The 117,092-nt window shown below is 31.9% G+C and overlaps 3 protein-coding genes across 5 annotated transcripts; 1 reads left to right on the top strand and 2 right to left on the bottom strand.

Moving 5' to 3' along the window:
* Positions 1-2,420: 2,420 nt before the first annotated feature.
* Positions 2,421-95,901, top strand: LOC139516493 (uncharacterized). 3 transcript variants are annotated; one of them, XM_071306634.1, is made up of 10 exons: positions 2,421-2,556; positions 12,594-12,641; positions 13,246-13,361; positions 14,826-15,007; positions 15,402-15,429; positions 88,927-89,065; positions 90,489-90,506; positions 91,461-91,520; positions 92,962-93,048; positions 94,347-95,901. In XM_071306634.1, the coding sequence occupies exons 1-10, from the start codon at positions 2,520-2,522 to the stop codon at positions 94,709-94,711; spliced, it is 1,080 nt and encodes a 359-aa protein (XP_071162735.1). In that variant the 5' UTR covers positions 2,421-2,519; the 3' UTR covers positions 94,712-95,901. The 3 variants fall into 3 exon arrangements, with proteins under 3 accessions (XP_071162735.1, XP_071162734.1, XP_071162736.1); XM_071306633.1 differs by lacking the exons at positions 2,421-2,556; positions 12,594-12,641; positions 13,246-13,361; positions 14,826-15,007; positions 15,402-15,429 and adding exons at positions 76,714-76,882; positions 84,075-84,122; positions 84,756-84,871; positions 86,745-86,926; positions 88,291-88,318; XM_071306635.1 differs by lacking the exons at positions 2,421-2,556; positions 12,594-12,641; positions 13,246-13,361; ... (1 more) ...; positions 15,402-15,429; positions 90,489-90,506 and adding exons at positions 76,739-76,882; positions 84,075-84,122; positions 84,756-84,871; positions 86,745-86,926; positions 88,291-88,318.
* A 4,350-nt stretch (positions 95,902-100,251) lies between these two features.
* On the bottom strand, positions 100,252-105,019 carry LOC139516492 (toll-like receptor 4). Its single transcript, XM_071306632.1, has 3 exons — positions 105,004-105,019; positions 100,676-103,084; positions 100,252-100,601 (listed from the first exon to the last, which is right to left on the bottom strand). Exon 2 carries the CDS (start codon positions 103,072-103,074, stop codon positions 100,918-100,920), a length of 2,157 nt encoding a protein of 718 aa, XP_071162733.1. The 5' UTR covers positions 103,075-103,084; positions 105,004-105,019; the 3' UTR covers positions 100,252-100,601; positions 100,676-100,917.
* Positions 105,020-113,437: 8,418 nt separating this feature from the next.
* LOC139515254 (toll-like receptor 4) lies at positions 113,438-114,001 on the bottom strand. Its single transcript, XM_071304818.1, has one exon. The coding sequence runs from the start codon at positions 113,999-114,001 to the stop codon at positions 113,438-113,440; it is 564 nt and encodes a 187-aa protein (XP_071160919.1).
* Between the last annotated feature and the right edge of the window lie 3,091 nt (positions 114,002-117,092).

The raw sequence follows: 117,092 nt of genomic DNA, 5'->3' as shown, positions 1-117,092 counted from the left end.
CCCATCTTTTATTAGGCTCATTCTGGAAAGTTCCAATCATTCTGTAATTGTTCCAGAGATTTCTAAACTGTACAGTTCTAAGATTATTCTGTAAATAACTATCAGGCCACACAACACAAATCAGGCCAACATAAATAAATACAATAATAACAATATCATAACAAGGGACTTTCCGTTTTGAATTCCCTCGGAGTTCAGTATTTTTGTGATTTAATTTAAATTTTACCTTTTTTATGGTGTTGGAAAGCTGCCTTGATGCTCTCAACCGTATTTGTGCATACAATACTGTCTTCACAAGCCCAGTAGTCAGCTCTTCTATGTTAACATTACTGAATTATAATTGATATGGTCATAATAATAAATTAGCTGTTTACAATACTTTCAATTTTTGAAAACTAAGGCTTTCTACCTCAGGGATAGATTACCTTCTGTGTTTGGTAAAACTTTTAGAAATTTTTGGTCATCAATGCTCTTCAACTTCGTACTTTATTCAGCCTCTTCAACATCTTTTTGATTCGAGCGTCACTGATATGTCTTTTGTAGATGAAATGCGCGTTTAGCGCAAATATCTAAATTTTAATCCTGGTATCTGTAATGAGTGTATTTCCCGTTCAGTGGTTCTCTTGACAAAGAAAGAATTCTTGTATGGATCCGTGCTGTATATAATAGTGTCGATATAGCGCCTTCGTTTTGTTTTTCACTGACTTTGTCACTTTATTGGCACTTTCAAAATTATCAAATGTTTTAGGCCAGTTTAATATTCCTCTTAGCAGACTCAACAGTTGATCATGTAGAACAAAATTCAAATAAGATTAGTTTAGTCAACTAACTACTCATCAAACTATTGTCAAATCTGTGAAATATGAGTGATTATGCTGCATCTAGGTCTCAACAAAACACAGGTACTTTGCGTCCATTCCGTTTATTTAGAAAGTGTCTTTTTTTTTTATTATTATCAAATCTAAAATTTATCTAGCAATTCAGATTTTGAATATTTTCAACAGACTTAAGAAAATTAAAATATCGAAATACGGTGGTCCATGAAATTTCATTATGCATTCATGCGGTTACGTTATATCAACGATTGAACGGATGAAATTTGTTCACTTATAGTAATAAAAATTATGATATTAAGTCCTTATTAAAGGAGATATGGGTGTCTTTCCCCATCTTTGATCGCAAAAATCAGAGAACTTAAGGTCCATACTTTCAATTAACTTAGCAAAATTTGATGCAGGAAAGCAGATAACTAATGTGAATTTGCATTTATAAGAACAAATTTATAAGATTATAACTTTTATATTGATAATTTTACAAGTGTAGATTATTTTTTGCTTGATTATTAATGTTTTTAATGGCATTTTAAGGGGAGGTAACTCTAAAATAGTGCATTTTCTGAAGAAATTTACATGGAATTTTGTCATTTGCTGCTGACACTAGATGAGACATAGACATGATTAGCTTCTATTTTCTTTTTGGCTAGCTATAATATGTTTAATTGATCCAATTATGGTGTACTATACATATATCGATATCCATTTTTCTTTTTTCTTTTTGGGCTGCTTGTTTGTTATCTATATCAACCACACTTCATTGAAATGCATTAGTATTTAAAAAAACAACATATCATAGATTCTTTATCTACATATTCGTTAAGAACTTAAATAGTTCTCATTAATCTTGTTTTTTTTTTATCTCATTGATTGTATTGTTTTATGACAATTATTGATGATGTAATGTTTATGCCCTTTGGGGTCCATAATTGGAAATAAAATATCTTCTTCTTTTTTCTGTAGCTTCAGAAAGAGGGACGAAAGATACCAAAGGGACGGTCAAACTCATAAATCGAAAATAAACTGACAACACAAAATGCACGGTGACCTATCATTTTTATTATATTTTTAAACATATATCAATAAATAAATTTGGTGTTTTTACTGTCTTCTGATTGGTTAAAATTATTAGTTTTATTTTCAATGTTGTCAATTTTGATGGTGACACGCCCACTCTGACGTTGTGTATTCACACGCCAACATGTGTACGTTGTTATTGTTAAAATAAATAATATAAAAAGTTCTTTGAGCCTTATTTTTGATAGAAATTTATTTATAATGAATGGCAATAATTGACTCTTCACATTTTACATAATCCGCGAATGTGAAGAGTCAAAAATTAGTTTTATGGTTTAATAAATTCAAAATAGATAATAGCCGTTCATTAAATATATACTGCACTTTATCAAAGTATGAACAAATTCTATCATTTCTAATTCAGAGTCCCATACCACCTGAACATTCATTTTTTTTCAAAGTTTTATTATCCTCAGACACAACATAAATTGGCGCTAAATTCACCCTGTGTTATGAGTAACAGGACTGATCTACCTGTCTTTTATTTTGCAAAAATGGATGGGAACCAGTCGGGTCATTTTATTTCCGGTTAGGTTGTTTACATTGCCAACATTTTTCGCTTGATTTGACGTATGGATATTTCGTAAATACCGATATCCTGGACGGAAAATGGCTTGTTGTGGGCCAGAAGCGATTCGAATTAAAAGTAAGTCGTACATTTTGTAAATAAACTATTTTGATCACCAATCTTGGTTTAGGATTTGAAAACCTATAATAGAGGTATCCAGATCATAATCAATAATTTATAGGTATAGTACGTTAAATTAGCCGTATCGTTTATTATATCATATTTGAATTTTCCACATGGATGATTACCGATACGAGCGAAAGATGAAATATTTTATGTCGTTTTAAAAATAGACACCAAACCCCTTCTTCCTCATACATCAATCAGTATTTCAAGTTATAAGCATGAAAACATAAAACTTTGGGTACCACTATTGCAAATTGTTAATAACTGGCAGTTAATCCACTTATTTGTCAGAAATGAGAATTAAATAATAAAAGATAATTTTCATGAAATAATTTTAGTCAACAGTTACATAATAATTTAATTTCGAATGAGCTTATTTTATATAGGACGTTTTCCCTCAGCGTTTTCCTTCGTGTTATCAGAGACATACATGTATATATACTACCATACAATTGTTTATTTGATGTATCTGTTCTCAGTATATTCGATTTGCAAACAAACAGTCAAATTGATCTATTATTTTTACATGTAATAGAGGATTCATATGAAATCCTTTCAATTTTATGAACGGTTTTATATAATTATACTCATGATGATTGTACCAACATTTTAAGTAAACTATTGTTTAACCTGTCCCATACCCCTTACAGCTACCGATAAAAAATAGTAAACTAATATTTGACACACTTGATTGGTTTTTGTTGAGGTTCTCGGCAATCATCTACGTTAATTTGTTCAGTAACTATAACATGTTACCTAACAATACGAAATTAAAACACACACAATTTTAAAAGTTATTTTCAGTGAAGTAAAATGTACTGTCTTTGGGAGATTCAGAATATGTACATGTACGATAAGAACTGGTACATTTAGCTTAAAATGAAATCTCTTGCCAAAGACTATATGATTTTTTTTTTATTGAAATCAAAAGTCACTGACACTGATGATTATTTCTATTAAAGTTGTAATTTATTTCCTGAATACTGCGAAATTGGGAAGTGATAGGTTTAGCTAGCTATCCTTTAAAACCAGGTTCAGTACACCATTTTCTACATAAGAAAATGCCTGTACCAAGTCAGTGATATGACAGTTGTTATCAAATCGTTTGATGTGTTTGAGCTTTTGATTTTGCCATTAGATTGGGGATTATCCGTTTTTAATTTTCCTCGGAGTTAATTTGTGATTTTTTCCTTTTTATACCATAACCAAACTAATTTCTGTGTTATTTTGGTCTATTGTGGAGAGTTCTCTAATAAACCATACAATTAACATCTTCCTTTTATATTTGCTAGTTATCAAATAAAAATTCAAGCCAGTATAAAGTTTAATACATGTACTAATTATTTGATAAACGATCCAACAAGAATATAAACGATTTTTTCAGTATTGAATCCTCAATCCTGCTTTAATGGTTATAGTTCCTTTCCAAAAAAGTCATGAATGAATTACATTTCATGAAGAACTTCTTCGTGAAAAATAATTCATGCACAATTTTAAAAGGAACTATAACCATTAAAACAGGAATCAATACTGTAAGATCGCTTATCATGTTTTGTATATTTCTTAGAAGTATACAAAACATGATAATAAAGAAATACGTGTTACCATGGATTAAGCAATTATTGTCTATTGTTGAGAGATCTCGAAATAATCTGCTAATAACTGTCTCTGATTCGTAGACATGGTAGATACGAAGTCCATTTTCGGATATAAGTGTAGAAACAGACATTATAAACCAAAAGATAATTATGTGGGAAAATATGAGCCATAGATGACAATTAAAGGATATAATGATTTAAGTCCGAAAGATGATAGTCCCAATAATTTACATGCATTCCGTCCGGCCATAACACCAATTAAGACACAGGTTCTTATCAACTTTTTCTTTAACTCAGTCACTAATTCTGCTTTTTCATAAATTGACATATGAATTATCAGAAATAGATAAATCTCCTTGGGTATTAGATAAAAACAGGGAGATGCTTAAAAGCCAGTTATTTTTCATTCTACAGATTTAGTCCATTTTTTCTCTTGCCTATCCAAGTAAACTTTTACGATCATATTTTGCTCCACAGGTGGGTGACTGTTTTTTTTTTTACATCAGTAACTGTTAAACCTTCATGGAATTAAATGATACTTGGAAAGCAGCTTTTCTATAACCGAAAGGCAGTATTCAAACCGAAATCTTGAAATATGTTTTTCTCCCTAATTTTCCCGTATTTTACTAATAAAGGGTTTTTGCGGTTAATATTATGATACAGTTTAAGGTTAAAGTTTTTCAGTTATCAAACTTTTATGGACTTTTACATAAATTGATCAGATACGTTTTTATAATCAAAAGACAGAATCCAGTTCTTTTGGTCATAAAACTATTCTTCTATAAAAGGATCTGAAGAAAATTTCTGTATTTTACTGCTTGCTTCTTATCGTCAACATAACACTTTACACTGAAAGGAGCAATCACATGCAGGCGATAAATATAATTCCGCGGAACCCTTTTTGAGTAACTATTGTTGGTTCCATTGTTGTGTTGTTTCGCCACTTTTCCAGGTTAGGAATGGGTTGAGCGCTCAAAAGGACGTTGTTATCAGTTTAAGATATGCTATTAATTTTCTCTTGATTTTTCCCCTTCACATTTTCGTATATACTGGTATCTTACAATGCGTGTTATATAACAGTATTACTAAGTGTTTTGTTCATTGTTAAAGTTTGTTCGATGACCTGTAGTTATTGTCATCGTTGTCCTATTGTTTTTGAAGTAAGTTGTAACACTTTAATCTTATCAAAATTCCTGACAGATAAAGCACATATGAAATAATTATTGACAACAAGTATGCCATTCAATTATCTTCCCCTAGAAAACAGATGTAGACAATTATTTTGAATAATTTCCTATTACCCACTCTTCTCAGAGCCTCCAGGGTTCTCACTTAGGCGAGTCCTCAATAAAAACTCTCCAGAATCACTATTTTTAAAATTGGAGAGTCCAGGGATGCATCAAGGTCGATAAATTTTGTATAAACTGAAAACACATATCATTTTATACATTTTTATAGTTAAAGTTTTCTAAAGTTAGTGTCATTTCATTGCTCTTTAAGGTCATGGTGACTAAAATATTGGTGTCATGGCAGTAACCGTTGATTGCTAACATACATAATTGTTTCTTTAACAAAGTCAATTTACTCATTTAACATAACATTGATGCCATTATACAAAAAGCAAATACATGCTAACAAATAACAAAAAGGTATATAGATATAGCGTAGCGTATGTAAATATTGAATAGTTAATTGATATTCGATATGAAAACAAGTTACATGTATGTGTATTTAACTCAAGGTATATTCATTCTTTTAAATTATAATTTAAATTGTTTGAACACATGATCTTTAAAAATCTAAATATACCAATATGGCAAATTTTTCCAGATTATAAGGCAAGAAAAAGTTCTCAAAGGTACCAGGATTATAATTAAGTACGCCAGACGCGCGTTTCGTCTACATAAGACTCATCAGTGACGCTCATATCAAAATATTTATAAAGCCAAACAAGTAAAAAGTTGAAGAGCATTGAGGATCCAAAATTCCAAAAAGTTGTGCCAAATTCGGCTAAGGTAATCTATGCCTGGGATAAGAAAATCCTTAGTGTTTTGAAAAATTCAAAGTTTTGTAAACAGGAAATTTAGAAAAATTACAACATTATTGATATTCATGTCAACACCGGAGTGTTGACTACTGGGCTGGTGTAGATGTTCTTTTTAAAAACCAGAATTCGGTCTACTCTTAGTACACGAAGACGCCCTGATCGGTCGTTGACCTTAACGAATATTATATAATGTAAATATATAGCAGATGATATACCATTCGTAAATTTAAAATTGAACAGCTTGACATTTTTATTTTATATTTTTATTTTATATTAAAGCATGAAAATCAAAAGTCACATTCAAAATTAATCGTGCATCATGTTTTTTGTAACTGATGAATCCTCTCCATTGACTGGTATATTTACAGTTCTAGAGGATCTTTTATTGATATTACAATTGTAGCATTATTTCCTTTCGTTATATTTTTGACTCTTACATAGTTAGTTGTACGTCCCAATACTACGATGCACTTCAGTATAAGTAGCTTACTATACAGGGCCGTAACTACCTATGAGGCAGGGGAGGCCTCCCCTGAATTTTCCACACCAAAAATTTTATTAAATGAAATATTAACAATATGTAGTACTACACGAAGAACTTGAATACACATGTTTACAGTTTTAACAGTGATATCATGATATGTGATTTATCTGTCATTTTCCGAATTTTGTATCGAAACGGTTGACCATTTCAGTATTTGTTTTAGTATTTTGTTTTATGTGGCCATCCATCTGTTATTCAGTATTTCCTATGTTGTACGAGAACGCATGAGAAACTTGGCTTTCCACAATTTTAAATAAAACTAATTACATTTATTTAGGGGCTCAAATAAGCAAAGGAAGTTCCCTTTGTATTGTGAATCTTTTACGATATCAGAAATTCGTTACCGGCTGAATCAGCTGTTGGATATTTTTGTAACGTGTCTAGTCAGACAGTACGTCTCACGATCGTACGGGAACATTATGGTAAATGCCTTAGTAGTAAAACACTCACATTCGTTGTAGTTCTATACATGTCTGTTCAGCTTTCTACAATATTGAAATTCAAGGTCCTCGATAAAAAAAAATATCTTGCGTTCTATAATCTTGCTTTAGGCCTATGTATTTTTTAATATCTTTAAGGTAAGGAAATCGAAGGAAAACGGGTAATTTTAAGCCATTTTATTGAGAGACAAAAAATCGGCGGTCACAATATATTTAATGTTAATAATTTTAGTTCAAAGTACGGTTTTCAAGACACAGCCTTGGCTCACCCCTAATAGCAATCATGGTTTGTTTTTGCATAAAAATTGCTTCCAGTATCAAGCAATACTGATGAGTCTTAAGGAAAACAGGTAATTTTTAGCCATTTTACTGTTGAAAAAAATCCGCGGGGCTGTGCCCCCAACCCCCTATCTAAGGGGCCTCAATCGGCGGCCCCAAACCCCTGCCTCCCCTGAATTCAACCCCTGGTTACGGCCCTGCTATATATAGGTAATATTTAGAAATTGTAAAATAAGAATCAGACACATATTGGTAAAGAAATGTCTTAACTTTCTTAAAAAGTGTATTCTGCTTGAAACAATTTTTATATTGTCCAAAGAAATACAATTCTGGCCACTTTGTTTCAAAATATTGTCCTATGACTGAAGTATTTTTTGCCTTTTTTTTACTGAACTTAGTTGTTTCTGGTATTATTGATTGATTGATTGATTATTGGTTGCTAAGCGTCCAGTGGCAAATATTTCATGCATGTTCAGGACGATTGGTATTATTGAGAGGGGAACCAGTATCTACGATCAGGTGGAGGATACATTACGTAATTTGCGAAAAGAAAAGGTAAATTGGAACGGAAATTGGTTCGTAATAAGAATGTCGATTGCAGGGGTATATTTCCGAAAGACTTAGGTAGTTTTTGTCATTGAAGGTTAACCCAGAAAACAGTCTGGGACGCACCAAATTAATTAATTTGTATATGTTGGCCTTACCTAAATCGTTCCAACTAAAGACAATGATGGGACGACAAATTGAATATTTGACACCCTTTTAAGAATTTTTGTGGACTTATTATAGCATCTACATTGCATCCTTTTTCTCAAAATATATAGTTGTTTTCATAACAAGTGGGTTGTGGTAGAAAAACTACAAAATGGCAACTTCAAAGTATTATAAATTTTAAGTGATTCATATGTACTCGAGTTCCATTATTAGATTCCATCTAAATGCAATCTAATTAAAAACCGATCTCTCATCGCTCTCGTTTTCTGATATGTCGCGTGGGAGATCTAACGAAACCCTCTTTGAGGTCACATGTGAGTGACATCGTAGGTGTGTCTTTTTCGGCCAATGAAATTGAGTCTTCCACGATCTTGTAAGTTTATCGTAAGGTAAAGGGATGTAACTCATTTTATTTACGACGAAATTGTCAGTCAAAATAATTCAAACTTTTTTGATTGGCTTATAAACAGGTCGTCAACTCATGACATATCAGAAAACGGGAGCGATGAGAGATCGGTTTTTAACTAGATTGATCTAAATGGTTCATAACACAGTCTCAAAATGGTACTAAAGGAAATGCACATTCGTTTAATGCAACGACTGTATTTCTTTTCCTTTGAATTATTCTTGCTCTCTTTATAAGATGCTACAATAATAGTAGTATATTTATATTTCGCCCCTCAATTCTTATTTTCCTGTCTTGTGGAAAATAAAGCGCTTGTGAAGAAATGTTTAAAAAACATATGACGGAAAACAAGCCCCTGAAAAAATACTTAAGCAACGCACTGTATATGAAATACCGGTAGCTAGAGTTCAGATAAGAAATTAATCTTCAAAACATGCTGATCAAAAATAAAATTTGATCAAGATCGACGAACTATTAAAACTATTAAATATTAATTCAACAGGAAGGTTCTGGAAGGTATTATCGATAGAGTGGAGGTTTAGACAGTCACTTATAGATGCCACTGTTGGTTGAGTTTTAATTCCCCGAGGATAACACCAGCCCAGTATAGTCACCACTTCTGTGCCAAGCACTTCTGTGCTGACATGAATTATCATTGATATGGTTATAGTTATGAATTAACTGTTTACAAAACTTTAGAATTTTAGAAATATTAAGGCTTTTCTATACCTCAGGAATATATTACCTTAGCTGTATTTGGTACTACTTTTAGGAACTTTGGTCCTCAATGCTCTTCAAATTCATACTTTTTTTTTTTTTTTTTTAACTTTTTTTAGATTCGAGCGTCACTGATGAGTATTTTGTAGACGACACACGCGTCTGGCGTAAATACAAAATTTAATCCTGGTATATATGATGAGTTTATTTCCGCAAAGTGTCCTTAGAATTGTCAACGAATTGTACGATATTGATATCAGGCTGTTAGCTATAGAGAGTTATGTTATTAGATTCGTATTCCCATTGGAATAATATACCATTATATTTATCAGATATATATTATTGATTGTAAGATTAAAACTCTTTTGAAAAGAATGTTAACTACGTCATATACTTAATCTAGCTAACCCATACCTACAGCGTGAATTCAATGCATCGTTGGTGATATATTGTTAAGCCTTGTGTGATAGTTTGAAAGACTACGACAAGCTTGAAAAAGAGAGAGAAGATACTTTAGTGAAAATAATATATTTAGAAGCTGCTTACTTTACTTCATCCATTGCCAAACCCAGATGCATAATTTATTGTCGTTGATACAGTGTGATACAATAAAATGCATGACTAGAGTAATTCTTCGAAACCCCAACCGTGTAACAAGACTATTATTTATTTATGGGCCTGCAATTTAGTGGTTGTCGTTTGTTTATGTCTTACATATTTGTTTTTTTTGTTCATTTTTTTTTTATATAAATAAGCGCAAACAAAGGAAAACAAGAATCTCTGTCCATAGGACACCATGCGCCGCTCGCAGTATATTTCTGTGTTCGATGAACCTAACAATTTGGGTCAAATACCTAATTTTTAATATAATCTTAATAGGTCATATCATAATGAACTCGTATACTAAGTATTTAATTGTCTGTTGAAGTGACCACAACCAGTGGCGGATCCAGAACTTTTCCTAAGGTGGGGGGGCCCAGTCATGCTTCAATGATTCCCTATATAATCAACCAAATTTTTCCCACGAAAGGAGGGCCCCGGCCCCAGGCCCCCTGGATCCGCCTATGACAACTGCACGGTAAACTACTTTAACCAAATACTATAACCTATATGAGAACAGAGATATTGTTTTCCTTAAATTACCGGAGAATAAAGGTTTTTTTCCCCTGGAGAGTATCCCAATTTGAAAAAAATGGCTTAAAATTATGCCCAAAAAAAAGGCTACGTTTTTTCCCAAACAGAGCAGCCACAGTAGTAATTGTGCATGAATGCCAACCGAAAAACACTCATTTATACATGTTACATGCCTAAAATGATTACAGGTGCAGATTTGACGGTCTATATGTCCATATATCATCATTGACAATAAGGGAAAAATTTCCCGATTTGATAAAAAATGAACATAAAAAAAAAAAAACCAAGACTGAGTAATAATTTAACTGTGAACTATAACTAAACAAGTTCACATTATTATGAATTAGTGTAATACGTTTGTAGTTATAATAAAATAAAAAACCCGACCTTTACCAAATTAATTCTTTACTTCATACAACGACGGACGTTCAGAAGATCGGATGGACGGACGCACGCACATACAAGAAAGCATATTGCACCTTAATATCATAGGAGTTGAATTTGATTCATCGACAATGTAAACGTGTTCTAATACATGTTTGTGAAGGAACTATTCCCCTTTCGATTAAAAAATATCATAAGCGAAAGTAATAATTTGATTGAATGTCGGTTGATTACTGTAGATTCATACAAACCACGAACAAGAAAAACAAATGAGAAACTAAGATTGAAACATAAGATTTACTGTACACAATTTATTGCACCTGATGCGCATTTCAACCATTAATTTCCTTAGTCCCGCTCGAGGTCAAAATATCAAATAACCCAAAACCTTGTATCAACGCTGAAGGACCAATGAAACCAAACAGGGCAAAAAATACTAACAGACAACCGGACAAAGGAGCAGAACTATTAAAGAAAAGATACATCTACATTTCAAATGATTTCCAAAATGTCAAAACACTTAATTACCGTAAATTAATACCCATAATTTTGTGCATATAAAGAAGTACTGGCTATTTTGGATAGGTTTTGCAAGATAAGCCTCCATTTGTATGGATCTATTGTAAACGTATGATTCTATGTTACATGGAATCATACGTTTACAATAGACCCTCTTAAGGTGGCTCGGGACTATTCGACTGCGCATAATTTCACGCATGAATTACAAAAATATTTGTCGTAAATTCCATATATTTTTTTTTAAATATTTTGATTGATTAGAAATGTTAAATCATTGTAGTTATGTGACTAAAATAATTTTATTGGCTTATCGGTGACCTATGTTTTTTATTTGCTCATTCTTTGAAGCTATATTTCAGCTTTTTATATTACAGTTTTGGACCAAGTTTCATAGAACGTTTTTTTGATATTCCGATAAAAATATGTCAACACCTCGATTTCCCCCATCATTTCATTGAAAAATGGTCCCTTTTACATACCTGTTTAAAAGTAAAATTTTGAGCTTAAATGGTCCGTGACCCCCTATTTTCTTTTTACCAATTTGATTCACTTTCTGTAAAAAATAAAATAAGAAAAAATATGGCACTTCTGATAGAAACTTCGAATAGGCCCGAGCTACCTTAAATATAACCTCAATTGAAAATAATTTCAAGGAAATGAGGGGGGAGGGGAGGGGAGAAGGAGGGGGGGGGCTTGATTTCATTTAAGAATCTAAACTATGTGCTGGTACGATATCACATTTCGAAATTGTAATAAATAAAATTTAAAGAAAAAAATCATATAAGCACGAAACTAGTTTTTATGATATTTTAAAATTTAGCTACCAATCATGCTAAAAATCATATGGAAAGTTGTTAAAGGATCTGACAGGGTACACTTGTCGATAATTTTTCATAACGTGGTACAAATAAAAAGTAGCACAACGCAATCCAAAGGTTTACTTGTATGAATCAATTGTTTTCACCCATTTTCAGTTATTTTTTATTGAACGCCCATTAGTTTCCAGCCATTATAGAGATTTGCGTAAACGAACATAACAAATGTCTAGCACGGATGACCTCTTGTTGTCAAAGCTGTTGTCGGAAAAGTTTAGAAGGTACATTTTAATGAAAAAGTAAGGTACTTAAACAATGACGTCAAATGACGATGTTAAGAAAACGATTCCTTGTCTAAATACATGTACATTGAACTTTGCATATTTTTGTAGGGCCAACTGCACCTGTAGTAAAGACAGGCTATCTGAAGATTTATGAAAGTACGTATGAAAAATAGTCAACATAAATGACAAAAGTTTGACAAAAATAAGGATAATAGTATTATAAAAGAAAAAAGGAATTTTTGAAATATTAATTTCATAGCATAGCTGTAGAGTAATGGATATAACAGCAAAAAGTGCAATGAAGTCACCCTTTTTGATGCGATAATCTTATTAGAACTCGGTATGATTATTTCAACGAAAACAATCTATGTTAGTTGCTACTTTTCATTTATATGTGGGTTTAAGATATCTTATTTATGACGCATTACTTAGTAAATTGGAAAAAACCTATAACAGTACATATTTTTAGAATATCGCCTTCTAACATTGTCATTAAATATAAAGAAACTAAACATTCATAAATATTGAAGCTTCTTACAACTATAGATAAGATAATTTCTGGACGAAGTCAGGAATATGACAGTTGTTTTCCATATGTTGATGTGTTTTAGCTTTTAATTTTGCTATTTGATCAGGGACTTTCCGTTTTGAATTTTTATTGGATTTCGGTATTTTTTTTCTTTTCACATATACATTTGTCTGTAGTTTATTCCTAACATGAAAGATTGTTATTATTGATATCAATATACATTGTTCACAGAGGGATTCTTAAGCAAAGGCTGGAAATCTCGATATTTTGTACTGTATCAAGACAGCAGTCTAATATGGTTCTCCGACCACAGCAGCTACCAACACAGTGGTGGTGTCAAACTGAAGGTGATTTTTTTATATATATATTAAAGTTTAATATCGTCATTTGATTGTGAAACAAATGATTAAAGTTATCCGTCTAATATTATTTTCGCCAGACGCGCGTTTTATCTACAAGAGACTCATCCTGGCACGACCCTCGAATAATAATAATAAAAAAAAACGTTACAGGGTAAATGAAAGAATGAAGGTGAGAGGAAACATAATTCCGAACGTTTTTGCCAGATGCAGATAAGCTAATTCATTCCTGAGGTAGAGCATACTTAAGATTTTATGAATGAAGTTACATTTGGAAAGCATACCTTTAAGGTGCACAATACAAAGATTTTTCTGCTTCCAATCTCCAACCTTTAAAATGCTGTAATTTTGTCTTAAGACTGGATATAAATTAATAAAGGAGGTATACATAGATAGATAAAAGATTAACCTTTTAAATGAATGCAATATTTTTGTTATGCAATCATAATGTAATCAATTATTATGCAATTAATGACACAATCTTGGTCAGTTCACTTGAATGAATAAAGTTCTATCGTCTATATAACTATACAGGAAATTTTAACGAAATCTTAATCAACACAGCAGGAGCTACAAAATGGTGTCTTAAATTATCGCTATCATATTCCATTCTCTCATAAATCTTTAATTAGTGTAGGCATCCTTACCACATACAAGTAGATAGTATTTGATTCCGTGTAAAATTTTATCTATACATTGTATCAAAAATCTGAGACACTCTTTTGTAGATAATGGCTCTAGGTACAACATATAATAAAATAAACTCTCCCGGGATATCCACGAAGGAACTAATTCCAATTAAAAGTGGAAATTTCTTGTAAAATTTTGTGGTCACAGTTAACATTATAATTGATTACATAATTGGTGTATAATACTAACATTGCATTAATTTGAAAATAAACTCATCATAGATAACAGGATTAAAATTTATATTTACGCCAGACGCGCGTTTCGTCTACAAGAGACTTATCAATGACGCTCGAATCAAAAGATGTTTAAAAGGCAAAATAAAGTACGAAGTTGAACATGTTGAAGAGCTTTGAGGACCATAAAATCCTAAAAGTAGTGCCAAATACAGCTAAGGTAATCTATTCCTGAGGTAGAAATGCCTTAATTAGAGTAATCTGTTATCTATCCATAAATACCATGCATTATTCATCTTTTTTACGTTTACATAAGGCATTCGACAATCAAAACAATATCTTAGTTTTACTGTCGAAAACACATCTTAAAAGAAAGGCGTTTAAATCCTTGCTTTTAATTTATATTCAAACATGCATAGAAATATATATAATTAACCATTGCTCACTAACTGTTTATAAAATCTTCCTGTCAATATTTAGCTTGCCAAAATTATACCTTCCTGTTTCTTTTCTGTTTCAATGGTATGGATACACGATTTACATCCCTCTTTGATTACTTTTAAACTAACATGGCAGTTGTTGATTACAGATGGTAGCAAATTATATGGCAGTCGGACCAATGTGCCTTCATATAACAGGGAGACCAGATCTTCCCAAAGGCAGATTGGCAACACATATGATGGGTATACCTAATATTTTCAAGAAAGGAACAAAGAAACAAAATATTGTGATGAACTGGATATTGTTTGATGGCGGAGACGAAGAAATGAAGTGAGTTTAATTTCAGATCAATATGTATGTCCTGAAAACCCGAGGACGGTCAGTTATTTCAGAAATATGTGCGCATCAAAACCGTATCAAATATGCTCTGAATTGTTTATTATTACCCAAAATATGCTCCTTTTTTGCCTTGAATAAACTCTTTGAAAAACATCTGTAAAAAGTAATGGAAAGGAAATTGCTTTTTGTTTGTTCATCATTTGATCATTTCAAGATATCTCACAAAATGTTTACACTAATATTTATATACAAATATGAATATAATTTTAAAAATTCACTCTTAACCACCTAATCACATTTGCTGTATAAAGACTTGTGTTTTAAGAGTGTGTAGATGTGATATTATTATTTTATATATTTTATTTCATATATTACATATTTACAGGGCTTGGCTAGATGCTATACAACCAACAGTAAGTACAAAGCAATAATATTAACAGTACATACTATTTTCTTACCAGATGTGTAGTTCGGTAATATGTGTATCTACAATGTTGATCAGAGCCGTAATAAATATTTGAAAAATCAAAAATCTAAAATAAGAGCTGTTAAAACAAAAAAAACAACAACAAAAACCAAACCAAACCTGGACAAGGAATCAAAGGTTTTTATGAGACGGATACATTCCTTTATTTTATATGATTTCGAAAATTTCAATGAAACAATGTGTGTACTAGTATTTTCATGTCAGTACTTAGTGCTAACCATTGAACTGATGTTACCCTTGTCGACTTGCACCCCAAAGGCAATTGTAATACGAAAATTAACGGTACCAATATATTGCTCATTTCTACAATAACTATCTCTTGATCAGTTATGCTTGAGGTAAAATTTAATGAAAATTTCATACTTATAAATATAGCTTTAGTTTAAATACTTGAATCATCTTTGTTATGTTTCTGTAAAACAAGTGATTGCTCAATTGTATATTTTATATTCATTGAGACACATTTTAGAAAATACAATTTTGTTTTCCTTTCTGTCTGATAAATATGAAAAATAGTAAATTTAAATTTTTCAATGGAAGTTGTTTTATCAACTGAATTTTTCGCCGGATTTTTATTTATTAAATTGTATATTTTATTTTAGCTACCTCCACCACCCCCAAGACCAGAAAGACCGCCTCATTCTCACCATGCAAAGCAGAATGGCCAACCACAACAAAATGGTCAACCACCACCATATGGATTCAATCCTAATGTTGTGCATCGTAAGTGTGAAGAAGAAACAAATCTTAAGGCCACAAAAGAGTAATTTTTCAATGTCACTATATTTTGTAAAATTTTGCATAGAGCTTATTCATGTTGAACTTTAACATATTTAAGTGAATATAAAAATATAATGATGAACTGTTTAACTTGAACAAAAAGGGAAAAAGATAACAATTAAAAGAAAAACAATCAACTTGATGATCAAGCTAAATCGACAAAAAGAATAACCAAACGGCGTGGCGAGTAAGTTCAGGTGCTACAGCAAATCCTGATCAACTATTGACACTTGTTTGTCAGTCATTGAAAGTAATAAATCGATAATACATCATATTCGCTAGTGTCCCAAACTAAGAAGGGAGTGTGGATATGACAAAAACGTAATACATATCCATGCCCATCATAGTAAATAAAATAATGATGTTAGTCAAGATAAAGGAATAATTAATTGTATTCATTCGGTAGGATATATGCGTTTAAACATAGTCAACAAACTCTGAATTATTTATTTTCATCTAAATACATCTGATATAGCGGAACGTGAAGGATAATGCTAGATGTGTTATTCCCCATTAGAAGTTTCTGTATAAATAAAGCACTCTATAAATAAACGAACAAGTCGGAAAGAGTAGCAGAGTTGGTTCCCATTGGAATACCGATTGTTGTTGAGAAAACCGTCCTCAAACAAATATGTTGTCGATCAAGAAATCATATATCTTGATATTGTTTCAGAATTTGTTTTATTTAAAGATGTTTAAACATGACCACAGATGTAACAATTAATCAATGAACTCATCATAGATACCAGGATTAAATTTTGTATTCAATGCAGTGTTCTTCAAACCTCGTTTTGAGTGTTTTTCTTCTCGAATATAGTTAAAACAAACAAAATGTGAAGTCGGTGATCCTATGATTATTCTCATTAGTGAAACGAAACTTTATCTAACAGCAATGTTTCATATTTTTTTGAAAATCAATGAATTGTTGATGAGAAATTAAAAATTGGTTTTCGTTGATTTCATTTGTTTTCTAATACGTCTCACATCTACCTATATCAAGACTAATCATTTAATTATATATCACAAAAAAATATTCGAGTTCTAGTTTTGATAAGAGTAAAAGTGTACATTTTAATTTTATATGGAAATAAGAATCCATCTCCCTAAGGAAAAGTGGCGTTTGATAGATGAAGCTGTTATATCATGAGCATATTTTGGTCTAATATCTTATGAGGTATCAAGTCCTATTTTATTTGTATTTTAATCAAAACTTTTGTCAAAAGCCAAATACATTAAAATTCAGAACCGAACATACTGGCTCATGCATAATTTATAAACTTTGAAATATGTACTAATTTGCATAAACTGCAATTTGATCCATTGTTTCCTTTTGCAGCTGCTAACAATGCTGGTAAGTCTGCTATTTTTAATAAGTTAATTTTTATATTCAAACAGTCAGATCATATATAAGACGCTGGGATGGACCTACTGCAAAACGAATGTTACTTACACTTTATAAATATTTTGAAATGTAAGCAAACTGGAGACTCCAATGACACTGTATTGCTCACCTGGTATTTTGCATAATTATCTGACAATGATATAATGCAACAAGAATAATGGCAACTGTGTTGTGAAAATGTTATCAGGCAGATATTTATTTATGGACAATCCGTAACAATACTAAAATATTTGAAAAAAGGTCGTAATTGTCATTTAGGTACTTCAGCTGCTGGAAGAACGTTTTGACAATATCATTCGTATTATCTGCTGATTTATAGATCTATTATGCTCACAATGTTTGCTGCTTAAAGATTAAGTAATATCTGTCATAGCTTACAAAATACCCGGTATTATGTTAAAACATTTGTCGAAAATCACTAAATAAGAACAGTTTTTTACATTCTTTCTCTATCTTCTATAGTTTTCATAAAAATATACATGCATTAGATAAAAATCATCATTAATATACATATCCATTTATACAATGCTTTAATTGTAAATTGAATCCTGTCATAAGAGGAATAAAGTATAGATTATTTTAAGATATTTATTGCTATGATACTGACCTCATTTTTTAGCTTACCCACCAACAAATAATGGCTATCCACCTAACCAGCAACCTAACCAGCAAATACGACAGAACGGTAAGTAAAACAAACAAAAGCTATAATGCAGAAAAACAAACAAACAAAAGCTATAATGCAGAAAAACAAACAAACAAAAGCTATAATGCAGAAAAACAAATTTAAATATATAAAATATTGGTTGATTGGGTATGTTTCAACTATTGAATGATTGAAGTCCAGTAATTTTAGCAATACATTGGGGATACAGTCGGAGATCTGGGATTCTTGTCTAACTTCAGCTTTTCGTTAAGTGAACCTGGTTTTCAGAAATATAATTAAAACAAAATACTTGAAAAGTGTTTTATTCTGCATTTAGATTGCAATTATATGATTAATAAAAAACAAAATATACCGAACTCCGAGGATAATTCAAAACAGAAAGTATGCTGATGGCAAAATCAAATCTCAACCACATCCAATTAAAAGATAACAACTGTCATATTCCTGACTTATTACAGACATTTTCTGATGTCGAAAATGGTTGATCAAACATGATTTGATAGCTAGCTAAACCTTTCACTTGGATGACAGTCACCCTTCCAAAAGTGTATGTACGTCATCATGATTAGGATGACCGTTATAGAGAATAAATGTGTCACATATGACCATGGAAATCCTTCTGATATAACCAGAATCTTGATCTCTTTTCCTGAACATATAAATGAGAAGAAGATCTCCCCGGCTTTTGCGTAGGTTCTTGTCGTTCCATCTTTAATTTTCTGTGCCGCTCTTTATTGACTGTTTATCTCTTCGGCATTTTTCTTATTGTTCAAAGACAATGATTGGATTTTAATGGTCCCTTTGATATCTTTTCACCTCATTTATATATAGAGTGATATTTTTTGGTTCATTTGCTGGACATGAAGTAACTATATTACCTCCGGAAGGGTAAGCAGATCCTGCTCCACATGTGGCACCCGTCGTGTTGCTTATGTGATTACAAATCCGGTAAATAGTCTAATTCGGTAGGTCACATTCATGAAAGGGAAGGGGATTGTACTTACGACGTAAGGAACATATCCGATATCATTTGTGAAACGGTTATTCCATAACAGTCAACCAACTCGTGATGGCGTCCGTAAAATTTACGAAGGGATGATTTCAACTTCACCATTTGGAACTCTTGGTTTAATAGCTTCCTTGTGAGCAGTAACCCTCTATCAAGAAAATCATGATAGGAAATGCAAGCACGGGAATATCGTATCAATTGGGAGATATATACCCCGTATGCAGGTGCTGCTGGAATGTTGCTACTTAGAAATGGAAAGTTCACAATTGGAAAGCTGAAATCATCTCTTTTGTCGTAAAGTTTTGTTTTCAACCGACCCTCATTGTCAATATCTAGATGTAAGTCAAGATATGAAGCCGACTTAACTGTATCTGTAGTATCCTTTATCTCCAATTCGATGGGATAGATGCGTTCCACATAGTCACCAAATTTTGAATTGTTTAGTGAAAGAACGTCATCTATATAGCGGAAAGTAGAGTTAAAGGATATTGCTAACTTCTTATCTCTCTTCCTAAGAAGTTCCTGCATGAAGTCAGCCTCATAATAATAAAGAAGCAAGTCGGCAAGTAGAGGGGCACAGTTTATTCCCATTGGGATGCCGACAGTCTCCGAACGTTACAAATATGTTGTCAATCAAAAAATGTGATACACACTAAAGAACCCGTATAGCTTGTTATTTAAAAGAGTGATACACATTTTTTTTAGTTTTTTTTCGAATAAACAGAAAAAATATTAAATCGTTCCTTACAATTATTTCAAAAATCCACTTGAAGGAGTAAATCATAAAAAACGTTGATGATCACAATGACAGATGACTAAATTATGTCTATGAGCTGATAGACAAAACACTTTCAGCCAATCAGAAGACTTTTTACATCTCTAAAGAATACTAAATTCATTTATTTATTGATGTATAACGGCCAAAGAGCTGATGGAATATTTTTCTAGCCAATCAGAAGACTTGTGACATCAATAATTAATTTATATAAGACTAATGCATTCAATTATTACTTGATATTTTACCAAATAAGGTCAAGGAGGTGGTCACACAACTGTTGTAGTACAGAATGGTGGAGGAGGAGGAGGGGGACATCGTGACAATAATGACTTTGCAACTGGTAAGTTTAGGAGAAGCAGGAACTGGTTTTGGTGAATAATCGATTGTAGAGCTTTCACAATATTCATTAAGAATCATCGATATTTGACATGATTGTTTCTATATACATCTGTACCTAGGATTTTTTTTCTGTCAATGGTTATGATATGGACCTCTCTTTTAAGTTTACAAAATCCATACCATCAAAAATAAATAATGATGTTTCTGCTTTTTGGACTAAATTATAATGATTTTACCTGGAATGTCATTGCCATGGGCCTTTAACGCTATAGATGTATGAAAAAATCATTATATGTTATAAGCAAAAAGGGCCTTGCAAATACAAAAGCTGTTTCTACAAAAAGGATGTGTTACACGAAAGAGTTAGAATAAGTTAAATTTATAATAAAAAACTATTAGATTGATGGTATATTATGTATTATTTCAAGCTAATTGTGAATTTGTATTTATACTTTATAAGTAGCTTAAAATGTATCTTGCAGATGAAAATGTAACAAGCAATGGTAGAAATAAAGAAATATCTTTGTGGTTTATAGAACACTGTTTTTTATACTCTTTAATTTTTTTTCAAACCAAACATTATCGACTATATATGACTGGTCGACAATGTTTTGTATGCAGATTGGTTTTGTGACATATGTGTCTATCTGTCTGTCTGTCTGAAATTATGTCATATGGCCTCATTATAATAGTAGTTAGTCGGTTAGATGTGTTAAAGACGGAGTATGTTTATTCCTTAGCAAATAACATGCTATGTCAGCCATATCTAGTATCTTTTTCGGATTACATTTTTTATACTTTGAAATAAACGTTTTGATAACAATATACACATTCATTGTGATTATAATTGTGACAAAAGTTCCGATTTAAACATGGAAGATATTGCTAGGTTTCCTTATAAAAAATAAATCGTGAAATATTATAGGAACATAGTTATTCATTTACACACACTTCTATTTTAATCGTCGTATGTGTCAATAATATGTTGTAAAACAAAGGCATCATTGAAACACGTTTGATAAAACTAGTTTTAATTTCACATTGTATTTCAGGAATGCTTTTAGGAGGTGCACTAGGCTATGGTCTCGGTGGATACGGTCCAGGCTATGGATGGGGATATGGTTGGGGCTGGGGACCGCACCCGTATGGTGGATACTGGGGAAGTTATGGTAGTTTTGGAAGTCATGGAGGTGACATGAACATAGAGAATAATTACTATGACTGTGATCACGACAATGAAGATTACGGATATGATGACAACGATGTCGGGGATTTTGAAGCCGGAGATAATGGGGATGGTGGAGACTTTGGTGATGGTGGGGGTTTTGGAGGTGATGATGGGGGCTACGGAGGTGATGGTGGGGATTACGGAGGTGATGGGGGCTATGGAGGTGATGGGGGCGGTTGCGGGGGTGGGGATGGTGGCGGCGGTGGTGATGGTGGTGGATGTGGAGGTGGATGTGGAGGAGGATGCGGCGGGTGCGGTGGATAATAGATGTCGCCTCTGTTTTGCAAAATATTTGAATTATTTTTTTTGTATACTTTATATAAGATATTATCTTAATTGCAAAACAAAGTACTTTATACGTAAATGCATTAAGATCAAATGTAGTATGACACACATTTATTGATTTTTCGTGTTTTAGTCTTTTGCATGTCTTTCAACCAACAAAAGGCAGCAGGTTTGCCTAATTTAAGAAACTTTGTACCATTTAATAATGAATCAATGACAGAGATAAGTCGTTGTGGTTATCTGCGGCATAAATTTGAAATACACAGGTCATGAATTCACAAAGATGAACTTTTCGTTTTTATGTATTATTTTATTGTGATATAAATGGAAACAGACTTTTTTAACTCAGGTTTTTTTATACGACCGCAAAAATTTATTTTGCGTCGTATAATGGTATCATGTCGTCTGCGTCTGCGTCGTCGTCCAAAGACGCATTTTGTTTCCGGACAATAACTTTTGTTCTAGTGAATGGATCTATATAATTTAAAAAATAGGTTTTTCTGGTCAATGGACAATAAAGACAATTTTAAAGCAGTGTAAGGGATGTAATTCGGATCTATATAATTTAAAAAAATAGGTTTTTTCTGGTCAATGGACAACAAAGACAATTTTAAAGCAGTGTAAGGGATGTAATTCAGAAACATACAATGTTAGGTATGTTCTGATTTACCTCCCTTACACGTGTAAATTATGTATAAAGAAATGTCAGGTTTTGGACTAATTGCCAAAAAAAGGGGGTAGCAGTTTTCAATTTTATCCCCCAAATTTCTCAAATTCCAAGTTTTTTAAAAGTTTGAAGAAGAAATCTTTAAATGCACAATATTGCGCAATAGATTTGTAAGATCTTGACATTTGTTTCGTATCAGAAACTCATATTATGTCAATAATTTGACCACAATCCAAATTCAGAGCTGTATCAAGCTTGAATGTTGTGTCCATACTTGCCCCAACTGTTCAGGGTTCGACCTCTGCTGTCGTATAAAGCTGCGCCCTGTGGGGCACCTGGTTATAAGTCGCTAAAAGCTTAAAATTAAACTTTCTATTTAGTTTGACATAACAATTCTTAAATTTGTTCAAATATCAACTTTAGGATTGTCTCATTACCGCTTTTTGTCTACGAGACCAACATAATTTATACAATTTTAATACGCTCCACTTGAGATTATTTTTCATAAATGGAATATAATTTTACTGCAAATATTTTCATTGGTATTTCAATGTTAATATGCTAGACAGTATCAACTGTTTCTTCTATTTCATTTGGGGAAAATGTCTGTCATTTCAGTTGTGATATACGTAGTCATTACAGTTGTGATATAAGTAATGAAGTCCGTCCATAATTAAGCATTTATATATGATATGAAATACCCCTTTACATTGATGTAGAATAGTATTTATAGTTTTATGACGTTTTTGTGGTACACATTCTGAACAAAGAGAAATATGGTTATTATTTAACTTTTTTTGATCAAGCAAATGCTTATGGTTATTAATGCATAATGGGGGTTTTATTTAATTTTTATTGTCGAGCCTGCAACTTTTGTTGCAGAAAGCTCGACATAGGGATAGTAATCCGGCGGCGGCGGCGGTGTTAGCTAACTTCTTAAAAGCTTTATATTTTAGAAGGTGGAAGACCTGGATGCTTCATACTTTGTATATAGATGCCTCATGTTACGAAGTTTCCGTCAGTCACATGTCCAATGTCCTTGACCTCATTTTCATGGTTCAGTGACCACTTGAAAAAAAAAGTTCAAATTTTTTGTAATGTTGAATTCTCTCTTATTATAAGTAATAGGATAACTATATTTGATATGTGCGTACCTTGCAATGTCCTCATGTCTGTCAGACAGTTTTCACTTGACCTCGACCTCATTTCATGGATCAGTGAACAAGGTTAAGTTTTGGTGGTCAAGTCCATATCTCAGATACTATAAGCAATAGGGCTAGTATATTCAGTGTATGGAAGGACTGTAAGGTGTACATCTCCAACTGGCAGGTGTCATCTGACCTTGACCTCATTTTCATGGTTCAGTGGTTATAGTTAAATTTTTGCGTTTTGGTCTGTTTTTCTCATACTATATGCAATAGGTCTACTATATTTGTTGTATGGAACGATTGTAAGGTGTACATGTCTATCGGGCAGATGTCATGTGACCTTGACCTCATTTTCATGGTTCAGTGGTCAAAGTTAAGTTTTTGAGTTTTGGTCTTTTTATCTAATACTATATGCCATAGGTCAACTGTATTTGGTGTATGGAAATATTTTATGATCTTTATGTTAGTCGCACAGGTTTTATTTGACCGTGACCTCATTTTCACGGTTCATTGCACAGTGTTAAGGTTTTGTGTTTTGGTCTATTTTTCTTAAACTATAAGTAATCCGTCAACTATATATGTTGTATAGAAAATTGTTAGCTGTACATGTCTGCCTGGCATGGTTCATCTGACCTTGACCTCATTTTCAAGGTTCATTGGTCTATGTTTAGTTATTTTGGTTAATGTTAAGTTTATGTGACAATTGTTATAAAGCTTAGCTTTATACTTAAGACTATCAACATAATATCAATGATTAGTATAGAAGGCGAGACATTTCAGCGTGTGCACTCTTGTTGTGTTTATTTCAATTTAAAAAATTTTTTTTTTAATTATTTTAATGTTGCATTTATAACAATTTTTATTCTTTGTGTCTATCGTATGATGGAATAATACTCTATAAATTTCTTGCATACGAACAACTTTTCTTGATTTATCTTTACCAAGAAACAAACATTATCTTTTTACATAGGTTTTCAAACATTTTGCATCAATGATATTTTCTGTGGCATACACAGTCTTACTAGTTGAGTAAAGGTATTGACAAATAAATACAAACATATCTTTATTGCATGCAGAAAACAAACTGATTATGGATGAAAATACATGACAAATATTTTTTGGTTGCTACATGTATTGGTTTTTTTTCCTTTTCGTTTTTAAAAGATGATTGTAAAAAGTCATAATGCTTCAATAATGTTAATACAACATTATTAGTATCAAGGATCCGAAGAATGACCAAATATCAAATGCATTACAACTTCCTGAAACTTTTAAAATGTGTGAACCTGAAAAACAAATCACGTTTCGAAATAATGAAGATCACTGAAGGCTTTAAGTACAATATGGAATGAAATAAGGAGATGCGGTATGATTTATTACAGGACAACTACACTTCAGTCATCGTGTGAGTTTTGTTTCGGAAAGTAACAATTTCATAGAATTTTTACAAGATTTAATAAAATCTATCAAAGTCAGAAAGAAAATGAAAGGAACGTATTTAGCTTAAAACAGCTTACAACTATTGTTTTAATTGTTACTCCTTCTAAAAGTCACATAATGCGGGAATAGGGATGGTAATCCGGCGTCAATAACGGCATTATTCCATTTCCATTCTCAATTTTATTTAAACTATTTGCATCAAGCTGTTTATTTCCGAAGACAGAATATTTGGTTAACTACCGGTTCCTCGTGTTCTTATGTTCCTATGTGTCATATGTTCATTGCCCTTGATCTCATTTCTACTGTTTAATGACTACTTAAAAAAAAATTCACGTAACTTTTAACTTATAGTAATTGGAATACTGGGTCCTTGCAACGACTGGGTTCACATGACTTTTCCATAATTTCAAAGATCACTAAGCATGTTGATTTCTCATGCCAAGTCCATACCTCAGATACTAAAGGCAATAATTAGCTATATTTGATTTATTGAACTCTTGTAGGTACATATGTCCGTCAAACAGGGCTAATCTGATCCTGACCTTATTGTCATGGCTCAGTAGTTGTTGCGGTTAGGTTTGTTTCTTAGATAATTTAACTAACAAGTTAACTATACTTTGTATATAGGATACTTTAATTGTTAATATATATATAAAAAAAAAGAATATGTGGTATGATTGCCAATTAGACAACTCTCCACAAGATTAACATTATTAGTGATCAGTTAAATAAAGGCAACAGTAGTTTGCCGCTATTCAAAAGTCTTGAATCGATTGAGAGGAAACAAAACCGGGGGAAACACATCAGATATGAGAGGAAAACAGATGAACAAAAACGCTGATGTTAAAATGAGGTATATGCGAGTTAAATTATGTTTACATTGTTATTTCGGGGCCTTTTATAGCTTTTAAGAGACCAAAATGACACAGAAATTAACTATAGGTCACCGTACGGCCTTCAACAATAAGCAAAGCCCATACCGCATAGTAAGTTATAAAAGGCCCCGAAATAACAATGTAAACAGAATTTAACTCGCATATACCTCATTTTAACATCAGCGTTTTTGTTCATCTGTTTTCCTCTCATATCTGATGTGTTTCTACCGGTTTTGTTTCCTCTCAATCGATTTAAGACTTTTGAATAGCGGCAAACTACTGTTGCCTTTATTTAACTGATCACTAATAATGTTAAGTGAATAACTCACATATACCCCATTTTAACATCATCGTTTCTGTTCATCTGTTTTCCTCTCATATCCTATGTGTTTCCTCCAATTCTGTTTCCTCTCAATCGATTTAAGACTTTTGAATAGCGGCAAACTACTGTTGCCTTTATTTAACTGATCACTAAAAATGTTAAGTAAATAACTCACAGATACCTCATTTTAACATCAGCGTTTCTGTTCATCTGTTTTCCTCTCATATCATATGTGTGTCCCCATATTCTGTTTCCTCTCAATCGATTTAAGACTTTTGAATAGCGGTAAACTACTGTTGCTTTTATTAAACTGATCACTAATAATGTTAAGTGAATATGATGCTTGAATTAAAACTTTAGCCTAAAGACATTTAGCATATTCTTAATCATGATCAGTAAAGAAGGCGAAATATTTCAACCTTTGGCATTTGAATTAAATGTTCAGATTTACAAACCTTAGGAAATGTACCTGAAAACGTACTCGATAAACACATTATTTATGAACATCTGAAAATTTTATAATTTGAACATTTTTTTTGGTTATTTGATAATAATATTGTTATGTTTTCTATTAATGAATCGTTCTAAAATACGCATGCGTTATTGACAAAAGAAGCTAAGTGGTTAACGTTAATGAGAACAGCAATCCAATGTTTCTCATTAACAAAATAAAAGGGGTAAAAAATATTTATGAGAGAGTTTTTTTAGCTGATGGAAAGAAGAGGACTTAAAATACGATGATTTAAACAAAAATATCTCATTTTTTTGTCGTTTTTATCAATTGACACCTGATATTCGCATTGTTCTTGTTGATGTGTAGGTCGAACCTTTTTATAATTTTGGTGAGTAATGAGTCAGTATTTGGCTGACGAAGCAAACAGAAAATTATCTAGTCTCCTGCTAGATAAATATTTCCATCAACCACCATGCAAATCGGCAATCAGTCGAAATGACAGAAACTAGAATATGACACAATCATTATGGAAAATTCAGACGACTATTCTGGTATCTAAAGATATAAGACCGCATAAACATATCATTAGTGAGTTGAGATCGAAGACCCATCGAAGCTGTCAACCAATTTGTAATGGGGATAGTAAAAAAATTCAAGTGTCGATTTTTCTCACTCCACTGATGAAGCATTTTTTTGGCATGGAGCTTATCCTTGTTAATAATTTTCATATGTTGTAAACATGCATGAGCGTAGCGTATCGAATGAGATATTGTATCTCTGTAGGATGAAAACAGAAGGTGTTTCAATGTTACGAAATGGGAAGTTGACATAGTGAAAGTTGAAATGTATTACTGAAACATAGGTCATATAGTTACATAGTGAATATAAAGAACATAATAAGATGCATTTTTTCTTCTTTCAGAAGACCATGTTTTCATTCTGCTTCGTATCAGTACAATAACAAGCCGAGGGCGCAAAAATAGAACTTATTAGAATACCTTCAGTTTTTTAACAATCAACCCTCTAATAGGTATCAAAGGCACCATGATAATAATTTTATACGCAAGAAGCGCGTTTCGCCTACATAAGACTCATTAGTGACGTTCATATCAAAAAAGTTATAAATCTAAACAAGTACAAAGTTGAAGAGCATTGAGGACCCAAAATTTAAAAATATTGTGTCAAATACGTCTAAGGTTATCTATGCCTGGGAAAATCCTTAGTTTTTCGAAAAATTCAAAGTTTTGTAAACAGAAAATTCATTAAAAAAAAATAACCATATAATTGATATTCATGTCGACACCCAAGTTCTTACTACTGGGCTGGTGATACCCTCGGTGACGAAACGTCCACCAGCAGTGGCATCGACCCAGTGGTGTAAATAGTTATCAGAGGTACCAGGATTATAATTTTATACGCCACACGCGCGTTTCGTCTTCATAAGACTCATCAGTGACGCTCGTATCAAAATAGTTATAAGGCTAAACAAGTACAAAATTGAAGAGCATTGAGGATCCAAAATTCCAAATGTTGTGCCAAATACATCTAAGGTAATCTATGCCTGGGATAAGAAAATCCTTAATTCTACGGAAAATTCAAAGTTTTGTAAACATGAAACTTTTAAAAAAAAATGACCATATAATTGATATTCATGCCAACACCGAAGTACTGACTACTGGGCTGCTGATACCAATGACATTCTTTAAGCTCAACGATTATGTTGTCAATTTAATGTTGATAACATCATCTTCGGGAAATTTTCTCTTACTTAATGTGTACTTGGCCTCATTCACACGTTAATACAATAATAGAGGTTAATCTGAGTGTCACTAATGAGTCTTATGTAGACGAAACACGCGTCCGGCTTATAAATAATAATCATGGTACCTTTCATAACTATTTATACCACTGGTTTAATGCCACTGCCTGTGGCCGTTCCGTCCCCGAGGATATCACCCGCCCAGTAGTCAGCACTTGGGTGTTGACATGAATTTCAATTGCATTGTAATTTTAGAAATTTCCTGTTACAAAACTTTGAATTTTTCGACACACGAAGGATTTTCTTATTCCAGGAATATATTACCTTGACGTAATTGGCACAACCTTTTGGAATTTCGGGTCCTCAATGCTATTCAACTTTGTATTTGTTTGGCTTTATAACTTTTTTGATTTGAGCGTCACTGATGAGTCTTATGAAGACCAAACGCGCATTCTGGCATATTAAATTATAATCATGGTACCTTTCATAACTATTTATACCACTGGTTTGATGCCACTGCCTGTGGCCGTTCCGTCCCCGAGGATATCACCCGCCCAGTAGTCAGCACTTGGGTGTTGACATGAATTTCAATTGCATTGTAATTTTAGAAATTTACTGTTACAAAACTTTGAATTTTTCGACACACTAAGGATTTTCTTATTCCAGGAATATATTACCTTGACGTAATTGGCACAACCTTTTGGAATTTCGGGTCCTCAATGCTATTCAACTTTGTATTTGTTTGGCTTTATAACTTTTTTGATCTGAGCGTCACTGATGAGTCTTATGAAGACCAAACGCGCTTCTGGCGTATTAAATTATAATCCTGGTACCTTTGATAACTATTGATACCCCTCTGTTGTTGTTTCCCACGTCTGAAAGATATTATTTGATATATTTATAATTACACTAAATTTCTACTTCAGGGCCCAAAAAGATACCTGATCATTCCAACTCCTTTCATATCCTACAAGTTAAGTCTAGGGTACCAAAATGTACTGTTAACATTTCTGATCATGTTAATAATTGTTTTATAAGAAGCAATTCAATCAATTTTGATAGTTTTCAGAACTTTTAAAGACAAATCAGTTTGTTATTTGTATGTTTCAACTTCCATTATTAACCAGGTCAACAGAAATGCATGCCCGACGTTGCTAGTTTTTCAAGCGAAATACTGCATGATTACTGAACTCATTTTAACATTGGTTTCCGTGTTTATTTCTAATTCATTTTCGTGCATTTATAAAACTGGACATATAAAATAATCTAAACATGCAATTTTAACGTTAACAAATAACCCTTTTTTTGAAGGGGGTAATTATGGTGAGTTTTAATTTAATACTGTGTAGACGAATAAAGCTATATATTCAATCTCATTGGCACCAAAAGGATCGAATAGAACTTTTAGATATTTCGTCAAATTGTGAATGCATATATATCATTATTATGAGATGTACATATATCTTATCTACGAGACTTAATTCAATTTTCAATTGGTTCAATTCTGTCTACATAAGCTAAGGAACGTCGCTTGTGAACTATTCACTTGCAAGTGAATAATTTGACCACATTGAATCTGTATTCATATGATCTTCATTTAAACTACTCAGGAAGAGATGGGTTACGAATGAATAAGGCGTATTCAGTTATTTAAAGGAAACAAATGTCATCATTGAAAGTTTAACAAAGGTAAACCATTGAATTTACTGTTTTGAACCACAAAAAATCATTCTCATACGATGATTACTTTATATTTTAACCTAAAACATGAATTCAAAAAATTTGTACGAGTTTCCTATCTATTTGTATCTAAACTAATGTTTAAGTCAAATTTAAATGACAATTAGGAGTCCTGGGAGGTCACCTCGATAGTTAGTAATATGGCGTCTACACTAAAATACACACGAAATTCTGATACATATTACCCACCCTGTACTTTATAAATTGTTTATTTTAAACTTTCATAATTTGAATATACGTGTGTAACAAATCAAATATGTTAATTTGAATCAAATGTGTCATCATGAATTTATTTGACAGTTAATGTCCTTTAACATTTACCAAGCATGCAAAAATCAATTCAAAGTTACTAAACCTCACTTACCTGATTAATTGGCCAACCTATATTATACTTACCAGATTGCGTTCATAAATACCATGTTACAACTATTTTCTATCATCCTGTTATCGGTTAAATAAGGATATTATTTTCATACCTATTTGTTTTGAATGTTGAATAGCATGGTTTTGTCGCTTATGGAAATATGTATTTCAAGTTCATTTCACTAGGAATACATGCATTTGTAATGCTTTTGTAGCGATGGGCGGTGGCCTTAGATTATACAGTAAGTATTCATATATATGCAAATTGCAATGATTGAAAATAACTTTTCACAGGGTAAACAAGTCAAAACAAGTTAATAAAATGTGGAAATGAAGGAGAAACAGAAAGTTTGTCGAAAACACCTGTGCCCTACTGACAAATGGCCTCCCTATGGTTATAGACATTGTACTAAATTACACCTATACATCAACATGCAGAGATGTGTCCGAATACTGGATAACTTTGTTGTAAGCATTGTGAAAAAGGGGGCATTATATTAATTTATTTTCCAAAATAGTTTAGTGTTCAATCTCCAAGTGACGAGTATATTAAGTTGCAAAAGACAAGTCTCAAAACTCTGATTTCCTTGCAGGACAACACTTAGCGATTTAACCAATTCTTCTTTATTGAATGATGAACGAACACAGTCATAGGTAAAATTTAATTTGAGTACTCTTGATCAGCGACCGATTAAAAACTTGTCGATAATTACTTTCGGTAATAACGTCCTTTTAAAAGTTGTTATTTTTTATTTAAGACATCTAGATAAGATGAACTATGTCAAGAAAAGCGTTCCGTTGACCAACAAGCTCACAAATGGAACTGAAATTGCATAAGGATCAAGGAAGGATCGATTGGGGTGCTACCTGACGATCTTCCAAATTTTATGTTGGTTTTACTTGTTAGCCTCAATGTCACTTTACTTATCATTTTCTGTAACCAAGGGTAACGATACAATCCCCTCATCTTCACCAATGCCATATTTTGGTCAAAATTTCACATCCACAAGGTAACGATTCCCATTGGACGCAGTCGTTAATATCTGCAACTTAAAGATTTTCAGTTGTAAATGTGTAAAATGTAAATAAACATTGGCCAAGTGCAAATTTACTCCCAAAACATATAAGGATATTAAGTGACACTTCAACTAGTTGAAGTTATTGGAAATGAACCTCGTACAAAAATAGGAACTACAACGTATATTTGCTGTTTCCGACTTCATACGGGCACTGCTTAGGAAGAAACAAAAGATGTCAGCAACATCCTTGAACTTTACTTTCCGCTATATACTAGTAGATGATATTCTCTTTATAAATACTTCAAAATTTGGTGACTATGTTGAACATATCTATCAAATCGAACTACAGATAAACGATACAACAGATACAGTTATGTCTGCCTCATATCTTGACTTACATCTAGAAATTAACATAATTGTCGATTGGATACAAACTTAGACGACAAAATAGATGAGTTCAGCCTTTCAAATTTGAACTTTTCATTTCTTTGTAGCAACATTCCGGCAGCGCCTGCATAATGAGTATATATCTCCAAATTCACACGATACTCACGGGCTTGTATTTCCTATCATAATTTTCTAGATAGAGGGTTGCTGCTCACAAGCACGTTTGGAGGACTTGTTTATATACAAGTTATCGGCATTTCCATTGGAACCAATTGTGTCTCATCTACATGCCAACTTGTTCTTTTATTCTTATGAGGCTGACACCATACAGGAACTTCTTAGGAACGAAGAAACGAAGTAAGCAATATTCTTTAACTTTACTTTCCCCTATATAGATGATGTTCTCTCACTACCTAATTCCCAATTAAATGACTATGTTGAATGTGTTATCCCATCGAACTGGCAATTAAGCATACAACAGATACAATTAATCTTACCTCATATCTTGACTTTAACCACGCAATTGACAACGAGGATCGGTTGAAAACAACTCATTACGACAAAAAGAGATGATTTCAGCTTCTTAATTGTGAACTTTCCATGTGTATGTATCAACATTCAAGCAGCGCCTGCATACGGAGTACATTTCCACCAATTGTTACGATATACCCGTACTTGTATTTCCTACCATGATTTTCTTGATAGAGGGTTGCTGCTCACAAGAAAGCTATTAAAACAAGAGTTCCGAATGGTGTGAACATACTATCAGACGCCATCAACAGTTGGTTAACTGCTGTGGAATATCCGTTTCACAGATGATATCTGTATGTCGTAAGTACAGTGCCGTCCCCATTTCACGAATGTGACCTAATGAATTAGACTATTTACCGGTTTTGTAAAAACACAATTGGTGTCACATGTGGAACAGTATCCGCCTACCCTTCCGGAGCACCTGAGGTCACCCTAGGTTTTGTGGAATTCGTGTTGCTTAGTTTTTAGTTTTCTATATGGTGTTTTGTGTACTATCATTTGTCTGTGTGTCATTTTCGTTTAAGCCATGGCGCTGTCAGTTTATGTTTTATCTTTGAATTTGAATGTCCCTGGTATCTTTAGCCCCTCTTTTGCACTCTACCGATCAGTATTTCTGAATGTCATTAAAAGTGACATTGAAATAGAATTAGGCCGTTATTTTTTCGTTTGACTTGTTTTACATTTGTAGGAACCTTTTATAGCTGACTAAGCGATATAAGCTATGCTCATTGTTGAAGGTCATACGGTGGACTAAAGTTGTTAATTTCTGTGTCATTTGGTCTCTTGTGGAGAGTTGTCTCATTGTCAATCATACCACATCATCTTTTTTATACTTAGTTCATCTTTTAAAAAACGATGTGAATTAAAAACTTGAAAAACAACACATGGAGATCATTTGGTTCCCTCTTTTTGAGATCATTGACTTGGATTGTTTTGCATTATTAACATGTTAATGCTTGTCATCACATCATAATGAAATGATAATGTTTACTCAATGATATTAAGTATGCCATTGTATTGACAATTGCAAGTGGCATTTAAATGGAAATTATATTGCCATATCTTTAAAAGATTACATAGTTTACAAGGGTGACATGAATATCAATTATATGGTCATTTTTATAACTTTCCTGTTAACAAAACTTTGAGTTTTTTCGAAAACTAAGAATTTTGTTATCCCAGGAGAAGATTACCGTAGTCGTATTTGTCACAACTTTTTGGAATTTTGGGTCCTCAATGCACTTCAACTTTGTACTTGTTTGGCTTTTTCACTATTTTGATATGAGCGTCACTGATGAGCCTTATTTAGACGAAACATTTGTGAGAGGTTTATTTAATTTGATAGGTAGTTGTATAAGCATTGGCCTCTCACATTTCCTTGGTGGTTATTTTAAAATGTTACCATTGTAGTTTTACCATTTGCGGTATTCCATCAAAATTACAAAATGCGATTAATATAATTGTTCAAACACTCTTATGTGTCTTATTTACCTTTCAGTTTCCCCTTTATTTTTGTTTTTGATAGAATGATCCTCTTGGTCGTATGACTATCCACGTTCATCTAACTATTGTGTGTTTTGGCTTTTGTCGTTTCAGGTTGTTTTCATTATGATATTTTTTTTTCTTAATTCGTTTCTATTGTAAAATTCTTTTTCCAGTATGACATAATGTTTTATATAGTGTATGTTCTTTCAAAGACTATTACTTTTCTGCTGATGTTTTTGTTAGATTAATTTGTATTTTTGTTTTATTTTTTTAATTAGTTCTGTTGAATGTCCGTGATGTATGTTTACATAGTATTGGCTTCAGGATTCATATTATTACATTAACCAGTTATGTGTTTAAAACGCTAACCCTCAGGATAAAATTCTAATATCACGGCCCAGGCCATGGGTAAATTTCCAACAATCTATGGCTTCCATGAATTATTTCTTAATTTAAGTAAAAGGAACCATGGTAACTGAGCAGGTTGACGTCAAAGCACTGTTTGAATTCATTTAATGTTGTGTTTGTAATCATTTGGGTTTTTAATTGGTGCATTTGACATTGGCTGTATTGTCTTGTAATTATATAACTAGTATTATATAAGTACAATAAAACTAAACAAGAGTGCACACGCTGAAATGTCTCGCCTTCTATACTAATCATTGATATTATGTTGATAGTCCTAAGTATAAAGCTAAGCTTTATAACAACTGTCACATAAACTTAACATTAACCAAGATAATTAAACATAGACCAATGAACCTTGAAAATGAGGTCAAGGTCAGATGAACCATGCCAGGCAGACATGTACAGCTAACAATGCTTCTATACAACATATATAGTTGACCTATTACTTATAGTTTAAGATAAATAGACCAAAACACAAAAACTTAACACTATGCAATGAACCGTGAAAATGAGGTCACGGTCAAATAAAACCTGTGCGACTGACATAAAGATCATAAAATATTTCCATACACCAAATATAGTTGACCTATGGCATATAGTATTAGATAAAAAGACCAAAACTCAAAAACTTAACTTTGACCACTGAACCATGAAAATGAGGTCAAGGTCACATGACATCTGCCCGTTAGACATGTACACCTTACAATCGTTCCATACAACAAATATAGTAGACCTATTGCATATAGTATGAGAAAAACAGACCAAAACACAAAAATTTAACTTTGACCACTGAACCATGAAAATGAGGTCAAGGTCACATGACATATGCCCGCTAGACATGTACACCTTACAATCGTTCCATACAACAAATATAGTAGACCTATTGCATATAGTATGAGAAAAACAGACCAAAACACAAAAATTTAACTATAACCACTGAACCATGAAAATGAGGTCAAGGTCAGATGACACCTGCCAGTTGGACATGTACACCTTACAGTCCTTCCATACACTGAATTTACTAGCCCTATTGCTTACAGTATCTGAGATATGGACTTGACCACCAAAACTTAACCTTGTTCACTGATCCATGAAATGAGGTCGAGGTCAAGTGAAAACTATCTGACAGACATGAGGACCTTGCAAGGTACGCACATATCAAATATAGTTATCCTATTACTTATAATAAGAGAGAATTCAACATTACAAAAAATTTGAACTTTTTTTTCAAGTGGTCACTGAACCATGAAAATGAGGTCAAGGACATTGGACATGTAACTGACGGAAACTTCGTAACATGAGGCATCTATATACAAAGTATGAAGCATCCAGGTCTTCCACCTTCTAAAATATAAAGCTTTTAAGAAGTTAGCTAACACCGCCGCCGCCGCCGCCGGATCACTATCCCTATGTCGAGCTTTCTGCAACAAAAGTTGCAGGCTCGACAAAAATGACAACACTTTATTATTATAAAAACAATTACAAATAAAAAAAGAATAAAATGTCTTTAACTTTGAACGGGACAATAAACGTTCACGAGATATTGGATGAATTTTTTTTTTTATTGGAAGCAATAGTTCACATAATGCAGCTTTTATCTATATTTCTTTTATACAGTCAGATGAGTTTGTGGAGTTGACAAAAACACCAAGAACTATCATTAAACATTTGATTACAAATGATAAGTTTCATATATATCTAAAAACTTGACACTTTTTGATTATCGTTTAAGGCAAACCCTCATGCCTGAACATTTGTTCTTAAAGTTTCTTTTATTTTCTCCCAGAATACAACATTTCCTTGATCGTCATTGGGGTATTCGATGTAAGACTCTTTCTGGACAAGTTCTAGCATGACTAGTGGAATTTCTTTAGGCTGTAGATGTTCATAGAATATGAGGAATAATATATTTCTGCCATTGCGTGAATAAATACTTTCCATACGTGCCATGTTGAATTCGAACATGCAGTAATATGACTCGAGAAATTTTCTTGTAATAAGACATACAGTTGTTTTACTTGTGTGGATGCTATTTGTTATGTTAACTGTGATGTCTTGTCCGGGCATAAAATCACGTTGATGTATGCATAGCCTGAAGTTTTCTTCTTTTTCAAGTTTCTCAATGCAGTCTTTAAGGACAAAGCTTCTATCATCATCGGAGTATGATATAAATGCATCATACATATATTCATCGTCATCATCGGGCGATGTTTTCTGATAGCTGTACTTACCTTTTGTCATATAGTACATGTATCGTATTTTCCAACGATATCGATACACTAAACTTCCGGTAACAGTGATTATAATAGCTAGGAGTGCTATAGATACACCTATTATTAGTCCTATGTACGATTTGCAAGATTTTTCTAGCTCAAGGACTTTGTACTCGAACGGATTCATGATAACTACGCTACCATTCTCTAAAGAACAGCTGTACTCTTGAAGATCAACAAATAAGACATTGCTTTCGATCATCCATCGTAAAAACGGAATTGTCTTGCATGTACATTGCAAAAGATTTTTGGAAAGATCTATAGTAAGCTGTCTGTCTACAACCAAAGTGTTAATAGTACGCATAATGCTTTCGTTAAAAAACTGGATTTTATTATTCGAGAGATTCAGAAATTCAAGTGCCTCCAAAACCGACAAATCGAATGTAATGTCTTGTATTTTATTGTTTTCTTAAATCAATATGATGCAATAATGGTTGCAAATCAAATGTGAATGATGCAAGTTCTTTTATATCATTTTGAGATAAATCGATATAACCAATCATACTGAAAACAGAGAAAGTTTTCACATCATAATAAGGATGTGTCGATAAAAAATCTCCTAGTAAATTTTTCTTTAAAATTAGTCGGTCAATAAATCTTATATCAAGAATAAATCGAGTGAGGCCGTTGTTTGATAAATCCAACATTTGAAGACTTGGTGGAGTTGAAGTAGTAGGTACTGGAAAATATCCTGCTTTTCCCGCATTGTCTGTAATGAATATTTCAGTGATATTGGTAGAATACAGTTCTTTATTAAGATTATCCAAAGGAAACGTTTGAAAACGCGTTGCCGACTGGCCCAGTTTTAAAGTTTCGATTGAGGTGGATTTTAAATCTTCTGCGATATTCTCTATTGGCGACATTATTCCGCCAAAAATTGAATCGAAAGAAAACTCCAGATGCTTCAGATACTTTAAGCTTCGGAATGTTCCTTTTGTAAAGAAAATTCCGTCAATACCATGTAATATAATATTTTGCAGATTTCTGGTATTTCCGAATGTGCTATTTGACATTGAGAATAAAAGATTATACCCTAATACCAATGATTTTAATTTTAGTAGCTCATCGAATCCTTTTCCGAAACCATAGCTTGTTGCGTCTAATTCCAGTGTTTCTAGATCAATTAAATCTGAAATTGTTTTATCCGGAAAAGTTGCACAGCAAGAAGACCTTTTGTTGTTTTGTTTTAAACTTAAATGTGAAAGAGATATCAATGGTTTAAAGATTCCTTTTGGAAAAGTGCGGTTGCTGTAACCCAGTTTATTATTGTCAAGAGAAAGGTAACGTAATTTGCTAAGACCAGTGAATGTTGTGACGTTTATTGATGATAATCTATTAAACGACAAGTCTAATGTTAAGAGATTGTTTGCAGCCTTTAATAATTCTCTACCGATGTAGTCAATCAAATTGTGTGATACGTTTAAATGTATAGTTAACTCTGGTAAATTCGGTATTCTTGTAATATTTTTCCACGAGCAATCAACATCTACATATCCTTTTTCCGTTGTTCTACAATGACATCGCTCGTCAAATTTGCACGGAGCTGTCTGTCCTTTTTGCACGAAGGAATGTACGACATATATGTATATCAAAACACATACTCCATTTACACTAGACTGCATTTTTTGTTATCTGAAGAATCAAACAAGTATAACTAAATAATTGTTTAATGCATTGTACAAAAGTATAGGATCAGTAGTGGTAAAAACCCCTTTCGTAACTGATCAAACACATTATATAACAAACGCTTTAAGGGGACTGACTATATAAAGTTGATATTAAAAATTAGCAATACTTTCCAGAATAAGTTGTCTATCTAAAGTTACAAAACGTTTTAATAATACTGTTGAGACTTTTAATCATGTTAGTCACTGTTCTATAAAACAAACTATATTTAAAGCAAATGTATACTATTGAAGGATATTTATTTGACACTGTGTAGACGAATAATGATATTTATTCATTTACTGTTTAAAACCAAAAGGTTCGGAATTGACTTAATATAAATTATATAATTTATTTGCATTAACATTTATCAAGCAAAAAAAAATCAACCCAACGCCCATAAGATACACTCACCTTGAAAAGTTTCCTGCGATTAATGATTTAATAGCAGATTGCGTTCTTAAATACACGATAACAAATTTGTATTTGACTTTCTATCTTCCTGTCATAAACTGAGTAAGGAAACAATTTTCCGATACCCATAGTTATAAATGCTGAATAACATGGGAATGTCGTTTTTGGTCATTTCACATACATAGCAAATCGGAATACATAAATGTATTATGCTTATCAATAATATTAATATACATATATAGAGTTGTTTTCTTTTAGAACGATGTCTTTCTTTTGAAGAATCAATCCGAACGAAACCAAGTTTCAATACAATTTGATTCAAGGCATAAAATAATGACATGTTTTAGTGTTGTTGCTGGTGAGGGGTGTACTTTCCCAACTTTGTTAGAAATAATGCAGAAACAATCCTTTATGTTTCCAGTGTTTATTTGACTAAAATAACAAAATTATTGTTAACATACATTTTAACGTTAGAAATAAATAATGTGGAGTTTTGTTAATTTTTCGCTACAATAAAGGGACATTATGCGAGATAAATCAAATAAAGTAAAAACTTTCATCAAATTTTAAAACAAGCCAGATTTAACACATTCGTGAGAAGTATTCTTCCAGTAAGAGATCCAATTTATTAGACTGTTACAGTGGTATATGCACATGTATTCTAATTTCGTGCTCTCTTCGAGCCGTTTCTCAAGTTGTTACACCTATATATAATACCTTTTACTCCATCAATGACCAAATGACCAAAATAAACATATATTCTATGGAAATGTAACACGTTCTTTATAATTTGATTTGTGAGGCATAAGATTTAGTTATAATTTTCAATTTAAATAAATGTAGTATCAAACAAAAATGAGAAAACAACTATTAGGAATAGTTCATTTGGAAGTTGCAGACATACCAATATTAAAACCAGAACGCACCATACAAGATTATCCCACTTTAAAAGAGGGACGAAAGATACCAAAGAGACAGTTAAAATCATAAATCTAAAACAAACTGACAACGCCATGGCTAAAAATGAAAAAGACAAACAAACAGCAGCACACACGACACAACATAGAAAACTAAAGAATAAACAACACGAACCCCACCAAAAAACTAGGGGTGATCTCAGGTGCTCCGGAAGGGTAAGAAGATCCTGCTCCACATGCGGCACCCGTGGTGTTGCTTATGTGATTACAAATCCGGTAAATAGTCTAATTCGGTAGGTCACATTCATGAAAGGGAAGGGGATTGTAGTTACGACGTAAGGAACATATCCGATATCATTTGTGAAACGGTTATTCCATAACGGCCAACCAACTCTTTAATCTGGTCGGTAAAATATGATGACAACCCTGCAATTTTTTGCATATAATAATATATTTTGATGGTAGATAAGTCAGATTATACATATTGTACACCCCGGGGTGTCAGGATTAATAAAATATAGACATCCTCCGGTCGGTCTTTTGTATGTTATATGACAAGGAAAACCTTAAAAAGGCCATATTTATAACTAAGTTGGCTTTAGATGATGGTACGCAAATTGCAATAAATAACAAGAGTGTCAAAAAACTGCCTATAAGCTCCTTTTTTAAATAGCCCTTGTACAAAACAGTATATATTAAAACAAAGGCATGTGTAAGAATATATGGCGACTTGACTCTAACATTGAAAAATAGGGCATTGTTGATTTTTTTTTTATTGGTTTCTTATTTTGCATATAGTTGCTTTATCCCCAGTGACGAAAACTAAAGATGAAAAGTAAAATCTAGTAAACTCAGTAAGGCCGTTTTGGGACAGTTTTCAGTGAAATAGCAAATTATAACTTTATTTAAAAAGTCATCAGTTCAATATAATTTCAGGACTCTATTTTGTTCAACTCGAATGATTCTGCACCCTCTATCTGTTAGTGTAATCTCGTTAATGTAACGATCGATATTGAGTCGGAATATTACGACTGTATTAGTCGGGTTACGATTCATTTGAGTTGCCGTTAGACATCTCGAATCTGGTGATAGCATTATGAATTATACCTCTGAGCTGAACTATCAGTAGAAATTGCCGGATCGCTATCTGGAATAATGTGTGGGTAACTATTGTTGCACACGATTGTTGACATTTCAGTTTGTTAAAACTTTTATGTGCATTTAGTAGTAATTTGGTGTGTCATATCTGTTCGTGGTTTATCTTTTTTTTTAATATGTTGCGATCAAATGCTTCCGATTTTGATTACGCTTTCTGATGATTGCTTCGTATTGTTTATAAATATTCTCGCATTAAACAATTTTTCTCACTAAATTGACAATTTATTTATTGTAGCTGTCAAACAAAGACACCAAGTTAATATACAATTGAAAAAAATACACAATGTAAATCAGGGAGGAAATGTTTTATCCAGAAACTTATTTTGAGTATCAAATACAACGTTCATAATTTACATGAATATATAAAAACAAATATAATAATGTAGCGTTGTCGTTCTTTTTTATGGTATGGTATGTCGATGTGTTATTTTTAGTACGTAAACTCCGTGTTCAAATGGCACAAAAAAAAAACCACAACACAAAGTCTTAATTAAAATCACGATGTAATCTGTTGAATGTATAATATCAGTTTAACACAATAAAACAGCTGAACAATGATCCGGACCTAACTAACACAATAGCACTGTTCTCTAACTATCCTCTCTACTCTTCTAACTATCTATCAATTCTCTGTGATCTGTCTAGCACCCTCTTGACTTATATATATACATACTTACAAGCAGTACCCCGACGGTTCCAAAGAATTAGATATGGTACCGGTCGGTGAATTTAAATGAAATAGGCACCGTTCTAGTAAATACAATAGATTGATATGTAATTTAGGCCACACGTATTAATAAAATGGCATTTGATTAAACTGTCAAAGCCGAAATACTACAATAGGACTTATTGTAAAATAAAATCCCTTTTCGTAAAGGGTAAGTGGTATAATGGAGTGTTCAATAGTGAAAATACTGACCCTGGAATGCTTTGCAAAGTATCAAAAGTTATCGCCAGCGTTCGTTTTTTGGGGTGTTGGATTTTTTTACGATTTGTTTTCTCTGTCTAAGTGTTTTGGATTTATTTGTACTGTTTTCCTATCATGTAATGTTGTCATTTTAGCGGTATATTTAACGTCAAAATAAAGCGCGTTTAGCACACAATTTTTTTTCTTTAAAAATTGGCTGTACCAAGTCATGAATATGGCAGTTGTTATTTAATAATATTTCTATGTATGTTGCATTGTCGTTTGTTGTTTGTTGCAACTCATTGTTTCTGTTGTTTGGTTGTTTTCTTCTTCAAGTCGATGTGCGTCCCTCGGTTTAGTTAGTTACCCGGATTAGGTTTTTTTTCAATCAATTCATAACTTTTTAGTAGCAGTATAGTAATATTGTCATTATTTAGATGTATTGATAAGTGTTGTCAACGGTTAACCGGTTAACCGGTCGAACAATCGAATACTGATTACCAAAACGCTAACCGGTTAACCGCACATTTTTTTCAATTTTTATAGATTTGATATAAATTTGTATTGAAATCATTAAATAGTTATGTTTTATTTAAAAATTGTCGTCCTGGTAATTAATTTGACAGATCAATTGTCCAGTCTATTTATTGATTGCTATTGTTAATCCAAAACACATAAAATTAATTAGAACTTGTCTCTCAGCTCGGGGCAAGATCTTAAGGAAACATAATTAGTGTACATGTTATTTTAACAGTAACTTTAAATCAGTAATACGATTGAATTTTACGATTTACCTCATTATTTTATTTTTGATAATTGTGTAGGTCTAAATGTGCAACCTCCGTCGTGCAAGGCTTTGTCATACTTTAAACGAAATGCTAACTAACAAATTGTGAAATGCAAACCAATGTGAATGTACTCAATGTATACGTGATAGTACGAGTAACAGACTTAATCATTTCAAATTGAAACACTCCACATTAATCTCGAAGACAACAAGAGACAAGTAAAAAATAATCGATTTCATACATATTCACTTCTACGAGATTAAGATTTTTTTTTCAATCTGAAGTTGGTACAAACGCCATAGTTGATACGTTGTATTTGATTATTAAAAGTCTAACTTCGCAAGGAATCTTCACAGGACAAACTTTTATTCAAAAAGCGTAAATTTATGACTTGTTTGGAAGGTTGTCACATTGACTCTCAGACCACATCTTATATCATATATGTATATGTAGGGTACCAAAGATAAGGCTTTCAAACACCAAATTAAACAACTGTTTAACCAGTTAATCGGTCGAACGATTATCCGAGTAACCGGTTAGGCAATAGTGTACGATTTGACAACACTGGTATTGATACTATTTTTGGATCTTGTAAATGTGGTTTCAGTTTTGAGTTATATGATAAAAAATGCAAACTAACAGGGAATCGGCATTATTTTGAGGGTCACAAATAAGATACTGTGAAAGAAAAAAGTAAAAAAAAATAATCTAACTAACAAAGTATCACTTAAGAATCTTTTTGATTTTACGAAAACTTGAACTTGTATTGGATACTGTTGTAATTCATTGTCAATGAAAGTGATACTCGTATTTTTCTTTAGTTTTCGTTTATTCAGTTGTGTTTTGTTACTTGTGGAATTTTATGTTCCTTAAAGATTTTTTCTGGTTTTCGAAATAAAACTCAAATAAATCACGTTTATCACGTTATTAAATTTGCAAAGATTATTTCTTTTGTATAATATTTACAAAATTAATAAACAAAGAAATTAATTTGGATTTTTTAATTTAGTCAAACTTTCGTCTAATAAAAAACTTTAATATCATAGCAAATAACTTGTAGAGAAAATGAAATTGTCACAATTTATTTGATTTCCATTGTTTAGTTTAACGTAATTAGGGAAATTATTAGATGTGTTACAATGTGTTTCACTTCCACACAGGGAAACTGGATTTGCATTAGTCATCTGAAACACATGTCCAATTTTGGACTTTCACAACTGTATGAGGCAGAAATAAAAACTGAAGCTATCAACAGAAATATGAACTGGGTAGGTGATAAATATAACGTCCTAGCTAATTATAAAAAGCATTTATTCAAGCGTTTACATGTCAAACAGGATATTGTGTAAATCCCTTCCAAGGTTTGGTAAATTGTCTGTTGTTTCTTTAAATTCTAGTTCTGGGGGATAGATAACGGACAACTAATCAGAAAAGTTTGGATTGTTTATGGAACGAACATCATCAATATATCTGAATGTGAAATTAAATAACCTTTAAGTGATACTCGTATATTCATTTACTGAACCTGTAATTGAGTGGTTGTCGTTCGTTGTTCCTCGTTTGTTATCAATATATCTGATTGTGAAATTAAAGACCTGACTTCTTTGATCTTATTGTTTTGACGAGTGTCTGAGGTAACTCCGACTCATATGAAAATAAGAAGATGCGACAATTGGATTACCGACAATTTATTGAAAAAGTCTACCTCAGGATTAAACAATTATGGCATTAAGAAACTCCTGCATACTGATCACTTGTTCATCTGTGTAGCATGTTTTACCTTTTTGTTCACCATTTACAAAATATGACGTATGGTATCCCAAAGTAATAAATGTAAAGAATATGTAAGAAATTTTATGTTGAATAGCATTGTAGATTATTTCCTTTAGATACAAGTGATAAGTTTAGCTAGCTATAATACCAGGTTTTAGCCATCATTTCCTACATAAGAAAATGTATTTACAGGTCTGGAATATGGCAGTTGTTATCCATTCGTTTGATGTGTTTGGGATTTTGATTTAGCCATTTGATTAGGGACTTTCCATTTTGAGTTCAGTATTTTTGTGATTTTACTTAAGGAATGACTGTAATATTTTTCTGTCTATGAAGAAATAACATAAAAATGTGGTGTACACTAGATAATCCGCGTAGCGTAGCGAGTTGTTTTAAAGTGTGGACCATATTTTTTTTATGTTATTTCGAATACACAGAATAAATATCACAGTCATTTTTATAATTTCATTTCCTAAATTCCATTTTAAACTGGAGCAAACCATGAAAAAACGTTGATGATGTTACGGTCACATGACAAAATTATGTCAATGATCTGATAAACAAAACAACGTCAGCCAATCAGGAGACGTGTTACATCTTTTCGAATATAAATAAGTATTCTTAATAAAATTTGTTGTAAGAAATCATTCATTTTCTTTGTACAGTTTTAGCTTATTATTCAAACAGTTGTTTTTAAGTTGTTGTTTTTAACTTAACAAAACTATACTGTGTAGAAGGATTAAACATATGAGAGATACGGATGCACATGTTTCTATAGCAAAGGTTTTAAGACATGAAGTTGTGGTATTTCATATCTATAAATCAAAAACGTCTTTTATTTATTTCTTCCTAAAATATGACTGGTAGAGGAAAGAATTAATTGTCCCCTTTATCTTAATAAAATATGATAAGTTCATAATTTTTAAAATGGCCGATATAATGCTAACAGCCAACTTTTTTTCTATTTTTTTCGATGAATTATTATTGGGATAAGCCGTGTAATCTGATATTTTTGTTTTACTCTCAATACGTATGATAACTTTTTTCTAATCTTTGAAATTTTCAACCAAGTTGCAACTGTCTATTTGTAAATGACATAGCTATGTTTTTAAATGAAACTAAATGTACAGAGACCGCCCCAACAGATTATGGTAATCAAGGTCGGAATCATTAAAATTAACAATTGAAAAAAATGAAAGAAGTCCTATGGAATCCGCATATAGGAGATGTTTGAATAAAGACACATTACAATTGTATCATTATTTTGGCCATTTTTTACTATGCTAACTTTTAAAATTGTATAATATATTTTTTTATGGAAGGCTTCATGAGGGGGAGTGGGCTGTGTATTTTGTAATGTGGTGTACGGAGGTGTCAGTGGAATTAGTAAATATTTCAAGTTTGATAATATGAAAGGCAAAAATTTTGAAAAATATAAGTTCATTTTATAGTGAGTATCTATCACATATTTCGTCTTTTTTTAAAGATGAAAATGTAAGCACTAAGATCCAAATGGTCCACCACAACATTTATAGGATTAATTATATAATATATTAATATTTGGAAGGTTAAAAATTCAGAATTAAAAAAAAAAAAAAGAAGAACAAAAACCACAAGAGCAAAAAGCATAAAAAAACATCGATAACTTTAACAATGACATACAAGTTATAATGATAACTAATTTATGTTGAGTTTTATAACAAATATTACCAAAGTTTTCGTTATTTCAAATTGAAGAAGATTCATATGCAACAATTTATCGTCAATGTTGGAGTGAACATTCCTCTTGTTTTCCTTTCTGTTTTAGAAACATCTTCCTTGAAAGTGTCACACACAATACATGAACAATTCATATCAAGTACCGCTTTCAAATTCTTTACATCTCGCTTTTTGACCCAGCCACGACTAGACCCTGGAGGCATATTTTGTTACAAACGTGTTTAATATGTTAAAGCAGATGTATATTATTTGTGAGAAATGAACGTATTAATCTTTTCTCCTGATTCCATAATGATTGCCAATTATTTTCAATGTTGTAATTGACATTTTTGCTCGATCAGCCATCGTTTTATCTATATATTATAACAATCGAATTTAAGTTCGTTTTACTTTGAATTATTTCGTTTTGAGAAAAAAATCTGAGTAAGCTTACTTACTTGGAGCACGAAAGAATATACGTGTAGTTATTACAGTTGGGATACAAGTAATGAGATCTGATATAATTTAGTTACATTTATATTTGATATGGAATACCCCCTTATATCGATGCACACTAGTATGTACTATTTTATGATATTTTTTGTGGTGCATTTCAGGGATGGGCACGATTACTGACAAATGTAATCGATTAATAATCGATTACATGAAGGATTTTTGTACAATCGATTAATAATCGATTACACAAATTTTGGTATGTAATCGATTACAATCGATTACTTTATCAAAAGTAATTACATTACTTTTCGATTACTGTCAATTACATACTTCAACATTTCAACAAAAATAACAGGAGTTAAACACAATTATATTGCTCAACATTTGTATAGTGGAAATTAAGATCTTTACCAAATGCATCATTCAAAGCATTGTTTCTAAATTATAAGTTAATAGCTGTTGTTCTTTTAGATCAAATCTCTTGATGAAGATTAGAAATATTTAAAAAAATCTTGAAATTTTGATTTTCAACATAAATGAAAGATGCATTGCAATACTCACTTATTCATAACTAATTATTTTTCAAAATTTTAGCTTTCTTACTGACTTAGGTTAGCTTTTTTGTTTTTACCCTTTAAAATAAAATATTTTAGCATAGTTAATAATAATGTTTAAGGAAATATATAAAAAAAGTAGAATAATCAATTAGTTCAGCTAATTTTTAAGATCAAAATTTAGTTTTATAATGACATGCATGATTTAAACCTTTTGTTTGGATAACCACCCTAATTACAGATTATTTAACTGCCACTGGAGTACAATTTATAACCTGGGGCTAAATATTGTAAATTTCCTTCTTAATTAGACATACTAAGATAATTGAAATAAAAACAAAGTATGATTGTTATTGACTAGAAGACTTTGATCATCTCATTAGTAAAGGCAAGAATGTTGTTAAGATTTGTTAACTTCTTCAATCAAATTATATACAAAATATATTTATAGTGTCAAAGGGATACATCTATTTCTAAAAGGAATTGCTATGCATTGCCATTGGTTCATTGTTAAAAGGATTTTGTGCTTTTTTTTAATTTAATTTATATACATATATATCATAACATTTAAGAAATCAACTGTTTATCTATTCTAAGCTTTAATTTCAACTCTGATTAAAAATGATGTTTTCAGGAAATTTAAGACAAATAAGCTTACTACTTTTAAAAAATGTAGACCAGAACTTAACGAAAGCCAGACACATTTCTTATTTAAGATCTATTTTATTATTTCAAATCTATTTTCTTGTTTTAATATTAAAGTTCTTGAATTATTGACAAGCACATACATCCATTTGTTTCAAAGCTAGATATAAAGTAAATTTAGGTAGGGATATGGTTGCTCATAATGCAGCTTCAGACAATAGATAGAAATAAGGCAGTTGCTTAACTCTCAAGTATTGTTGATGCATAATATTTTATCTGTACTACAAAGTGATAACATACATATTTTCCTCTGAAATAGGTTATTTTTCATCAAACTATTTTACTAAAGTAATCGAAATGTAATCGAAAAGTAATCGATGATTACATCCAAATATTTACTGTAATCGATTAAATTACGATTACATGTAATCGAAAATGTTTTCGATTACAGATTACTGTCGATTACTTGAAAAATTGTAATCAATTACAATCGATTACGATTACAGATTACGATTACCCCATCCCTGGTGCATTTACTGACCAGAGTAAATTAAATCATAGATATTATTAAAGCTTTTTTGCTTGAGTAAGTACTTGGTTTTAGATGTGTACAGGTTTTTCTTTTATCTAATTTTAGTTGTGTTTATTTAAATTTAATATTTGCTGTTTTGCTTTTAAAATTTGTTGCATTTTTAACTATTTCTATGCATAATAAAAACGAGAATGGAAATGGGGAATGTGTCAAAGAGACAACAACCCGACCATAGAAAAAACAACAACAGAAGGTCACCAACAGGTCTTTAATGTAGCGAGAAATTCCTGCACCCGGAGGCGTCCTTCAGCTGGCCCCTAAACAAATATATACTATTTCAGTGATAATGAACGCCATACTAACTTCCATTATTGTACACAAGAAACTAAAATTAAAATAATACAAGACTAACAAACGACAAAGGCTCCTGACTTGGGACAGTCGCAAAAATGCGGCGGGGTTAAACATGTTTATTAGATCTCAACCCTCCTCTTATACCTCTAGCCAATGTAGAAAAGTAAACGCATAACAATACGCACATTACAATTCAGTTCAAGAGAAGTCCGATTATGATGTCAGAAGATGTAACCAAAGAAAATAAACAAAATGACAATAATACATAAAATGCAACAGACTACTAGCAGTTAACTGACATGCCAGCTCCAGACTTCAATTACACTGATTAAAAGAGTATGATTTCATCATATGAATATCAGGCACAATCCTTTCCGTTAGGGGTTTAGCATCATACCATCACAACATATATGAGAAGAACATAACCTGTGTCATGCCAACAACTGGTTTTTGAATAAATGTGTTTAGTTCCGATGCAAAGACCCTATAAGTGAATCAATATTAACGCCAAAATATGCAATCTTTAATGACCTGACAACAGTATCGTAACTATATCCCTTCTTAATAAGTCTATTTAAAGGTTTTGTTAATTTCTGAGGTGAATACTGACATTTTGTGCTTTATAAAGAATATTTCCATAAAAAATTGGATGTGAAATACCTGAACGTATAAGAAGTCTGCATGTTGAGCTATATTTACGAATGATGTCCTTATACCGTTATGCTTTGACTAGTTTGTGATATCGAAAACCCTAGTGTAATAATTTTTCAGTAATACATAAATTTCTCTCGTTAAAATCTAAAACATTGTTACATATACGAACGAATCGTACAAGTTCTGTCTGTTATATGATGAGAATGATACTCTATAAATCTCTTGCATGCAAAAAGCTTTCCTCGATTTATCCTTACCAAGAAGCAAACGTAATCTTTTCACATATGGTTTCGAACATTTTGCATGATTGCTATTTTCTGCGGCCTACAAAGCGCAACTAGCTGAGCAAAAGTATTAACAGAAAAGTTCTAACATATCTTTATTGCATGCAGAAAACATACTAATCATTGATGAAAATATTTGACAAGAATTTGTATTTTTACTACATGTATTGTTTTATTTCATTCTCGTTTTTTTTAAAAGTCATAATGCTTCAATACTGTTACTACAACTCAGTCCTTATTAGTATCAACGATCGGAGGATTGGCACTGTTATAGCAATCAATTGTTTGAAAAACATATCAAACGAGTTTCAACTTCCTAAAATCGTTTTAAAAAGTGTGAACCTGAAAACAATCCGGTTTCGAAATTTTATAGAAAACTGAAGGTTTTAAGTATCACATGAAATAAAAATGAAGAGATACAGTATGATATCCAATGCGAAAACTATACTCCAGTCATCGTATGTGTTTTGTCTCGGAAAATAACAACTTCATAAAAGTCAGAAAGAAAAAGGAAGGAAGGTATTTTACAGCTTAAAACAGCTTGAAACTATTGTTTCAGTTTTTGCTCATTTTAAAAACCACATAATAGGCGATAAGTGATGCTAATTAGGCGACAATAATTGCATGTAAACTATTTGTAGCAAGCTGTTTATTTCCGAAGACAGAATATTTGGTTAACTACCGGTACCTCAAGTTCTAATGTTCCTATTTGTCATATGTTCATTGATTTCATTTCTACGGTTTAATGACTACTAAAATTTGTTTTCATGTATTTTTTAACTTATTGTTATTGGAATACTGGGTCCTTGCAACGACTGGGTTAATCTTACTTGGACATCATTTCAAAGAGCACTAAGCATGGTGATTTCTCAAGCTCAAGTCCATGCCTCTGATACTAAAGGCAAAAGGTTAACTTTATTTGATGTTTGGAAATCTTGTAGATACATATTTCCGTCAAATAGGGCTTATTTGATCTAGACCTAATTGTCATGGCTCAGTAGTCAATGTTAAATTGTTGCGGTTAGGTTTGATTCTTAGATACTTAAACTTATAAGTAAACTATACTTGGTATATGGAATACTTTAATTGTGTATATATCATGGTTGGTTGACCGTTATGGAATAACCGTTTCACAAATGATATCGGATATGTTCCTTACGTCGTTACTACAATCTCCTTCCCTTTAATGAATGTGACCTACCGAATTATACGAAATACCGGATTTGATATCAAATAAGCAACACGACGGGTGGCACATGTGGAGCAGGATCTGCATACCCTTCCGGAGCACCTGAGATCACCCCTAGTTTTTGGTGGGGTTCGTGTTGTTTATTCTTTAGTTTTCTATGTTGTGTCATGTGGACAAATATTTGTCTGTTTTTTTTTTTCATTTTTAGCCATGACGTTTTCAGTTTATTTTCGATTTATGAGTTTGAATGTCCCTTTGGTATCTTTCCATGTTTGTATAACGAGTTTCAATGCAGAAAAATAGATACAAACATTTTTTTTATTTAAACTATGGATAAGCGAATTAATTTTCATCCCGCAACTTACCAATAAAAACCATTCGATTAGATGGGAACATCCAATATTAAACGAAATTTACCGTTCTTAAAATTTCTCCGTGATACAAGATAAAAACATTACAAATCCAAATATTTTATTATATTCTCACCTCTTTATTTACATATCTTTATACATAAATTGATATAATCACAATTATAATTTAAAACAATGAGAGGAATGCTAAAAGAGGATAATGAGCTACTATAAAACACATAAACATTTAATATACTACTCTATATACAGGAATATATAGATAATACTTTTTGCTAATATAGTTTTAGCCATAATAAGAGTGTTATAAGGAAAAAAGGTGGTACTATACCGCTGTTCAATAGTCATAATTCATTTGGTAATTCGATATGGTAATATCCTATCCTGTTAACAAATAGATCCGAGGGAAACACACAAAATATATAAGGAAAACAACGGAACAACAGAAACGCTGAACAAAACCAAAGCAAACGTCAAAAGGCCATCTTGAGCCCTGATGGCAAATTGTATCTGTATTTTGTTTATAAACCAACGCTTGATAGATCCTTATTTAAGACTAATGTAAATAGACGAGGAAAACTTTAGATTAATACTAATATTTGGCTTCCACCCCCCACCCCTGCGTACATGACCTAGGCTTTTTGTCTAGTAACTACAAAGCACTGGTATTATACAATTAAAACTAAAGAATAGAAAAAAACAGTACTATTTTACAATAATAAAAACCCAAATAAACAACTTCTGAACAAAAAGCAGTTAACTTAACATGGTACAAAACAATAAATATTCTAGAGATGATGATTTCTTCTATTGGACGCAAAATGAAACATGAACCGTCCTGTTTTCGTTTATCGCAAACACTCAGGCTCGAACGTTTGTCCTTAACCTTTCTTTTATTTTCTCCCAGAAAACAACATGTCCTTCGTCTTCATTCGGGTATTCTATGTAAGACTCTTTCTGGACTAGTTCTAGCATGACAAGTGGAAGTTCTTTAGGTTGAATCTGTTCATAAAACACAAGGAATAAAACATTCCTTCCATTTCGTGAATAAATACTTTCCATTCGTGCCATGTTGAATTCGAACATGCAGTAATATGACTCGAGAAACTTTCTTGTTATCAAACATACTGTTGTTCTACTTGTGTGGATGCAATTTGTTATGTTTACAGTGATGTCTTGTCCGGGCATGAAATCACGTTGATGTATGCATAGCCTGATGTTTTCTTCTTTTTCAAGTTTCTCAATGCAGTCTTGATGAACGAAGCTTCTGTCATTATCGGAGTATGATATAAATGCATCATACGTATATTCATCGTCATCATCGGGCGATTTTTTCTGATAGCTGTACTTTCCTTTCGTCATATAATACATGTATCGTATTTTCCACCGATATCGATAAACTAAACTTACGATAACAGTCATGATAACAACTAGGAGTGCCAATGATACACCTATAATTAGTCCTAGGTACGATTTGCAGGTTTTATTTAATTGAAGCATTCTGTACTCGATCGGATTCATGTTAATTATGCTACCATTCTCTAGTGTACAGCTGTACTTATGAAGGTCAACAAATAAGACGTTGGTTTCGATCATCCATTGTATAAAGGGAACTGTCTTGCATGTACATTGCAATACATTTTGTGAAAGATCTATAGTTATCTGTTTATGTACAACTAATATGTTCAAAGTACGCATAGTTCTTTCATTAAAAAACTTGATTTTATTATAAGAAAGATTCAGAAATTCAAGTGCCGTCAAAGACGATAAATCGAATGTAATGTCTTGTATTTTATTGTTACTTAAATCAACATGTTGTAAAAAAGGTTGATGATAAAATGTGACTGGTTCAAGTTCTTTTATATCATTTTGAGATATATCAACAAACTCAATTATACTGGAAGAGTTCCGAGTGATCTGAGTAAAATACGGATTGGTCGATAAAAAACTTCCTAGTAAATTTTGTTTTAAAATAAGTCGAGTAATGTTTTTAATATCAAGATGAAATCTGGTGAGACCGTTGTTTGATAAATCCAATATTTGAAGAGTTGGTGGCGGATAACCAATATATGGTGGAAAGTATCCTGCTTTTCCCGCATTGTCTGTAATGTATATTTCAGTGATATTGGTGGTAAACAGTTCCTTATTAAGAACATACAAAGGAAATGTTTTAAAAGGAATTTGTGACTGTCCTAGTTTTAAAGTTTCGATTGAGGTGAATTTTAAGTCTTCCGCGATATTCTCTACTGGTGACGATATACCACTAAATCTGGAATCGAAAGACATTTCAAGGTGTTTGAGGTATCTTAAGCTTCGGAATGATCCTTTCGTAAATGAGACGTCTTCATTCCCATGTAGTAGAATACTTTGAAGATTTCTGGTATTTATAAATGTGGTACATGATATTGAAAAGTGATAACCATTCCCTAATACCAATGATTTCAATTTAAGTAGCTTACCAAATCCTTTTCCGAAACTATTGCTTGTTGCATCTAACTCCAATGTTTCTAGATTGGATAAATCTGAAATTGTTTCATCCGGAAAATATCGACTGTAAGGCAAGTTATAATTGTTATTTTTCAAACTTAAATGTAAAAGTGATTTTAATGGTATAAATATTCCTTTTGGAAAAATCTGATCAAGATAAATCAATTTATTATTATCAAGAGAAAGGTAACGTAATTTGCAAAGACCTGTGAATGTTGTAAGGTTTATAGATGACAATCTATTAAACGACAAGTCTAATGTTAAGAGATTGTTCGCATCTTTGAAAAATCCTTCGCCGATGAAGTCAATCAAATTGTGTGATACGTTTAAAAATGCAGTAGACTCAGTTAAGTTCATTATTCTTGAAATGTTTTTCCACGAACAATCTACAGTTGCAAATTCTTTGCTCATTTTACTACACTGGCATCGCTCGTCAAATTTGCACGAAGCTGTTTGACAAATTTGTAAGCATAAATATATGTATAACAAAGAACACATAGTTCTTAGAATAGACCGCATTTCTATTTTTGATATTCTGAAAGAAAGAAACAAGAGCATATTTAAGAACGAAATTGAAAATTTAAGCCTCTTATACAGCAAATCGAAAATTCATTTATGTAATGTTAACTGGAGTTCCACTTTCAAAAGCTTCATTCCTTACTGACCAAATTTCACTGTACAAACACGATAGTGCACTGGCTTGAATATGTTATTTAAGCAATCTTTATTTAGCAAACACATGAAATATGATTTTTGTACATAGATAGTTGTCTTAATAGCCATATCATAATAATATAAAGAGCTTTGCATCTTCCATTTCATAGACGACGAAAAATGATACATAGGTCGATGCCACTGCTGGTGAAGTTTTAATTCCCCGAGGGTATCACCAGCCAAGAAGCCAGAACTTCTGTGTTGACATGACCTATCATTGATATGGTCATAATTATGAACTAATTGTTTACAAAACTTTAAATTTTTGAAATACTAAGGCTTTTCTACATCTTCAATGCTCGTCAACTTCGTACTTTATTTGGCCTTTTTAACATATTTTTATTCGAGCGTCACTGACGGGTTTTGTAGACAAACCAGGCGTAAGGCGCAGATATTGAATTTCAATCATGCTTTTTATGATGAGTTTACATATTCAATCACAGTTTAAAATCAAAACCTAATTGGCTTTGACCTGTTTTGTCATTTCCTTACCTTAGCAGATATAAACATGCATATAGCATCCAAACACTATTCAGATACACTGATCTGATCAATTAGCCAACCATTATTACACTGAGCAATTTGCGTATTTACAAAAAATGTTATAATATTTTTTTTATTTTCTGTCTTCCTGTTACAAACAAGTAAGGAATAATAAGGAAACTATTTTTATACCCGTTGTTTTATATGCTAAGCAGTATAGAAGTGTCGTTTCTTATCATTCTACAAACGAGTTAATGAGGCTTGCGGGTACAACAACTCAGCAAATATTTAAACTTTTTTTTTCAATACAAATTTTATTTATTACAGTATAAGTTGTTACTTTATGAATTGGAACAAAAATCAACCCCAAAAAAATCAATTCGTTTTGGCCCCAGATGACTTTTAAAATGTTTATATAATTGAAAAAAAGCTCCAAATTATCTCCCTTTGGTGAAAATGCCATTTTGCATTGAAGTTGAAATATGTTTTTTTTTTAACTCATCGGTGCATGACCTGTATCTTTTATTATTTTTTTCAAATAAGCTGTACTTAAACTAAACTATTGTAAAATTAAAGCGATTTCTGAAATATATTTTTTTTTTTAAATTTCGATTTTACCTTTTTTTTCTCCTATTAGTTCAACAGAAAAAAAATACCCAAACCAAAATGCATGCATCTTTTGAAAGCCGATTGTGAGCTTAAATGAACGATGACCCTATATTTTTATTTATTTTGCTATAAAGGTATAGGATAAAGTTTATTTATAGAAAAAAATAGCGAAATCCTATATTAGAAAAAAAATTTGATTTATACCCGCAAGCCCCCTTAAATTGGAAAACATTATTAAGCATATCGATCTTAAGGATATGGAATGATGCTCCAAAGTTGTCCAAATACTCGGTTGATAAACTAATAATGTAAATAAAACTTATCTTGTTTTACAGATTAAAGCATAGCAAATGTTCAAAATCGTCTATATTGCACTAAATGCTGTTTAACAATTTACCTAGCTTACAGCATTAGGCCAAGTATCCCTGTATAACAGTTATTATACATCCAGGGAGAATATATAATAAAATATTATATAAATGTTAGTATTTTACAATTGAATTAATACATAAATTAAATTAACATCAATATACATTGATTCATTCATTAATTAAAAAAAATTGTCTACTTACAAATCAGGAAAAATAACGGATCTACACCGTATTGTTTTGTGATTATTATGTATGTTTACTTTCTCACAGGTTACCTGTGTATTGGAGTTACTTTAATATTCTTTTGTGTTTTGAAGGATTTATTTTGTCTAAGCTTAAATGCTTGACTAGTCTATGCTCATGTACATACATATCTAGGTAAGTTTATAAAAATTGTGTTAAATTCATATCAAAAGGTTATTTGCTATGCAAAAAGCAAAAAGTCCAAAGATCTTAGTCACACAAGGAAGCAACTTATCATAGTTAACTGTTGCTTAGTAATAATTCCACAAGATGAAAAGTTGATACAAAACTCTTAGCAGTGTAATGCAAACTTATTATTCTATAAACAGGCCAGTGTCACAACACTTAAATATTGCCTGCCAATTATTTAATCAAACTGTAAGACTTCGATTTCAAAGTTGTGAACATTATATCAGTTGTAGCACGATTGTTATTTACTTATTCATACATTTATGATTCCGTTTGCTGACATGTCACATGAGTAAAATTTAACGTCGTATAATGAGCAACAGAACAGACGCTACATGTGAATCAGGATCTGCTTACCCTTCCGGAGCACATGCGATCATCCCCAGATTGTGGTTGGGTTCGTGTTGCTTAGTCTTTATTTTCTATGTTGTGTTTTGTGAATAATAGGTTGTCCTTTTCTTTTTTAGCAATGGCGTTGTCAGTTTATTTCCGATAATAAGTTTGAATGTCCCTCTGGTATCTTTCGTCCCTCTTTTATATTGGATCCTGCTGCGATCAATTGTCAATTAAAGTGATAGCCATATTTTCTTTGGTTTTTGTTAAGTGAATTGCGTTTTTGGTACTTAGCGAATTTTATGTTTTTGAAAGATATTACATAGACTCAGAACTTCGACTTAATTAAAAAAAAATGTACGTTGTTAAATTCGTAAGATAAGCAATATTTGACACATTCTTATAACAACAAAAAATGAAAGATTGTGATTTAGATTTTTTATTTCAGTCAAATTTTCGACAAACAAAATTTATAAGCTGTTAGCAAACAACTCGTAGGAAAAATAAAGTGAAGTTTGTATAAATTGCTACAAGTTATTTGATTTTCATTGTTTAGTTATAAGGTAACTAAGGAAATGATTAAACATTTTACATGTATTACATTGTGTTTCATAAAGGAAACTGTTATTGTATTAGTCAACTAAAACACATGTTTAATTAGGGGCAAACAGGACTGTATAAGGAAGGAATGATAATGAAAGTTATCAGCAGTATTATGAACTGGTTATGTCATACATATCACGTACTAGCTAATTGTTATGGCATTTTCCATAAGTGTCTACAAGTCGAACGGGATGGGAGTTAAACAATGACTTATGTTAATGCATCTTACAGCACAAGTATACACTAGAATCTAACAAACCACTGACCAAAATGTATATGTAAACAATTAATAAACTAAACTTGGGTTAAAAAGCTATATGGTAGTCGTGATTGTATATAACATATTGTATCATAGTAATTATATCATGACAACGTGTCATACTATTTCATGATAAAAGCAAAATAAACAATTCAATGCAACGCAACATAAAATATAATGCATCATAACCTAGAATAAACTTATTTTCACCCCATAACAATTAAAATTTTCCCATTGAACACATAAGTTGTCTTGATAAGTATTTAGGGGTTAGAATTTCCTAATATTCTCAGAGTTTTTAACTCGTATCAACTTCAACAATAGTTACCATTAAATGTTTTGTAAGAGACCCCAATAAGTATAATATACACCTCGCCGAAAGTTAAGCAACACCTAAATGTTTTGCTTCTATCTTTTATGTTTTAAAATTGAACTTGATAGTGCTTTTGATGTCCAATTTATGGGCATTATGTATCGACAGGTAAAAATTTAGGTATAAATTAATTCCTAGGTACCTAAAAAAAAAATTTCCAAAGCTACATACAAGTTTTTTCTTTGCAAGTTTCGTGCAATGAAATGTGACTGTTAACCGTAGGCTAAATTGTGCCAATTTACGTGCCCGTAGACAAGTCAAAAGACCATTGTTGACTCGTAGGCATCGTCAAGCTCAACATCAGTGGTCACATGGTCACCGTCATTGGACTTTCAGACAGTGGCGTCAGATCCATTGGTCAAACGAGAGCAAATTCCTCCTAAATCGTATTGATGAGCGCATGCGCTTATGGCGTCCCCGGAATGCAACAAACAGGAAACAACACATCCTTGGAACTATAGCGTTTGGTGGTGGTGGTCGACATATGGGGGATGCTTTTTCATTCGATTGTAAAATTGACATTTATATTCTGAAAGGATCTATGATGGGTCAACATTATCGCGATAACATCATCCGGGATATCGCTTCGGTGTTGACATGAATATCAATAATATGGTCATTTTTTATAAATTTACTGCTACAAAACTTTGAATTTTTCGAAAAACTAAGGATTTTCTTATCCCAGGATAAGATTACCGTAGCCTTATTTGGCACAACTTTTTGCAATTTTGGGTCCTCAATGCTCTTTAACTTTGAACATGTTTGGCTTTACAACTATTTTGATCTGAGCGTCACTGATAAGTCTTATGTAGACGAAACGCGCGTCTGGCGTATTAATTATTATCCTGGTACCTTTGATAACTATACCTTTTGACAATCACAATCTTGCAACTAGAAAAATATTCATTGACGATAATGATAGGCCACACAGAGCACGCATTGTTTCAGATCATTTACGTCTGCAGGTAATTGACGCTATTCCTTGGCCAGCCATGTCACCGGATATGAATCCCATGAGCATGTCTAAATTTGGTCGAAAAATTAACAACAGGGTTCTAGATAGTAAGAACTAACAGGAATTACCAACAGCTTTAATTAAAAATGACAAAGAATTCCTGTGAGCATGTTCAAAGCATGAGAAGACTTTTGAATGAATTTTTCTGTAGAGGTTACACTCGCTTCTGACCTAATTTGTTCTTTCATGTATTCACAAATTGTCACTCTCGAGTTTTGAAAAGAACTTTGTGTTTAGCGCATAGCTAATTTTTCAAAAACATCAGTATAAGTTCAAACTTTATCTTGTATTTTATTTTGCCATTTTCCAACCATTTGCCCAGAATTAAATAGTTAAAAATGCAATTATGCCAACAACCAGGCATACAGTGACCTTTTTAAAATAGACCTTACATCATAGGAAGATTGGGAGAATAAATATCAAAAGAGCTTGAGCGCCATATAATGCATAGACGTAATAGATACTTGATACACACTTTTTGGACATACACTCCGTTATGTTAATGCCAGCAAATACCTTGGTGTAACCGTCACCAACAACTTATTCTGCAATAAACACATTAATAATATTATAGGCAAAGGTAATAAACCATTGAGACAATTGTTATGTCCTTTTATTTTGGGACAAATAGGAATTGATAGCTGACTGCTCTATATTCCTCAAAATCTGTTACTTCACGTTAACAGCGCGAATATCGAACAATCGAGAAACACATATTCCATTAGATTATGGTGAAGAAGCATCGCCGTTTAAGATAGAAAAGTATACTAATGGGAAATGCTAATGATAAACATACTTTGTCGCAAATTTTGGTAAGTAGATAACTAAGAAAAGTTTTAATATCAAAGATATAAAAGAACACAACAATCACGTTTAATATTGGAAATGTATAAGAATGTAAAAAAAAAATCAAAACAGTCTGATCAGGAATTTTGATTTTAATTTTCAACTGTGAATTTCTGACAGCTCCTGCATATGTAGCATTCATGGAATTTCATATGATATTCCAGGTATAGCGTTTGTGTCATGATTTCCTTTACAGGTAGTTGCTGCTTACAAGGAAGGTGTTGAAGTAATTGTTCTAAATGATAATTGTATTGAATATAAATAAAAGGAGACGTAGTATGATTGCAAGTAAAGCAACCATTCAACATATTCCAACGACGTGGTTTTAACCAAATGTAGATCTTTATATGGCCTTAAAAACTTAGCAATCCAAGTACCGTTTAGTCAGGTCTTAACATGAAAAATTGTGAAATAATTCAAACGAGAAAAAAAAACCACCGTCTTAAACCAAGAGTTCCAAATGGTGAAGTTGAAATCATCCTTTCGTAAATTAAAGACGCCATCACGAGTTGGTTGACCGTTATGGAATAACCGTTTCACAGATGATATCGGATACAATACCCTTCCCTTTTCACGGATGTGGAGCCACAAGTGGAGCAGTCTGCTTTTCCTCCCGGATCACCTGAGATCCCACCCCAGTTTTTTGGTGGGGTTCGTGTTGCTAAGTCTTTAGTTTCTATATTGTTTCTTGTGTACTATTATTTGTCTGCTTCGTCTTTTTTTTAATTTTTTTTGCCATGGCGTTGTCAGTTTATTTTCGCCAGTTTGACTACCCATCTGGTATCTTTCGCCCCTCTTTTAGCTAAGACAAAACAATAAAACTATACATAAATATAGAAGATAGCAACAACGACTCTTGTTTTTGCAGGCTTCTGCTTTGGACAGTAACATACAGATTTAAAAAGGGTCAAACATGTTTATGTTTGTTAGCGCACACTTCTCCCCTTACCTGAGACCAGGAAAAAATTGTGGCATTACACCTAGAGTCTACAGTTGTTTGTCTTGTTTTAAGATTCTCCCTTTTAAAAAAACTTTTTTGTATTTTTGTAAAATACCTTTTTACTTATGTGATTTTATTGGTCTCTTAGTATCTTCTCCCTCTTTTAAGTACCACAAAGTTCTTGCTAATGCATCGTTTTAATAAGACAATAAAGACGTTTTCTTTTAAGCTGAATAAGCATATGTGATCTTTTAGATTATAAGTCATCATCAAACGATGAAGCTTGTAGAAAGGATGAGCTATGCAATGTTTACCCGAGGTGTGTGAGTAAAATTGGTAAATACTTATGCTCTTCAACTTTGTACTTTTTTGGCTTTATAACAATTTTGATCTGAGCGTCACTGATGAGTCTTATGTAGACAAAACGCGCGTCTGACGTATTAGAATATAATCCTGGTACATTTGATAACTATTTACACCACTGGGTCGATGCCACTGCTGGTGGATGTTTCGTCCCGAGGGTATCACCAGCCCAGTTGTCAGCACTTCGGTGTTGACATGAATAACAATTACAAGGTCATTTTTATAAATTTCATGTCACGAAACTTATCATTCTAACGTTATATACATAGTTTTATAATCAACAGTATTACACAGTTGTATGAAAGCAAATATTTTAAACAAACAAAAAGACATAACGACAAGTAATTCATCAAACCCTTGACTTAATTAAACTAATCTTGACAACATTGCTAAAGTTACCATAAAATTAAGTTAACTGTACATGTACAGAACAGCTGACAGGCCGCACAGCAATGCAAACACACAACATCCACATTCGGTAAACGACAACGATGGCACTGAAAGGCAATTTGATAATTATTTGGACAACAATAGATACGACATAACACATTGTTCAACCGAAACCATAACAAAATCATAAAAAATAAATACATGAATGTGGGATGTACAAATATCGAGACACAATGTCAGCTCACTCTCGGAAAAACAGTCATATTGAAGAATAGGTCACAGTCTGTACTTAGCAGACAGACACCATAGATATTTAACAACAATCTAAGACGCGGGATTTATAGTATTAGTTAGTTTAGACACAGACACATCGTATTTTACGGAGTGTCATTTTAAGTCTTTCCTTCTCATAACTCTTTTGGAGTTGTTACTGCGTAGGAAGTACACTTTTGTATTTGAAGTCAGTATGTTCACACCATACGATGCAGAATAGAATATGCAAATAAAGGCAACAGTAGTATACCGCTGCTCGCAAGTCATAAATCGATAGAGAGAAAACATATCTGGGTATCAAACTAAAACCGAGAGAAACACATCAATTATAAGAGGAAAACAACGAAACAACAGAATATTGAAGTGCAACAAAAATCCAAACGACATTGCAACATACATAGAAACGAACTATAAGATAACAACTGCCATTTTCCTGATTTGGTACAGGACATTTAAGAAAACAATTTGGGTTGAACCTGATTTTTTGGCTAGCCAAAGCTCGCCTTGTTAGGGCATGTTTAATATACCACTATGCTATTGCAGAGAAATAAGAAATTGATTATTGGTAAGTTAAAATCTTCCCGTTTGTCATAGATTTTAGTGTGAAGTTGTTCATCTGTGTCAATATTGAATAAAAAAATATCAAGGTATGAGGCAGTCATTATTGTATGAGTAGTATCCTTAATTTCAAGTTCACTTGGATATATGAGATGCAAGTACTGTCTGAAATATAGGTTCATCAGTGATAATGCATCATCAATATATCTGAAAGTAAAATTAAAGAACTTTGCAAAGTGTTTTTTCTTTGTGTCTTTTAGGAGGTTCTGAAAGAATTCTGCTTCAAACGAGTACAACAGCCAGTCGGCCTGAAGGTGAGCACAATTATTACCAATAGGAATACCGAATGTCTATTGATATATCAATCCTCCAAACTAAACAAATATGTCGATTAAAAAGTCCAGCATTTTGATAATATCATCTTCTTTGTATTTTCTGATAGAATCAGTGTGTTTCTCCACAAAATAAGAATTATAACCCAAAACAATAAATTTATATCTACTATTCCTATTTTTATAGAAAAGTTATTTTTTGATAAGATAGTGGAGTCAATCTTTGAATTGAGCATAGGGGAAAAGTAGTGTAAAAAGTACAAAAATCAACTTTTCAACAACAAAAAACGAAGAAGCCAGGCCATTTATTTTCACATTCAGATTTATTGATGATGTTCTTTCCTTTACCAATCCGAGCTTTTTTCTGATTGGGTTCAATTGATATATCTCCCAGAAGTAGAAATTAAAAAACAACAGACACGGCTTCCTCAGTCTCATTTTTTGACAAGTACCTCTAATTTGACATAATCAGTCATCTCAGTACAGGAATCTACGATTAAATTTCTTCTAAGAGAAATCTATCACTCATTGATTAATTTATCTGAGTAAAAAAAATCTGCTAAATATTTAGAAATAACATGTATAAGTTTTTAAAAACTGCGCCTGTGAGTTGTTATTTATTCAGTATCAATAATATATTTTCAATATGTAAATAGTGATTAAAACATTAATAAAAGTTGGTTTCTTACAAAATTTTCAACAATGTTCCTTATTCATTTTTTTTTGTGTGTTTGACCAAAAAAAAAAAGAAATGACATTGTTTATATTAATGCCTTCTTAAAAGTATTCTACAACTAAACAAAAACTAAAAAATGCAAATTTCGATAGGAACAATACTAAATTAAAAAAAAATCTACCTTTTAAATAATAGTTTATTGTGAACAGATTGTTCTTTTGTGCTAGTTCTTAAAGCATTACTCCTCTAAATAGGTTTAAGCATGGAAAATAACTGTTGTGCTTTCTTTTTTTTCGCTAATTGTTTTCGATTGTGTCTCCTGATGTGCTGACAAGACTTTCAAGGTAACGGCCTAGCCACAATCAGATGTACATTTTGTGTTTGATATGAAGTCAAAAATGAATATCACATCAGGAAAAACTCTTGATATTTTGGTACAGAAATGGTTAAAATTATGAAAAATTGCCATCGTTAGGCTACCACTGGAAGCATTTATATAATTACAAGCAGTTTTTGGAAGAAATATTTTATATTTTTCTTAAAGAAATGGTGTTTAAAAACTGTACAATTTTCTTTAATGGTTGCCTTCAAGACATGGTCAACAGTGTCAGATTTTTGGTCAATGACAAAGACAACAAGACATGTTAAGAATGATTAAACATCAAACATTTTAATTGAAAAAAAAAATTACAACTCACAGTTATTTCAAACAACAGTAGCTTTCTTTGATCATTAATCTTATCTGATCAAACTATACCTAAATTAATCTATAAATTAACAAAACTTCCAAAAAAAACCCTTTGTTTTGGTGTATAGAACATTAAAATAACGTGATGCATATTCTTACAATAAATAATCAAACTTAGCAATACAATTTATATGTTTTATCTACAGACAAGACATATTATTCATACTTAATGAAATGCATTATTAAAACTTATTAAAACTTAATTTTGACATAGTTGAAAGTGTTCTCTTGAAAAAAAAAACACCATACATTTTATCAGGTTTATCTATCAAATGATGCTTAATTTCGAGGAAAATGGAAATAAATGCATTGTGATAATGTCTATGGACAAGACATTTTATTGGTATTCAATTAAATGCTTTCAAAGATGATTGTTAAAATTTAGATTTAAAGTTACCAGTTAAATTTTTAGCTGTGTTTTTTTAAATTTTGGAAAATATAGAAAAGTACACATAATTCTTTACATATCTCAATAATTTATTGATAAGCCAAAATGAAGACACATTCTTTTATCTGAAATCCATATATCTGACTGTTTAAAACAATGTAACTATTATTAAAACTCTATTTTGACATAGTTGAATGTGTTCTCTTGAAAAAAAAAACCCATACATTTTATCTATCAAATTAGGCTGAACTCAAGTAAATTGGATACAAATATATTGTGGTAATGTCTACGGACAAGACAATTTCAGTTAAAAAAAATCTGTTAGAATTAATTGTGACTATATTTATGTTGAAAATACTAAGTTTTAATTTGAATAAATAACTTTCATTACATATAAACAAGATTAAAGTAGACAAATACTTGAATTTAATATATGTGATGTACAAGTGTCTTGTCCGTAGACACTTCCTCATCTGCTGGTAATACTGATATGCAAAAGTCAGAGAGAGAGAAATACTTTTTCTTCATTTGATGTAGTTAATTTTTCAAGGTTTGCAGCAACTGGAATAAAAAATATTGAAGTAAAATAAGGTATGCTTTTTATGACTGATAACATGCCACTTTTTAAAATTTACTACTGTAAAGTAATTTTACATAAAATGAGAACACTTAAATTACCATTTATTAATTAGAAATATGCTATTTCTAAGTTTAAATAACACATAGGACTAATTAAGGCCATAAAGCCAGGCAATATTGATAAAAAGCCATGTCTACGGACAAGACATGTGTCTACAGACAAGACATTTTGACATGTTTTTCAAATTCTTCCTCTATTAATAGATGGTAGAAAAAAATGTTAGTAGTGTTTTCATATCTACAAAAGAACAGGAACTTAGCAATGCAACATTAATGTTATATTATCTCGTCCTGTATTTGCAACTTTCTTATAGACGATTCAGAGATTGTTAGTTATATAAGTATCATGCTTGCTGTGAGCGCTTTCGGGGATGGGGGGGGGGGGGGGGATGTGAGAGGGAATAGGGGTTTGATTCCAAGTCGAGTCAAAAAGTCATATAGACAAATCACATTAGCAAAAACTAAAGACAAGAATACATAAATGTACTATAGCACAATAAAACAATGACGGGATGTATAAGCACACAGCCACATCATATGTATCAAAGGGCTTGAACACAAAAAGGTATATAGGTAAAGCACATTAGCAAAAATGAACAAATTGTTTTACAATAGCACAATAACACAACGGCGGGATGTGAAAGTTCAGAGTCATGTCATATGTATCAAAGAAACACAAAGAGACTTATAGATAATAAAAGCACATAAGCAAAAATTAAAAAAATGATTACAAAAATTATCACAGATCGATAACATTTTGGCGGGATGTATAAGTACAGATCCACGTCATATGTACCAAACAGACCAAACAGTAAAAATAATATTCATAAAGACATATATATATATAAACTAGAACGTAAAAAATCCGACTCGGGATGTTTATCTAGTACGAAGCAAAGTTCGTATTCATACCGCATTAAGATGTTCTACGGAGGCCATCATGAGATGGTTGACCTTTATAACATATATGTTACACAGATGATGACGGATATGTCTAATCGTCGTATAACCACAATCCAGTCATCCTTTTCCCCGAATGTGACCTACATAATAAGAGTTATCCCCGGGTGTGTACTTACATGAACAACACAAAGGGTTCAGTATAAGTCTTAACAGGCGCCAACCTTCACCCTAACCTGAATGTAACACCACAACATAATAAGACACACTAAAAAATATCAATTGAAAAACAATTAATAACTAAAATTCATTCATGAATTTTAATTGCATACTGTAATTGATAATTAATAATATAAGATTCTCAATATACAGTCATCAAACGTAAGTACATTTTAATATCGGATATTTTGTTAAAAGGAGGGTAAATTGTATATAAAATCTTGCAAAGTTATTACCCATATTTTTGGCACATGCCCTTACATCCGATAATAGGAAGTGACTCCCCTCCTGTGGTTTGTTCTCAGTTTTATGAGTTTGCAATCATCAACCACAACCTCCCTTTCCTGTACTTTTAGTCTAATTTTGTCCCACAGCTACAAATGCTATACATGAGTGACTAAATAATAAGTCAGATTGAATTTCAGCAACCGTTAAAAAAAGATTCTGAAGCCAGCAAAATGTTCAATATTGGTGATGTAAAACAATGCACAACAGGTGTTGGTTACGTTGGCAGTATGTAAATATTGATTCAAATTTCCTAGTAACTGTAACAGTATATCAATAACTTATTTGATTACAAACAAGAATAATAAAATTTATATATCATCTTTTCCAAATATAAAGCGACAAAAAAAAGTGCAGCTTTTTAATTTTTCTTAAAGAGAGAACGAACCCCGACAAAATATACTTAACCTCAGGGGCGAATCCATCAGTTTTTAAAAGGGGGTGACTAACCAAGGATAAAGGGAGGGTTTCTACTTCATGTTCCTATTCAAAAGCATTGGTCGTAAAAAAAAAGAGAGCTACTTGTTGCAACACCTTGACTCGCCACTGCTATTTATGGTTATGCTTACGAATTAATTTTAAAGCCCTGGTAATTTACCGCAATGTGTTTACTGGCGAAAACACCAAATTTCAATCCTGGTATCTATAATGAGTTTAGTTATAACCACTGGGTCGATGCCACTGCTGATGGAGTTGTTTTCCCCGAGGATACCACCAGCCCAGTTGTCAGCACTTCTGTGTTGATATGAGTTATCATTGATATGGTCATAATTATAAATTGAATGTTAAGGGCATACGATATAGTTTTGATCCCATATTGAAATTTTGATGAAAATTTGCATGTAGGCTATTTTGTACCTGATTAAATCAAATATGTAATAAAAAATGTACCTTCATGTGCTACTTTTTGAATAAATTGAGGTTCAAATTTCACATATTTCCTCAAAATACAGCTTTGTTGACGTATTTTTCCTTTCGATAGAAATACATAAACTTTTTGTTTTAAAAGGTAAACACGAGCTGTTTTTGTTACATTATTTGTAATTTATGTATAAACATTGTATAAATTTTTACATTTTATTTTTACAAATAACTCAATTTTATCAAATGTTCATGAAGTAGAAAAAAACCCGTCGTTTTAGCTGTATATTAATAAATTAAAAAAAAATTGCATTATTTACGTTTTCGGGAAAATTGGTACACATAATCTTCTTACGCAATCAAACTAAATGTCATTTTAAAAAAGAGAGGTCCATGAACTCGTATTCAAGTTAAATTAGTTTGAATGATAAAAGTCAGCCGAAAACTGCATCTTTTCCCGATAAGTCACCGTTTGACGTTGCGAAAATAACAATTACGTTAGCAACCTCATTACCTCCCCTGTAACTGTATCGTATGCCCTTATTTAACAAAACTTTGATTTTTTGAAATAATAAGGTTTTTGTACGTCAAGGATAGATTTCCTTTGCCAAAATTGAAACTTTTAGGAATTTTTGGTCCCCAATGCTCTTCAACTTCGTACTTTATTTGACTTTTTTAACTTTTAATTTATTCGAGTGTCACTGTAAGACTTTTATAGACGAAACATGCGTCTGGCGTAAACATAAAATTTCAATCCTGGTATCTATGATGAGTTCATTTACTTACGATGTTCAACAGAATTTGGTGCAATCTAGTTGAATTTGAATATTTTAAACCTAGTTTAAATATTTATTTGAAATCTCTTTCAATAATAATAATATAATTTGACTTTTACACTTGAGGAAAACATACAGTTCAAGGAACGGAAAACAGGAAGAAGGAACATGTCCTAACTGTTCAAAAGGTATTTATTCAGATCAAGGAGTTTGTATGGCACCTTTTCATAAACCTCCTTAATCTAATTTAAAAAATTAAACAGTAATTTATTTGATCACGGTATGGTTGGAACGTTCGGGTTACTTCCGTCGAAAGTGTGTGAGTAAGTACACACATGTCCCCTGTAACTTGTCAGCTAAGCAGTGAAGTTGTTCAAGTTGTGTATGGAAATAGGTATATGATTTTTTTTATTTCTTATATAAGTTCAACTCATGTTGCCGTAATAAACATTATATATACCAGTCAAGGACAATTTCACTGGTTAGTTCGTATTCAAGACTTCTAGTGGTGTATGTATTGTTAAAATGCATACTAAAACAACATATTAATTTCACGTACTTCATATATAGAACTTAAATGCACGTTCGCTCCGTATTATATTTAGACCGTAGGCTACTAGTATACATTTTTATGCTCGATTTGAGATCTAACGTTTATTATTCAACAAGTCTGTGGTAAAATTAAATGACTGTCTCAATTTATATAAGCTGTCGTTGTGTCTGTTTTCATTATGCAATGGTTACCAAAACCTAGTGTTTGTATGTTCCGTTGTACTGATGTTAGTGCATTTCTTTTGTTGTTTGTTCACTAATCCAGTTTCAAATAGGGAGTTTTGAGATTTCAAAAAATTCAAGTTAGTATACCCTGCCACATTTTCATGTGACTGTCCTAAGGCAGGAACATTTTCAGAGATTGTGTTTTGTCATATTTTTTTTTGTGGAGAATGTGTTGTTGAGAGCAGAATTAATCTTAAAGGAAAGGTATCAGTCTGTCAGATATTAGTATTTTTGGGCAAAATAATGGTTCCTATAATACCTGCCCCTTTTTATGTGCAACTGTTTCATAGACGATTCAAAGCTTGTTAGTTATTATAATCATGCTTGCTTAGAGCGCTTAGAGTGGGAAAAAAGGGGGGTCATACCCAGTCGAATCAAACTAAAGACTTAAAAATAGGTATTTGCTGCACGCGACAATAAGAAATTTACATACACTAGTCGGCTCGAAGGTATAACAATGTGTCCGGTTAGGCAACACGTCTTCCGGCAGACTTTTACCTTGTAAAATAGGCCTTTAATTTAACAGTTGGCGTCAAAAGTCCATACATTCATCAATGAAATTAAATTTTCAATCCGTTTTTCATCCTTCAAGACAATCATTCCTTATTCAAATTTGATACTCTAATATTTTTGAAATTTATGTTTTATACATAAGAAAAAGGTGTGAGAAGAGGAAATGGAGGTCAAAGCAGAAAACAAAGGAATCCAAAATTAAGTGATATTTTGATTGAAAATGTCAAAATGGTAATAAACATAATCAAGAGATTGTACTTTTAGAAGAAACATGTCTTTTCGTGAGTGAGAAACAGGTGAGGGTGTATTGTAAAAACAAGACATGGAACAAGAACTAGAAGATGTGGTATAATTCTAATGAGATGAATATCCACCAGATAGCAAATTTTCCTAGATATTAGCAACTGTATGTCACCGTACTTCCCTAAACAATGAGAAAAACTAAAATACATTATAGAAATCATTGAGAGAAAAAAAACTTAAAATGCACACACATCGCAAATGTAGAACATTAAAAAAAAGCCTGATTTATATACTCTATATATACCAAAGAATGTACGAAAAACAAATATGGCATACAGCCACAAACGCCAACCATTGAATTACAGGCTCCTGACTCGGGACAGGCACACACAGAACATAACGGGTTATGTTTTCAGACACAACCCCCTTTTTCCACAGATATGAGGCAATCGTTTTATCACACAAGAACAAACAATAAAATCAGTTGACCATGAAAGGACTAATCAGATCAATACAAAGCACAAAATAAAAGAAAGAATAATAGAAAGTATCGACAAAAATCAATAAAGAATTATTAAAGTAAATGTTTTAAGACATTTGTGGCAACGAAACAGCTGCTTTACCAGTGATACATAGATAGAATTCGCGTAAATCTATAACTTTACTATAGAAAATGGCTTTATCACAAAGGTTAATGACAACTTATTTTATAATAATAAAGGAGGTAGTTAAAACCTCTAATAGCACTTTCTATAGATAGATATAAGAAAATGTGGTATAAGTAGCAATAAGATAACTGATCCTTCATATTATAAAATTCTATGAATTAAAATGAATAAAATGACGATTTCTTTCTCAGTCTCAGGAATGACTTACAAAGAAAAATAACAAAAATACTGAACTCCGAGGAAAATTCAAAACGAACATTCCAAACTCAACAGTTACATGTACCACTTTGTACATGTTGTAATATGAGGCAGGCATTACCTGTGAATGGTGACCAAGTCTGTTTGTAACTTTAATATTTGTTAAAAAAAAAAGAAATGGAAATGCCGTAACGTTTCCGATTTTTGTTCTGTTGTTAGGGATTTTACTTGTGACGTTATTTAAGTTATGACGTCATATTCAATGTAAACAAAGAAATGTAATTCATCAGGTAACGTCAATTCATACCAAAGACAAAGAATTATTAAACATGAAATATTGGTATTGTGTTTCTTGAGTTCATATATTTTACTAGACTACTCAAAGTCTCACGACAACGAGACCGGAAGAAGGAAATAGATTTCTGCGTTCTGCGCAAATGAGGGAATTGAAAAAAGCGACAAAAAAAAAAGGTTGAACGATTTTTTTTTTTTTGATTTTTTTTATTGATTTTTCTACTGTAATAGGGGACTTCGCCCCCATATTACATGTATTAGTTCACATTATAGATCAGTGCCAAAACTTCGTAAATTATATTTTTTTATCTTAAAATTGTCACTTTTTTCCTAGGATTTGACTGCAAGTTAAAAGACTGAACACATAATATACTACAACAAACACATAGTTTTAAACAGAATGAATTAACCCTTTACATGTACAACCTAGCCCCAAAGTCCATTTGCACTTCTATTCAGGGCACGACACTAGTTTCATTATTTCTAAAATTACCTTGCATTAGTATTATGTTATACACTTTAGCTGAAGACGTTACAAAGGCAGGTGTGTGTTCAAGATAGCACTAACGTATCAAACATTTTACTGATTCCGATTATGTATTGATGATGTGGCCAACCAACCAGATTCAACCACGCAAACGACCTAGATCAATTTTTCAGGTGCCCGGTGTGTGCAAGTGTTCTATATTATATTCCACACGCTGTGGCAACATGATAAAAATAAATATATAAAAATGTAATTGTGTTTTTGGTGTACTCTCATACTTTTTTCAAAACATATGAATGAAATCAATATAAGAAACAATAAATGAAATAACTCAAATAACTACCACAAAGACGGGGTTTCCATCTTTGTTATTTCGAATAATCAAGCGTTTCAATAATAGTTTGTTTTCGGAAAGGATGTTTACTTACTAATTCTTAGAATAAATGGCAACATATCTTCAATAAAAAGTCATGTTATATAATTTTGTTTTCGTATTTCGACTGGTCCTTTTGATGGTTTGTTCAGAACTGAATACCGGTAAGCAAGGATAATCAGTTCTTATAGGTTTTTATAGTGATCATTTGATAACCAGACCAAATATTTCATGATTATTTGATAATATAGAACTATAATTTTTATAAACTTGTTTAAACAAATAATTAATGATAAGTGAGATTATATTAGAAAAAAAATGTCAGTATGTGATTACTACGACATTCCCATGAGGGGCCTCATCTGTATCTGTAAGTGTTCGTTGGAAAAGAACAATTCTGGCTTGAATTCAACGGGAGAAATGATGAAATTGAAACTGTTGATGCCGTGTTGAGGAGGATGGTAATTGGGATACCTTCATGACGAATAACGGTAAAAATTCTTGCCAAATAATTAGTGCATGACGTTTAAATATGCACTTTCTTTAAGACTGGGTCGTCTTGAATATGCATGAAATATTTGCCACTGGACGTTAAGCAACCAACAATCAATCAATCAATTAAGACTGGGAGAAGTATATCTATATATGCTGCTGCTTTAAGACGATAAAAAAATCGAATGATTTTGACGAATCACGTTAATTTTTTCTCCAAAAACTGACGGCAACGATAATTAATATTTATATGATCACACAATAAAACCAATTTTATTATATTGTAATGAAACTTGAGGTTCATTTAAGAATTGAATGCTTCTTTTTGTAACTTCATATGGGTGTAAAAGTGTTGACCGAAGTACATTTTTGTATGAAGGGCAGAAGCGCTTCATTCTAAAAATGTGATCATGGTCAACGCGTTTACAACCCTATGAAGTTACAAAAAGAGGCATTCAATTCTGATAATAACACTTTTTAGCTAGGCTCATGAAAACACGATTTTTTCATTTTTATTAAATTCACCTGTGCACTTTATTGTGGGACCTCGTGTTATCATGAATGATAAGTTTTATTGTGTAATGCAATTGCTTAAGAAATAACACGTGATGTGCAGTTAGCCAATCAGAATAACGTATTATAATGAAACATACATCAAATGTAATTATCTAAGATTAACTCTGCTGCTTGCAAGAAAAAAAATATTATCTATTTGAATTAATCTACATAAATGATTATTTGGAAAAATCACATTTCAGATATATAAAGTATATATTTTTTGGTGTAAATAAAAAGCCGAAAATCTAGCAGTGTTATCAGAGGTTGCAAGATTTCCTCTCAAGTTATTTTTTATTTCATTATATCTAAGGTAAAATGTGTACACAGGCTTAACAAATTGAACGAAGGGTTACTTTATGATGCTCATGTTTGCAATATTTCAATCACTTAATATACAAAATTTGAATACAAAGCTCAATAAATTGATTAAATTTGTAAAATGGAAACTCTGTAACAGTTTTAAAACATTTTGGGTGGGTAAAAGGTCTGATACCATATAATGTAGTACAACATATAATGTTGATTTTAAAATTTTATATTTATAGCTGTAAAAACTCAGGAGAAAAACCTTCTGTGAAAGGTAGTATTGCATATTTAAAATACTGTATAAGAATAGAACAACATACAGTAAATTTCTTATCTCCTACACAAAAAGAATATATAGATAAAAAATGGTTGCCATTACAATCTGTCCTAGGTGATTTAAATATTTTATAACTGGTACGAAAATTATAGTTATATTTTGTTGTATGTCTTGCTATTTAGAATTGTCATATAATAATAATATCTTTAAGACCATACTTGAAACTGTACATGTGTGTAATCCTGCTTGATTGTTTTCTGTCTTTATGTCAAAAATAAACAAATTACAAAAAAAAAAAGGTCTGATACCTTATTACAAGGTAATAGTAAATAAGAAAATTATTTCAACCTCAAGACTGACTTCGTAAAGGATGCCTATTTATCAATTTAAAGATTTTAATATAAGAAGAGCTATATGAAAAATGAGAAAAGTGCTCATATTGTTAGAATTGAGAAAGATAGATATTGTAAAAAATACGCAGAGAGAACTCAACGTCTATGTCATCACTGCTTATCACATGGATCAAGTTCTATTGAAGATAAGACCCATTTTACTGTAAATTGCCCTTTATATAATGAACAGAGGAAATTATTATTTGATAGAGTAAACACTTTTTGTCCTAATTTTTAAAGCCCTACCTAAGGATAAAATATATTTCTGGCTGTTCAAAAATGAGCACTCACCAACTCTCATGTGCCTCGGAAATTACATTATTAAAGGTTTAGAAATAAGATCCAGATGTAAACAAAATATATGAAATAATATTATTATTATAACATTTGATGTAATAGTTATGTAAGACATATGTTGTTTTAGGCTCTGATCCTGTCTATAACGTTATCGTATGATATTAGGTTTCTGTTTAGCTTTTTTCCATTCATATATTGCATGATATTGCTGTAAAATGATGCCCTTAATGGGTTCTTGATTATATTCTTATCTTAAATTCTCTTTTTTTCTGTAATGCAATTGCTTAAGGAATAACATGTGATAATTTATGCAGTTAGCCAATCAGAATAACGTATCAATACTATTAAACGAGAAGATATCATTTTGTGTGTCGCTTCTCTTCCTTCCACGATAAATTAATCATCGTGCCTCTATGTTCTATAGGTAACATGCATAGTCGCATTTGTTATCCGTTCTTATGATTATTCAGAATGAGTTATTTTGGGAGAAAAACGACAAAAAGGAGTCCGGATATTGATTCCGTCATCAGACTGACTTTTAGACATAGATAAGACTTCCGGTTTGAAACATGCACAAGTACACCCAATCGCATGATAGACATTTTTCGCGTTTATATATCTACGTGTAAACTACGATTATACTACTTTAATATACAGAGACTCTCTGTATTCTGTCTACTGTTTTCTTTGAAATGTTTACTATTTAAGGGGTCATACATTGTACCAGTTGCATATATATTAAAATAAATAAAACATGTGGAAACAAGAATGTGTCCATAGATCACGGATGCCTCATCAGTACTCTGTCTACTGTTTTCTTTGAAATGTTTACTATTTAAGGGGTCATACATTGTACCAGTTGCATATATATTAAAATAAATAAAACATGTGGAAACAAGAATGTGTCCATAGTACACGGATGCCACATCGGTACTAAGTTTAGAGTTGATTCGACTTCAACTTCATCAAAAACTACTAAGTACCTCGACCAAAAACTTTCACCTGAAGCGGAACAGACGGACGGACGAACGAACGAACACACGGATGCGCAGACTAGAAAAAATAATGCCCATAAATGGGGCATAACAATTTATCGTTGAAAGTGAAAGTAGTGATTTTGGAAAAATGAAAGTAGGGTAGAGATGAGAGGGAGGCAGGACCTTTTTAGGGTCGTCGGGATCTGGTGTTTTTAAGCTCGGAATTTGGGGATTGATCCTTACGGGATCCGGGAATATATTTTCGATTTCGGGATTGCGGGATATGAATTTCTTTAAATTCTGCATCTCGGGATTTCATGTTTTTAAGCCCGGGATCTCGGGATCAGGACCCCTCCGACCAACCCACAAATTAGCCTTAGTCAGTCGTAGTCATTTAGACAAGATTCATATCGTACCATTGGCATGTTAATAAGGCTGTCAAAAGAAAAGGCACCGATGGATTGTCCTAAAAGCATATTTTATTAGACTAATAATGGTCTATATATAAGCAGTTACATTTATTTCATGTTTGAAGCGGTGCAAATTTTTTATTTAATTTGATTTTACCAAGAGATGCATTGTAACAAAGGGGAAGAATAATTGTGGTCTGAGGCCAGACACATGAAAATTATTAAATTTAACAGAAAGGAAACAAATATCGGACTTTGGAAAAAGGGAGAGGGCTTTTGATAAATTTTATGAAATTCTCCATACATAATATCTTTTACAAACAACAGTCCACAAGCTGTATATGCCCGCGATTTCGCGGGTGTGTTCTAGTTATAATGAAACATACATCTAATGTAATTAATTGTATTTTTATATCTTAAATATGGATTTGTGTTGTATGGGATAGTGCCTAGTGCCTTTGTATTTTTCCTTATTGAATTTGTCACTTTATTGGCACTTTTAAAATTATAACATTTTTCACTAAAGACTTATTCTCTCCTTAGGACTCACCAGTTGGTCAATTAGAACGAAATTCAAATATAATTAGTTCAGTCAACTAACTCCTCATCAAGCTATTGGCAATTCTGTGAAATATGAATGATGATGCTGATGAAGGAGATGGAAAACTTCTCGAAAAAACTGCATCTTCGCCCCCGCAAAACACAGGTACCTTGCGTCCATCCCGTATACTGGATTTTTTTTTATTAAATGTAAAATCTATTTAGCAATTAAGATTGTGAATATTTTCAACAGACTAAAAAAAAATAATATCGAAATATCGTCACAGTGAAATTTCGTTATGCATCCATGAGGTTACGTTATATCTACGATTGTATAGATGAAATTTGTTCCCTAATAAAAAGTATATTTTGTGAAGTTTAATGAGGATATCAAGTCCTTAACAGCCATAAATTGACACGAAATTCACCCTGTATCAGTTTTCTACATAATGAGAAACATGACTGATCTACCTGTCTTTTATTTAAGAATTGAATGCTCTTTTTAGTAAATTTATTGGGGTGTAAAAACGTTGACTGACGTACATTTCCGCGCTTCATACTAAAAATGTGCGCACGGTCAACGCTTTTACAACCCTATAAAGTTACAAAAAAAAAAGCATTTAATACTTATAATTACATTTTTACCTAAAGGATCATGAAAACACACATTTTTTATTAATTTTTTATTTCATTTACCTGTGCACTTTATTGTGGGACCTCGTGTCATCATGAATGAAAAGTTGCATTGTGTAATGCAATTGATTAAGGAATATCACGAGATTGCTAGTTAGCCAATCAGAATAACGTATTATAATGAATCATACACCTAATGTAATTATTATGTAATATTGGATGGGAACCGGTTTTCCCGGTTAAGTTGTTTACATTGCCAACTCTTTTCGCTTGGTTTGACGTATGGATATTTCGTAAATACCGATATCCTGGATGGAAAATGGCTTGTTGTGGGCCAGCAGCGATTCGAATTAAAAGTAAGTCGTACATTTTGTAAATAAACTATTTTGATCACCTATCTTGGTTTGAGATCTGAACACCTATAGACTGAGGTATTCAGATCTTGATCAATATCATAGGTATAGTACGTTAAATTAGCAGTATGATTTCTTATAATGTCTTATATCATATTTGAATTTCTCTACATGAATTATTACGGATACGAGCGAGAGATGAACTATTTTAAATCGTAAATAGGCAACCAATTATTTCTTGTCACGTATATCAATTATTTTATTACCAAATTAAAGAAAAAATCTCTCATGATTTAACCATTCGTAGTATTTAATAAAACGTTGGGTTCTACCATCACAAATCGTCAATAAGAATTGAGAATATGACTTAATAATTGTTCCTTAAATAACAATTCACAAAATCCTTTTTTTTAAATTAATTTAAAACTAATTCCTATATGAAATAGAGATCATCAACACACACAATTACCTACATTTTCACTAATACTTGTAAAAGAAATTGTATATTGGGTAAACTTTAATGCTAGGTTTAAACTGGTTGTAAATTGATTAGACCCTAATTAATTTATGTTTTTATAACACTTAATCTGTAACAATAAACTCATCATAGATACCAGGACCTAATTATGTATATAGGCCAGACACGCGTTTCGTCTACAAAAGACTCATCAGTGACGCTCGAATGCAAAAATGTTTAAAAAAAAAAAGCCAAATAAAGTACGAAGTTTCTACCTATGCCAAAATGTTTTCATACAATTTTATACCTTAATTTCAAAATGTTGGCATAGGTTGAATAAACCCATTCTGTAAAGTTTGAATTTAATTGTTTGAACACATGATCTTTAAAAATCTAAATATACCAATTTGGCAAATATTTCCAGATCATAAGACAAGAGCATTTAAATGTTCTTTTTAAAAACCAAATTCGGTCTTGTCTTAGTACACGAAGACGCCCTATTCGGTCGTTGACCTGAGAGAATATTATATAAATGTAGATGATCATATGATATACTGTTCGTAAATTTAAACATGAAGACAGCTTGACATTTTTTTAATATTAAAGTTTGAAAATCAAAAGACACATTTTAAATTAATCGTGCATCATGATTTTTGTTTGCACTTATGGATCATCTCCGTTGCAACCATTACATAGTTTCTTATAAGGCCCAATACTGTACAGCAGTACTCTTTTATAACTCTAAAAAAAGAGCCATAAATGGCAAAGAAATGTATTAACTCTCGTAAGTACATTCTGCTTGAACACTTTCATACATTTTATCAATTTGATTTGACTATAGACTCACAGATTTGTTTCAACTTCTGTATTTTATAAAGAGATTTTTCATGTAGTAAAGTACAAAGAGCCACGAACATTATATAGGGGTTGTCTCTTTAACTTAAACATTGAAAGTTATATTTTCGTTATTTATAAAAGTTTTATGCTGATTATTTTCATTTTTATTAACGAAATTTGGCACATTGATATAAAAATAGAAATACAAAATAATGAATAGAGAAATAAGTAAAAAGGAAACATCAGAAGTAAACAGAAATAGAAAATAGTGCTTACGAGGTCATATAATTATTATAGGACTACATATAGTGCCAAGTATTTTCAAACGGTTTTTTTTCTCTATTTTTTATAGTCCTGCTTAAGATAAAGACGTGCAGACAGAAATTATATTTTAGAGGAAACAGGAATGTTACAACTTCCAAAAGAACCCTTGTCTTATTAGAAACAGAAGTGTTTGATCTACACAAAACAAACTAATAAATACATAAATCAGGCCATTAGTTTTCTCGTTTGAATTGTTTTACATTGTAATTTCAGAGCCTTTTAAATGTTGGCCTTACATAAATGTTGTGTTTATATCGTCCCAACTGAAGATAATGATGGGACAACAAATGAATACTTGACAACCTTTTAAGAGTTTCTGTTTATAGCATCTACATTGCATCCTCTTTCTTAAAATATGGTTATTTTTTAAACAAGTGGGCTGTGCTAGAAAAACTAAAAAGTGGTAACTTCAAAGTATTATAACTTTTAAGAGACGCCTATGTGCTTGAATCCCACTATTGTATTCCAACTAAATGGTTTATAATACAGACAAAAGTATCAAAATAGTACTAAAGAACATAAAAGCAACGAATCTATTTCTTTTCCTTTAAATTATTCTTGCTCTCTTAATTTATACGATGCTACAATAGTAGTAGTATATTTATATTTCGCCCCCCCCCCCCCCTAATTCTTATTTTTCTGTGTTGTGGAAAATAAAGCGCATGTGAAGAAATGTTTAAAAAACATACGACGAAAAAAAGGTCCCTGCAAGATGTCTTAACCAACGCACTGTAAAAGAAATACCGATAGCTAGAGTTCAGACAAGAAATTAATCTTCAAAACATGCTGATCAAAAATAAAATTTGATCAAGATCGACAAAATCTTAAAACTATTAAATATTTTAATTCAGCAGGATGGTTCTGCAAGGTATTATTGGAAGAGTGGAAGTTTAGACAATCAGTTAGGGCACAACAAGCGGGAATTGATACTTTGATTAATGTTCTCATTTAGTTAGTAGCTTTGATAAACACAACGTATCGTCCAAATTAGGCATTGAGCTTAAAGAAGCAACGTAACTCTACTTGATTATCATCATTCCATTTCAACTGTGTAGTCCTCAATGCTCTTCAACTACGTACATATTTGTCTTTTTAACTTTTTAGATTCGAGCGTAACTGATAAGTTTTTTTGTAGACGAAACGCGCGTCTGGCGTAAATACAAAGGAGTAGGTTCAGTAAGACCCCTTTTTGGCCCCAAAATATTGCAGTTTTACAAAATTGTTAAAATGTAAACCTTTAGTTATATATTGGACAGTAGAATGCTTCTGCTACATAAATATGGGCTGTTTTTGACAATACAATGCACATATATCCGGTACTAGCACCATTAAGTCATGCTAAATTACTGAAATCTTCATAATTCTAGCATTTTAGTTCAATTTTAGACGGTTTTCGTGTAAAACGAAAGTGGCCGCATTCGAGTTCATCCTTAATATTGAAATGTAAGTTGTATTTTATGATAATACATAACATATATAAAGGTTGAGGATGAACACGGATGCGGCTACTTTCATTTTTACCAAAAACCATCTGAAAAGTGACATTTTTCGGAATATGAGGTAGATTTTTCATATTTGAGCTTGAATCGGATCGTTTTTAATGACAAAATCTGTTAAAAATCTTTCACATAAACTAATTAATTCAAATAAAATAGACACTCAAGTGTTTAAAAAGTGGTCAAAATCTTTCGTCAGATGAACCTTAAATTTGAGGCCAAAATCGGTCCTTACCGGACCTACTCCTTTAATCCTGGTATCTATGATGAGTTTATTTGCGCAAAGTGTCCTTAGAATTGTCAACGAATTGTACGGCATTGATATCCGACTGTCAGAGAGTTATGTTATTTGATTGGTATTCCCATTGGAATAATATACCATTATATTTATCAGATATGTCTTATTGATTTGAGGAACGTCATGTACTTTCTAGCTAACCCATACCAACAGCGTGAACTCAATGCATCGTTGGTGATAAATTGTTTAGCCCGATGTGATGATTTGAAAGTCTTCGACAAGCTTGAACAAAAGGGAGAAGATACTTTAGTAAAAACACCGTATTTATATGCTGCTTTAATACTTACTTTATCTCATACTTTGCCAAACCCAGATGCATAATTCATTGTCGTTTAATACTCAATGCAAAACATTGCTGCATTTGGTCATGAACAGCATTTAATGTTGTCCTATAAGGCTACAGTGTGATAGAATAAAATGCATTCATAGAGTAATTCTTCGGAACATCAACCCTACAGTACAACAACGTAAAAGAGATTAGAGATCAACATACCGTCATCTAACAACTATAGGCAACAGCCTTCGTACAAACACACAGGGACACGACAATTAATGACATCAGCGGTATGGTTTCGGACAGACGCATTGACATACAAAGAGGTGCAATATTTTTTGGTGATCAGAAGTTGATTGTTTCTCTTTTACGTTGATGAGCAACAAAAGATGCCAGAAGAATGCAGAGGCCTTTACTATAACCATTAGGAAACACTGCTACATCTAAGTACATAAGATGCAAAAGAGGGTAATCAATATGCAGAACACGCACATCCATTTGAGCAGATAAACGAAGAGAAACAAGAATTTGTGGCCGTAGAACACCACGATCAGCTCTCTCTACATATTTTTTTATTCAGCTTATTGTAAAATTGGGGTAAAACTCTGAATTTTCAATATAATTTTGAGTAGTTCACATCATAATAAACACGTGTACTAAGTTTAAATTTGGAGTGAACACATCTTTCTGTAATACCTTTCCCGAAAACTATAACCTGATTGATTTCACCATATAATTAGTTATCAAAGGTACCAGGATTCTAATTTAGTACGCGCGTTTTGTCTACATAAGACTCATCAATGACGCTCATATCAAATATTAATAAAGCAAAACAAGTACAAAGTTGAAGAGCATTGAGGATCCAAAATTCCAAAATTTTTATTCAGCTAATCGTAAAATTAGGGTAAAACTCTGAATTTTCAATATAATTTTGAGTAGTTCACATCATAATAAACACGTGTATTAAGTTTAAATTTGGAGTGAACACATCTTTCTGTAATACCTTTCCCGAAAACTATAACCTGTATGAGAAGGTACTGATTTCACCATATAATTAGTTATCAAAGGTACCAGGATTATAATTTAGTACGGGCGAAACGTCTACATAAGACTCATCAGTGACGCTCATATCAAAATATTAATAAAGCCAAACAAGTACCAAGTTGAAGAGCATTGAGGATCCAAAATTCCAAAAAGTTGTGCCAAATACAGCTAAGGTAAGCTATGCCTGGGATAAGAAAATGCGTAGTTTTTCGAAAAATTCATAGTTTTGTAGAAAGGAAATTTATAAAAAAAAAAATGACCACATTATTGATATTCATTTCGGTGTTGACTACTTGGCTGGTGATACCCTCGGAACGTGGCACCAGCAGTGGCATCGATCAAGTGGTGTTAATAGTAATCCAGACGCGCGTTTCGTCTACATAAGACTCATCAGTGACGCTCATATCAAAATATTAATAAATATAACATATCCGTTTATAGGGAAAGAGAGCGTCATTGCCAAAAAAATCACATTATAATGAATTCGTGTAATACGTTTGTACTTGATACAACGACGGACAAACAGACGAACGAACGGATGGACAGATGCACTTATCAGAAAACATATTACATCTTACTTTCGTAGGCGCAACATTTAAACTTGGTTTAATTGACAAGTCCGAATGGAGGGAAATTTAATTCACCGACAGTGTAAACGTGTCCTTCTATATCTTTGTGTAGGAATTATTCCCCTTTCAGTAGATTCTTTTTTATCATAAGCCATAGTAATACTACATTGATTGCATGACTGTTTATACCTGTAAGTTCAGTGACAATTAACGATTTCATGCATAACACGGACAAGAAAAACATGTGGAATAATAATCTGAAATAATAAGATTCATGATTTTATACATACCACGGACAAGAAAAACAAAAGAGAAAATAATTTTAAAAATAAGATTAACTGCACAAAATTTATTGCACCTGATGCATTTCAACCATTAATTTACAAAGTGCTGCTCGAGGCTTAAATAGAGTATAATCCATTACCTTAAACAAACAATGAAGAACAAATGAAATCAAATAGAACCAAAAATACAAACAGCCAACCGGACAAAGAAGCAGAGCTATAAAAGAAAGATAAGCATTCCTTCATTTTAAATGATTTCCAAAATGTCAGAATAGTAAATTTTATTAAAAAGGTATCCGTAGTTTTACACATATAAAGGAGAAATGGGTATTGGGTAGCCTGGTTTTGCAAGATAAGCCCATATTTGTACCTGGAATCACACGTTTTCAATAGATTCATGTTTTACATGAAACTAGCCATTTCTAGCCTCAAATAATGGTAATCTAAATGTTGCTGCAGTTACCATTCCGCTCAAAAAGATAACCTCAATTGAAAATAATTTCAAGGAAAAGACAGTGAAAAAATATAAGTCCTCCCCTTTGTCGAATATGCCTGTATGAGATCAACCTTGAGAAATTGTAATAGAGAAAATGTATAGAAAAAAAAGATATTAGCACGACAATTTTTACTGAAGGTTAACCGTTTCTTTCTACTTAGTGTCTTGAAGAAAATATTTTTACAAGGAAATTGCGCAATACTCAGTTTTAGGACATTTTGAAATCAAGATGTCAATCATGTTTAGAATTCTTATTGACAGTTGTGGAATGATTTGACAGAATACTCTTACTTCTTGTTGTATTTCAGCTTTTGATTTTGTCATTTGATTAGGAACACTTCAGTATTTTTATGATTTTATATAGTCAACTTTCCATTTCTGTGTAGCAACATCCCAGCGGCACCAGCATATGGAGTATATGTGTCTCAATTGATACGTTACTCTAGAGCTAGCTCAAAGAACGTTGATCTTGTTGAACGAGGAATACTGCTTTCTCAAAAGTTGCTAAGACAGGGCTATGAATTAATCAAATTAAGGTCATCACTCAAGAAAAGGTCGCCATCATGAGCTGATTGGCCATTATGACAAAAGTGTGACAGAAATCAAATCTGATATCCTCCCTCAGTCATAATAACCTTCCATCCTTACCGAACTGAATAAAGAAACAACACGACGGGTGACGTATACGGTGTAGGAAATGCTTACCCTTCCGGAGCACCTGATTTCACTCCCGTTTATTACTGGAGTTCGGGTTGCTTCTTATTTATTATTTGTAACTGTTGATGTAAACGTCTTTTGGTTTATGATTCTTTGTTAACTCCTTAGTTTTGTCTTACTTTTTGTATAAATCACATTTTTTTAAAAGGTATTTTCATTGCAAAATGTACTATGGGTTTAGCCTAAATTTCTAATGTTGAGGATGATAAACGAACATAATAAAAGTCTAGCACGGATGACCTTTTTTAGGGAAAGTTAAGACGATGCATTGTAATGAACAGGTAAGTTTATATTTTTAAATGACATTTAATGACGTAAGAATTGAACAAAAAATATGTCTAATATGTTAAGAAAACATTTCCTTTTTAAAATGTACATTAAACTTTGCATTGTTTTAAGGACCAACTGCACCTGTAGTAAAGACAGGCTATCTGAAGATTCATGAAAGTACGTATGAAAATAGTCAACATAAATGGCAAAACTTTGACAAAAATAAGGATAATAGTATCACGAAAGAAAATAGCAATTTTTGACAGGTTAAGGATATTAATTTCATAGCTGAGAGTAATAGATATAACAGCAAATAGTGCACTGAAGCCACTCTTTTTAATGCGACAATCTTATCAAACTCGTTATTACTATATCAACGAAAAAAAATCTTAGTTAGTTGCGACTTTCCATTTATATGTGGTTAAGATATCTTATTAATGGCACATCACGTAGTAAATTGGAAAAAAAACTATAACAGAACGTTTTGTTTTTTTTTCGAATATCCCGTTCTAACATTATCATTTATAAATATTGTATCTTCTTGCAATTATAGATAATAATATTTACCAATTTCTATATTAATTAAGATAATTTCTACGACGTCAGGAATATGAATGCTGTTTTCCATTCGTTTGATGTGTTTGAGCTTTTGATTTTGCTATTTGATAAAGACTTTCCGTTTTGAAATTTCTTTGGATTTCGGTATATTTGTTTTTTCCCTTTAACATCACATAAATACACCTTTGTCTGTAGTTTATTTCTAATATGAAGGTTTATAATAAATATCAATATACATAAATTTGTTCACAGAGGGATTCTTTATCAAAGGCTGGCAATCTCGATATTTTGTACTGTTTCAAGACAGCAGTCTAATATGGTTCTACAACCACAGTAGCTACCAGCACATGGGTGGTGTCAAACTGAAGGTGACTTTTTACAACGTTTTTTGTTATATATTAAAATTTTAATATCGTCATTTGATTGTGAAAAAATCATTAAGGATATCTGGCTAATATTTGTATTCGCCAGACTCGCGTTTTATCTACAAGAGACTCATATTTGCATGAACCTCCAATAAAAAGTCTCTGCAGGGCCAACGAAAGTACGAAGTTAAAGAGCTTTGAGGAACCAAAATTCCGAACGTTTTTGCCAAATGCAGCTAAACTAATTCATTCCTGAGGTAGAAAATCCTTAATAAAATTGAGAATAAAAATGGGGAATGTGCCAAAGAGACAACAACCCGACCATAGAAAAAAACACAACAGCAGAAGGTCACCAACAGGTCTTCAATGTATCGAGAAATTCCCGCACCCGGAGGCGTCCTTCAGCTGGCCCCTAAACAAATATATACTAGTTTAGTGATAATGAACGCTATACTAATTTCCAAATTGTACACAAGAAACTAAAATTAAAATAATACAAGACTAACAAAGGCCAGAGGCTCCTGACTTGGGACAGGCGCAAAAATGCGGCGGGGTTAAACATGTTTGTGAGATCTCAACCCTCCCCCTATACCTCTAGCCAATGTAGAAAAGTAAACGCATAACAATACGCACATTAAAATTCAGTTCAACAAAAGTCCGAGTCTGATGTCAGAAGATGTAACCAAAGAAAATAAACAAAATGACAATAATACATAAATAACAACAGACTACTAGCAGTTAACTGACATGCCAGCTCCAGACTTCAATTAAACTGACTGAAAGATTATGATTTCATCATATATACATCAGGCACAATCCTTCCCGTTAGGGGTTTAGTATTATACCATAATAACATATATGAGAAGAACATAACCATTGTCATGCCAACAACTGGTTTTTGAATAAATGTGTTTAGTTTCGATGCAGAGACCCTATAAGTGAATCAAAATGAACGCCAACATATGCAATCTTTAATGACCTGACAACAGTATCGTAACTATAACCCTTCTTAATAAGTCTATTCAAAGGTTTTGTTAGTTTTTGAGGTGAATACTGACACCTTTGTGCTTTATAAAGAATATTTCCATAAAAATTTGGATGTGAAATTGAACGTATGAGAAGTCTACATGTTGAGCTATATTTACGAATGATGTCCTTGTACCGATGATAAAATTTAGTAAATGTTTTGACTAGTTTGTGATATGGAAAACTCTGGTGTAATAATTTTTCAGTAATACATAAATTTCTCTCGTTAAAATCCAAAACATTGTTACATACACGAGCGAATCGTACAAGTTGAGATATATAAACACCGTAGACTGTACGAAGGAACTTATATTTGGAAGGCATAACTTTAACTCTAATTATAAAGGAGAATATTTTCCTTCTTATCATTAAGACCTTTCGTTTTAAATGTTACCAGATAAACCCACACATACAGATACTTTTACCATATATCCACAACACATTTAAATCTATGATATGACATACACATCTCTAAGGTGTGCTGTGACGTTTTACTTAATACAAAAAAAAAGTTATTGATGTAAATTAAGATTCTTATAAGGTATACCTTATTCATCAACTTCACGTTTACATTAGACATTCGACAATCAAAACAGAATCTTCGTTTTACTGTCGAAAACACATATATTGAAAAAGCGGTCGACCAAATGATTGCTTTCAATTTATCTTCATACATACATAAATATATATAATTATTCATGGATCCCTGAGTGTTTATAAAATCTCCCTGTACAGATTAAGCTAGCCAGAATATTGTTTTCCTGTTTCTTTTCTATTTCAATGGTATGAAAACACGATTTACTACCCTCTTTGATTACTTTTAATCTAACATGGTAGTTGTCGATTTCAGATGGTAGCAAATTATATGGCAGTCGGACCAATGTGCCTTCATATAACAGGCAGACCAGAGCTTCCCAAAGGCATATTGGCAACACATATGATGGGTATACCTAATATTTTCAGGAAAGGAACAAACAAACAAAATATTGTCATGAGCTGGATATTGTTTGATGGCGGAGACGAGGAAATGAAGTGAGTTTAATTTCAGATCAATATGTATGTCCTGAAAACCCGAGGACGTCCAGTTATTCAAGAATCATGTGAACACTCAAATCAGTATTAGATGTGCCCAGAATTGTTTATTAATAAAATTGAGAAAGGAAATGGTGAATATGTCAAAGCGACAACCACCCGACCATAGAGCAAACAACAGCCGAAGGCAACCAATGGGTCTTCAATGTAGCGAGAATTCCCGCACCCGTAGGTGTCCTTCAGCTGGCCCCTAAAATATGCATAATAGTACAGTGATAATGGACGTCATACTAAACTCCGAATTATACACAAGAAACTAAAATTTAAAATCATACAAGACTAACAAAGGCCAGAGGCTCCTGACTTGGGACAGGCGCAAAATTGCGGCGGGGTTAAACATGTTTATGAGATCTCAACCCTCCCCCTATACCTCTAGCCAATGTAGAAAAGTAAAAGAATAACAATACGCACATTAAAATTCAGTTCAAGAGAAGTCCGAGTCTGATGTCAAAAGATGTAACAAAAGAAAATAAATAAAATGACAATAATACATAAATAACAACAGACTACTAGCAGTTAACTGACATGCCAGCTCCAGACCTCAATTAAACTGATTGAAAGATTATGTCTTCATCATATGAATATCAGGTACAATCCCTCCCGTTAGGGGTTTAGTATCATACTATCATAAAATATATGAGAAGAACATAACCCGTGTCATGCCAACAACTGTTTTTTTAGAAATAAATGTGTTTAGTTCCGATGCAAAGACCCTATCAGTGAATCAATGTTAAAGCCAAAATATGCAATCTTTAATGACCTGACAACAGTATCGTAACTATATCCCCTTTTAATAAGTCTATTTAAAGGTTTTGTTAGTTTCTGAGGAGAATACTGACATTTTTGTGCTTTATAAAGAATATTTCCATAAAATTTTGGATGTGAAATACCTGAACGTATAAGATGTCTGCATGTTGAGTTATATTTACGAATTATTTCCTTATACCGGTGATAAAATTTAAAACCCGAAATATGCTCCTTATTCGTCTTAAATGAACTCTTTGAAAAGCATTTGTAAAATGTAATGGAAAGGAAATTGGTTATTGTTTGGCCATATCAAAGATATCGCACAATATGTTTACACTAATATTTATTTACATATATCAATATCATCTTGAAAATTCACTCTAAACAACTCATTCACATGTGCTGTATAAAGAAACATAATTTCAATAGTTGTAGTGTTAACTTGTCACGTAAGGCGATTCAAGAGATAGACATAAGACATATGACAAAGCTTGTGTAGATGTGATAATTATTTTCATTATTTTATATATTTCATTTTATATATTAATTTTTTACAGGGCTTGGCTAGATGCTATAAAACCAACAGTAAGTACAAGACAATAATATTAACAGTAAATATTTTTTTCTGACCAGATGTGTGGTTCGGTAATATGTGTATCTACAATGTCGATCACAGCCGTAATATATATTTGAAAAATCAAAAACCTAAAAGGGATACATTCCTTGATTTTATATGATTTCGAAAATTTCAATGAAACAATGTGTGTACTAGTATTTTCATGTCAGTACTCAGTGCTTACCATTGAACTAGTGTCACCTTCAGTGACTTGTTTCCCCCCCCCCCCCCCGAGGTATCGACACAGTGGTAGAAAAACATTAACGGTATCAGTTTACTGCGCATTCCGACAATTAATATCTCTTTAGCTATACTTGAGGTAATATTAAATGGAAATTTCATACTAATAAATATAGCTTTAGTTTAAATACTTGAATCATCTTTGTTATGTTTCTGTAAAACAAGTGATTGCCCAATTTAGTATTCATTGAGACACATTTTAGAGAATACAATTTTGTTTTCCTTTCTGTCTGATAAATATGCAAAACAGTAAATTTAAATTTTATCAATGGAAGTTGTTTTATCAACTGAATTTTTCTCCGGATTTTTATTTATTAAATTGTATATTTTATTTTAGCTACCTCCACCACCTCCAAGACCAGAACGACCGCCTCATTCTCACCATACAAAGCAGAATGGTCACCCACAACAGAATGGTCAACCACAACAAAATGGTCACCCACCACCATATGGATTCAATACTAATGCTGTGCATCGTAAGTGTGAAGAAGAAACAAATCTTAAAAGGTCACAAAAGAGTAATTTTTCAATGTCATTATGTTTTGTAAAATTTTGCATAGAGCTTATTCATATTGAACTTCAACATGTTCAAGTGAATATAAAAATATACTGATGAACTGTTTAACTTGAACCAAAAGAGAAAAAGATAACAATTAAAAGAAAAACAATCAACTTGATGATGAAAATTGAAAAAAAATAACCAAACGGCGTGGCGAGTAAGTTCAGGTGATACAGCAAATCCTGATAAACTATTGACACTTGTTTGTTAGTCATTGAAAGTAATAAATCGATGATATGTCATATTCGCTTGTGTCCCAAACTAAGAACACAGTGCGGATATGACAATAACGTATAACATATCCATGGCCATCATAGTGAATAAAATAATGATGTTAGTCACGATAGCAGGAATAAATAATTGTATTCATTTTAAGTTCGGTAGAATATATGCGTTTAAACATAGTCACCAAACTCTGAATTATTTTAGAGAGAGTTTATCAACTATATATATCTGATATAGCGGAACGTGAAGCTAAAGGATAATGCTAGATGTGTTATTCCCCATTAGAAGTTTCTGTATAAATTAAGCACTCTATAAATAAACCAACAAGTCGGTAAGAGTAGCAGAGTTGGTTCCCATGGAAATGCCGATTGTTGTTGGGAAACCCGTCCTCAAACATACCAAATATGTTGTCGATCAAGAAATCATATATCTTGATATTGTTTCAGAGTTTTGTTTGTTTAAAGATGTTTAAACATGACCAAAGACGTAACAAATAATCAATAAACTCATCATAGATACCAGGATTAAATTTTGTATTCAAAGCATTGTTCTTCAAACCTCGTTTTGAGTGTTTTTCTCTACGAATATAGTTAAAGCAAACAAAATGTGAAGTCGGTGATCCTATGATTATTCTCATTAGTGAAACGAAACTTTATCTAACAGCAATGTTTCTCATTTTTTGGAAAATGAATTAATTGTTCATTGACAAATAAAAAAAAAAAAGGTTTTCGTCGATTTCATTTGTTTTTTTTTAATACGTCTGACATCTACCTATTTCAAGACTATTCATTTATTATATACCACCAAAAAAAAAAAGATATTCGAGTTCAGGTTTTGATAAGAGTAAAAGTGTACATTATAAATTTTAGATGGAAATAAGAGTTAATCTCCCTTAGGGAAAAAATCCTTTGATTGATGAACCTGTTTTATCATAGGCATATTTTGATCATATAGCTCATAAGTATTCAAGTGTATTTAATAAAAACTTCGTTCAAAAGCCAAATACATGTACATAAAAAATTCAGAACAAAACATGCTAGGTCATTCATAATATAAACTATGAAATATGTACAACTTGTATAAACTGCAATCTGATTCAATTTTTCCTTTTGCAGCTGCTAACAACAATGCTGGTAAGTCCGGTATTTTTAATAAGTTTTAAAAAAAATGTCACTGTATTATATTCAAACTATAAGAAAAAAGTAAAATCACAAAAATCCTGCATTCCGAGAAAAATTGAAACCGGAAAGTCCCTAATCAAATGGCAAAATCAAATGTTAAAACACATCAAACGAATGGACATCAACTGTCATATTCCTGACTTGGTACATGCATTTTCAAATGTTGAAAATTGTGAATTGAACCTGGTTTTATAGCGCTTAACCTCTCACTTGTACGACAGTCGCATCAAATTCCGCTATATTGACAACGATGCGCGAACAAAACAAACAGACACAATATATCATATATTAGACGCTGTGTTTGACTTGCAAAACGAATGTTACTTCACTTTATAAATATTTTGAAAATATATAAAAAAAAAAAAAGACTTCAATGACACTGTATTGCTCACCTGGTATATTTGCATAACAATCTGTCAATGGTACAATGCAACAAGAATAATGGCGACTGTTCGATGAAAATTTTCCCTGGCTGATATTTATTTATGGACCGAGTATCGTTCATCTGTAACAGTGTTTAAGAAAATATTATTTTTTTAAAAAGGATCGTAAAAGTCATTTAGGCACATCAGCTGCCGTAAGAACTTTTTCACAATAACATTCGTATTATCTGCTGATTTGTAGATTTATATTGCTCACAATGTTTGCCTGCTAAAAGATTAAGTATATCTATCATAGCTTTCAAATTCTTATGTAAAACACTATTATAGGTCGAAAATCACTATTTTAGGAAAATATTTTACATTTTGTCTGCATCTCGGATAGTTTTAATCATCATTCACATAACTAAGAGTATACATTTTCATTCTAGGCAATGCTTGAATTGCAAGTGGAATCAAAACAAGTAAAGATTATAGATTAAATTAAGATATGTTCTTTTATGATTCTGTCTTCTTTTTTTTTTAGCTTACCCACAAACAAATAATGGCTATCCACCTAACCAGCAAGGAAGACAAAGACAGAATGGTAAGTAAATACAAACAAAAGATAAACAATGTATTCGTTGATGTGGAACTTTTCAGCTATTGAATGCTTTAAACAATATATTTTGGATACAGTCTTCTTGGTCTTCATAACCATAGATCTGGAATCCTTGTCGAAATTCAGCTTTTCGTCAAGTAAGACAGGTTTGTCAGGCCAACTTAATCAGAAATATGATAAAAAAAATACTTGAAAGTGTTTTTTTCTGTTCATCTGGATTGAAATTATATGATTTATCAAAATCATCCTTCCAAAATGTGTGTGTAAGTCATCATGATTTGGTTGACCGTTATGGAATAAATGTGACCACGGAAATCAATTATGAAACCACAATCCTGTTCTCTTTGTCTCAACAAGTAATATTTAGATATTAATATATAAATAAGTAAACGATCTAACCGTCTTTTGCGTGGGTTCGTATTACTGTAAACCAACTTATTTTCGCGAACGATTTATTTTCGCGATTTCGCTAGTAGAAAAATAACGCGAATATAAATCGCCGCGAATATGTAAAACTTAGATCTTTCCTTATTAAACTATATCCAGAAATTAGAAAATCGCGAAATTAAATATCCGCGAAATAGACTTGAAAGGGTAAAACGCGAAATAAAGTATCCGCGAAAGTAAGTTGGTTTACAGTATTCCGTCTTTAGTTTTCCGTGTAGTGTTTTGTAAACTGTTTAATATCTGTTCGTCATTTTACTTTGTTGTGTGTTTATGATTGTCCCTTTGATTTCTTCCACACTATCATGTATTTAGTGGTATCTTTGTTTCAATTTGCTGGCCATGGAGTAACTGAAAGTCCAGATGATTTTATATAACTGACAGTCACAAATTCTCCAGTAGATAAATTCTTATGAAGTGGCAGTTCAAAAGTTCATTTTCTGACAAATGGGTAAATTTTCAATATATCAAAAGATCCTCAAATATTAATTACAACATATAAAAAAATTACTTTTAAATAATATTATTTAAAGAATTACTACTAGTATATTATTTTTTCTGTATATGATGAAATAACACTAAAAATGTGATGAACACTGAAGAACAGTGATTATTTAAAAGTGTGCTACACATCTTTTAGGTTATTTCGAATAGACAGAAAAAAATATTAACCATTCCGTATAAATTATTTCTCAATTCAATTTTATAGAGTAAATCATGAACAACGTTGATGATCTGAATGTTACATGACAAAATTATGTCTATGAACTGATAGAGAAATAAACTTTCGGCCAATCAGAAGACTTGTCACATCTAAAATTGAATAATATAATAATAATGATTTCATTTATATATTGATATATTACTAATTACGGCCTAAGAGCTGATAGATTTTTTTCAGCCAACCGAAGACTTGTGACATCAAACATACATTTAATAAGAATAATGAATGTATTTATTTCTTGATATATTACCAAATAAGGTCAAGGAGGTGGTCACACATCTGTTGTAGTACAGAATGGTGGAGGAGGAGGAGGAGGACATCGTGACAATAATGACTTTGCAACTGGTAAGTTGAAGCAGGAATTAGTTTTGATGAAATAATCGTTTGTTAAGCTTTAACGATATTTATTAAGAATTAGGAGATAACTATATTGTGTTATAATTGTTGATTTGATGGTCGCAAATTAAGCTTACTGGCGACTATAATAAAATATTGTTATCTCCATTCTAATGAAACCCACAGAAAACAACGTCAGTCATACATATAAAATCTGTCATACGTCGCCTGCGCTTGTACGTACTTTTCATAGCATCAATTGCGAATTGATGCCATGACAATTGGTGACGTTATCTAATCAATATGAACGTTACAAACAATGTGGCATTAGAATCGATATTTGACATGATCGTTTCTATATACCTATGATTTTTTTTCTGTCAATGGTTAGAATATAGACCTCTCATTTACTAAATACATACAATCAAAGATAAATAATGAATTTGTTGCTTTTTGGGCTATAATATAATGATTTTACCAGGAATGACATTGCCATGGACTTTGAACGTCATAGATGTATGAAAATATCGTTATATATAGAGAAAGCATAAAGGCCTTGCATAAACAAAAAGAATGTGTTACACAAAGGAGTAGGAATAAGTTAGATTAATAATATAAACCTATTAGATTGATGTTATATCATGTATTATTTCAATCTAATTGTGAATTTTATTTATACTCTAAAAGAAGCTTAAAATTAGTCTTGCAGAAGAAAATGTAACAATCAATTGATAGAAATAAAGAAATATCTTTGTGGTGTAAACAAAACTGTTTTTAATACCTTTTAAAAAAACATTCAAACCAAACATTATCATTTTGTATTTAACAAAATCGGTGTAGCGCTATGTTCCTCGGCGACTATGTATGGCTGGTCAACAATGTTTTGTATGCAGATTGGTTTTGATATATATATATATCTGAAATTTGTGTTTATTCCTTAGCAACTAAACATGCCAGGTCAGCCTTTTGTAGAAGTATATTTTTTATACTTTGATATAAATGTTTGGAGAAGACGTTACTAAGTTGAAAAACCATTTGTTCTTTTTGAGCAATAAAAAACGTTTTGATACCATAATACACATTCATTGTAATTATGATTGTAACGAAATTTCGATTCAAACATGGAAGATGTTAAAAGGTTTCCTAAATATTTTTTTTCGTGATAAATTATAGGAACCTTTTTATACATTTACAAACACTGCTATTTTAATCGTCGAATGTGTCATTACTGTGTTATAAAACAAATACAAAGGCATCATTGAAACACGTTTGATTAAACTAGTTTTAATTTCACTTTATTTTTTTAGGAATGCTTTTAGGAGGTGCATTAGGCTATGGTATTGGTGGATATGGTCCAGGTTATGGATGGGGATATGGTTGGGGCTGGGGACCGCATCCATATGCTGGATACTGGGGAAGTTGGAGCAATTTTGGAAGTCGTGGAGGTAACATGGAGAATAATTACTATGACTGTGATCACGACAATGGACATTACGGATATGATGATAATGATGTCGGGGATTTTGAAGCCGGAGATAATGGGGATGGTGGTGACTTTGGTGATGGAGGTGATGGGGGCGGGTGTGGTGATGGCGGTGGATGTGGAGGAGGATGCGGAGGAGGAGGGTGTGGAGGAGGATGCGGAGGAGGGTGTGGAGGGTGTGGAGGATAGATGTCACACCCGTTTTGCAAAACATTTAAAGGATTTTATTTTGTTTTCTTTATAAGATATATGTTACAATTGCTAAACATAGTAACCTATACATAAATGTACTAAAAAAAAGATCGAATGAAGGATGTCACACATTAATTGAATTTTCATTTTTTGTCTTTTATATGTCTTTCAACCAACAGATGGCAGCAGGTCTGCCTAATTTAAGAAGTTTTTGTGCCATTTATCATAAATCAATAACAGAAAAAAGTCTATGTGGATATTTTGGGCATGCATTTGAAATGCACAAGTCATAAATTTACAAAGACGAGCTTTTCGTTTTTATATAATTTTAATTGTGATATAAATGTAAGTAGACATATTCACACAGGTTTTGAATAATTCGCTTAAAGGTTCAAATGAAACTGTCTATTTAGTATGCCATTACAGTTATAAAACGTGTTAACAAATCAACTGAAAGATTGTCTCGTTACCGTTAATTGTTTTTATGAGACAAACATGATATATACAATTTTTTCATGTTCCAATTTGAGATTTATAAATATATATTTTTTTTGTATTTCAATGTTGATGTGCTAGGCAATTTCATTTGGGGAAATTGTCTGTCATTTCAGTTGTGATATAAGTAGTCATTACAGTTGGGATATACGTAATGAAATCCGTCCATAATTTAGTTATATTTATATTCGATATAGAATACCCCTTTACATCGATGTAGACTAGTACTTGGTTTTAGATGTATACAGTGGTTTTTATCTTATTTTGATTGTGTTTATCTACATTTATTTTTTGCTGTTTTGTTTTGTTTTTAAAATTTGTTGCATTTATAACTATTTCTATGCATTCTGTCTATCATATGATGGGAATATTACTCTATAAATTTCTTGCATACGAACAACTTTTCTTTATTTATCTTTACCAAGAAGCAAACATTATCTTTTTACATAGGTTTTCAAACATTTTGCATCATTGCTATTTTCTGTGACATATTTAGTGTAAATATATAGTTGAGCGAAGGTATTGACAAAAATGTACAAACATATTTTTATTGCATGCAGGAAATACTGATCATACATTGTAGATGAAAATATATGACATAAATTTTTATTTTTGTACAATGACACTGTAATAGTAATCAATTATTTGAAAAAAATATCAAAGACATTACAACTCCCTTAAATCATTTAAAATGTGTGAACCTGAAAATAATCAGGTTTCGAAATTGTGAAGATCACTGAAGGTTTTAAGTATCATATAAAAAAGGAGGAGATGCGGTATGACAGCTAATGCGACAACTATACTCCTGTCATCGTATGCGTTTTGTTTCGGAAAGTGATAATTTCATTGCATTTTTACAAGATTTATTAAAATCTGTCAAAGTCAGAAAGAAAAAGAAAAGAAGCTAATCAACAGCTTAAAACTATTGTTTCAATTTTTACTTCCCCTTAAAGACACATAACGCGCGAAAATGGATGCTAACCCGGTGGTTATAATGGAATTAAAACCATTTTCATCAAGCTGTTTATTTCCGAAGTCAGAAGATTTGGTTAGCTACCGGTACCTCATGTTCCAATGTTCCTATTTGTCATATGTTCATTGCCCTTGGTCTCATTTCTGAGGTTAAATGACTACTTAAAGATTTTTTCATGAATTTTTTAACTTATTGTAATTGAAATACTGGTTCATTGCAACAACTGGGTTCACTTGACTTTGATTGCATTTCAAAGAACCCTAATCATTGTAATTTCTTGTGCAATATGTGAACTATATTTGATGTCCGGAACTTTTGTAAGTACACATATCCGTCAAGCAGGGCTTATCTGATCTTTACCTTATTTTCATGGCTTGGTAGTCAATGTTAATTTGTTGCGGTTAGGTTTGTTTCTTAGATGCTTTAACTAATAATTTAACTTTACTTTGTATATGAAATAATTGAATTCTGTATATGTCCGTAAAGCAAGATTTTACTGGCTTGTCACTTTTGAATTTTTGAAATACTAAGGCTTTGCAACTACAGAAATAGATAACCTTAGCTTTTAGTCCTCAATGCTCATCAACTTCGTACTTTATTTGATCTTTTTTACTTTTTTGGATTAGAGCTTCACTGATGAATCTTTTGTAGACGAAACGCACGTCTGGCGCAAATACAAAATTTAATCCTGGAATCTATGATGAGTTTATATACCTCATTTTAACATCAGTGTGTCTGTTGTTCAAACTGTTTTCTCATATCTGATGTTTGTCCCTTGATTTTGTTTTATCTCAATTGATTTAAGGCCTTTGAACAGCGATAAACTTCTGGTGCCTTTATTTATCTGATCACCAATAATGTTAAGTGTTTATGATGCTTGAATGGAAACTTTAGTCTTAAGACTTTTAGCATTTTAAAATCATGATCAGTAAAGCAGATAAAATGTTTCTGCATTTGAATTGAATGTTCAGATAAACAAACCTCACCAAATGTATTTAAAGACATTCTCGACAAACACATGAATAATGCACATTAAATATCTGAAATTCTTTTAATTTGTAATTTGATAATTGTTATGCTTACTATTAATAAATCATTTTAAAATACGCATGCATAATTGTTAAAAGAAGCTATGTGGTTGACATTAATGAGAACAGCAATCCAATCTTTCTCATTAACAAAATAAAGGTGGTTTAGAATATATATGCGAGAGGTATTTAAGCTGATGGAAAGAAGAGGAATTATTTTAAAAATGCGATGATTTGAACAAAAGTATCTCAGTTGTTTCTCGTTTTTATCAATGGACACCTAATATTCGCATTTGTCTTGTTGATGTGTAGGTCTAACCTTTTATAGTTTAGATGAGTAATGCGTTAGTATCTGGCTGACGAAACAAACATAAAATTACCAATAAAAAATAGAAAGTAGTTGAGTTCGACCACAGGATAAGAGTCTCCTGCTTAATGTGTTTCCATCACCAACAATGCGAATCTACAATCAATCGAAATGTCACACACGAGAATATGACACAATCCGTAATTTAAAGATTCAGATAACTATTCTGCTTATTTAAGATCTAAGACGCTTAAACATATCATTAGTTAGTTGAGACCCATCGAATCTGTCAATCAACTCGTAGTGTGGACAGTTAAACTTTTTAAGTGTCGATATAGGATTTCTTTCTCCTACCTCTGATGGAGCAATTTTTGTGCATGGAGCGCATCCTTGTTAATGATGTCCATATGATGTGAACATGCATGAGCGTAGCGTATTACATGAGATATGTAAACTCTGTAGGATGAAAGCAGAAGGTATTTCAATGTTACGAAATGGGAAGTTGAAATCCTCACGTTATAATAGATTCTAGTTTGAAGTCGTCTATCTAAATCAATTTCAAAGACAATGTCCACATATAAAGTCGACCATCTAGTTTCGGTCATCTCCTTAATTTCAAGGATATATGAGATGTAGGATTTTACTGAAATATAGGTCATATAGTTACATAGTGAATATACAGAACATTATAAGATGCTTTTCTTTTTCTTTAAGAAGACCATCTGTTTCGTATCAGTACAATAACAAGCCGAAGGCGCACAAATAGTTATTACTAGAATACCTTCTGTTTTTAACTATCAACCCTCTAATAGTTATCAAAGGTACCAGGATTATAATTTTATACGCCAGACGCGCGTTTCGTCTTCATAAGACTCATCAGTGACGTGCATATCAAAATAGTTATAAAGCCAAACAAGTACAAAGTTGAAGAGAATTGAGGACCCAAAATTCCAAAATATTGTGTCAAATACGTCTAAGGTAATCCATACCTGGGATAAGAAATCCTTAGTTTTTCGAAAAATGCAATGTTTTGGAAACAGGAAATTTATAATAAAAAAAAATGACCATATAATTGATATTCATGTCAACACCGAAGTGCTGACTACTGGGCTGGTGATACTCTCGGGGAAGAAACTTCCACAAGCATTGGCATCGATCGTGTGGTGTAAATAGTTATCAGAGGTAACAGGAATATAATTTTATACGCCAGACGCGCGTTTCGTGTACATAAAAATTATCATTGACGCTCATATCAAAATAGTTATAAAGCCAAACAAGTACAAAGTTGAAGAGCATTGAGGATCCAAAAATTCCAAAATATTGTGTCAAATACGTCTAAGGTAATCCATGTCTGGGATAAGAAAATCCTTAGTTTTTCGAAAAAATCAAAGTTTTGTAAACATGAAATTTAAAAAAAAATGACCATATAATTGATATTCATGCCAACACCGAAGTGCTGACTACTGGGCTGGCGATACCATTGATATTCTTTAACCTCAACTATTATGTTGTCAATTAAATGCTGATAACATCATCTTCGGAGAAATGAATATTTGTTTTTGTAGAAATTGCTGTGTTTCATGAGACGAAGTTGTCGATCCTTTAATTCTGCATGGTAAGTAGCAGTGTAGAGTTCCGTAGAACAAAAAGTGATATTTTTTTACTTTTTATTGCAAAATTGAAAACCTGATAATTGGAGATTTGGGTATAGATTTACTTCTTAAGAATTCAAATCTGGTTTTCATCACTAGCTGAATTGAACTTATTCGAAAATATTTGTAGAGGCAATCGTTTATGGTGGTTTTATCCACCATTTTCTACATTTGAAAATGCCTGTACCAAGTCAGGAATATGACAGTTCTTGTCCATTCTTTTTTGATGCGTTTTGTTATTTGATTTGATTTGTTATTTGCCATGTGATTATGGACTTTCCGAATTGATTTTCCTCTAAGTTCAATATTTTTGTGATTTTACTTTTTACAGTAGAGAAATAGCGTTAAGGACTAGAATTATATTCATATTAAATAGTTAAGATTTTGGTTGTCTCGTTTATCAATGTATAACTGAGGAATGGCTTTTGATTATTAGACAATCTTTTAATTCTGTTTATTCTTTAACTATACATCAAAGTTATCTGTAGCAATAACTTAATGTTTGTATAACATATTTCAATGCAAAAAAACAACAGAAACAAACAATTTATTTAAACTATTGATTAGAGATTTGATACTTATCACAAAAATTACAAATGAAGACCATTTGATTACACGGGAAAGTTTAGCAACCTATTAAACGAAATTTTACCTTTCCTAACATGTCTCTATGATACAAGATAATAACATTACAAATACAAATATTTTATAATAATCTCACCACTCTATTTACATAACTTTATACATTAATTGATATGATCACGATTATAATTTAAAACAATGAGAGCATTTCTGATAAGAATTATGAGCCAACCATTTAAAATACCTAAATTGAAAATGGAAATGGGAAATTTGTCATAGAGACAACAACCTGTTCAAGAAGTAAAAAACAAAAAAAAAACAGCCGAAGACCACCTATATACAGACTATATAAATATAGGAAGATGTGGTATGAGATATATATGAATTGCAAATTGTATTTTTTTCTTGTTAATCAACTAACGCCTGTCCATTATGTCTTTTTAATCGATTTATTGTTATGCGTTTTCATAATTATAATTATTGTCTTCCCTTTATATACAAAATAAGGAATATTCGAACAAATTGTCACATGAATCTGAAATTCTTGGTAGAAAAATAATTTTACTCAGACCTTTATTTACATTCTTTGCAAAACCGAAAGGAAAGATTGCTAAAAACACAGTTCTCATCAAGAATATAGAATTAACACTAAAATAAACGTGGGAAAATAATTATAAAAATGTATAAAAAGAAAACCATAAAATTAAACTTATGACTACAACTTTTTCTTCCAAGGTTATCTCTACGATTCGTCTTAACTTAGCAACTACCAACTTACATCATACATACGTATTTTATGTTCTTTGGCAAACATAGAGGCATTAACCTATACATCCAGTTTTGATAATTTCTTGATTTAACTTTTGTAGACTAAATATTAATTCACGAGGTAAATTTGAGTTCGTTCATATATTTGGCTTCCACTTTGCGCATACGACCATTGCTTTGTTGACTAATAAGTATAAACCAATGTTATCATATAATTTAAACTAAAGACGAGAAGAAAAACAATACTTTTTGCTATAAACAAAAACAGATGAACAATTCTGAAGAGAATGCAGTTAACAAAACTTTGAACAAAACAATTAATGTTCTCGAGATGATGAGTTATTCTATTGATGGCAAAATGAAACATGAACCTTTCTGTTTTCATTTGTCGAAAATACTCATGCTCTAACGTTTGTTCTTAAAGATTTTTTTATTTTCTCCCAGAAAACAACATTTCCTTGTTCGTCATTGGGGTATTCAATATAGGACTCTTTCTGGACTAGTTCTAGCATGACTAGTGGAAGTTCTTTAGGCAAAATTTGTTCATAAAACACAAGGAATAAAATGTTCCTTCCATCTCGTGAATAAATACTCTCCATACGTGCCATGTTGAACTCGAACATGCAGTAATATGACTCGAGAAACTTTCTTGTTATCAAACAGACTGTTGATCTACTTGTATGGATGCAATTTGTTATGTTTACAGTGATGTCTTGTCCGGGCATAAAATCACGTTGATGTATGCATAGCCTGAAGTTTTCTTCTTTTTCAAGTTTTTCAATGCAGTCTTTAAGGACAAAGCTTCTATCATCATCGGAGTATGATATAAATGCATCATACGTATATTCATCGTCATCAGTGGGCGATAAGTTCTGATAGCTGTACTTTCCTTTTGTCATATAGTACATATATCGTATTTTCCACCGATATCGATACATTAAACTTCCGGTAACAGTCATAATAATAGCTAAGAGTGCTAAAGATACACCTGTTATCAGTCCTAGGTACGATTTACAAGATTTCTCTAACTGAAGGACTTTGTGTTGAAACGGATTCATCCTAATTATGCTACTATCCTCTAAAGTACAGGTATACTCTTGAAGGTCAACAAATATAACATTACTTTCTATCATCCACCGTAAAAAAGAAATTGTCTTGCATGTACATTGCAATGTATTTTTAGAAAGGTCTATAGTAAGCGGTTTGTTTACAAATAATTTGTTCATAACACGCATAGTTTTTGTATCAAAATTCTTGATTTCGTTACAAGAGAGATTCAGAAACTCGAGTTCCTCCAAATGGGAAAATCTAAATGTGATGTCTTGTATTTTGTTGTTACTTAAATCAATATGTTTTAAAGATGGCTGATAATCAAAAATGAAAGGTGAAAGTTCTTTTATATCATTTTGAGATATATCAATATATTTAATGATGGAAGATTTCTTCACATCATAATTATAATAACTATGCTTCGATAAAAATGCACCGAGTAAATTTTGTTTTAAGTTGAGTCGAGTAATGGTTCTTATATCAAATATAAAATGAGTAAGACCATTGTTTGTTAAATCTAAAATTTTTAGACTTGGCGACGGAGCATCAACACAATTCTTAGAGTATCCTGCGGAGTCTACGTTGTCTGTGATGTATATTTCAGTTATGTTTGTAGTATAGAGTTTTTCATTAAGAATACATAACGGAAATTTGCTTAAAGGTAGTAATGACCGGCCCAGTTTTAACGTTTCGATTGAGGTGTATGTTAGATCTCCCGCCATATTCTCTATCGGCGACTTTATTCCATCTACTACTTTTGAATCGAACGTAATTTCGAGATGCTTAAGGTATCTTAAGCGACGGAATGTTCCAATTGTAAATGATATTCCGGAAATTCCATGAAGTGAAATATTTTGCAGATTTCTGGTATTAATAAATGTGGTACTTGTCATGTCAAAGAGAAGATTGTTCCCTAAGACCAACGATTTCAGTTTAGTTAGGTTATTATATCCTTCCCCGAAAGTATTGTTCACTTTAATTGGAGGTACATCTAATTCCAGCGTTTCTAGATCAGATAAATCTGAAATTGTTTTATCTGGAAAACTGTTACAGCATGACGACCAAAGATTGTTATTTTTCAAACTTAAATGTGAAAGAGATTTCAATTGTTTAAAAATACCTACTGGAAAAGTGCGGTTGCTGTAAACAAGTTCATTATTGTCTAGAGAAAGGTAACGTAATCTCTTGAGGTCAGCAAATGTTGTGAGGTTTATAGATGACAAGCTATTAAATGACAAGTCTAGTGTCAAGAGATGTTTAGCAGCTTCGAATGTTCCTTTGCTGATGCGTTCAATCAAATTGTGGGATACGTTTAGAAATACGATAGACTCAGGTAAATTTGGAATTTTTGTTATGTTAATCAACGAACAATCCACATCTACATATCCATGTTTCGTATTACTACACTGGCATCGCTCGTCAAATTTGCACGGAGCTGTTTGTCCAATTTGTAAGCATAGATATGTGTATAACAAAACACATATTATTCTTAGAAAAGACCGCATTTTCGATGATCTGAAAAGAAAAGAATGTACACATTAAAAAATATGGTCCAAATGTAACGTTATGAAGGCCTTCTAAGACCAACCTCAAACTTATTTTATTGATGTCCACAGATCATCCATTTATTTATAAACAACTATGTATCCTACTTGGCAAATGTAATAATTGAAAACATTATAGGTTGCACTTTGTAAATACAGCTGTTTCTCAAAACACGCCTCTTTTGGGGAGATCTTGAATATTCGTAGAAAATTAATTTTGTTTACAAACTGGTTCCCTGTTATGCTCTGTGTGTTCCATCTCACAGAGACATAACTTGGGAATGTTACCAGTAAATATACCCGTGCATATTGTTTACATTGAAATCTGTGGTGACCTTTCATTCGAGGTAGGGGTAGTTAAGAAAATTAGTGTTAGTTTAATCTCTGAGAAGTTCAGGGGGCATATAAACTTTTAAAAAAAATGCCGCACAGCCCTATATTTTGACCTTTGAAAAAAATTGTGGTGCATATGAACTTTCAATTCTAGGATAAGATTTTTTTTTCAAAACTTCATAGTAAAAGTGGTACAGTTTTAGCCGTAAAAGGAGAAGGGAAAAAAGGAAAATTGCATTGTCAATATTTACAGAAATGCAACCTTTAGTGCACTGGCTTAAATATGCTTATAATTTTTCCTCATTAACTTAAATTGGGTATATTAAATTTATGAAATATGGTAATGGTATATAAACATTTGCCTTGGTCATAAATAAATAACATACACACCTTGACATACCTCGGTGAATGTCGGTACCATGTTAGGATTGTGACAATTGGTTTCCACTTGTTCCTTTGGTTGATAACTTTTGATTTTGTCAGTTTTTTACGGATTACTCATTTTTTAATTTACGAGAATTTTTTAATTTTTTTGTTATACTTTTTTGTTTTCATTTCAACATGTTCTAGGAATGAATCTCTGTATTTATTGATTATGAGAATCTAATGTTTTTTTTGTTGTTGTTTTTTTGATTTTCTATTAGTAATTGCTTTTAATTATTTTTGTTATACACTGCCTCTAAGGGCGCCCAAATTGGCCCAATAGAACTTTTCTTCTTAAGGCATTATACAAAAGTATAGGAATTTTAGTTGTTCTCAGATCATACTTTTACTTACCGAATATACAATCTTTGGCAAAAAGAAAGATACCAGAGGGACTGTCAAACTCATAGATTAAAAATAAATTGAAAACGCCATGCATGACTTATTCTGTTAAACTTTATTGAGTAGTTGGTATTATAGCTTTTTTTTGAGCCATGCATTGAAGAATACAAGCCTTTCAAAAGAATGTATTTCATTCAACAATGATAATAGATATAGGAAGATGTGGTGTGAGTGCCAATGAGACAGACAACTCTCCATACAAATAACAATTTAAAAATAAACGATAAGTTTGATTTAGTTATATTATCTACTTGAATTTACGTAGTACTTTTGGGTATTAAATGAAGACAACAGTATTATACCGCTGTTTAAAAGTAATAAATCGATTAAGAGAAAACAAGTCCGAATTACAAACTAAAACCGAGGGAAACTCTTCAACTTTTAGAGGAAAATAACGAAACAACAGAAACACTGAAGTGCAACAAAAAACAAACGACAATGCAACACACACAGAAACGAAAATAATAAACCGAAAAGAATCTCCATCTTGAGTGGATAACTTTTCCAATGTCTGTTTCCCATATTGTATTCTCGGTCGTATAATGTTTATAGAAAAATGTCTGTAAAATGATCAAAAAGTGGTAACATCTTTTGTCTCTGAATCAAATGAATAATTAGGATAAAGTTTTATACTGTGTAGAAAAAGGATATTTATTCATTCACAATTAAATGTATAACACTAAAATTTATCAACATACAGAAAGCAACCCAACGCCCTTAAAATACACTCACCTGATAAATTGGTCGACTGATTAAGTACTAAGCAGATTGCATTTTAAATACACGGAAACAAAAATAATTTAAATTTTCCTTCTTCCTATCATTAATAGAATATTAGGAAACGTATATTTTGTATTAAATTTTGAATAGCATGAGAATGTTTTTTTTTGTCAGTTTACATCGGTCACTTTAGAATACATACATTTATTCAATATTTCACCGTTGGGTTCATATTATAGGGTAGGAATTTCCTGAGACACAATAAATTTACTGATATATATATTGCTTCTTTTTCCTTAGTTATTTTATCACTAGTACTCATTTGGCAGAGGGATACTTCGCAAAATAAGTAATCTATATACATGTACAAGGTATGACACATCCAGTTCTTCAATTAAAATGAAAAGTGTACGCAGATAGTTTTTTCCGCTGTTGACCATATATTAGCATGCTACGTCATGCATTCTGCGACTTACTCCAGACGAGACAAAACTTAGATCAGAATGGATTTGGATATTTGATTTCAGTCAAACTTAATACGATAAACATAAAATTATAAAATACATGCAAATTAGCTGTAGACAAGAATGTGTCCATAGTACACGGATGTCCCACTCGCACTATCATTTTTCATGTTCAGTGGACCGCGAAATCGGGGTAAAACTCCAATTTACTATTCACATTAGAAAGATAATATCATAGGGAACTTGTGTATTAAGTTGCAAGTTGATTGGACTTTATATTTCAAATTGACCAGAAACTTTAACCTGAAGCGGGACAGACGAACGAACGGGCGAGCAGACGCACAGACCAGATAACATAATGCCCATAAATGGGACATAAAAATTAGGTTTTCATTTTGATAATTTGTCAACATCTGTTAGATTTCTATTGTTCAGTGTCATTGAAACCAAGGAAATTATTTGATAAAGAAAACTATTATTGCATTAGTCAACTAAAACACATGTCAAATTTGTTGCAATAATGGCTGAATAAAGAAGGAATAAGATCGACTAATTATGTATAGTATGCCATACTTAAGCTACTGATATTTCACCTAAGTGTCAATAAATCGAATAAGGTATAAATTGACTTTACGGTTACATCATTGAGTGTGCAGGTGAAGGTAATATTTTTTGTCTAGCTTGCTTGTTAGCTGAACCGTGAAGTTATAATAAGGTTAACTATACTACCCTTCTTTCGGAGTAGCCTTTTCCTACAGACATATATATTGGTTATCTGTAGGACTAGTATACTCTTGGGGGAGGGTAGTAAACCTAACTTTTATTAACTTCGTGGTTCAGCCAGCAAGCAAGCTAACAAAATATTTAACCTTTACCTACCAACTCACTGTATTTGCTGTAAGTAATATCAACTGTCAATTAAGTAATGATTGTATTTATACATTTATATATAGCGATAATATATATATATGCATTTGTCAACACGATTTTATAACATCATATTCGTACATTACCATATTATAATAGTACCTAGGTGCAAATCATAAGACTTATATATCTATATGGCAATCGCCATTGGCAGTCAGCAGGGTTAAAGAACATGCGTTGTTCGACCTGTTAGTCAAATTCGCTAGACCCCTTTACCAATAAACTTGTTTTACATGCACACGTGTAAAAATTGCGGTTTTTATCCAACGCAATCATAGGTTTGAACGTTGTTTTCAATTTATACTTATTTATATTTTTTCGTTTGTGTTTGTGTTATATTTTCTTTCGAGTTAATACATATGATCCGTTCATCCTATTTCGACTTTTTAAAATTCAAGAGTGTATTCTTAGTTGAGGTAAATCATATGGTCTTCCAATATGATCCCTAACATCAATGAAGAGATATTGATTGTCGAAATCCGGATATGGTGACCAAATTTTGAAACCTCATGTTTGTGGTATACCATCTTTTCCGCAACATTATTGTTTTCTGTTTGGTATTAAACTAATATTCAGATCCATATTGATACATTTGGTGATCAATTTATTTGGCAATCGCCAATGACAGTCAGCAGGGTTTAAGAACATCCGTTGTTCAACCTGTTAGTCAAATGCGTTTTGTTAAAATATACGTTTTTAAACAAAATATCATACGTTTCCGTCAAAGGCATAAGTTCTGGACTTGTATTGTAGTGGTGTTAATCCTCCACGCCAAGGAGTCTATGTCTACAGATAATTCAGTTAAAAAAAGAACTTTATTACAACGATTAAGGTTATATGTTGGTGCTGAGGTTATTGGTCATAACGGAATTAAAACAATGACTTATGTTGATGCACCTACTTCCCAAAAAAAGGTCTATGCTAAAAGATAATATATCACTGATCATGAAACATAAATAAAAGTGTTTTTTTTTTACGTGAGATAATAAGTGAAATATAGGTCATGATGGTCAATATCATATTGCCTCATAGTGATTGTTCTGAGGCAAATTATTTTTCAAGCGTTTCAAATTTTATTATGAATATTTGTATACAGTCTGGAAGAAAACAAGATGCAAAATGCAAAACGAAAACAAATCTCCCTAGACTCGACTAAACTAACATAATCAAAACTTACCAGTTAACACATAAGCTGTCTTCTATTAAAAGTTTTTATATCATATGAACTTTAGCAACAGCTACCATATATATACTATTAAATTAGAGACCTCAATAAGTATAACATATTTCTAATAATCAGTATAGTTAACATACACATAAAAATTATATATAATTTTTACTTAAAATTGAACAGTGACCGTGTTGTCTTCACCCCCTCCCCCCCACATCCACATGTCGAATATAAGTATTCGCTCAAGGGCCTTTAATTTTTAATAAGTGTAAGATTTTAAAATGTTAGGGCCTCAAGTAACAAGGAAGAGACATTTATTGTAAAAATGCGTATGAGGAGGTTTAGTTAAATTCGTTTTTCTAATGTTATTAAAGTTATTGATTAATCTGATTATTCAAACAGATAAGATGGACCAACAGCAAAAACGAGATATACACCAATAAGGATGGTTGTATATTATGTATAAAAACTCAATATTTTTAATAGCTTACAGGTCCAATGCACTATTTTTTACATTTGAAAATGCCAGTTCATAGTCAGGAATATGACAGTTATTGTCAATTCGTTTGATGTGTTTTATCATTTGATTTTGCCATTTGATTAGGTAAATGTTGTTTTGAAATTTCCTCGGAGTTCAGTATTTTTGTGATTTTACTTTTTACATCTCAAATACACTCAAAATAAAGATATTTTAATTTTTTTTTTATAAACTTTTCCCGACAGCTTTATCATAATTGTTACGTACCTGTTCAGTCAAAATGCTCAGAGACTTTTCCTCTACACACATTTTAATTTTTCAAACAATGGTACTATTATTTCAGTACCCAGCAGATCTTTTATCATCATTTATTCATATTGTTTTTTTGACTCAGTTGATATATTTTATGACAAATTATCTAAACAAATAAACTTTTGGCTATATACTCTAGCATCACTCAACAAAACAATATCGACTGAAGAATAGAATTGTGTACTACAATGTATATTGAGTATGGTGTTCATCCTAGTATCATTTGTGCATGATTGGTTTGAATAACTTGTGAGAGTTGTGCATTTTTTAAATTATTTTTTTTATCTTTTAGGGTTATATGTTAAACTTAATTCCATGGTGATGGACGTTTTGGAGTTTGAATTGGCACCAAGAACTTACTGTTCGTAAATGATAATCTAAAATTGAGAATGGAAATGGGGAATGTGTCAAAGAGACAACAACCCGACCAAATAAAAAACAACAGCAAAGGGTCACCAACAGGTCTCCAATGTAGCGAGAAATTCCCGCACCCGGAGGCGTCCTTCAGCTGGCCCCTAAACAAATATATACTAGTCCAGTGATAATGAACGCCATACTAATTTCCAAATTGTACACAAGAAACTAAAATTAAAATAATACAAGACTAACAAAGGCCAGAGGCTCCTGACTTGGGACAGGCGCAAAAATGCGGCGGGGTTAAACATGTTTGTGAGATCTCAACCCTCCCCCTATACCTCTAACCAATGTAGTAAAGTAAACGCATAACAATACGCACATTAAAATTCAGTTCAAGAGAAATCCGAGTCTGATGTCAGAAGATGTAACCAAAGAAAATAAACAAAATGACAATAATACATAAATAACAACAGACTACTAGCAGTTAACTGACATGCCAGCTCCAGACTTCAATTAAACTGACTGAAAGATTATGATTTCATCATATGAACATCTTCAAATACTTTCCCAATTCGAAATGACAAGGGACTTGTCAGACTGAAGATATTAGAAAGTTTAGGAATTCAAATTTATGTTGACGTTTGTTTTTGTTGCACTTCAGTATTTCTGTTGTTCTTTGTTTTTCTCAATCTTTTTTATGGCTTTTGAACACTATTATACTACTGCTGCTTTTATTTGCCCTGACAGTAATTTTTTAATTTCAACACATAAATGAGCGGGTTCACAATTAAATCTTGTTACTTAAAGTAACGTGTACAATTTTTATCCAATGATCTTTGATTAGTTAACATTCATCCTACAGATATTTGCATATTGTTAAAAATGATAATGAAATAAACCTAGTTCGACTTAACACCATGTGAACTTGAGACCTGAAAAGCAACACATGGAGACCAATTAACTCCCCCTTTTTCTGTCATGGTTCATTGACTTGCAATGTTACGCATTATTTACATGTAAATATAAAATAGAAGATGTGGTATGATTTCCAATGAGACAACTCTCCACAACAGACCAAATGACACAGAAACTAACAGCTACCGGTCACCGTACGACCTTCAACAATGAACAAAGCCCGTACCGCATAGTATAACTAATGTTTGTCTTAACATCAGTTATATATGAACGGCTTTTGTTTAGTCAATGATATCTAGTACGCAGTTGTATTAACATCTTTGAAACTTTAACATATTTTACAAATTAAAGTTTGTGTTAAGGTTTGTTTTAAGAGAGACACTTATGATAGGTCAATGGAATTTGGTAAGCAGTTGTATAAGCATTGGCATCTCCCATTTTCATGGAGGTTATATGGCCCTGACTTTGAATTATTTGCATAGCTAATATTTTAAAATATTACCATTGCAGTTTCATCATTTGTATTATTCCATCAAAATGCGAGACATAAAGAGTTGCAATCTGCAAATCATACGTTCTTCTTTTTTATTTGTAATGGTAACCTATATTGGCACAATCTTTCCGAATTTTCAGTTTTTATTGTTGTTCAAATTCTGTACCAAATCAGGAATATGACAGTTCTTATCCATTCGTTTTTTATGTGTTTTGTTATTTGATTTTGCCATGTCATTATAGACTTTCCGATTATGTTTTCCTCAGTTCAGTATTTTTGTGATTTTACTTATATTGTCTTAGAGTTTTATTTGTTCCAGCACATTAAACCTATAGATGCACCATACATTTGCTGCGATTCATTTGATTCGAATGATTATGTACCCTATATTGGTCAGGGTAATCTCGTCGATGTCGCAATCGATAGTGAGTCGGAATATAACTCCTGAATTAGTCGGATTACTATGCATTGGAATGAGCGCTTGACATCTCCAATTCGGATGGTCGCATTTATGAATTATTATTCGGATAAGAATTATCCGTAGAAATCGCCGGATCACAGTCTGGAGAAATATTGTGGGTCAGCTACCGTTGTATACGATTGTTGAAATTTTCAGTTCGTTTAAAATTTATGTGCTTTCAGTAGTAATTCGCTGTACTGTATCTGTACATTGTTTAACAATATTATTTTCTGTTTTAAATACATTTTAAATGCATTTGATTCTTAATTTATTATTTTATGTTTGCTTCGTATTGTTTTTAATATGCTTGCTCAAACGCTCATTGTATCAGCTTACACATGTTTCAACGTGTCAGTCTCTTTTTAATTTCCTTTTTAGTTTTCCCTTTATTTGTCTCATGGTATTCTTTTTTATTATATTTTTCTTAATTCGTTTATATTGTAAAAGTGTTTACCAGTATGACATAATGTTTTATATAGTGTACATTCTATCAACGACTACAACTTTTCTGTTTGTGACTTTGTCAGATTAATTTGTATATTTGTTTGAGTTTTTTTAATTAGTTCTGGTATATGTCTGTGATGTATGTTCTGTTTATACAGTATTAACTTCAGGATTCTTATAATTGTAACATTAACCAATTATGTCTCTAGGATGCTCAGCCAGTTTTGTCAATAAACTGGAACAACAAAAAATATCATACAAGTTGCTGGGATGTTTAGGTAGCTGTAAAATTAGTTTTAAGCCTTTTATTCTTCGAAAAAGCATCTATAAGATAAGGAATGTGACAGTGGTTTCCATTCTTTGATATAGGCTGCTATAAACAATTTCGTATAAAAAAAGGGGTTATTCCTCGACTAAAATTAGCCATGAAGGGAAGTTTCTTTTTATCAACATAATTGGTGAACAAGTATCATGTTTTTTTTGTATTTGATTGTTAAAATAAGTTAACTAGCTTCAATTGAAACAGGTTGAATGATTAAGATAATTTTGAAAAATATATAAAATATACATGTTTTGAGGGGAGACAACACTGTAAATATCCTGTTTTTGTGGCAATGAAAATTGAAAACTTATTTGGAGCCAATATGGCTCTTTTTGGATTACGCGAAAGTACCATGAAGCATGAATTTTCTTAAAGACCAGGTGAAAATCTATAAAATTCATACAGTTTTGATTATGTAAAATGTGCCCGTATCATATCTTCATGTGTATGCACATGACATGATTCCAGTTTTTCATGTTGAGATTAAGCAATGTTTCTTCAATTTTCTCTGGATAAAACGTTTTTACCATATTAAAAGTGCAATGTGGTTTTATTTCATCATAAACTAGTTTTATATAAGTATCTTTATTAACATAATAACCACTAAGGGTCACTTATACATGGTCCCTCAAAATATGACGTCATAGAAAAAAACTGTTGATTGCACCCATAGTCTTCTGTTTTATTTTGTCATTTTTTATGGACTTCCATTATACCTTACAGTTTATTAATCCTGTCAATATCTTTTCGTTATTTTTCAATCACTTACTGGTTTTTTTTAATCTTATTTTACACTTCATTTCACCTACCAATAGTATAGTATGAAGCATAGTTCCGAAATAAAAAAAATAACAATTTAGAAGCATCGGGCTATGTTCACTTTTGTGGGTTTTGGTTCCTCCTTATGAAAAACTGCATCATTGCTAGTTTGGTTGAAAGTAGTAAATAACATTCTTTGCATACTTATGTGATAATAATCCTTCGTTTTTACTTTGCTTGGTAGACACACTTAGCTCGGCAGGTTAAAAAAAAACTTCTATTGCGGTTTTTGTCCAACGCAATCATAGGTTTGAACGTAGTTTTCAATTTAGACTCGTTTATATTTTTTCGTTTGGGCTTGTATCATATTTTCCCTCCGGTTTATATGATCCGTTCATCCTATATTGACTCTTAAAATTCAAGAGTTTATCTAAAAATGAGGGTACTTTTTATATGGCCTTCCAAATACCGTTTCGATCCCTAAAATCACTGAAGAGACATTTATTGTCGAAATCCGGATCTGGTGTACTAAAAAAATATTGACACCGTATGTTTGTGGCATAACATCGTGGCCAGAAGTTAATTATTTTTCTGTTTAGTATTAAATTTATATTAAGATCCATTTTGTTACATCTTGTGATCAATTTTATTTGGCAATCGCCAATGGCAGTCAGCAGGGTTAAAGAACATCAGTTGTTCGACCTGTTAGTCAAATGCGTTTTGTTTAAATATACTTTTTCACTTTTTTGGTCTTTTGGAAAATGTTTTTTTTGTGCTGTTTTTAGACCTTCTACAACGAAATTTGTTATACATGCACACGTAAACTTTAAAAGTACTGACAACTGAGCTGATTATACCTTCAGGGACCAGGTATAATTAACTTTGATTCTTGTAAATGGAACATTGGTAAGTGAGCAGACTGAAGTCAAAGCACTGGTTGAATTCATATTAAGTAATTTCGTGTTTGTAATAATCTGGTTTTCACTTGGTGAATTTGACATTGGCTATGTTGTCTTGTAATTATATACAACTAGTATTATATAAGTACAATAAAACTAAAAAATGACAATACTTTATTTTTATAAAAACAATTACAAATAAAAAAAGAATAAAGTGTCCTTAACTTTGAACGGGACAACAAATGTTCACGAGATATTGGGTGAATTCTTTTTTATTAGAAGCAATAGTTTACATAATGCAGTCTACATTTCTTTTATACAGTCAGATGAGTTTGTGGAGTTGACAAAACCACCAAGGACTATCATTCAACATTAGATTACAGATGCTAAGTTTTATATATATCTCAAAACTTGAAACTTTTTTATTATCGTTTAACATAAATACTCATGCCCAAACATTTGTTCTTAACGTTACTTTTATTTTCTCCCAGAATACAACATTTCCTTGTTCGTCATTGGGGTATTCAATGTAAGACTCTTTCTGGACTAGTTCTAGCATGACAAGTGGAAGTTCCTTTGGCAGAATTTGTTCATAAAACACAAGGAATAAAATAGTCTTTCCATTTCGTGAATAAATACTCTCCATACGTGCCATGTTGAATTCGAACATGCAGTAATATGACTCGAGAAATTTTCTTGTTATCAAACAGACTGTTGTTCTACTTGTGTGGATGCAATTTGTTATGTTCACTGTGATGTATTGTCCAGGCATAAACTCACGTTGATGTATGCATAGCCTGAAGTTTTCTTCTTTTTCAAGTTTTTCAATGCAGTCTTTAAGGACAAAGCTTCTATCATCATCGGAGTATGATATAAATGCATCATACGAATATTCTCCATCGTCATCATCGGGCGATATTTTCTGATAGCTGTACTTTCCTTTTGTCATATAATACATGTATCGTATTTTCCACCGGTATCGATACACTAAACTTGTTATAACAGTCATGATAACAACTAAGAGTGCCAATGATACACCTATTATCAGGCCTAGGTACGATTTGCAAGTTTTTTCTAGCACAAGGATTTTGTATTCGAACGGATTCATGATAATTACGCTACCATCCGGTAAAGTACAGCTGTACTCTTGAAGGTCAACAAATAAGACATTGCTTTCGATCATCCATCGTAAAAATGGAATTGTCTTGCATTTACATTGCAAAAGATTTTTGGATAGATCGATAGTAAGCTGTTTGTTTACCACTTAAGTGTTAAAAGTATGCATAAGGCTTTCATCGAAAAACTTGATTTAATTATTCCAGAGATTCAGAAAATCAAGTTTTTCCAAATTCGACAATCTAAATGTGATGTCTTGTATTTTATTGTTACTTAGATCAATATGTTGTAAATTTGGTTGAAATTTAAATATGGATGGTGAAAGTTCTTTTATATCATTTTGAGATATATCAATAAATTCGACCATACTCGTATCAAAAAAAATGTTTCTTTTTAAAATAAGTATTATTCGATAAATATACACCAAGTAAATTTTGCGTTAAAATAAGTCGAGTAATAAATTCCATATGAATCATAAAGTGAGTGAGACCGTTGATTGATACATCCAAAATTGTAAGAGCTGGTGGCGGAGTACCATCTAGTGGAAAATATCCCCCTTTTCCCGCGTTGTCTGTAATGTATATTTCAGTGATGTTGGTATTATACAGTTCTTTATCAAGAATATACAATGGAAATATTTGTAAAAAAAATGATGACTGGCCAAGTTTTAAAGTTTCGATTGAGCGATATTCTCTACTGGCGACGTAAAACCACTAGTTTTTGAATCGAAAGATATTTCAAGGTGCTTGAGGTATCTTAATTTTCGGAATGCTCCTTTCGTAAATGAGAGTTCGTCAATTCCATGTAGAAGAATTTTTTTCAGATTTCTAGTATATCTGAATGATGTATTTGAAATCGAAAACCGAAAACCATTCCCTAGTACAAATGATTTCAATTTCAGAAGCTTATCGAATCCTTTCCCGAAAATATTGCTTGTAGCGTCTAGTTCTAGTGTTTCCAGATTAGATAAATCTGAAATTGTTTTATCCGGAAATGTTTCAGGAAACAACAAATAAAAATTGTTATATTTCAAACTTAAATGTAAAAGTGATTTTAATGGTCTAAATATTCCCTCTGGAAAAATGTGATCGTCGTACTTCAGTGTATTATTATCAAGAGAGAGGTAACGCAATTTTATGAGGCCGGTAAATGTGGTAACGTTAAATGATGATAATTTATTAAACGATAAATCTAATACTAAGAGATGGTTTGCAGCTTTTAATAATTCTTTGCCAATGGAGTCAATAAAATTGTGGGATACGTTTAGAATTTCGTTCGACTCAGGTAAATTAGGGATTCTTGTTAGGTTTGTCCATGAACAATCCACATCTTCAAATCCATCTTTCGTTTTACTACACTGGCATCGATTGTCAAATTTGCAAAGACCTGTCTGGCAAATTTGCACGCATGACTTTATGACATGTATGTATATCAAAACACGCATTGTTCCAAAACAAGACCGAATTTTTTGGTAATCTTAAGAAGAGGAAAAACGAGCATAAATGAATATTTTCATAATTCATTGTACAATAGTATAGGAACAGTACAAGAGAAAGAAACTACTAACCATTTTTTATCTTTAGAAATTATACTAAATAGAGGCTCAGTTGGTCGACAAAACACATCATGGCATTTGCAATTTGCAATGTCTCGTTGGCTTTTGATATATCTGGAAAATTGATAACATTTACATTGATCAAACATGCAAAAAGCAGTCCAACCCCAATAAAATACACTCACCTGATAAACTGCCCAACAAATATTGAACTAAGCAGATAGCGTTCTGAAATAAATGGTAAAATATTCAATTATGATTTCCTGTCTGCCTGTTGTTAATTAAATGAGGAAATTATTTTCCCGTTCGTTGTATCAAAAGCTGAATAGCATGGGATTGTCGTTTCTGGTCATTTGAAAACGATCAAGTCGTACTACATGCGTTTGCCATGTTTTTAAATGAAACTCCATTTATGGCTCTAAATTTAGGAGTATGTATTTAATGTAACTGATAATAGCAATTACTAAAAAGAGACTACAGAATCAAGATAACTTTTCGCAAGGTTAAACCAAATCGGAACTAATTTTCTTTAAAAAAAATAAATAAAGAAAATATGTAAACGAACGAGAAACGGACTGTTTTTTCAAAACATTTGCGGCCTGCTTGAAAATCGGTTCTGTTTTGTCAAATTCTGTATACCAAATAACAACTGTGTATTAATATAATCATTGTAAATAAAGGGGGCACTTTTTTTGGGAATTTGTTAAAAATTTTGCATTTAGTAGTTTGATCCCCCAGTGTCGGGAAATTTAAAGGGAAACTTCGCAAAAAAATCAAAAATTGATATTATGTTCATTCTGTATAAAAATGTTCAAATTCATAGATATTAAAGTTTTATTCAGCTAGATAAGCGATCACCATCGATTTTAAATTTAGAGTATCAATTCTCCGAGATCCGCCATCTTGTCTTCTTTCCCGATGAATAAAAACGATATGTCTATAAACCACAAAGAAACAAAACTACAGTAACCGATGTAGTCGTAATTGCGTGTCGATATCTTGTCAATCGTACGGTTGTTTAATACGACTAACTAACTTGATACGGAAAATATTCTCACTTTTTTTAAATTACCATGGTCTGTTGTTTTTAAACTGTTGATATTGGAATTAGGTAAAAAGTCAAAGTTGAAATCATAAATAAGTGTTCCGTGAAAATTGTTTTCGAAAATCTAATTTGTTCATAATTCTTTAAAGTAATAAACTTTTTTCAAATATATTTTGATCTTCCCTTATCTGATCACCAGCATGGCTAAAGGTATTACTTCCAAAGGTATTGTGAGGGGTGTGAGGTGACACGTCCAGGTATTCAAGCGATTTCCTGTCGGGCTTGCAAGTTCATGCATCGTTTCACTTCTGCAGGTATTGATCAGTGTACACGGCTGATAACTTATAACTTATAACTTTCCATTTTGAACTATCAGATGTATAA

The sequence above is a fragment of the Mytilus edulis genome, chromosome 3 (assembly GCF_963676685.1).
Source record: "Mytilus edulis chromosome 3, xbMytEdul2.2, whole genome shotgun sequence".
Taxonomy (NCBI): domain Eukaryota; kingdom Metazoa; phylum Mollusca; class Bivalvia; order Mytilida; family Mytilidae; genus Mytilus; species Mytilus edulis.
This window is presented reverse-complemented; position numbering and strand designations above follow the sequence as displayed.

Bases quoted from the DNA above. Each gene is read 5' to 3' on its own strand.
- LOC139516493 (XM_071306634.1), top strand. From the start codon at position 2,520: ATGGCTTGTTGTGGGCCAGAAGCGATTCGAATTAAAA. The intron at 2,557-12,593 runs GTAAGTCGTACA...ATATTTTTGTAG, and splicing joins AGAAGCGATTCGAATTAAAA to GGCCAACTGCACCTGTAGTA. The intron at 12,642-13,245 runs GTACGTATGAAA...CATTGTTCACAG, and splicing joins CTATCTGAAGATTTATGAAA to AGGGATTCTTAAGCAAAGGC.
- LOC139515254 (XM_071304818.1), bottom strand. From the start codon at position 114,001: ATGACTGTTATAACAAGTTTAGTGTATCGATACCGGTGGAAAATACGA.
- LOC139516492 (XM_071306632.1), bottom strand. From the start codon at position 103,074: ATGCGGTCTTTTCTAAGAATAATATGTGTTTTGTTATACACATATCTA.